The 144,179-nt window shown below is 41.0% G+C and overlaps 1 protein-coding gene across 1 annotated transcript; it reads left to right on the forward strand.

Moving 5' to 3' along the window:
* The first annotated feature begins 16,634 nt into the window (after nucleotides 1-16,634).
* Nucleotides 16,635-110,136, forward strand: GUCY2F (guanylate cyclase 2F, retinal). Its single transcript, XM_028089751.1, has 18 exons — nucleotides 16,635-17,364; nucleotides 27,065-27,366; nucleotides 46,302-46,656; nucleotides 48,038-48,122; nucleotides 51,951-52,047; nucleotides 57,202-57,333; nucleotides 63,176-63,265; nucleotides 79,945-80,121; nucleotides 82,363-82,519; nucleotides 87,730-87,879; nucleotides 91,002-91,150; nucleotides 93,433-93,596; nucleotides 94,372-94,564; nucleotides 98,042-98,216; nucleotides 100,118-100,216; nucleotides 103,882-103,976; nucleotides 109,875-109,963; nucleotides 110,049-110,136. The coding sequence occupies exons 1-18, from the start codon at nucleotides 16,635-16,637 to the stop codon at nucleotides 110,134-110,136; spliced, it is 3,327 nt and encodes a 1,108-aa protein (XP_027945552.1).
* Nucleotides 110,137-144,179: the final 34,043 nt, after the last annotated feature.

Genomic DNA, 144,179 nt, shown 5'->3' on the forward strand with positions numbered 1-144,179 from the left:
CACCCGGCCTGTGACCAAGCATTTCTATCTCTGGCACCCGACCCCGTGTGGAGTCTCCAAACCCAGCAGATCCCTGCGCTGCACTCCTGCGCCGCTCCTCCCCGGGAAGGAAGGGGAGTCTCCCCGGATCTGCTGCTTGTTGTGTCCCTGCTGGAGGAGCAGTGGCCCGACTGTGCTGCAGATCATGGTTTATGGCCACCCCGAGCTGAGATCCCATGCCTCGGCTCTGTCTCTGCAGCCGGCTTCCCTGCTCCGATCCCTGGGAGCTCTGCCGCACTCAGGCACCCCCGGTCTTTCTGTGACCCCAAGGGTCCTGAGACCACACTGTCCCAGTGAGGGTTCCACCCCCGCTTAGCCACTGGAGCGACGTCCCTCAGCGGAGCCGACGTCTAAAAGTTCTGATTTTGTGCTCCGCGGCTCTATCACTTGCCAGAAATGGCTGACAGAGGCCCCCCCCCCCCCCGCCGTCTATCCTCCCGAATATCGCCTCGGATTCACTTCTTCGCACGTCCTACCTTCCAGAAAGTGGTCGCTTTTCTGTTCAGAGAGTTGCTGCTATTCTTTTCTTTGATCTCCTGTTGAGTTTGTAGGTGTTCAGAATGGTCTGATCCCTATCCAGCTGAATTCCTGGGACCTGACGAAATTTAGATCTCCTACTCCTCCATCTTACTCCTCCCTGCATCATTAGTTTTTGGTGTAATGTTCAATGATTCATTAGTTGCATATAACACCCAGTGCTCATCACATCACAGTGCCGTCCGTAATGCCCATCACCCTGTTACCCCATCCCCCTGCCAACTTCCCTTTCTGCAAACCTCAGTTTGTTTCTCGGAGTCCATAGTCTCTCGTGGTTTGTCTCCCTCTCTGATTTCTTCCCCTTCAGTTTTCCCTCACTGCCCCTATAATAATCCTCTGCGCTATTCCTTACATTCCACATACAACAGACGAATGGATAAAGAAGATGTGATTCATATTTACAATGGAATATGACTCAGCCATCAGGAAGGATGAATGTCTACCATTTATATCAATGTGGATGGAACTGGAGGGGATTTTGTTAAGTGAAATAAGTCAGGGAAAGACAATTATATGATTTCACTCATATGTAGAATAAATAAAATCTTTTTAAAAAATTAAAAAAATATATTTCTAAAAAAAAAAACAAAAAAAGAATTGCCCCCACCTCTTAGAGTTGTTATGAGAAATAAATGAAAAACTATACTGAGAGTACTGATAGTGCCAGTTGAGAAGAGATAATTGGTAATTATTATATTGCCTCCTACCCCAAACTATCCTTCTTTTTTTAAGAAACAATATATATATGTAACGAAGAGAAAACTTCGTTATTACTGCTGAATTCACCAAAGAACTTTCAGCGGGGTAGGGTTTATGTGAAACATTTAAAGAGAGGTTGAGAATTGCAGTTCAGAGCCCGTGCTGGAATCAGGCAGATCTGGCTTTGAATCTGGCCTGGGCAGGTTACCCACTTTGTCTCAGCCTCATTTACCTAATATGGAGAAAGTAATATGACATGCATCACAGAGTCTTCATGACCATTGAAATGAGAGAGTGCCTTTCATGCTCCTGCACAGTGATTGGCACGTAGAGCTCACAGCTTCTGTTTCCCTCCTCGTCCTCAGTGGGGTTAAACGCGACACGGCAGCCCTTGTGGCAAAATGTGGACATTTGTCTAACATCCTTTCTTGTAGTTTTCCTCTCCTACTCTCATTCATCTTCCCCCACCTCCCTTGCTCCCCAGGTTCTCACGTGACTTCCTGACTGCAAGGAGCTACTTGTCCAAGCCTCATTCTGGATGATTAACCAGGAACACATCATTCTGGACCTATTTTTATAGTCCATGCTCCAGCCCTGCAGAGCTAGCTATTCATTTTGTGTCTCAGTCTCAAAAGGAATACGTAGATCCCAGGCTAATGCCACGGAAGGCCTCTGCCACTTTCCCATGAGGTATATAATTGGGGGTTCCCTGTAGTGTCTAGCAGTACCAAAAAAGTCATTAAATGTGAAGGGACTGTATTTTTGTCTCTGCAACGAAGGCTAAGAGGGAAGCCAGAAAGATGTGTCTGCCCTCGCAATCAATCTTGTGGGACGAGAGGGTCATTTTGGATGCTTTCACTCCACGGCTTCTTAGGAAGTAAAGATCATTCAGAGATAACTGTATTCCTTAAATTATTAGGCTTCGATATTGGGAATGTAGAACAGGAACTGATATGTTTCAGTAAAATCCAGTAGGATCCCGCTAACGTTCCGGTAGGACAATATTTAACCAGATAGTGTGGCTGAGCTTTCTGACCCAGTGGTTCTAAAAAGTCTGTAAGCATGATCCCTGATTATACTCATGGATGTGGAGTTTTTAATATTGTTGGACTCACAAGGAACCCAAATAGTTGTTCTAAAATGATCATTAAATATACTATCACTGAAGTCTGGAGATCCAATGGGTATTTTTGAGTCTATGGATAAATCCAGTGAGCCCACCCTGTGATTTCTTTTATGGGGCAGTGGTTAACAGCTTTGACTCTAAATCTAGACCACTTATTTTCTTCACAATCTGGCTCTACCACCTACTAGCTGTGTGTCCTTGGGCAAGTTACTTGAACTCTCTGTGCCTCGGTTTCCTCATCTATAAAATGTGGATGATAATAATAACAACCCTATAGGACTGTTGTAACGATTCAGTTATTTAGTATATGTAAGGCCCATACAGCATTGCCTAGCACATAGTGAACTCTCAATAACTGTTAGCTATTAATATTTACAGAGAGGGACACCTGGGTAGCTCAGTTGGTTAAGCATCCAACTCTTGGTTTCAGCTCAGGTCATGATCTCAAGGTCCAGGGACAAGCCCCATGTGGGGCTCCACGCTCAGTGGGGAGTCTGCCTGAGGATTCTCTCCCTCTCCCTCTGCCTCTAACCCCTCTCTAAAATAATAAATAAATAAATCTTTAAAAAATATTTACTGAGAGACACAAGGGCTTATGGATCTCTTTTTAAAAAAGTCACTTTAGAAATTTTATTTACGTGCATGGACTTTGTTGGGGCCCCATGGCCTTGGGCTTAAAGTCTGACTGCACCAAAATCAGACTGTCTGGGTTTAAATCCTGGCTCCACTGATCAGTGGCTATGTGACTTTCGGTAAGTTACTTTAACCTCGCTGCACATCTGGAATTCAAATAGCATCTATCTCATGGGATCGTTGTGCAGCTTGAAGGAGACAGGGCTTCTAAGAATGCCTGTCACATCATCAGCCCTCAGTAAATAACATTGCCTTCTTTATCTGTGCCTTGGTATCCTCATTTACCAAAAGGGGAGAATAATATCTATCTTCATATTTGTTGTGAATATAAAATGAGATGATGTACATGTGAAAATGCCTACCATACTAAAAAAAGACAGATAACGAGTGTCGGCAAGGACACGGAGAAACAAAGGCCCTCATATATTGCTAGCGGGAGGGTAAAATGGTACAGTGTCTTTGGAAAACAGTTTGGCATTTCCTCACAAAGTTCAACATAGAGTTATCCCATAACCCAGCAATTCCAGTTTTAGACATATACCTAAGAGAATCGAAAATATATGTCCACACAAAAACGTATACATAATGTTCACAGAGGCATTATTCATGATAGCTAAAAAGTGGAAACCACCCAAATGTCCGTCCATTCATAAATGAATGAACAGAAGTGGTAAAGCCAATAAAATGGAATATTATTCAGCCATAAAGAAGGAACAAAGTACTGACACCTGCTACAACACACATGACCCTTGAAAACATGCTAAGTGAAAGAAGCCAGTGACAAATGACCACATACTGTGTTTACATTTATATAAAATGCCCATAATGGGTGCAGGATTTCTTTGGTGGGGGGAGAACAAAAATGTTCCAGAATCAGATAGTGGTGACGGTTGTATGACCTTGTGATTATATTTAAAAACACTGAATGGTACACTTTAGACAAGTGGATTTTGTGGAATGTGAATTATGTCTCAATAAAGTTATTTTTTTCAAAATGTCTGCCACATAGTAGCCCTAATTTAATACAAGTAATTTTCAGCCACCAACACCTCAGCTCATACCTTAGGAATCTAGAACAGGGCCCTGAACAAACGGTGCCCATGACAGAAGGACCACTCAGGGAAAAAGGATAGAACTAGAGTATGGGAGGTTTGCTGAGGTGTGGGTTAAGTTGGAGGGAAAGGCAGTGAAGGCATTTAAGGGGTCTAGAAGGAGAGACAAACTACACCTACTTTGAATTTTGCAGGGAGCCAGCGTGGACCATCTTTCATATCCTGGACTGAAATCACAGCTGATGAATGTTCTGGCATTTCAAGCTGTCCTTGAAGGGGCGATGTGTGGCTATTCGACAGAAAGGAAAAAGGAAGAAAACAGAGGCAAATCCGAGGGCATGTAAGTCTGATTTTGAAAGGCAGAAGAAGGCAGTAGTCCGTGGAGGACGCGTTTATCCAGAGGACTCTAATTGTTCGTTAATCTCTGGGTCAATGCATTTAGGTCAGCACTAACTCTGCTACAGGTGGGATCAATTTAAAGGATTAGCAGTGTCTGTCTAAATCCTAATCCTGCTCTTGGTCTGGGGATGCTGAAGAGTGATTTACAAGAAGGTTTACTATCCCTCTCAATTATTTACCCCATTAATGGAATTTATCAGCAGACTGGAGTCCTTGGCAGGATGATGAACGTACAGAGGATGCACTGAAATGAACACACTGGGTAACCATGCCAGAGATTTGCATGCACAGAAGGCAAATTGAAGACATTTGAACAGTGAATTACATGGTGAGTAGTTGACAGGTCTTGCTTATTAGAAAGATTGTAATGGGGAAGAAAGACAGCCCACGTGGGAGCTGCGAGAATTTTGACTGAGGTATATCAGTCTTACTGCACTATGTAGTAAAAATAAATGAAGCCAAAGAAAGAATGAAAGAGAGAAAAAGAAGGAAAGAAAGGGAGGGGGGAAGAACTTTCAACACTTTAAATCAAGATTTGGGCTCAAAGGTTCTCACCCCAGCTTTCATTTAGATTCACTCATGACTCTTTTTTATTTCTTCCTGATGTTGTCTTACACAAGCTGTTAAGTTGATTCAGGCTGTAACGGCAAAGATCAATCATCCATAGAAGTCCTTGCCTTGACAAGCTAGGATGACGAACCATTTTCCTCAGAGCTATTTGTCATAGTCTGTCTTTGTACATGTTTAAAGAACAGTCGTTTTCCTTGTGAAATCAGCCTTCCCACCAGATTGTGAAAGCCACCTGAAATGAAATGATGCATCCCTCTGCTCTAGCTACTTTCCGCGGAAGCCTGATTCCATGCAGGTGTTTGAATCTGAGTTACCTAGGCAACGGCCCCAGAAGAGCTGTGGGTCAGTAGTATTCTATTACCAAAATTTTGTACCTCGAGCTTTTAGTTATGTCCAAATTTCCCATTAACCCTAGGGGAGGCTTCAGCCACCCTGTTTTGAAGACAGTGTCTTTTACAAAGGGCTTTATAATTTTGTCTTTAAGTCCAAATCAGCAAGTGAAGGCATAGGGCATCTCTCTCCCTCCTCCCTTCCTTCCACTCTTCCTTCTTTCCCTTGTCTTCCTTTCTTCTGTTTCCTACTTTTTTTTTTTTAAGAATGAGTTTCTTTCTGCAAAATCTTGGGATCAGGAATACGACTAAATCCTAGAGTAATATAGAACTTTCTGGTTCTACAGGGAGTCCTAGCAGAGTTAGAAATACCACAAAATGTGTGAAATAGAGCCCAGAAAAAAAAATAGAGGGACAAAATGTCAGCATGCGGGTTGTTTAACAAAGAGCAATAACAACTGAGAACAAATAGCAAGAGCTACTCTCTAAAAGGTGGGTTGAGGAAAAATCCATATTTTAAGTGTGTAAACTTGAAAAATGCTATTTTAAAACAGCAAAATTTTTAGTTAACTTTTTTTTGTTGTGATAAGAACATTCAGCCTGACGTCTACCCTCAACAAGTTTTTAAGTACACTATATAGTGCTGTTAACTATATGAACTATGTTGTGTGGCAGATCTCTAGAATCTATTCATCTTGCTTGACTGAAACCCTATACCCATTGAACAACTCCTCATTTTCCTTCTCTGCATAGCCCTCAGCAACCACTATTCTACTCTCTGCTTCTATGAGTTTGGCTATTTTAGGCATATCATTTAAGTGGAGTGTGCTGTATTTGTCTTCTGTGACTGGCTTATTTCACTTAGCATAATGTCTTCCAGGTTCATGCATATTGTTGCATATGGCAGCGTTTCCTTCTTTTTAAGGCTTAATAATATTTTATCTATCTATTTATTTATTTATTTATTTAAGAGAGAGAGTGGGGGAGGGGCAGAGGGAGAGAGACATTCTTTTTTTTTAATTTAATTTAATTTTATTATGTTATGTTAGTCACCATACAGTACATCATTAGTTTTTGATGTAGTGTTCCATGATTCATTGTTTGCGTATAACACCCAGTGCTCTATGCAATATGTGCCCTCCTTAATACCCATCACCAGGCTAACCCATCCCCCCACCCCCCTCCCCTCTAAAACCCTCAGTTTGTTTCTAGGAGTCCATAGTCTCTCATGGTTTGTCTCCCCCTCCGATTTCGCCCCCTTCATTTTTCCCTTCCTTCTCCTAATGTCCTCCATGCTATTCTTTATGTACCACAAATAAGTGAAACCATATGATAATTGACTTTCTCTGCTTGACTTATTTCACTTAGCATAATCTCCTCCAGTCCCATCCATGTTGATGTAAAAGTTGGGTATTCACCCTTTCTGATGGCTGAGTAATAGTCCATTGTATATATGACCACATCTTCTTTATCCATTCATCTGTTGAAGGGCATGAGAGACAATCTTACGCAGGCTGCATGCCCAGTGCGGAGCTCGACTCGGGGCTCCATCTCATGACCCTGAGATCATGACCTGAGCCGAAATCAGGAGTCAGACGCTTAACCGACTGAGCCACCAGGCGCCCCTTTTAGAATGAATAAATGAATGAATGGATGAATGAATTTTTTGAGAGAGGGAGAGAGAGGGCTTAAGATTCTCTTTGATGTATAATACCACATTTTCTTTATCCATTCATCCATCAATGGACATTTAGGTGGTTCCGTATCTTGGCTATTGTGAATAGTGCTGCAGTAAACACAAATATGCACACAATCAAGCAAAGGGAAAAAAATGAGCGAGAGAGATTGAGAGAGAGAGAGAGAAATCAAGAAACAGACTCTTAATTATAGAGAACAAACTGATAGTTACCAGAGGGGAGGGGGATGAAATAGGTTATGGGGATTAAGGAGGGCACTTGTCATGATGAGCACTGGATGTTGTACGGAAGTGCTGAATCACATATTGTACCCTTGAAACTAATGGTACGCTGTATGTTAACTAACTGGAATTAAAACCTTAAAAAACCTAAACATGCACATATCCCTTTGAGATCCTGATTCCAAATCTTTTGGATATATACCCAGAAGCTGGACTACTAGATAAGATGGTAATTATACTTTCATTACTTTGAGGAATATCCGCACTAATTTCCACAGCTACTGTACCCTTTCATATTCCCACCAGCAGCGTGCAAAAGTTTCTGGTTTCTCGATATCCTTGCCAACACTTGATTTCTTTTTGTTTTTTGGGAATAATCATCCTGAGAGGTGTGAGGTGATATCTCATTGTGGTTTTGAGTTGCATTTCCCTGATGATTACTGATGTTGAGCACCTTTTCTTTCTTTTTTTAAACATTTAATTTATTTATTTGACAGGCAGAGAGAGAGAGAGAGGAGAGCACAAGCAGGGGGCGTGGGAGAGGGAGAAGCAGGCATCTCCGCTGAGCAGGGAGCCCGATGCAAGAAATGATTCCAGGACCCTGGGATCATGACCTGAGTCGAAGGGGAAGGGAGACCCTTAACCAACTGAGACACCCAGGTGCCCCTTTGAACACCTTTTCTTATACCTACTGACCATTTTTTAAAAGATTTATTTATTTTAGGGGCACCTGGGTGGCTCAGTCAGTTAAGTGGCTGCCTTCGGCTCAGGTCATGATCCTGGGGTCCTGGGATTGAGCCCCATGTCCGGCTCCCTGCTCAGCGGAGAGCCTGCTTCTCCCTCTCCCTCTGCCTGCCACTGCCTACTTGTGCACTCTATCTCTGTGTCAAATAAATAAATAAAATCTTAAATAAAAGCTTTATTTATTTTAGAGATAGAGAGATAGAGAGAGCATGAGTAGGCAGAGGGGGAGAGGGAGAGGGATAGAGAGAATTCTCAAGCAGACTCTCTGCTAAGCATGGATCCTGACGTGGGGCTCAATCCCAGGACCCTGAGATCATGACCTGAGCCAAAATCAAAAGTCATATGCTCAACTGCCTGAGTCACCAAGGTGCCCCTTCCTACTGGCCATTTGTATGTCTTCTTCAGAGAAACATCTATTTGAGTCCTTTGCCCATTTTTTTATATTTAAAATTTTTTTATTATGTTATGTTAATCACCATACATTACATCATTAGTTTTTGATGTAGTGTTCCATGATTCATTGTTTTCGTATAACACCCAGTGCTCCATGCAGTACGTGCCCTCTTTAATACCCATCTCCAGGCTAACCCATCCGCCCACCCCCCTCCCCTCTAGAACCCTCAGTTTGTTTCTCAGAGTCCATAGTCTCTCATGGTTCGTCTCCCCCTCCGATTCCCCCCCCTTCATTTTTCCCCTCCTGCTATCTTCTTCTTCTTCTTCTTCTTCTTCTTCTTCTTCTTCTTCTTCTTCTTCTTCTTCTTCTTCTTCTTCTTCTTCTCCTTCTTCTTCTTCTTCTTCTTCTTCTTCTTCTTCTTTTTAACATATAATGTATTATTTGTTTCAGAGGTACCTGTGCTATGGTGAGCACTGTGAATTGTGTAAGACTGTTGAATCACAGACCTTTGCCCATTTTTTAATTGGGTTATTTGTTTTATTGCTGTTGAGTTATAGAAGTTTCATATATATTTTAGATATTGACCCCTTATGTCATATAGGGTTTGCAAATATTTTCTCCCATCCTGTAAGTTACCTTTTCACTCTTTTGATTGTCTCCTTTGCCTTACAGAGCATTTTAGTTTGATGTAGTCCCATTTGTCTATTTTGCCTTGTGGATTGCATTTCTGGTGTCATATCCAAGAAATCATTGCCAAGACTAACACCAAGATTTTCCCCTATTGCCTTCTAGGAGTTTTATAGTCTTAGCTCTTACACATTAAATCTTTGATCCATTTTGAATTAATTTTTGTATATAGTGTAAGATAAAGGTCCAATTTCATCCTTTTTCATGTTCATATCCAGTTTTCCCAACACTATTTATTGAAGAGACTGTCTTTTCCCCTTTGTGTATTCCTGGCTCCATTTTTGAAGATCACTTGACTATAGGTGTGTGTGTTTATTTCTATGTTCTTTATTCTGTTCCATTGATCCATATGTCTGTTCTAATGCCAGTACCATAGTGTTTTTTATTACTGTAGTTTTGTAATATATTTTGATACCAGGAAGTATGATACCTCCAGCTTGTTCTTTCTCAGCATTGCTTTGTCTATTCAGGGTCCTCTGTGGTTCCATATGAATTTTAGGAATTTTTTTCTATTTCTGTAAAAAAATGCCATCGGAATTTTTATGGGGATAATACCAAATCTATACATTGCTTTGGATAGTACAAACATTTTGACAATATTAAGACTTCAAATCCATGAGCTGGGAATGTCTTTCCATTTATTTGTGTCTTCTTATTTTCTTTCATCGGCATTTTGTGGCTTTCAGTGTACAAGTCTTTCACCTCCTTGGTTAAATTTATTCCTAAGTATTTTATTTTTGATGCTTTTGTAAATGGGATTTTCTTAATTTCATTTTGAATATTCATTGTTAGTGTCTATATAGAAATGCGACTGATTTTTGTATGTTGATTTTTTTTCCTGCAATTTTATCAAGTTCGTTAATCAGTTCTAATTGTGTGTGTGTGCGTGTGTGTAGTCTTTGAGGTTTTCCACATATAAGATCATGCAATCTAGGGGCTGACATAATTAACTTCTTCTTTTCCAATTTGGATGCCTTTTATTTCTTTTTCTTGCCTAACCACTCTGGCTAGGAGTTCCGGTACTATGTTGCATAGGAATGGTGAGGGTGGGCATCATTGTCTTATTCCCGATCTTAGAGGAAAAGCTTTCAGTTTTTCACCATTGAGTCTGTTGTTAGCTGTGGGCTTGTCATATATGGCCTTTATTGTATTGAGGTACATTCCTTCTATACCTAGTTTGTTGAGAGTTTTTATTCATAAAAGGGTGTTGAATTTTGTCAAATGCTTTTTCTGTATCTATTGAGATGATTATGTGATTTTTATCCTTCATTCTGTTAACGTTGTGCGTCACATTTATTGATTTATGCATTTTGAACCATCCTTGCATCCCAGGGATAAATCTTCCTTGATCATGTGTATGATCCTTTTAATGTGGTGTTGAAAGCAAAGTTTTTAGAACTTGAGATGTGTAGGCATTGTGCTTAGGAGGAATGTGCTTAGGAACATGGATTATAACATAAAAATGCCAGCCTTACATCTGGAATAGACAGCTAATCACTTTGATCTGAGGAACACCAAAAGTCCTTCATTTTTCTACTCCAAAAGTGGTTTCTCCCCTTTGCCTATCTGCAACTGATGCTCAAAATTGAAATTATAATGTTGGAGATTAATTCCTTTGGCATAAATTTTCTTGACCCTCTATTTAAAAAGAAACACCATTGGTTGGGGAGGAATATGGGAAATTTTCAAGTATTATTAATCTTTTACAAATCAGTGGAAATTATGTAAAGAGCTTCTTTTTTTCTAGAGTTGTTTTTCTTTCCATTAATAGAGAGTGTGGAGAGAGTCAAACTAGAAGTTTGATGACAAACTTTATGTACTAGATGATTTTGTCGAAGGTGGTTCCTGACTAAGGCCTAAAATAGAGCCTATTCAAGAACATAGTTAATATAAAACCTTTCATTTGTGCTCCATTTCTCTTCTTCGCTATTTATTCGGCAAGAATTTGTCGAGTACCTAGTATGTGTCAGATACTGTGCAGGGCACTGGATATACAATGAGAAAAGCAAGCAGGGAACGTAGAAACTTTACCTACATGTGAGCCATGTTGGTGGACATTATTGTCCTCTTACTTATGATGTACGTAGTTGCATTTCTTGGTGAAATTTCAGGCCATATATTTTCCCACTTTTAGAGTTTCAGGCCTAGCACATATAAGGATCTCAGTGCATACTTGTTAACAATGAAGATAAGAAAATGAATGGTTTTTAGGAACCCAGATTTTTCCATGTAGCATAACTCCAACATTTGGTCTATGTGTGGGGGTTCACACTTCACATTGTAGGTATTTGATAGAGGATTCTAGACCAAAATTATAAAACAATCAGGAACTGGACCTGCCAGATAGAGTAAGTACAAACCAGTTGTGGGAATACAACATCAGTGAAAAACTAATTAGAACAGCCAAGGCTAGAGAATGTTGAATGAATTCAGAAAGCAGTTTAACAGGTGCAGAGGTTTAATAAAGTCACTGCCTGGAAGAAGTACAGAATCCCAGGATCAATGTATATCAGAAAAGAAAGGGACTTGCAGATCCTCTAGTCCAGCCGAGGGAAAAAAAGAGAGATCTAGAGAGGAGGAATGATAACTTCAAAGTCACATGGCAAGTCAGTGGCAGAACTGGGCTCAGGGCTCAGGCCTTCTGATTCCCAACGCAGTCCTCTTTTTAAACAGCAAGGAAGAACTAGTATTTATTGAAAGAAAATTGTGAGCTCAGCATTCTGTCTTACTTAATCCCTCACTTCAAAAGCATTAAATTAAATTTACCTCCATTTTGCTGGTAAGGAAATTGAGAATCAGATCATTCGAAAGTTGTACTCCCAAAACTTCCATTCTCAAAGACTAGGATTAACTCTATATAGAATACAGGGTCACTGGTACCCCCCACCCCCAGTTGTGCAACATTGAACCCTGATTCAGAGAGCTGTCCCAAGACTGGGCTTGAACAGCAGAGGTAAATTCCTTTTGGTTGGATAATGAATGTGTTTGCTCCTCCCAGTTTACTCTGCCCCTCCCCCTCATTATGTAATTTATTTTTTCATGGGGGGACTAAGGGAATTTTTAAAACCACAAATGAATTATTCAAACTTGGTATGGGTAGCAAAGAAGGTATAATAATAGTGGTCTCAGTGACTTCACAGATTAGGGGCAGTCAACAGTCTATTTTAGTGCTTAATCAGTTGGGGTGCAAATCCCCATTCTACCACAGTGTGCCCTCAGGCAAGTTACTTCTTTCTGAGCCTCTGTTTCCTCATCTGTTAAGTGTAGGTGATAGTGGTACCTGCCTCAAAGGGTGATGGTGAATTTTTTCCTTTTGATTGAGTTTTGGGCAATAAGATAATACGTGAGTTTAGCCCAGTGTTTGATACATAGCAAGAACTCAGTAAATCTTAGCCTTTGTTATCCAGATGCTAATTTCTGGCTTAAATGTACCACTTCTGGGAGAGAACTCACAAAACTGGGTGCGTTTGGGGGAGAAGAGGCCATTGGTTGGCCTCTTTGCCCTCTTGCTTGTGAACAGGACTCTCTTCCCCATACAGAGTCACCCTCTCTGTTGTCCACTCCTAGTGGTTGAAAGAGCGAGGTCCTCTAAGGACAGAGATATCATCAAGTTCAATAACCTTGTCACAGTTCAGACCAGAAATAAGAACCTCTCACATGCTACCCTGAGAGCGCCCTGGCTCCCAAGTTTTGCCATGACAGATAAAAGATTTGGGTTGGGGGAGAGTGGGAAGAGAAGCATGTGAGCTCTTGAGTAGAGAGCTCAACTTGTAGTGTTGGGCTGGGAGCTCTTTGTAGGCTAAGTCTACATCTCATACCTCATCCATTGTGAATCTCACCCTCACGCCTTCAACACAGTCGGCACATAGAATAAATCTATTTGGGGGAATGGAGATTGGGGCTAGATTACTCTGACGGTCTAGGAATAGATTTGAGGACCTTATGGATATAATCAGCCCAGAACCACCTTTCCACTACCCCCAAAGCAAAGTTGGAAGTTTCCCTTCTCCACTATATACACACTTCAGCCTCTGGATCAGGCTGTTTTGTGAGACATTTCCTCCCTAAGTCTTTCTTGACCCTCAATTTAACCCACTTTCACCTGGTTACAAATGTTGGGGTATACTATTGTGGTAGGTCTTTAAGATCCTGCATGTGTGCCCCTGACTGGTCTCTTGAGGAATCAGACTTTCCCACAAAATTAGAAATGAGACTCAAGATAATAACCAACAGGGCTGACACAGGCAAAATTTTTGCCGGTAATAAACAACCAGTTGAGCTTGACTGGTACACACCAGCACTGATTATCAGCCCTGAAGAGAGATACATGCCATTATTTTGATCTTTGGTTAGAATTAAAAATTCACTAAGGATTTTCATCATTAACATCTCCCCCCCCCCCTTAAGCAATTCATTCATCTTCTTATGTCTGGTGAGGTTATTTCTGATCTTGGATCAACCTTAATGTTTTTTAAATTCATTTCACAAACATTTATCTGATAGCTACTGTATTGGGAACTTGGCTAGGCATTAGGACTATGAAGAAGACCTCTAGGAGCTCCCAATCCAGTGGGCTCTGTTCCCCATAGGGAGTTGGGCTTGTTATTGCTCATCCTTTGTGGTTGAAAGTATGAGGTCCCATATATGTGGAGATATCCAACAGTATCCATGTCACAATAGAGACCAGAAATAGGGGCAATTTATAAATCAGAGTGACACCTTCCCTAATGGGTATAAGTATGAGGCACAGATGGAAAAAAACAATGAACTCAATCTGAAAGTGTTAACCAAGGCTACAACAGGGGAGGGAAGACTTCAATTGGGTCTTGAAGGTAAAGTTCATCAGAACACAGGAGTGTAATGTGAGAGGAGGGAAGAGGGAATTCCAGGCAGAAGGAATGGCATTTTCCTATGCCTGACAGGCTATGTGATATATGTTTGTAGAACTGCAGGAAATTTACTGCAGCATCAGGTGAAAACAGTGGGCAATGGGGATATAAAGGCAAGGGCTAGATGGAGAAAGTCTTTGCATGCATCACTTTTAAAGAGTTCTCTACATTTACTGACTCCGTTAATTCCCATTCATTTTTGACTCACTGTGGTCCCTTAACTCGCAGCCTTACTCTGAATCCAGATCCAATGAACAGATCCTTTTCTATTTTTAGCTTACTTGACTTCTCAGTGGAGTGTGAGATGGGCTAAACACTTTTCATCCTCCAAGCTTCATCTCCCTTGGATTGTAAGATACCACCCCGTCTCTTGGATGTTGCTGTCTCCCTGGACTTGTCATGTAAGTTTTCATTATGACCTCCTTCCTCTCTTCCTGACCTTTAAGTGACATGGATTCTCAGGGTTTTGTCCTGTCTTCTTTCTTTACCTCACAACTCTCTTTTGCCAATCTTCTACATGTCTTCCATTATCCTCTATCAATTGATTACACTCACATTTCTATCTCTAGCTCAGCGTTCTATGATGAGATCCAGTGTGTCAAATTGTCCACTGGGTATTGCCTCTTGTATATTCTACAGACATTACCAGTTCACCATGACTAATTGAATGTGTTATATCTCCATCCCTTTCCTCTAGTGTTCCTATCTCAGAGACTTGTATCATTTTCCAACCAGTTGCCTAGGTCTGAAAAGGTCAAAATCACCCCAGAGTCATTTTTCTCCTTACCTTCTCCATCCTGTCAGTCACCGAGTTGTTGTTGGTCCTACTTTCTTAATCTCCTTGACATTTTCTAATCTTGGTGGAGTTTGTCTCCATTCTTTTACATCTTCACCACCCCTCTCTTGGTCTGTCATCAGTTCCCATATGCGATTACTACAACAGCTTCCAACCTGGAAGCCTCCAGTCTTACCCACTTCCAACCTGTTCATCACATTGCTCCTTGAGCAATCTTTTAAAAAATGAAATCTGATTATGCCATTTCTCTGCTTAAAACTATTGTCTACAGGATTAAATCTAAAAACCTATGAATGGCATATAAGACTCTTGGTGACCCGTCCCTTGCCTTAGCTGACATCATAGATTTGAGCAGAACAAATGTCTTGGAATTCCAAGTATCTAACAGATCCTTTTCTTTAAAAATAATTTTTAGGGGTGCCTAGGTGGCTCAGTTGGTTAAGTGTCTGACTTTGGTTCAAGTCATGATCTCAGGGTCCTGGGATCGAGTCCCGAGTAGGGCTCTGCGCTCAGCGGGGAATCTGCTTGTCCCTCTCCCTCTGCCCTTCTTCCCGCTAGTGCCCTCTCTGTTTCTCAATCAAATAAATAAAATCTTTAAAAAAATAAAAACATTAAAAAAAAAAAAACCTCTGGGTCTTACTGTACTCTGTTCCTTCTGCCTGGAAGGCCCTTAGCACCAACCCCCTCATAACCCCATTAACCTGGCTAACCTTTCTTCCAATACTCAAGTTGGAGAGACAGTCCCTTCTCCCTCCTCACCTTCCATGAAATTGGAGTTTGGGTGATCCTATCTTCCTCTGCTGAACTACTTAAATCATACTGTATATTTTTTAAAGATTTTATTTATTTGACAGAGAGAGAGACAGCGAGAGAGGGAACATAAGCAGGTGGAGTGGGAGAGGGAGAAGCAGGCTTTCCGCGGTGCAGGGAGCCTGACACGGGGCTCGATCCCATCATGGCCTGAGCTGAAGGCAGACACTTAATGACTGAGCCACCCAAGCGCCCCAAATCATACTATATTTTTACTCTGCATTGCCATTATTGGTTTTTATCTGTGTCTCTCTCCAAGAGGCATTATGGTGGAGGAAAATGAGCACATTTTAAACTATAATAATGATAATGATAGTAATATCGCTAATATAATGCTAAAAATATGCCAGACCCTGTCATAAGCACTTGCTGTATGTTTATTCGTGTAATCCTCAAAATGCTGTGAGGCGGGTAGCTATTGCTGAAGTTGAATCAACAGGACTTGGTGATAGATTGAATGTGGGGGCAGAGAAGAAGGCAGAATCTCAGCTGACTACCAGGTTTCTGACTGGAGCAAGGGGGCCAATGGTGGATGTGGAGGTGCCATCTATTGAGATGAGTACAGGCAGTATAAGAAGAGGCGTTTTGGGCGCCTGGGTGGCTCAGTTGGTTAAGCGACTGCCTTCGGCTCAGGTCATGATCCTGGAGTCCCGGGATTGAGTCCCGCATCGGGCTCCCTGCTCAGCGGGGAGTCTGCTTCTCCCTCTGACCCTCCCCTCTCTCATGTTCTCTCTCTCTCTCTCATTCTCTCTCTCAAATAAATAAATAAAATCTTTAAAAAAAAAAAAAAGAAGAGGCGTTTTGGTCAGGGTAGTGGGAAGAAACTTTCAGTTTGGGTACTGCCATTCCTTGCCATTCTTTTGTAATGAATCTTTCCAGAAGCTTCAGGAATAAGGCAAGTAATGAATTTTTCCTTCTAATTGACAGACATTTGGAAACACCACGGTCCATCTCAGGAAAGCAGACTAACCTTCCAATATTTCTTCACTAGCTTGCTGGAAGCAGGAGGGCTATGTGTTTGGGACCCTGGCCTCTTTGTCGCCTTATGCTCTGGTGTGCGGCTCCCAGAAGACAGCGAAGACACCATGGCCTTGCAGCCTTCAAGCTCCTGTGGTGCTTGCGCCTCCTGGCCCTCACGACCATCCCACAGCAGGTGTGGGCGCCCCCTTACAAGATAGGGGTAGTGGGCCCTTGGGCTTGTGATCCGTTGTTCTCAAAGGCTCTGCCTGAGGTTGCTGCTCGATTAGCCATTGAGCGGATCAACAGGGACCCATCGTTTGACCCGGGTTACTCTTTTGAATATGTGATTCTCAATGAAGACTGCCAGACTGCCCGAGCCCTTTCCAGTTTCATTTCTCACCACCAGATGGCCTCAGGATTTCTAGGCCCTGCCAATCCTGGCTACTGCGAGGCCGCCTCGCTCCTGGCAAACGGTTGGAACAAAGGGATTTTTTCTTGGGCTTGTGTGAATTACGAATTAGACAATCAAAACAGCCACCCGACCTTTTCTCGGACAATCCCTTCGCCCATCCGGGTGCTGGTAACGGTCATGAAGCACTTCCAGTGGGCTCACGCAGGAGTCATTTCCTCCGCTGAAGACCTTTGGGTGCACACCGCCAACCGAGTCGCAAGTGCTCTTCAGAGCCATGGCCTACCTGTAGGGGTCGTCCTGACCACAGGACAAGACAGCCACAGCATTGGGAAAGTTCTTCAGCAGATTCGCCAGGCTGACAGAATTCGCAGTGAGTGCTTTCTCCCCGCTGAGGTTTAAACGTGGCTTGCGGGGCGGGGGTAGTATTACAATCTCCAAAAGGTCTCCTACCCTCGCACCCTAGGAGAGCACATTACTCCCCGGGTTTTCAGGCGGCCTCCCTCTTTCACTCACACTCAGGCTCCAAGACCGTCCAGCTTCAAGGGAACCTCCTTTATGAACGAGATAAAGGTACAAAGAACTCGGTGGTTAAAATGCCCTTCGGTCCCAGTGCCTACTCTCAGCATCACGGGAGCCACCCCCCCATGCCTTTAGGACCCCAGTAGTTTCCGATCAGCCAAAGAGGGGTGCTCTTATGGCTCCATTTTGGTCCATTCTTGTCACCTGCTTCATCGCATTTCACTTGGAACCTGTCTTCTCTGGACTCCACAGTATACATCCCCCTTCTCTCCTCTGCCTCCCCCCCCTGGGCCCCCCAAAACAGGGCTTATCTGTTTGCAGCACACAACTAGCTGATTCGGAGGGACCTAGCTGATAAATAAAAACATATTAAAATGAGGAGACAGCCCAGATTTTAACCTTTCCCCTTCCAAGAGAAGGTTGATGTTCAAAGGTGATTCTTGCAGAGACAATGGACAAAGCATGAAGCAAAGGGCTGACCCAGCAAAGCTACCATCACCAGAGTGAGCTGAGTAGATCTGGGGGAAGAGGAACCCTTCCTGGTCCTCTTGAATCCGATGTCTCTTACTTATTCTTATTGCCAAGCCCTTGTGGCACTTGGTTTCGATATTTTTTATTCCAGTTTTTTAAGGCTCGACTTTTTTCCAGAAAGTGGCAGTGATTTGTGGGAACACTGCTCATTTCCCCATTGCAGGCCACTCCACCGCTTGAGAACGGACAGCTCAGAAACTACTTGTCAAATTGATTACTGCTAGGATTTGTCCTGGTCCCAGTCATTTTCTTAACATAACAATGGGTTTGTTAGAGAATGGTCCGGGTTAGCCTGGCCTATACACAGAAGCCCATTTTAAGGTTCAAGTGTCACCAGTCTTGGACCTTAATTATGATCATTGTGGGAAGATGAGGGCAAGAAGTTTTAGTTCCTGGAACTACAATAGTCCGCTTCCAGCTCCGGTCTGCAAGATCCTGTAATGTTAAGCAATCAGTGTGGCTCTGATTACTTCATAATAGAGCTTGATACTTTCAAAGCAGAGCACAGAATTATTTTGAAAGATATAAAACCCTTTCCAGGGAGGAGTCATGCCAGAAACAGGCTCACAGATTTAGTATCATAACTTTAGAATATGTTACAAATCTTCACGAAGCCCAGTGTCTCCTGCAAGCTTACATTCCATGAGTGTTTCACATCCCGCCCATTCTAAATAGTATACTCTTTGAAATGACATTTTGGCCTCTACCATGAAATGTTAAATAAATCCAGGCTCTGAAACTCTTTGGGCTGTCAGACTGAGAGAAGTTAGGATTGAGTGCTAACCCACAAATCCTTTGAGGCAGAGAGGTAGCAAATGTACATATCTTTGCCTTACTCTTCGAGATCCATCCCTTTAGGTCGATGGTTCTCACTCTGACTGCACGCTAGAATTACCTGGACATCTTTTCCAAAATGACTGGTGCCAGAATGCCACCTCCAGAGATTCTGGTGGTCTGCAGTGGGCCCCCAGCAGAGGTATTTTCAATAGCCTCCCTAGTGCATGTAAAATGTAGCCAGGGTTAAGAACCACTGCTTTAGGGGCGTCTGGGTGGCTCAGTCGGTTGGGCATCTGCCTTCTGCTCGGGTCATGATCTCAGAGTCCTGGAATCGACCCCACAGTAGGCTCTCCATTAGCCGTGAGTCTGCTTCTCCCTCTCCCTCTGTGATCTCTCTCGCTTTCGCTCTCTCTCAAATGAATAAATAAAATCTTTTTTTAAAAAAGGAACCACTGGTTTAAGTTAATGAAAATGCAAATAAATGTTCCTTACTTTAGGTTGCCAGTCATTTTTGTCTTAATATAACTTTGTTTAATCAGATTGCTTTCTTTATAACAGTCTGCATCAGCCCATTAAAGGAATGGAAGTTTTAAGATGGGGTGGGGGAGAAGCCTAGAGAGGAAGGTCTGTGGTTATGGAACAGAGGCCGACCCTGGGTAGGGAGGACAGCAAGGGGAAGTGAAGTAGGGACTCAGAAAGGGAGAGAAAAGGGAGCAAAGACAAAGCTCTGCACTGCAGGATTTTGCCTCTGGTTTCTGACAAAACATAGGCAGACTCAGATGGGGCATTCTGGGACCTCAGAGACAGGAGTCAGAATGTGGGTAGGGGTGGGGAGCAGGGTAACTGAGCCATCAGCTGGGCTGTGGCCTGAGTATGACCTCTGACAGTGTGGAGTATCCAAAGGTGTGCGGTGCTCACATTTGGTACAGCCAGTTGGTGGCATCTGAGGGCACGCCAAAGCGGTGGGTGGGGTGTGACGCTAGGAGTTGCGGAAGTGTAGTGAGTCAAAGTAAGATAGCTTTGTTGTTGGGTGAGAACAGTGTCCCAGCCAGTAGGAGCATGAGAAACAGGATCCAGAGTATGAACACAAATAGACTATCAGGACTTGAACCAAGCGGCCTGGGATATAGGGCCCATTTCCTGTCCCAATAGAAAGTGGGAGATCTGGTGAGAAACTGAGCCAGAGGCCAGTGAATATGGGCTGGGGCAGCAGGGCTGTGAGGAAGGTTACAACACATGAAGCACAGCATATACCGGATCAAATCTCTGGCTGATTTTTCTAGCCCCTCTTATCTGGTCGGGCTGAGACAGCTGAAGTATTCCTAGCTGTTATTTATCTTGATTGAAAAGGCACTAAGCTTTTTGTGTGAGCTCAGCTGAGCCTCTTCCCTATTCTGCTGGATATGAGGCTACTCCTTACACTGTGGGCCCCCACCCGAACCTTCAGAGGAGGACCTTTTGTGATGTACAAAATGCGGTGGAAATGGATCCTTTCCTTCAGAGAGGCCCAGCGATATCTGGCAGTAATAAAAATAGTTGAAAGATGGTTTTTGTCCGATCTGCTGCTCACAACAACAGTGATCCCAGCTCCGTGTGGTGGTGGTATGGAGGAATGGTGGTGGGGAGGAAGGGGAGAGAAAGCGAGTCTACTACGGGCTGGTGTGTGGCTTCTCGTTTCTGTAAATTTAGGTTTCCAATTAAGAAGTATCACTGGCACCTCACTGGAGTCAGAAGAACTGTGTTTCTCAGGTCTAAATTGTGCTTACACAATACCGAGGCAGTACTAACATTTAATAGTAAAGATGATAATAGCAATAATAATGGCTGTGGGCTCTTTGGATGGGAAACAGCAGGGGTGTTATTAGATGCTGCCATAGAGACAATGAAAGCAACCATAATACCACTTTACATGTGAACAGCTCTCTACAGTTTACAAGGTATTTGCATATATTTAATCTCATTTAATCCTCAGGATTACCCAGAAGATAGGTATTTCCTTTCAAGTTTTACAACACCTGTGAGCCTCACATCACAAGTAGGTAGGTGTAGGCCTTCTTAACAACAAACAATGGGGTAAGTGAAGTCCCAGAGAAGGGGAGATTCGGCCTGTCCCAGATGCTCGGCTCCTTTCCTTGAAGCTTCAGAAGCAATTACCAATAATCTTTGTTTCTGACAAAGTCAAATAGGAAAGATAGTAATCAAAGACAAAAGGCCTCAATTTACAGTCAGGGCTGCTGTACATGCTTATGGAGGTTGTGTCTGGCACCAGGGGATCTAGCTGAGTGGGCAGGAGGGCCAAAATCCAGTTTATTCTCTACTTAAAAAATGAGCCCTGGTGGAAGTTTTGATCCTATGGTATAAAAGAGCATCAACTCACCAGGTGGAGCACCTGTTGGATTGCAATTACCCAGAAGAAGTTTTTTGGTTTTGTTTTGTTTTGTTTTTGCTAATTCTCACAAAGGTTAGCAGTAGGCCCCACTGAAAAGCTCTTTGGAGAAATTTTCAAAAGGCTATTTCAAATTCTCCTCTCCTCTCATCACCTTTTTGCCTATGGATGCTTGGCTGACTGTGAAATCCTTTCCATTTGGGCTTACCGGATTGTTGAACCATTGGGGATGCCTTTAAATCCTTTCAAATTAGGAATGCTTCATTACAATATGATATTCAGTAAATAGGACACAGAATGGTCTTCTCTTGTTTGTCCGAAATTGAAAACCTTATTACTATGTTATTGCCAGGGATCTGGCTAGCCTCTTCCCACCTATTGAAGATTATTGTACATTAAAAAAAGTCAAAGAAATAATAGCAACATTGGTAATAGCTAATATTTCCTGAGAGTTTATTGCATGCTAGTCATTTTGCAAGGGCTTTGTACAGACCATCTCATTCAGTTCTTGCAACATCCCTATATAATAAGGTTATTATTTAACACACTTTATGGATGAGATTTCAGAGGCCGAAAGAGGTTAAATAACTTGCCAAATGTCACACAGCTAGTGAATGGGAAAGCGGGCTATGTACTCAGGTTGGTCCAAAGCAGTGCCTCTCAAACATTGGTGTTTACCAGAATCTGCTGGAGGGCTTGTTAAAACACAGATGAAGGGGAGTAAGTCAGAGGGGGAGACGAACCATGAGAGATGATGGACTCTGAAAAGCAAACTGAGGGTTCTAGAGGGGAGGGGGTGGGGGGATGGGTTAGCCTGGTGATGGGTATTAAAGAGGGCACATTCTGCGTGGAGCACTGGGTGTTATGCACAAACAACGAATCATGGAACACTACATCAAAAACTAATGATGTAATATATGGTGATTAACATAACAATAAAAAAGATGAAAAAAACACAGATTTCAGAGTTTTTGGTTCAGGAAGGAAGAAAACCTGGGGAAGGGCCCCAGAATTTGCATTTTTAAAAAAGATTTTATTTATTTGACAGAGAAAGAGAAAGAGATCACAAGTAGGCAGACAGGCAGGCAGGCAGAGGGAGAGGGAGAAGCAGGCTCCCCGCTGAGCATGGAGCCCAATGTGGGGCTTGATCCCCGGATGCTGGGATCATGATCTGAGCCAAAGGCAGAGGCTCAGCAGACTGAGCCACACAGGCATCCCCAGAATTTGCATTTTTAACCAGTTCACAGTGGTGCCCGTGCTGCTGGTCCAGGGATCACTCTTGGAGAACCACTGGTCTAATGAAAGACTTATACTCTACTGCCTCCTGTCTACCTGAGGTATGTCCCCAAAGCATACTCACTTGAGAGTGTGTGTGCCATATAAGGTGTATAATTCAGCTCTTCCATTTCTCTTTCTTAATTGTTGGGTCTACTGATGAAATTCTTTGAAAGCACCCCAAGGTAGCTGGTGTTGGCCTTATTTTCCTACAGTAATAACAACAGTGGTACTGATAATACTGTGGCTAAGAGCCTTCGTGTTGATAGGGCATTTGGTATAGGATTTGGTATGGATAAGTGTAAGTAAATGTAAATGGTGAAAGACCACCTGGTCTCATGAATGGGTCCGATATCAGTAATGATAAAATTATTGAAGACTCAGCACAAGAGGAAGTCTCTAAAGAGGCATCCTACATCTAAGCTTTCAACATTTAAGAGGCCTTATCTGTGTAGCAGTTGTAAAAAGTTGAAGACAACATATGTCGCAAGGTGTGGAGAAATATTAAAAACTTATCTCAAGCTGGGCAGCGATGTGAAAGCAATAAATGCACTTGCAGTACCAGTTTTATTGGGTATGAGAAAACACGATCTGATGTAGGTGGTGGTCTCTGGACTTAAAGCCAAAAATGTGTGTGTCGGGGTGGGGGTACCCTTAGCTGATAGAAACAATCACACATCGCCCAGTGCCACGTTCTTACATTGTGTTTTGAAGCCGCCTGCAGCCAATCACACTGGGGGGCGGAGCTTGGAAACAGATTCCAGAGCCTCCTCCTCTCTTCTTATGAATCCATTTTATAGACCGAGTAGAAGAAAGCTGGCAGGAAGAGGGTCCGGATGTACTTCTTTCACAGAAATGTATGGCCAGATGGCTGAACCCTGGGGGGAATGTGAGACTTGGGGTAAATCACAGAGCATGTCCCCTCCCTTCCTCTGGCTTGTGTACCTTCCCCCCTCTCTAAACATTTGTTAAAACGAAATAGGTTAAAATAAATGTCAGTGATAGGAGATGTCACAAAAGGGTTAAAATGAAGATAAAGAACAGTAGAATTCAGAGGGGGGTGTTTCTGTGGATTGGGAGCAATACTGTGGGCTCACAGTATGAATACGACTCCTAAGGACTAAGGACTTAGGTGTGAGACTGAGCCTGTTTTCCTCCACTAAGGACTCTATAGCCAGTAATCTGTGAGAAATAAAGAAGTGAACCTTGCCTTCTGAGAAACACAGTTCCTCTATCTCAAGGAACTATCAGACAGAATATTTCAATATAAGAAGAAAAGTAGGAGTTGAGCGACTTAGTAATACACTTCTCCTGGAGTTTCATGATGTTTCTTGCTGCTAGTGTTGAGGGTGAAAGAGAAAGTCCTGGACAGCCTGCCCTAGTGGGTACCACAGTATGAAGACATAGCCACTGGATGTCTTGGGTGGGGTTCAGGAAGCTTAGAGAAAGTGCTAGTATCATATTGTGGTGAGCTGGGATCTCAGCAGGATGTATCTCCTGATCCTTGTTTTGGCTATAGAGTGGCTGACTGTTAACAATCAGGATGGAAACTTACAAATTAGTATTATTCAATGATCACCCATTGACCCAGGCCTTGTCTAGGATTTAAGGTTTCTGTCCACTAATCCTTTCCTGACAACAACTTACAGGTAAAATCCCATTTTAATGAATGTAATTTTGAGATAATAAAGCTATTTAGTAAAATCATCATGTAGAACAGATGCATCCACAAATCCCTGTTCACAAAGCACTCAATCTATTAAATTAAGATGCTGTTGTTTGAATTCAGTATTTATGCTTTCTACTTTAGTCATGTTCAATGGCAAGGTCTTGCCATGCAAAAAATGGAGGAGACTGTGATCATACCTTCTCGAGGCTTCCATTTTCTCATCTGTAAAATAATGAGGGGAAGGAAAGGAACTAGTAGGTCTCAAAGAGTCTTTCCAGTCATAACAATTCTGACTCTTTGTCTAAGATATCCTTAGTATGGGCCAATGAAAGAAAAATTACAAGGAGAGATTAAGGTTGAGGGTAAGGTCTTGAGCATAATTAATGACACTAAGCATTAAGGACAAGTATGGTAGAATTTACCTGCTCAGTAAATATTACTTCAACTTGTTTCTCCATACTAACAATCCAAATATGACCATGCCTCTCCATCTCAAGGAACCTACAAAAGATACCTAAGTGTACAACCTCTCTGAATTTTTCAGGCATTCGTTTAAACAATGTTCATTGGGTGCATAAGATGTACCAGGATACAGAGATAAATAAGACACAGTCCTTGACCAGTCATTGGGGACAGGCTGATGCCGAGAAAGGGGTACAATGTGATAATGATTGTTTAATAACTGGTTCGTCGAAGGAAAATAGCCCTGATTTGTAATGTTTGCCAGTTTTCATGGAGTGATTTCCATAATTACCCCCACCATGCCCAATTTCAAGCTATCAGTCTGACACTGACTAGGGCACAAAATCCCTGAAAATTTAACCACAGACTCTTGTGAACCAGCACCAGCCAGCTCCAGCACACTTCTGAAGTGGTGTGACCTTGGGAGAGGTGGCTCTCCTCAGCTGAGGGCAGTTCCCAGAGAGGTGTTAGCTATCATCTCCTAACACCGCCCCAACCCCAGCAGCTAGGAGAATGAGTGCTTCAGTCGTGAAGGGTGCAGCTGGGTGGTACACCATGGCACCCACTGCACATAGTGTATGTTAAATTATTTGCTGTGTTTCAACCAACACAAAGCACTTAATTCCATTTAACCTTCCATCTAGTGAAGTACTTTTAATATTCCTTGACATGTAGTAAATAAAATTTTATCTCTGTTGGGGAATCTTGGTCCAGTCACCTAATCTCTATTTTTGTTGAAGATGCCAATATTGACTTGCTTGCTAAGGATCCTGGTGGACTAACTGGCCAACTAACTGAAACAACTGACTTAACACATTTCTCCCCCTCAGTGGACCTGTTACTGGACTAATTTGACCAAACTGATTCACGTTTAATGGTGTAACCAAATTTAGGGACTTAGATGTCTTTGGTTCTAGATTTTCCTTCTAAATCCAGCTCTTTGCTTGTCAAACCTCTCTGGCACCCCATTTATCCATTATGCAAGATGTAATTATGAACAAAGGAGGCTGAATTCCTTGTGTGGCTCATGAACTAGCTCCAAAGATATCCCAGAGTATTTGAAGGAACATTTAAGGATCAGAATACATGTAAAAACCTCTTAGGGCAATTATATTGAAGGAACTAATGGTTATTTGAAAACTCAAAGTTACACTGTATGTGTGTGTGCGTGCACGTGATTTAAATCATCTTCATAACTTGCTAGTTACACCTTAAAAAAACTGAAAGGTATCAGCTCTAAGTCAAAGGGGAAAGTTTCTGGGGGTATTTAACCAGTGTAAAAAAAGATCTTGGAAATAGAGGAAGAAATATGTAAATGCCAAAGACCAGTCATTGAACATAGTTAAGCGTATTCGGTCCCTGAGATTAAAGGTTCCATGTAAGCATGTATAATTAATATTTACCAATAGCAATAGGACCTTTGCCTTTCTTCAAGGAGCTCAGAATACTTGCCAGGCATTATCTAATTAAACTACTCAATGTACCTGTGAAATGCTTTGGAATCTACATTTTAAAGATGTGGGCACTGAAGCACAAGTGGGCTTAAACTAAACTCATTTAGCATGCCAAGGGCGAAATTGGATAGAAGACTTTCAGTCTCATGATCTTGCTGCCATTCTTCAACCGTGGCCTCCTCTAATCCACTCTGTTCTAGCATGGCCTTGCCAAACAACATAGTTTCATAAGTCTAGGAAGAATTAAATAGACTGCAAAGTAATTCCAATTATAGGGAAGTTAGATTTTTAAAAGTTGAACATATCATCCATAATATTATTAGCATTTAGAGGTCAGTGTGAGCTAGGGCCACTCATTGTCTATAATGGCCATGGTAAGGGTGGGAAGAGTTGTGCAAAATCTATTGGAATTATGTTTGCAGGAGCCAGGCAATAAGTAGCAGTGGTGGCTCTGAGAATGTCCCCCATCCTCTCCCTCTAGCCTTCTTATTCTTAGGTACTAATAATAACTACTATTTTTTGAGCGCTATGTGCTAAGCCCATTATACGAATTCCTCCTTCAGTCATCACTACCACCGCATGAAGTACATATTTATGATCTCCATTTTATAAACGAGGCAGAGAGAGGTAAAGCAATTTACCTAAGGGTATACAGCTAACAATAATTAGCGATGTTAAGATATAAACCTGAATCTTCCAATCCCAAAGCCTGTTCATTATGCTACCTCCCATTTGCTAAATTTGTTCTTGTTCCTGTCTAGTAGTAGGCTCTGCAGTCTATATACGTATCTGTGTCGTCCCTATGCCTAATCCAGAGTCCCTGAACATACCTCAGCCTTAGCTCAGGGTTTCAACATCTTGATCATCTTAGAGGCATAAGATATAAATCATTTACCAGTTGGTTATAACACATTTATTTATTTCTCCCTCTGTGGTTTTTGGAATTCTATTTTACTAACATATTACTGCCATAACCTCCCTGCTTTGTTGATTTCAGTAATCATCATGTGTATGCATTCAGCCTTGATTGGGGGAGAAACTCAGACGCATCTCTTGGAATGGGCTCATGATCTGAAAATGACTGATGGAACCTATGTCTTTGTTCCCTATGATGCCCTGCTCTACAGTTTACCTTATAAGCATACCCCCTACCAGGTCCTGAGGAACAACCCAAAACTCCGGGAAGCCTACGATGCTGTGTTGACCATTACAATGGAGTCCCAAGAAAAGACCTTCTATCAAGCCTATACTGAGGCAGCAGCTAGACATGAAATTCCTGAGAAGCTGGAGTCAGATCAAGTAAGTGAAGATTTACAAGTTATCATAAGCAGAGGCCCTCAAACATCAGGAAGGTCACTATTGTTCCTATGAAAACCTCTATTCTACAGGCAACCCAATCAAAAGCAGGCAACCACGCACAAATTAAAAACACCTTTTGTTTGCAGAAAACATTTATAAAACAAAGGCACATTGTTGAAGCATTTTTTTTTTATTGTCAAGCTGCCCACAATGACAGCATGCAGCCATGAAGAATAAATAAAATATATTTAAGAACAGGAGAACAAAGCTTTTATATATATTAGGGCTGTTCAAGGGAGCTAGAGAAGTCTTATTTCTGATCCAAGTTCAGCTGGTTTGAATAGTTCTAAATCCATTCAAAATAAAAGAGAGCTGGTGTATGAGACCATATTAACTTCATTATTGATAAGACTGGTATTAGAGAATGCGGCTTCTGTTTGTAGGCATTCGAGCTTCCCAGTACTGAATCTGAGGATTACCCAGACTTCACCTAGTCAGCAGCATTGCAGGACCACCATATTCTGGCACCACAAAGGCATGCCTTTTGTAAAATGTACAGCCCGGAGGAACATAGTGGGTGTGGGCTTCCTATAGGTAGCTGGCTCCCAAGAGAAAGAAGTTAGGAGGGGCTGGGCCACACATCTTTAATTTTCCTTCCAAATTAACCAGTAAGGTAAGTCACTCCTCCTTTGTGGATAGGAATGAATAAGGGGATGAAGAGAGGTCAGATGTGTTTTTGCTAGTAGAGCTATCTCGGTATGAAAGGAATCATTTGGAATGGGGAAGAATTCTTCCCTTAAAATATGCGAGACATGATATTTACATGTGTATAAATGAATATATGTATAAACATTTCAGATTCAAATCACAGACACTTAAGGGCTGGAGAAAGGTAAAGGAGTAGGGAGGGGAAGAAAGCAGAGAAAAGAAAGACAAAAATAAAGAGGAAACATCCAAAAAAGACAAGGAATATGGGAAGAAGGTGGTGAGGCCAAAAATACCAGTTAGATTTGAAAAAATACAGAGGGGGTTTGTATAGGTTGGAGGCTAGATGTAGAAGACGGCAGTCATTTTTAGAAGTATTTAGAATAACACATAAGTAGGATTAGCATTTGCTAGCATAGTGTAAGTTATAATGCTTCTGGCTATTAGTAATAGACTGTTCAACACAAAATGGCCCAAGTGATTTTTCTTTTCAAAATTTGAAGGTATGGGTGCTCAAGGGGCAGTTAATTCATCAGCTCAATGATGTTATCAATGAACCAAGTTCGACTCATCGTTCCACTTTACAAGCCATAGCATGCTGTCTTGCCACCGTGATTTGGTTGGTCTTATGGTCCCATGATGGCTGCCACAGTTCCAGACATCACATATTATAGGTGGAATGGTCTCCAGATAAAAATGGGGAATAACTCTCTCTTGTGCCTCTTTTTAAGAGTGAGGAAATCTTTCCCAGAAGCTCCTCAAGCAGACTTCTCTCCATACTTTCCTGATCACATTCATGTCTCATATGCATACCTAAATCAATACTTTAGAAAGAGGAACAAGACCATCATAATCGACCCTATGGCTGTTGGAAAAATGTGAACAGAATTGAAATTCTGTTAGCAGGGAAGAAGGCTGTCAGGTAGGCAGCTGATTGTGTCTAACACTCACGTTCTCCATGATATTCTCCTTTATATCCACCCTTTATTTCTTTATCCTATGGACTGCTTCTGCCTCTGAACAAATGATTCAGATAAGACTTAGGTTTAGTTTAAGTATGGATAACAAAGATTTTGCTGATTCTTGTTCTAATAAAAAAGTAACTAGCAGAGATATTAACAGGGCAGATTTTGAACTTGATTGCTACTGAGATGTTTATAAAAAATCTTTCTTTTAGGAGACACACACATGTTTAAAAGCAAATGGTCAGTTTGGTCAAGAATTGCAAGAATCCCTCAAATTGCTAAGAATTGTTGCTCAAACCAGTTGCTTGGTATATTTATAGGCAAACAAAGAGATGGTGAATTTTTGTACTTTTTTAGCCAATGATATGGCACCACATCGATACAGACTAAGTCTTTTTACTTTAATCACGAAATTGAGGGAAGGAGAAAGATGTGTGTGTGTGTGTGTATTGTAAATCATACATACATATGAACAGATATTTTGATACAAAAAATTCAGACCTTCTACTCTTAATATTTGATCCAATCTCTTTGTGCTTGTGGAAAACATAAGGTAATTAAGGCAAGGGGAAAAAAAGACACCATTATCTTGGTTGCTAGGCAGCCTGCACTCTGCTTTAGACAAGAAAATAGAGCTAAAACAAAGAATCTAGATCTTATAAAACAGCTTATTTGGATGCATTTCCACCCCCCACTTTGCAGGTGCCTAAGGTATACCCTCCTAACCAAAGATTGAGAGAAGGATGAGACAATTATCTTCAGATTTTGAAAAACAAAACCCCCTTTTACCTAAAATTAGTTTGCTAAATTTTTTGAAGGCAGCTGGTATAGCAGAAAGAGCATATGATAAAGAGTTAGCCACACTTGGGTTGAAATCCCAAGATCCCACTCTTACTAGCTGTGTGTCCTTGGGCAAATTACTTACACTTTTTTGAGTCTCAGTTTTTCCATCTGTAAAATGGGTTAGTGATCTACATCTTCTGGGATTATTGCAAAGATTTAAACAAATCACACGTGTAAGGTAACTCGCAGAATGTCTGGCTCACAGCTACCTTCCTTTTCCACTTTTTCTTCCATGGGGCCAGAATGACCTCATACTTACCATCTAAGTTACAATCTGATTTCAGCCCCCTAGTCTTGAAGTTTTCTGATTCCTGGCAAAAAATCTCTCAATAGTTTCAGCTTTCAAGATTATTTTGCTTTCAGAATTCCAAACGGTATTTTCTTAGATCAAATGATGTAGTGCATTGTTTTCTTGTCCCTGGGCTCCTGTTGTTTTTGCCCTGTTCAGTCAAGAGATCAACAATTATTTGCTGAGCACCTGCCATGTGCCATGCATTATGTTAAACTCCAGATGGAACAGTAAACAAGGCAAGATTTTTGTCAGTGGTATGTTGGAGCCAGTTTACAAAAGCTGATGGTGTGCACCTTTTCCCAGTTCTGTGTTTAGTGACATTGTGTTGGTAGCTAGAAACCAGGCATCGGGAGTATTTACACCACAGAAATTGGTAAATGATACAAGTAAGAGTTATTTTCCTTCTCATAGAGTTATTTACTAGCACATCTCTTGTTCCTGATCTTATAGGGTGTAAATTCCAGTGAGAGAGATAGTAAATGAACAAACAAATGTATGAAAAACATGGCTGTATTTCTCTCTTGCCCAATAACTTCCAGTGGAATTGAAATTTCTATGGATAGGCTATATTGCCTATAGTAGTGGTTTGCAATCTCTTTTAATTTATGCCCTTACTTCTTTAAAAAGTAAAACCAAACACTGTCAAAGTAATATGTGCACATAGTTTTAAAGGTTAAGAAATGCTAAAAAGTTTGTGTCAACAACAAAGCAGTTCCTAGGCCTCCCCCCGCCTTTCATCAGAAGCAACCACTTTCTTGTCTTTTAGCTCTGTATTCAGGGATTTACCTCTGGGTTTGTAAATACCATACTGCCACTGGTCTCTCTCTTTTGATATCTCTTGATTAATCAACTTATTTATTAATTATTGAGAGGGAGTGCATGGGGAGGGACAGAAGGAGAAGCAGAGAGAATATATTTTTTTATTATTATGTTATGTTAATCACCATACATTACATCATTAGTTTTTGATGTAGTGTTCCATGATTTATTGTTTGCATATAACACCCAGTGCTCCATGCAGAACGTGCCCTCTTTAATACCCATCACCGGGCTAAGCCATCCTCCCACCCCCGTCCCCTCTAAAACCCTCAGTTTGTTTCTCGGAGTCTATCGTCTCTCATGGTTCGTCTCCCGCTCCGATTTCCCCCCTTCATTTTTCCCCTCCTGCTATCTTCTTCTTTTTTTGTTTTTAACATATAATGTATTATTTGCTTCAGAGGTACAGATCTGTGATTCAACAGTCTTGCACACTTCACAGCGCTCACCATAGCACATACCCTCCCCAGTGTCTATCACCCAGCCACCCCATCCCTGCCACCCCCCACCACTCCAGCAACCCTCAGTTTGTTTCCTGAGATTAAGAATTCTTCATATCAGTGAGGTCATATGATACATGCCTTTCTCTGAATGACTTATTTCGCTCAGCATTATACCCTCCAGTTCCATCCATGTCATGGCAAATGGCAAGATTTCATTCTTTTTGATGGCTGCATAATATTCCATTGTATATATATATACCACTTCTTTATCCATTCATCTGTCGATAGACATCTTGGCTCTTTCCACAGTTTGGCTATTGTGGACATTGCTGCTATAAACATTGGGGTGCACGTACCCCTTCGGATCCCTACATTTGTATCTTTGGGGTAAATACCCAGTAGTGCAATTGCTGGGTCGTAGGGTAGCTCTATTTTCAACTTTTTGAAGAACCTCCATACTGTTTTTCCAGAGTGGCTACACCAGCTTGCATTCCCAACAACAGTGTAGGAGGGTTCCCCTTTCGCCGCATCCCCGCCAACATCTGTCGTTTCCTGAATTGTTAATTTTAGCCATTCTGACTGGTGTGAGGTGGTATCTCATTGAGGTTTTGATTTGGGTTTCCCTGATGCCGAGTGAAGTTGAGCACTTTTTCATGTGTCTGTTGGCCGTTTGGATGTGTTCTTTGGAAAAATGTCTGTTCATTTCTTCTGCCCATTTCTTGATTGGATCATTTGTTCTTTGGGTGTTGAGCTTAAGAAGTTCTTTATAGATTTTGGATACTAGCCCTTTATCTGGTATGTCATTTGCAAATATCTTCTCCCATTCTGTCGGTTGTCTTTTGGTTTTGTTGACTGTTTCTTTTGCTGTGCAAAAGCTTTTTCTCTTGATGAAGACCCAATAGTTCATTTTTTACCTTGCTTCCCTTGCCTTTGGCGATGTTTCTAGGAAGAATTTGCTGCGGCTGAGGTCAAAGAGGTCGCTGCCTGTGTTCTCCTTTAGGATGTTGATGGACTCCTGTCTCACATTGAGGTCTTTCAACCATTTTGAATCTATTTTTGTGTGTGGTGTAAGGAAATTGTCCAGTTTCATTCTTCTGCATGTGGCTGTCCAATTTTCCCAACACCATGTGTTGAAGAGACTATTTTCCATTGGACATTCTTTCCTGCTTTGTCAAAGATTAGTTGACCATAGACTTGAGGGTCCATTTCTGGGGTCTCTATTCTGTTCCATCGATCTATGTGTCTGTTTTTGTGCCAGTACCATACTGTCTGGATGATGACAGCTTTGTAATAGAGCTGGAAGTCCAGAATTGTGATGCCGCCAGCTTTGCTTTTCTTTTTCAACATTCCTCTGGCTATTTGAGGTCTTTTCTGGTTCCACACAAATTTTAGGATTATTTGTTCCATTTCTTTGAAAAAAGTGGATGGTATTTTGATGGGGATTGCATTGAATGTATAGATTGCTCTAGGTAGCATTGACATCTTCACAATATTTGTTCTTCCAATCCATGAGCATGGACCGTTTTTCCATTTCTTTGTGTCTTCCTCAATTTCTTTCATTCTTTCTTTCAAAACTATTTTATAGTTTTCTGATTACAGATTCTTTGCCTCTTTGGTTAGGTTTATTCCTAGGTATCTTATGGTTTTGGGTGCAATTGTAAATGAGATCGAATCGTTAATTTCTCTTTCTTCTGTCTTGTTGTTGGTGTATAGAAATGCCACTGATTTCTGTGCATTGATTTTATATCCTGCCACTTTACTGAATTCCTGTATGAATTCTAGCAGTTTTGGGGTGGAGTCTTTTGGGTTTTCCACATAAAGTATCATATCATCTGCAAACAGTGAGAGTTTGACTTCTACTTTGCCGATTTGGATGGCTTTTATTTCTTTTTGTGGTCTGATTGATAGGACTTCTAATACTATGTTGAATAGCAGTGGTGATAGTGGACATCCCTGCCGTGTTCCTGACCTTAGGGGGAAAGCTCTCAGTTTTTCCCCATTGAGAATGATATTCGCTGTGGGTTTTTCATAGATGGCTATTATGTTATTGAGGTATGTACCCTCTATCCCTATACTCTGAAGAGTTTTGATCAAGAAAGGATGCTGTACTTTGTCAAATGCTTTTTCTGCACATATTGAGAGGATCATATGGTTCTTGTTCTTTCTGTTATTAATGTATTGTATCACATTGATGTGTGGATGTTGAACCAAACTTGCAGCCCAGGAATAAATCCCACTTGGCTGTGGTAAATAATCCTCTTAATGTACTGTTGGACCCTATTGGCTAGTATTTTGGTGAGAATTTTTGCATCCATATTCATCAGGGATATTGGTCTGTAATTCTCCTTTTTGATGGGGTCTTTGTCTGGTTTTGGGATCAAGGTAATGGTGGCCTCATAAAACGAGTTTGAAGTTTTCCTTCCATTTCTATTTTTTGGAACAGTTTCAGAAGAATAGGTATTAATTCTTCTTTAAATGTTTAGTAGAATTCCCCTGGGAAGCCCTCTGGTCCTGGGCTTTTGTTTGTTGGGAGATTTCTGATGACTGCTTCAATTTCCTTAGTGGTTATAGGTCTGTTCAGGTTTTCTATCTCTTCCTGGTTCGGTTTTGGTAGTTGATACATCTCTAGGAATGCATCCATTTCTTCCAGATTATCTAATTTGCTGGCATAGAGTTGCTCATAATATGTTCTTATTATTGTTTGTATTTCTTTGGTGTTCCTTGTGATCTCTCCTCTTTCTTTCATGATTTTATTTATTTGGGTCATTTCTCTTTTCTTTTTGATAAGTCTGGCCAGGGGTTTATCAATCTTGTTAATTCTTTCAAAGAACCAGCTCCTCGTTTCGGTGATCTGTTCTACTGTTCTTTTGGTTTCTATTTCATTGATTTCTGATCTGATCTTTATTACTTCTCTTCTCCTGCCGGGTTTAGGCTTTATTTGCTGTTCTTTCTCCAGCTCCTTTAGGTGTAGGGTTAGGCTGTGTATTTGAGACCTTTCTTGTTTCTTGAGAGAGGCTTGTATTGCTATATACTTTCCTCTTAGGACTGCCTTTGATCTATCCCAAAGATTTTGAACAGTTGTGTTTTCATTTTCATTTGTTTCCATGATTTTCTTTAATTCTTCTTTAATTTCCTGGTTGACCCATTCATTCTTTAGTAGGAATGTCTTTAGCCTCCATGTATTTGAGTTCTTTCTGACTTTCGTCTTGTCAATGAGTTCTAATATCAGAACATTGTGGTCTGAAAATATGCAGGCAATGATCCCAATCTTTTGGTACCGGTTGAGACCTGATTTGTGACCTAGGATGTGATCTATTCTGGAGAATATTCCATGGGCACTAGAGAAGAATGTGTATTCCATTGCTTTGGGGTGGAATGTTCTGAATATATCTGTGAAGTCCATTTGGTCCAGTGTGTCATTTAAAGTCTTTATTTCCTTTTTGATCTTTTGCTTAGATGATCTGTCTATTTCAGTGAGGGGGGTGTTAAAGTCCCCACTCTTATTGTACTGTTGTCGATGTGTTTCTTTGCTTTTCTTATTAATTGGCTTATATAATTGGCTGCTCCCATGTTAGGGTCATAGATATTTACAATTGTTAGATCTTCTTCTTGGATAGACCTTTAAGTAGGATATAGTGTCCTTCCTCATCTCTTATTACAGTCTTTGGTTTAAAATCTAATTTGTCTGATATAATGATTGCCACCCCAGCTTTCTTTTGGTGTCCATTAGCATGGTAAATGGCTTTCCACCCCTTCACTTTCAATCTGGGGGTGTCTTTGGGTCTAAAATGAGTCCTTGCAGACAGCATATCGATGGGTCTTGTCTTTTTATCCAATCTGATAGCGTCTGTCTTTTGATTGGGGCATTTAGCCCATTTACATTCAGGGTAACTATTGAAAGATATGAATTTAGTGCCATTGTATTGCCTGTAAGGTGACTCTTACTGTATATTGTCTGTGTTCCTTTCTGGTCTATATTGCTTTTAGGCTCTCTCTTTGCTTAGAGGACCCCTTTCAATATTTCTTGTAGGGCTGGTTTCGTGTTTGCAAATTCCTTTAGTTTTTGTCCTGGAAACTTTTTATCTCTCCTTCTATTTTCAATGACAACCTAGCTGGATATAGTATTCTTGGCTGCATATTTTTCTCATTAATGCTCTGAATATATCATGCCAGTCCTTTCTGGCCTGCCAGGTCTCTGTGGATAGGTCTGTTGCCAGTCTAATGTTTCTACCATTGTAGGTTACATATCTCTTCTCCCAAGCTGCTTTCAGGATTTTCTCTTTGTCTCTGAGACTCGTAAGCTTTACTATTAGATGTCGGGGTGTTGACCTATTTTTATTGATTTTGAGAGGGGTTCTCTGTGCCTCTTGGATTTTGATGCCTGTTTCCTTCCCCAAATTAGGGAAGATCTCTGCTATAATTTGCTCCAATATACCTTCTGCCCCTCTCTCTCTTTCTTCTTCTTCTGGGATCCCAAGTTGTTTTGTCTTATGGTATCAGTTATCTCGAATTCTGCCCTCGTGATCCAGTAGTTGTGTAGCCCTTTTTCTCAGCTTCTTTATTTTCCATCCTTTGGTCTTCTATATCACTAATTCTCTCTTCTGCCTCATTTATCCTAGCAGTTCGAGTCCCCATTTTTGATTGTACCTCATTAATAGCCTTTTTGATTTCGACTTGGTTAGATTTTAGTTCTTTTATTTCTCCAGAAAGGGTTTCTCTAATAACTTCCATGTTTTTTTCAAGCCCATCTAGTATCTTTAAAATCATCCTTCTGAACTCTAGTTCCAACATCGTACTAATGTCCATATTGATTAGGTCCCTGGCAGTCAGTACTGCCTCTTGTTCTTTTTGTTGAGGTGATTTTTTCCATCTTGTCATCTTGTCCAGAGGAGAATAGATGAATGAGAGAACAAAATGCTAACAGGGTACCTACGTCCCCAGAAAATATACTCTAAACAAATCAGAAAAGACCTGAAACTGGGGGAAAAGAAAGGGAAAGAACGAAAGAAAAAGAAAAAGATAAAAACAAACAAAAACAGAAGAAAACAAAACAAAAAAACCCAGCATATGATCAAATATGTTCAGGCTGGTGCATAGGTCGGTGCCACACACTAGATTTTGGGTGTATTTTGGTCTGTTAGAAGAAAGTGCATCCCAAAATTGTAAAGAAAGAAAAACTTATATATGTACAAAAATAAGGGTTAATACAATGAAGGGATGGAATATGACTGTAAAGATGAAAATTATAAAAGATTTTATAAAAGGCATTGGTAAGATAAAAAGTTGTTTGAAAAAAGAAAGAAGAGGATTTAAGAAAAAAAAAATGGAGAGTTTGTGATCAGGCAGGAGACTAGAACAAAGCTATACCCTAGAGATATAGGGTATATTTTGATCTGTTAGAAGAAACTGTATCTCAAAATTTTAAAGAGAGAACAACACACACACACACACACACACACACACACACACACACACATATATATGCCAAAAATAAGGGTAACTACTATGAAGGGATAGAATATGACTCTAAAAATGAAAAATTAAAAAAAAATTTTTTTAAAAAGGGACTGATAAGATGTTGGTTGAAAAAGGGAAAAAGAAAAATTGAAAAAAAAAGACAGTTAAAAAAATTAACTTTGAAAGACTAAAGAATCGTGGGAAAAAAGCCATGAATTCTACATGCAGTATTCCCCTAGCGCTGGAGTCCTGCCATTCTCATTGATCGGTAAACGTGTTCTTGGCTGGCTGTTCTTACTGATCTTCTGGGGGAGGGGCCTGTTGCCGTGGTTCCCAAATGTCTTTGCCGGAGGCCGAATGGCCCTGCCCTTGCCAGTCCGGGCTAAGTCATCTGCCCGGGTTTTGCTCTTGGAGCTTTTGTTCCCTGCAAGCTTTCCGTACAGCTTTGGAGGACGAGAGTGAAAATGGCAGCCTCCCAATCTCCTCCCCAGAGGAGCCGAGAACTCAGGGCCCCGCTCCTCAGTGCGCCCCCAGAGAAAAACAGTCAGTCACTCCTGTCTCCCTGGTCTCCGGCCGCACTCCGTGCTCACCCGGCCTGTGACCGAGTGTTTCTATCTCTGGCACCCGACCCCGTGTGGAGTCTCCAAACCCAGCAGATCCCTGCGGTGCACTCCCGCGCCGCTCCTCCCTGGGGAGGAAGGGGAGTCTCCCCGGATCTGCCGCTTGTTGGGTCCCTGCTGGAGGAGCAGTGGCCCGACTGGGCCGCGGATCACAGTTTATGGCAACCCCGAGCTGAGAGCCCGCACCTCGACTCCGTCTCTGCAGCCGGCTTCCCCGCGCTGATACCTGGGAGCTCTGCCGCACTCAGGCACCCCCAGTCTTTCTGTGACCCCAAGGGTCCTGAGACCACGCTGTCTGGCGAGGGTTCCACCTCCCGTTTAGCCACTGGAGCGACGTCCCTCCGCGGAGCGGACTTCTTAAAAGTTCCGATTTTGTGCTCCGCGGCTCTATCACTTGCCAGAAGCGGCCGACAGAGACCCCCTCCCCCGCCGTCTATCCTCCTGAATATGGCCTCGGATTCACTTCTCTGCACGTCCTACCTTCCGGAAAGTGGTCGCTTCTCTGTTTAGAGAGTTGTTGCTATTCTACTCTCCGATCTCCTGTTGAGTTCGTAGGTGTTCAGAATGGTTTGATCCCTATCTAGCTGAATTCCTGGGACCAGAGGAAATTTAGGTCTCCTACTCCTCCACCATCTTGCTCCGCCCCCTCCTATTTTTTGTTCTTTTTTTTAAAGATTATTTATTTTGAGAGAGAGAGAAAGAGAGGGTAAGAGCATGGGAGAGGGGCAAAGGGAGAGGGAGAGAGAGAATCTTAAGCAGACTCTGTGCTGAGCACCGAGCGTGATGCAGGGCTTGATCTCATGAGTCTGAGATCAGGGCCTGAGCCGAAACCAAGAGTTGGATGCTTAATGGCCTGAGCCACCAGGCACCCCTTGATTAATCAAATTTAGACATTATTTGTTGACTTTCTCTTAGAGTTGAGTATTTTTAGCTCTTATATACTTCCTTATGCTCCTTCAGATCAATATAGGTACACCGCAATTTTTAGTTAAATTCATGTTTGGTATTTTTAATACTATACTTATCTAAATATCATTGATTGCTGACCCAGGTGGTATACTACGGTAATAATTCATTCTACATGTAACTTTTGACTTTTACTGGGGTTAATAATTGCTTTATTTTTAAATTTGTTTACCTTAATTTGAATTTCAAAGTCTTTCCACATTGTCTGATAAAGCTGTAGAGTTCTCACAGAACAATTTTATACATGGTAAAAAACCCTTATCAGTTTCATTTGTTTTTCCTGAGGCTCTCTGTCCTCCTGTTCCAATCTAAACTTATTGCTCTCTAAAACTTCTGCACAACTGTTATGCTAAGATCTCCCTTTTTATCACCCTGGAAGGTCCCTTTCTCTTTTTTTTTTTCTGTGCTGAATCCACTATTCATGAATCTTGTGACTCCCATTCCCCCCCCCCCCCCAGTTTACTCTTGTTTTGGTGGAGCACATTCTCTAGTGAGAAAGGTACATGGAAGGTAAATTTTTGAAATTTTGCATCTCTGAAGGTCATTAGTCTATCTTCACTATTGATTGATAGTTTGAGTATATAAATCTAGCTTAAAAAGTCATTTTCTCTAGGGCTCCTAGCTGGCTGTCGGAGGAGTATGTGACTCTTGATCTCGGGGTTGTGAGTTTGAGCCCCACATTGGGTGTAGAGATTAGTTAAAATCAATCAATCAATCAAATCATTTTCCCTTAGCACTTTGAAGACATGGCACACTGTCTTCTTATTTCCACTGTTGGCACTGACAACTCCAATGCCATTGTTATTCCTGAGTCTTTGATGCAAACTCTCTTTACTCCTCCCCATCTCCCCCAGAAGCTTTTAAGATTATTTCTTTATTCTTGATGTTAGGAAATTTCATGATGATGTCTGGGTCTTTGACATATATTATGCAGTATCTATTGTGGGGCCTTTCAATCTCAGTCCACCTGGGAAATGTTTGTATATTATTTATTTGATAATTTCCTCCACAACATTGTCTTTGTTCTCTCTGGAAATACTCTTAGTTGTTTATAAGATTGTCTGGGTTGATTTCTTTAATTGTCTAATTATTTCTCTTGTATCATCCATATTTTTGCTATGTTACTCTTCCTAAAAGAGCTTCTCAATTTTGCATTCTCTTTTACTAACTTTTAAAATTTTTTTCCTATCATATTGTTAATTTCCAAGAGTTGGTTCTTGTTGTTTGATTATTCTATTTTAATGGCATCCTGCTTTTGTTTTGTAAATATGGTATTTTCTATTATTTCTCAGAAAATATTCATTGTACTTTCTTTGAAGTTTTTTTCAGCTGTCTGTGTTTTTCTCCATTTCTAATTTTTCATGCTTCTTTGTTTTGGTGTTTCTATTTCATGTTGGAAGCTTTCTTTAACTCTCTGCTGATCCTGGTTGCCCATATTTAAGAATGAAGCTCTAAGATACAGATTTGAAGGTGTATTACATTGTGTGTTTGTTGACCAGTGGGCTTCAGCATAGGGAAATTGGCTAGCCAGCTGGAGTTTTTTGTCAGTATCTGTAGATCTTGCCTCTTGGGCTACACTTTCTCCAGGGAAGAATACTCCCATCTTCTTGGGAGTCATAATCCTGGTTGTCATTATTCTAGGAGTCATGTTGGGAGAAGGAACTTGGGACTCTCATTATTAAGTATAAAAACTTTAACATCATCACTCTTTTTTGTGGCCCACCTAACTTTTACCTTCCTTTGGATTGAGTGTCCCAGCTCCAGAGCTGCTCTGAATCGATTTAACCTGTTTCCAGCAGGGTCTGGCTCTCCTCAATAGAGGTGGGGATGGCAGATGTCTAATCATTCCTTATAGGGACATTCAAAGGGCTGTCCCTCCTTTAAAGTTCTGCCTCACTACCACTTCTATAGTACTTGGTGCCTCTAATTCCTAAGACTTTCTGGGATTCTCAGGGGGGAAATCTGCTTGTTGCTTACCAACATTCCCCTCTTCGGGTACTTAGGTTTAATTGCCCCCCACTCTGCTAGATCAGTTACCACTTTCTGTCTTCATATTCAGTGGGTCAGAGTTATAGATATCCCCTATTACTGACAGATATGGAGGGTTGGTGTTTCTGTTCCTTGTTCTCCTTGTTTGGGAGTGATATTTGAGAGGAGGAAGAGAGTGAGGAAGAAAATCTTGATCTCACTATCCTCAATCAGGAAGTCATGAAAGAAAAAAGAAGTTACAAAAAAGTCATTGGTGGATCTAGCACAGTCAGTTAATTGACTTAGCAAGTATTTATTAAGCTCAAGTATAACATGGTGGTTAAGAGCATGGGCTTTGAAGGCAGAGTGCTGTACATTTACTTAAGCTCTCTGCATCTTCTTTTAATTATTTTAAGTTGGGTGTAATAATAGTACCTACCTCATAGAGTTGTTGTGAGGATTAAATGAGTTAATACACATAAAGAGCTTGCCTGGCACCTAATAACCCCTCAATGTTTATTATTAGTGTTATTAATGTTGTTGTTTTTATTATTACTATGGGCTAGGCACTCTGCAGGTGATATCATGGAGAACGAAATAGAAATAAGGTCTTTCCCCCAATGAAGGGGAACAGTTTTACCATTTCAGGGTGCTAAGAACACTGGGTCTAAAATTAGGACTTTTAGGGGCACCTGGCTGCCTCAGTTGGTGGAGTGTGCAATTCTTGATCTCAGGGTCGTGAGTTCGGGCCCCATGTTGGGTGTAGAGATTACTTACAAATAAGAAATCTTAAAATAAAATAAAATTGAGATTTTTATTTTTTGGTCACAAATTCAAGACTGGGATAAGGTACTTGACCACTATGCTTTCCAGGTTGATATCACTAGAGTTCTGTGCTCCTCTTCTAAAGTGCAAATAACAGCAGCTCTCATGTATTTAGTGCTTACTCTGTGCCAGGTAATTAACATAAATGGTCTCATCAGATCCATAGATCAAGCCTACAAATTAGGTATTATTATCTCTACTTTATGGATGATGAAACTGAGGCTCATGGTAACTTTTCCAAGGTCATGCAGCTGCTGGCAAGTGGCAGAGCTGGGATTCCAACACTAATCTGCTACTAGAACCTGGCCATTTAACCATACATGAGCCTTAAAAAAAATTACACTGTGTCTATGTCCAGTGCTTTATCCAAAGTAATATTACTAAGTAACTAACACTTTGATTTGAATGGGTTTTTCAGATTGTTTTCCTCTAACCTAGCAGGTGCTAGGGCTTTATGAGGATCCATGAAATGAGAACAATAAATCAGGGGCACTTGGGTGGCTCAGTCGGTTGGGTGTCTGCCTTTGGCTCAGGTCATGATCTCGGGGTCCTGGGATCAAGCCCTGCATTGGGCTCCCTGCTCGGCGGGGAGTCTGCTTCTCCCTCTCCCTCTGCCTCTCTCCCCTGCTCATACTCTCTCTCTCTCTCTCTCTCACTCCCTCTTTCTCTGTTTGTCTCAAATAGGTAAATAAAATCTTTAAAAAAAGAGAGAACAATAAATCAGAATGGAGAGATTGGGGGGTGGGAAGCCAGTGAAAAAATTCCTAATTAGTCTCAGGATGATTGGGCAAGGATTATCACTTTGTACCTTTAAATTTTGACTTCTGAAATAAGGTTTTAGTGCCTACATCTTTTACTTTTGCTGTCTTCCCAATGTTTGTTTCAGGAAAATGCTATTGGCTACAAATGCATATTGCTGGAACACACATTTGGGATAATTTTTCCAAATGTGGCCTTATTTGCCTAAGCAAAGGAAATCCTCTGGATTTCTCAGCAAGCCCAGGGGGGGACCTAAAGCTCCCGGCACCCGTTGCTTTCTATTACCTTAAATATAGGTGCCTGGCAGGGGGATAGCAGGCTGCAGGGGATGTGGTTAGGGCTGAAGCATTCCAGGATGGGGCCCACCAGAAACTTGTTAGGAAAGGTTGCCTGCAGCTTACAGTGGCTACAGTTGTCTCTGTACATCTTCTATAAAAAAAAAAAAAATAGAGGGATCATTCTATAAAAAATAAAGGTATTATGTTCATGAGTATCATATCAAATAGATTGGGTTATTAGCCATCTCTTGGCTAAGTCCAAGTGTTGAGACCATGCATTATTGGAGGTACCACCTTGAATAACAGGAATTTGATTACTATCTGGTTTCTTGATCTCTGCATGTGCCTGGCTTTTTGTTCGAAAGTGATGTTGCCATTTTGTCCTTCAAATGATGCTTTCTGACCCAGGTATGTTTCAATGTATACTTCTAAGGACAAAATGCTTTGAAAGCCAGGTTTGTGTCTTGCAAGCACAGTAAATCTGAACTGATGATAGTCAACTTAACAACAGCATGAACCACTAAATTGAACAAATTCGAAAATCACTGCTCCTGACCCAGACCTTGTTTTCTTGGATACCAAGCTCCAAGAAGCCTAAGGTAGAGCTAGCTAAATTTGCTGAATAACAAACAATCAATTGTCATTCATTTATTCATAATTCATTCAATCAGGTTCAGGTCTATGGCACAGGCAAAACTAATAGATTGAGTCATGAGTCGGTTCACCATTCTGTGCTGTGATGTCAACAAGGTCATCTGCCTGACAAAACTCCTGCCAATCCCATCATGCTTCTCTGGAGCTGTAGTCAGAAGCCGGGGCAGAGGTTGTGGAGAGGGCCCTTTCTTCCCTCACCCTACCTTCTACCTCTTCTCGCTCTCATTTATTTGCAGCAGCTGCAACTGGAGACCTTTTGTGGCCAATACTCACAGAGTGTGCCTTTGACTTATGGGAAGGGGAAATTTCTACTGCTGAAGGGCACGGAAGGGCACAGTGTGGGTGAAACAGCAACACAAACTGGCCGGCACAGAAATCCAAGCCCTCACAGTGAGAGTGGGCCGTGGTGACTGTTCTTCTACAACTGAACGCTACTGCTATGCTCTTTCCTTCAGCTTCAGGTCCCTCTACCATATTTTTGTGGCTCTGTGTGTGTGTGTGTGTGTGTGTGTGTGTGTGTGTGTGTATGTGCATGCATTTGTGCACATGCGCACGTGTAGTGTGTGTGTGTGTGTGTGTGCATGCACGTGCGTGCGTGTGCTATGTGGTGGAGGCTAGAGAATCCTGAAAAACAGGCTTCAGGTTTCAGGGTTTCAGTTGTCTTGGAGAGTTGCTGTCAGTCAGCTCTAACAGGGGTCACCCCAGGAACATAAAGGGCAGCATAGCCTGGCCAGCTGAAAACCCTGTGAGATGGGTCAACTCAGAGGTGAGGGTGTTGTTTTTTTAATAGTTTCAATCTTTGCTCTTGGCTGTAGGTAGATACAGTCTCTTTCCCAGAAGGCTCTGTGCCTTTCAAAACAGAATACTAGCATTTTCTCTGCTTTCAGGGGCTTGCTGCCCTGTGGTTTTTTCTTTCTTTTTTTTTTTTTAACTCATTTGTTTTACTAGTATTGATTTTATACTCCACCTTCCAGCCTTAACTTATTGTCATAACCTACCAAAGCCCCAGAAAACAGGCAGGCTCTCACAGAAATCCTGAGGACAGTTAAATGGAGCATCTAAGAAAGTCAACAGGGAGAGTTAGTGAAAGCCCCTTAAGGGACCTCAGTGTGTGCTAGGGAACTAAGTGTGGATGTGCATGCCATCCGTTCGCCATGCCTCTTTCTACAGTGAGTGTTAAGGCAGGGCGGTGGAGAGAGATCATTGGACAAATACTCAGGGAACTGAAGTGTTGGTTTCTGCCCTGATCTCAGTTAGCTCTGTTATCTGGGGCAAGGTTTTTGGCCTGAACCGTTGGAAGAATGGAGTTGCTCTCAACAAAAATGGGGAAGACTCATTATAGATGAAGCGGGAAGATTTGAGGTGAAAATCAGGAGCTCGATTTTGGGTACATTGAAATCTAACATCCATGTAGAGATATCAGAGTAGGCAGTTGACTTATGAGTCTGGAATTTAGGAAACAGGTCTGAGCTGGAAGTATAAAACTGAGATTTCTGGCATAGATGTGGTATTTAAAGCCATGAGACCAGGAGAGATCCCCAACGGAGTTAAGTGTTCCTGGAGAAGAGGACCAAGGACTGAGCTGTTTAATGCTCTCATGTTAAAAGATCAGAGAGATGAAGGGGGAAAAAACCCATATACAGTCCAAACGGAAATGTCTGCAAGCTAAATTTGGTCCCTGTACTAGACCAAGTGTTGGGAAATTTCATAGGAGTTCATGCTTAAAAAAGACCACAGGTAATGCCTATTTCAAGCCAAAATGCTAAACTAGGAACAGAAAACCTGGGTTCTAGTCCTGATTTTATGCCCGGGTAAGTGACCTTGACAAATCACTGAACTATTTTGCGCCTCCCTTTCCTGTCTAAAGAGACAGACAGCCAGACCAGATGATCTCCAAGTTTAGACATTCATGGTTCTAGACATTTTAGAGAGGAAGAAACTGAAGCCCAAGGAGAGAGGATTAAGTGACTTGCCTAACATTCTGGCTTTAGGGAGAGACCACAGGCCAGTGTGTCTTCTTCTCTATTGTTTTAAACCCTGTATGTGTATTAGAATACCTGGGGTGCTTTTAGGAATACTGATTACTGGGTCCCAAACCTAAAGTATCTCATTTTGTTGGTCTGCGTTGGGTTTGGCCTTGGTATTTTTGACACTCCTTGAGTAATTCACAACCCACTGTTCTGTAGACAGGGCATGGCAGTGTCTTGCTAGCTGCTACTACACCTCTCTGCATCTTGACTTGTCTTTCCAGCACGAAAATGATTCACTCAATTTTAAACCCTTTTATTCAGATGAAGGAGGAGGATAGCTTTCTAGACCTGGTGAAAATGAAGTAGCAAGTATCAGCTTTCTCTGAAGTTCAGTAAAATGGCATGACCATAGCTTTCTTGAACTCCATCCTAGAGGTGAAATGTTATGGAAAACCATGAAGCCATGGCCCGTGGGCAGTGGGGGGGGGCTAGGGAGGGATTGTTCTCTCTTCCTCCCTACCTTTTTGGAACAGATACAAGTTTGTTCCGAAACCAGATTTACTAGGTTAATAAGCAGTGCATTAGGCATAGTACACCAAATGCTGTTGCTTTTACTATATTTATATAGCAGGCAGAGTCTTGCCATCCACCATAGAAGCCTTACTGCTTTACAGTGGTTTCTCACCAAAGCTTTGCCGCTTTGGACACCAATAGGATATAGGGTTTCTTGGTTAAAACCCACATTCTCCATACATTACAACATTTGGCTCTGTCTTTGGGGGGTGTTATGTGTCAGTATGTATGTTTGCATGTGTATGTGTGGGGTTGTGTGTTTCAAACTGTAGTCTAGCGTTCACTTTCTCCAGAGAGCATGTGTCTAGGAGAAGAGCCATTTTGGACTAAGGACACAGACATGGACTGTGGAGACACATTATTTACAGCCTTACCACATTCACCTGCCATTCTAGTAGTGCCAGCAAAATGATTTTATCATGCATAATGTACCGGTAATTAACCTGGTAAATTTCTTTTGGATGCCTCTTGTCTATTCCATACTTGTTTTTTAGTGCCCTTTATAACTCTAAATCACTTTCTTAGTTTAGGAGCATAAAAATATATTGTGTATGACTGGTTTGCTCATAAAATTGTCATATTTGATATATTTAAAGATGTGAAGGCCTGGGGGAGAAAAACAGAAAAATTCAGGGGAGAAACCAAGCAAGTCTTCAGAAACAATTGTTTTTTTCCTCTGGGTCTTCATAGCTCTCCTCCACTCAGACGTGCAGCCCATACTAATGAACACAGGCTTGGAATACACTCTGAGATTGCTCTAGGGCGACCAGGGCTCAAGATAATTGTAATTTTTAAAAATAGGTTTCACCGTTGTTTGGAACCATCTACAATTCAATTTACTTTATCGCACAAGCCATGAATAATGCTATGAAAGAAAATGGACGGGCTAGTGCTGCCAGCCTGGTTCAGCATTCCAGAAACATGCAGTTCTATGGATTCAACCAGTTGATAAGGACAGATTCAAATGGAAATGGAATTGCAGAATATGTAATCCTGGACACCAACTGGAAAGAATGGGAACTCTATAGTACTTACACTGTGGACATGGAAATGGAGCTGCTGCGATTCCGAGGGACCCCCATTCACTTCCCTGGTGGCAGGCCCCCTCGAGCAGATGCAAAATGCTGGTTTGCAGAAGGGAAGATCTGTCGAGGAGGTAAGGAATGGAAAATCACTGGTGGTCAATTTGGTTCAGTGTGGGTTATAAGGGAACCTCTTTAAGGGAAGGCGTATTTTAACATTGGAACACTCATAGAATCAGTTATTTGCATTCAGGGGAGATAAACATCTTGGCATTCCGGGTAGTTAGATTAAAATAGTGAGGACAATGAGAGGTACTTTGCAGCCTTGGATAATCATCTACAATTTAAAAGCCAACCCCACTCATTTTCAAAATGATCCCACTCCCAAGGAGGTTTACTCTAAGAAGAGGAAGCCATGAGTCTTCTCCTTGGTCTGTTGTCGGCTATGACCTGTGATCATTTCCCCTGCTAGAAAGATCACCTGTCCTTCCCTTGATGTATCCAAATTCTGTCAGTCAGGTCCACCCACAGAGATACCATTTCTATACCCTCTCTTCTCTGAACTCCCATTGAACTAAAAGTCTGTACCTCACAGCTTAGCACAAAATTGCTTCTCAATTGTTTCTTGTGTATTGATTGTGTCTCCCCCTCCCAAACATACTGCTCCTTGAGGGCAGGGACCATAGCTAATAGCTCTTATGCGCCGCCCCCCAACCAACACGGTTGGCATCCAAAATATACTTGCAGTTTGACTGACTGATGGAACTCCTCTAGCTTGAGGAAGAGTGGAAACTCCATCAAATCTCTGAGAGCCAGAAGGGAACTTTGGAAGGATCCATATTATTCCTATGTGAGTGTACACCACACCCTTCTAAAACCAAATGCATCTATTTGAAATGGACTTCAATTTCTAGTTTGCTTGAGTGTGACATACCCAACTACCTTGACGTTAGCATCATCATATATTTCCTTCTGAAATCTTAGTAATCCATCCAAATGTTTAGGTTTTCTAGAGGCTAATTTACATCTCACTGAAACCCTAATTATCAAAACCAGACTCACCCTTGAAGGACAAGTGCTATGTTTTTCATCTATAACTCACAAGGTCTATGGGCTCCAGTGAATTTAAAGGTCTTTTATTTTATGAAGGTGACATAATACTTACCCTTCACAGGTGAGATAACATATTTATTCTCAAGAACTCTATTGCCATCCAACTTAAATTAAGGTACTCAAAGTTTTCCATTCGTGGACTTTTTCCTCCAACACCTGGGTCAGCCTTAATTCATGTGATTTGTTATTGTCAGAGTGGTGAGTGGTTTTGCCTCAGAACGGCGAAATTGCTTTCTGTGTCCATAAAGTCAACAAGACATACTGTGCTGTAGAAAAATGGAATTAAGTTAGGTAGATGTGGCTTGATTTTAGACTCACCAGAAAGCATGAGGAGCCACTCCGTGGTGCCCTTTATTTACAGCCTCTCTCTGATAATGCCATTCTTCCTCTCGCTCTCTACAGGCATCGACCCTGCCTTTGCTGTGATGGTCTGCCTTGCTTTGCTTATAGCCCTGCTGTCTATTAATGGATTTGCTTACTTTATAAGGTACATTTTTGTTCTTTTGGATATAAAAATACAAGCCCATAATAGCCTTGTTAATATTTATTTCCAGGAAGTCATGTTTCAGTACAATTTCCTCATTACATGACCCACTGATTTTCTGTTTTCCATAGCGGTTTACTGTCCCTACTGGCCCCATTTAGAGTGAAGTGTTTTCATGATGCCAAGAATAACTTCCTCAGCTGTGTTATCAGTGTTGTTGCCTGTGAGTAGATTTGGCTTGCCACATTATTGTGAAATAAGAGAACTAGTACTTTAGGGCCTGTGTACTCCCTATCTATGCTCCCTTTTCCACTGGCAGAGTCTCCACTACCCATCTCTTTCCCCAAATGGTATGGACTAGTAGAAAATAGAATTGGGATATTTTAACCAGGTCCAAGAATTAGTCAGACTTTGGCGAGAATCTAGGAGTTGGGAATAATGGTACTAGTTCACAGGATTGTAGCAGGGATTATTAAATAAAGTAAGTAAAACACCTAGAATAATAATACCGACTCAGAGTAGGTGCTCAACAAGTAGTAAAGTCTCACCTCCTTCCCAGGCACATGGGATTCTCCTGCTGATTGTTGGGAGCCCAGAATCCTCACTTTGACACTCATACCTTTTGCCATGGGTATTATACTCCAGATCCACACTGTCCTTCTTCCTTGAACAAAAGCTATCCTAGCTAATCACCAATATCATCATTATCATCATGTCTTTGTCTTTCTCCCTGAGATCCCATGAGAGGTGACCAACTACTCTGATGAATGAATTCAGGATCGGGGATAAATGGCTGAAGATGGCTTAATATGATGCTCTTTTTTCATAATCTTTTCATTTTAATGGTTGAACCCTCCCCATATTAAGATGATTTGGGGAAAGAAAAAAATGAAATTAACCACAACCTCCCACTTTACTTTGTCCATCCTGCTAACCACACCTTTGTTATCTCTTTGTAAGAGTGGTCCTGACAAAAATATGACACAAACTTGGTGGGGAATAGAATGGAGCTCCTCTGGCAAGTTCTGAGAAAAAATGTCCAGAGTATATTAAGCAGCTGTGTAAATTTGGACAAGACACTAAACCTCTCTCTGCCAGAATTTTCTCATTTGTAAAATGAAGGGATTGGATTAAGTGATCTTTAAGAGCCCTTCCAGCTCTGATGTTCTAACAAGTCCGTGAAATCCTGGCTTGAAACTCTAACAGGTGGTACTCTTAGCGTTTAGTATGTTGGCATCACTGTGAGAAACCACTACTATTCAATCTCCTCATATTAGAAACTTGACAAGGCCATACAGAGTGGTGGGTAGCTTGTAAATTGCTAAAACACACTTGACAAAGACATTAGTTCAAAGGAGGTTTTTTTTTTTAACTTCTGAGACTGTGACATACTCCTGCACAGAACAGAAATTTAATGTATTAAGTTTAGCTGTTGTCAAAGGCCAAAGTATTGAGTTAACATCATTAGATGCTTAGTGAAAATAAATGTTATCCAACCAGAAAGCTCCCCTCTCTAGGGAGATTTGAAGAGTAATAGTCTTTGGCTGCCTGATGTCAAAACATCCCATGGCAAGGTTGAAAATGGAGTCACTCAGCTGCTTAGGTTGTCAACCTCCCACCTCACCCCCTATGACTGGCCTCACTGGTCTTTCCCATGGAATGGACTGGTTCTTTCAGCTTAGAGTGAGCTCAATCTGCAATTCGTGGGAAGGCAAGGAAAAAAAGTCTGTAAAATCGCGAGGGGGTTGTTTGGAGTTTGTGGGCTGAAGGGCCAAGAAGGCTGGAGAGGGACATGATTGGAGAGGAAAATGAGTTTGAGACAATTGGTACTTCAAGTGGTACTGAAAACTCAGAGATGGGAGAGAGGCACATCATTTCCCAGAGTCACTTGGTCCTTGGTTCTTCAGCTAACAAAGCACAAAAGATGTGCTCTCTTTGCTGCCTGCCTCCCTCTCTCTGCCCACCACGGCTGCAATCAGAAGAACTGAGCGTCTGATGAGTTTCTGTAATAGAGGGTGATTACTTGCAGGAGAGTGACTCTCTGTTCCTTTTCTCTGTGTTTTGATTGTTTAAGTTTTTTTTTTCCAGAAAGAAAGACGTGCAAAGAACCCAACCACCCCCAAACAAAGGATTCTTTGAACTCCTCCTTTCTCCGGACTCTGAACCAGATTGCCTCGCCTTCCTATAAAGCTCTCCAGTGCTTTGTAAAACTAATGATGATAATGATAATAATGAGCTCTTATACTTTCACGGTGCTTCATGCTTTTCAGAGCACTTTCACATATATTATCTCATTTGATTTTCAAAACAACTCTATAAAGCGGGTAATGCAGGAACCATTATCCTGCTAGACAGATGAGGACATGGGGGGCATGAAGAGGTTAAATTATTTATCTAAGGTCATCTGGCTAATTAATGACAGAATCTGCACTACACCCCAGGTCTCTGCATTGGGAGTCTGATTCTCTTTCTAGAGTGTGTAGCATGGTTATTTTCACAGGTGTGCCTGCTTTAAGACAATTCACTACACATATGAAACGGATAAGTTTGGGAGTAATGCTTTACTTTGCCAGAAGATTCATGTGCTCTACCCAAGAATTCACTACAGGGCTCTTTTAATTTTCTCTGCAGGGCAGCAACTCCCACAGTGATAAGGGACATATTTGTTGGCAGACAATTAGAAACACATTAATTGTTTGTTTACAAACCAGTGGAATCACTGAGACAAGCGGATTGTGTTGCTGGTGCTTAAAGCTACAGTGACATCGCAGACTTCCTTACAGCAACTTGACAAAGCATTTTGATTCAGTGGTTGTTTTCCCCACTCTGGCACTGGCTTTAATACATTCCACAGGGTGACCATTAAGGGGTTGTGGAAAAAGCGAAGCCAAACCGTAGCTGTCAGCGCCCCCAAGACAAAACAAAACAAAACAACCACACAGACTAAATCCAAGGTATCCTTCAGGTCCTCAAGTTGTCAGGACGGCTCAACTGAGATGACCTACCTGGCTGTGTGGGTAGACATCAAAAACTTCTATGTGTCTAGTAACTGATTTGTAGGAAATAATTATATTTGCTGCAAATTAGTGGGCATGTTTGAAGAGAATCAGGTTTAAACTGTGTCTGTGTAATGCTCAGACAAGAGACCAATTCAGTAAAAGAAAAAAAAAAAAACCTAGTCAGCCCACTTGTTTGGAATCATGTAGACAAAGCAACCAACTGATTGAATTTTTCCACTTTTCAACCTGTCGCTTTGGCAACGCATAGATGCTACTTCGCAAGACAAGTGGTCTTGTGGGCAGAAATCTGGGCCTGCAGCCAGGGACCAAGGATTGGAGACCCAGCTCTGCCTCGAGCCAGGGGATCTCACAATTTGCTTAATTTTGTTTTGTTTCTTTAATGTGTTTTTGTGTCTATAAAATGGAAATTAATGCTTCTTGGCCTGGATATTATTAGAATATATACTGTGGCATACGAGAAAGGGTGTTGAGTTCTTTACGAGTATTACAAGGTGCTGTTTTGAATGTGCTCTTGATGTGGGATCACCATTTTATTAGTCTGACTTAATGTCCCCATGCAGCATCCTCACGCTTCCCTTTTGATGCCTCTTCAATAGCATCTTCATTTTTCTCTTTTGGTCTTTGTAACTCTGCAAGTCTTGAGAACCAGGGTTGCTATTTCTCTTTGCTGTGGGTACTAAGGTAAAGACCTATGTGCGGTTAGTCTCCTCATTATCTTGTATATTTTAAAACTTCTATCATGGGGCAAATTTATCCTAGGTTTGCAAAATACCCAGCCACCTGTGACCTTCTGATTTTACACTTGTTTCAGGCATCGTATAAATAAAATCCAGTTGATTAAAGGACCCAACAGAATTCTACTAACTTTGGAGGATGTGACGTTCATCAATCCCCACTTTGGCAGTAAGGTAAGGAGCATTATCCTGTCTTGCTGCACTGTCTAATATGGTATCCACAAGCCACAACTGACTACTGAGCACTTGACATGTGGTGAGTCTGGGGGTGCCTGGGTGGCTCAGTCTGTTAAGCGTCCAACTCTTGATGTCAGCTCAGGTCATGATCAGGGTGGTGAGATCAAGCCCCGTGTTGGGCTCCGCACTCAGCATGGAGTCCGCTTGAGGTTCTCTCTCTCCCTCTTCCTCTGCCCCTCCCCCCACTCATGCTTTCTCAGTCTCTGTCTCTTTCTCACTCACATCAATCAATCAATCAATCAATCAATCTTTAAAAAAAGCATGTGATGAGTCTGAATTGAGATGTGCTATAAGAGTAAAATACACTCTGGATTTAGAAGATTTAGTACAAAAACATGTAAAATATCTCATTAAATTAAAAAAAATTAACTACATGTCAAAATGATAATACTTTGGATGTAGTGGGTTAAATAAAGCATATAATTAAAAATTTTAAATTTTATTATGTTCAGTTAGCCACTGATGATCTCACCTGCTTTTTACATTTTTTAATGTGACTACTAGAAAGCTTATAATACATATGTGGCTCAGGTTACAGTTCTAGTGGATAGTGCTGTCTTAGAACAGTTTTGTGAAAGCGATGCAGTGCACTTTAAGCAATAATGTAGCTTTGACTTCATATAGCCCTTCTCTAATCTATCTGAACTCCACATTTGATTGCTTGTTCAAGGGCAGGGGTACATTTTCTCTTAATGTTAGCCCATAGCACCTGACCTCCTGCTGATGGTATAATAGGTGCTCGTAAAAGTTTGGTGAATGAATCAACTAGTGAAAATCGGTTGAATGTCTCCAGGGGTTCTGTTCTGATGGTGATTTTATTAAAACTGGTGCTCTTCACTGAATGCCTGTACTGTCCGTGGGCTAGACTTTGTGAGCATGGCACGGAGTCCCTGCCTTCAAAGAGATTATAGTTAAGTCAGAGAGGCAAATTATACCACACAAGAGAGCTGATAGCTGCCATATTGCACAAAAGACACTAGAAATATGGTAAATGTCAGAGGAAACGTATCAGTGGAAGAAGGATTTTTTAGAGACCCAGCACTAAAGCTGGGTCTTAAGCAAGGATGGATAGGATTTGTCTAGGTCACAGGTCCCGAACTGGTAACCACTTTTGTTTGACCCTTATAGTTATAAAAAAATCGTACCCAGAATTTTGAAATTGGGAGATTACACATAAAAATCTGGATTTCTGCGTGTTTTTTATTTTTTAAAAAGATTTTATTTATTTGACAGAGAGAGAGCACAAGCAGGGGGAGTGGCAGGCAGAGGGAGAGGAAGAAGCAGGTTCCTCATTGAGCAGAAAGCCTGATATGGGGCTCGATCCCAGGACCTCAGGATCATGATCTGAGCCAAAGGCAGATGCTTAACCGACTGAGCCACCCAGGCGTCCCTCTGGGTGTTTTTTAAAGGTTGGAAGATCCGTCAGCCTTGGGTATCATCGTGGCAATTGGTTGGGACTCAGTAGTAGTTGCTCTTTTCAGGAGAAGCATGTTCTCTGCAGTTTGACCCAGTTCCCATCACTCTCTACTGTCTTATACTCAGCCTATGTCACCAATTTATATTTACCTTCCTGACCTGTGTAGGCAGAGAAAACAGCATAAACAAAGGCTTGGAAAAAAGAAAGTGTGGGGAAGAGTTTTGTCAACTGTAGTAGTAATAGGAGAGGATGCCTCTTTGTGCCCAGTCTATGTGGCCAAAATAAAGACATTCATTTTGGCAAATTCTGGTATAGTGGTAGCAGAATGTAAGGAGAGAATGCAAACACATCTTATTTGTCCCGCATGAGCTACTTACTTGTGCTAGTGTACCAGATCTGAGAATGATCTCTGTGACCAAACTGATCATTTGCCTAAATGTGGCACTGAACAGTATACTTGAACTAGTTGGCTGGGTGACGATGGGTTTACATGGCAATACTCTGTGCAGTTGGAATCAGATGAAATGTTCAGCTGTTTAGTTTAATTCTCAATTACAACCCTAACTCTTATTTGTTTAAATCATCACATATTTTTTGTAAGGTTGATATCATGTTCCTGGAAATGTACTGCTGAATGCCAAAATTATCACTGTGGCTGAAAGCTACATTCCACCCTCATGCCATAAAAACGTATTGATGTTAGTCTCTATTTCTGAAGCCACCAGAGGACCCTGGGACTCACTCGGGGTGGTAGATTTTGTCTGGATTTGCTATAATCCCATATGCCATGTGTGAAATTTCCCACCTTAATCAGAAAGGGTAGATACTGAAGTGCAAGCTCTGAAGCAATCTCAGTAGATAACCCGATACTGAGAAAACAAGTATTTAATTCTATGACAAGATATTTTATCCAGAAATGGGTAATCAGTAGTAAAAGCAGATGATTAGAAGTCGTTGTTCAAACGTAGCAATGTTTACTAAAGTTTTGGTTATGAGCAATAAACCTGTTTTTAAAAATCTTACTTCTGTGGTGGTATCCATGTCAAAATGACAGTTCATGGATTGCCCGGATGTTTTGGCTCTCAAGTGTCAAAACAACAAACAGATACTTTTTGGGCTGAATTAACCCTCTCTTTGTATAGGCCTTGCAATAGTCCAGTAAAGTGTGTAAAATCTCCACCTGTGCCTTCTCTCTTTCCTACTGAGACACAAAACGTGTTTGGGTTTCATTCGGGGTCTCAGAAAATCACCATAAATAATAGAATAGCGCTACCTTCAGATGAACAAAGTGTCTAAGTTTTTAAAATCTTGTTCATGATGATAGATCTTTTCTTTCACTTGTGCATACATTTTGACATAATGAGAGTAAAAAAAAAAACAACAACAACCCAATAATCACTTTTCATTGCATGAATGAGAAAAATGAAGAGCAACAGGGATTGATAGCCTTATAGGGAGTGTTTCTTTTATTTTTTACTATTTTTGCCCTGGTGCAAAAAGGATGGCATTATTCTAGAACATAGCTCTTGGCCTCCAGATCCCTTTTGGCATTTGGCTTTTATCAGAGTTTCTGATGGGAAAAGGTAGGGGAAGCATACATTTTCCTTAATTGCTGTGTAGTCACAGACTTGCAGCTGGTTGTGTCTAATCAGTCAAGAAGCCAAGCCAAGAATTCCATCCAAATGGAATGTCTGAAAGTGTAAACTCTTGGTGAATATAAAATTAATTCAGTCTAGAAAAATTGGCAGGTCAGTAGAAGTCAGGTCAGGAAAGGAAGTTTTTAGAAGAAAGTAAAGCTGAAGCCCAAACGTATGTGGATTTTGGCAGATTCTCTTGCTTTCTCCTGTGCCCCTTCACGGAGAGGTCTATGCCTCAATATACAGATCTAGGTGCTCCTGCTGAGATATGAAAATAAAGAATGAAAGAGAAGTAGATTCCTCCTTGACCTCACTCTGTTGAGGAGAGTTCAGGTTTATGCAAGGGTTATGTGAAGAGTCAAGTTTTACATCTTGTCTGAATTGTGAGCTGTTGGGATTTCAACACATTAGGAGTTGGGTATAGTTCACTAGTGCCTTGGAATTTCGTGATAGTCTTGTCTTGGTAGAATGAACTTAACTCGGGGGCTAAATCAACTAGTGATCTTCAGTTTATCAAAGACCATTAAGAGCAGAGTATGTCAAAGTACGTAAGATTCATTTTTATTGGCAAGCAAGAGTGAAACAGAGCATGGTGTGTTCGAAAAAACACAAGACCGGGATATAACATCCACATTCCTCTTCCAGTCCCTATATCCCTCACTAAGTCTCTATTTCCTAGTTGTAAAATGGGGGTGTCAGAGTTGGGAGGGGCGGGGTCCAGCCTAGACAATACCAAATGTAATTGCTGGCTCTGAATTACTGTAATTCCAAGAAAGGCACATTTGGAGACATGGAGAAGAATATGAGGAACCTGTTGATTTATGATTTCCTCACATGAAATAAGTCTGCTGGTTTAGTTGAAGATAAAGCTGGTCGATTTTAAAGGTTACCACAGATTGCAGATAGCTCTTCCTCTTGTCATTCAATGGTGCACTTCCTGGTCCTCTCTTACCAGACTTACGTGTACAAGTTAAGAAATCAAGGAATAAGGAACTTGGCCTATTTAAGCATCAGACTCATAAATCATGGGCAGACGATCTACTCACTCTCTACTGTCTTATTGCTTTGTGGGATACCTTCTGCCATTAATCTTGCCTGCACAAAGAAGGCTGCCATTCAAGATGGTATAACAAAAGGAACCAGGCCTGAGAGCCAGTCAGAAGGGTGGGATTATGTGCTAGTTCTGCTATTGATTTTTTCAAAATGTTAGATGCTTATGTTCTTATTTTTGTCTATAGAGTGAGGGTCCCAGATTAAATTATGACTGGTGTTCTTTCTTGCCCCCCCCCCCACCAAATCTCGGATTCTTTTTTATTAAGAATTTATTTATTTATTTATTTATTTGACAGATTGAGAGAGAGAGAGAGCACACAAGCAGGCAGCGCTGCAGGCAGAGGGAGAGGGAGAAGCAGGCTGCCCGCCAAGCAGAGAGCCCAATGCGGGAGTCGATCCCAGAACCCTGGGATCACCACCCGAGCTGAAGGCAGCCAACTACCCGACTGAGCCACCCAGGCACCCCAAATCTCTGATTCTTTTATTTTTTTAAAAGATTTTTTATTTATTCATTTGAGAGAGAGAGAGCATGCCTGCGAGCACAAGCGGGGGGGAGGGGCAGGGGGAGAGGGAGAAGCATAATCCCCGCTGAGCAGGGAGCCCAATGCAGGGCTTGATCCCAGGACCCTGAGATCATGACCTGAGCTGAAGGCAAATGCTTCACCAACTGAGCCACCCAGGTATCCCCCCAAACTCTGATTCTAATCCTTTCTAAGAGATGGAGGTACCTGTGAATATTTACCTTTTTTGTGTGTTATATGGAGGTGAAGCATGATATCAACCCTAGCCTAAAAATGTTGTGCTGGGGGATAGGTAAATTAATCTCCTGTTTACAAAGTTCAGGTCATATAGTTACTCTCTGAGGAAAAAAAGAAAAAAGAAAAAGAAAAGCCAGATAAGCACAGTATCTATACCATAGTTCAATGCTTTATCCTAAATCATGAGAGTTTTATTTGTAACCTTTTTTTCCTAATCTTTTCACAGAGAGGAAGTCGTGCCAGTGTAAGCTTCCAGATCACCTCAGAAGTCCAAAGTGGGAGGTCCCCAAGGCTCTCCTTTTCCTCAGGGAGTCTAACTCCAGCTACCTATGAAAACTCCAACATAGCAATTTATGAGGTAGGATATCCAACAGCTATCTAATCTGCTGCCTTCTTGAGTTTTAAAATGAGACAGTGATTTAAGACTTAGTCTTTGGGTGAAAACATTGAGGCTTTTGGAAAGTCTTTTCAGTTTTTTGTTCGTTATCCACTCATAGACTTGTTTGGATGACCTTTTGGACGATGATTTTCCTCAGCAACTAATCTACTTACTTATAATTTCATATCCATCTATTTATTGTGCATGTGAAAAAAAGTCGGCGGATCCATACACTTAACCATGTCACTCGTTCTAGAAAATATGGGTATAATAATAGAAGAAATGACTTCCTGAGTCACCTGTTTGTGATGAAATGTCTAGAAACATGTTTGTGTAGAGTTTTGGGCAAATCCCTCCCTTCAAATTTTAGTTGTTCTTCTATACCCGTTATCCTCTGATATTACTGAAATCTTTTAAAGATTCTTTCTTTTTTTCTCAGCCTGTGCTGCTGCCTTTTGGAGTAACAGGTGACCTTCTGCTGTGTAAAATAGAAATCTTTTTTTTTAATTTCATTTAAATTTCTGTCTTACAAGCTTTAAGAGGCCACCCCTGACCCCTTGTTCTAAGATACTGGAATTTGGCAACCAGAACAAATCTTGCAACAGTTGGAGAGATGAACTGTTTCTTCTCAGCAGGAAAGAGTTAAGCAGGGGGTAAGAGGGAAACTAGTCCCTCCTAAGTGATGCCTTCCCAGTGTGGTTTCCTTGTTTTGTTTGAAGATACTCCCAAAAGCAGCAAACACTCTCAACTTCAATAGTAACTACAAAGAAAGTCCAAAACAGGACAGAATGAGTTTTTAGATTGTCCAACGTATTGAATTTTCCAAGTGAGTGCTCTCCATTGCCCAAATAATTGACAGACGCCTAAAACACGAAGATTGGCATGGTATATATTTGCTCAGTGTACGTGAGTGCTCTGACTTAAATTTGTAGCAGGAAACCTCTGGATCTTGCCTTGAAGCTCATTTAATCAAAGAGGAGATTTGCTTCAAATGTAAACTTGCAGTATTGGGGAATTGACAGCTCTGTTCTCTCAAAGACCAAAACCAAGACAATCATATAGCTTTTGAATGTCAGATGCAGTGGGCTGATGGCTTTATGAATGTACTGACACCTCGAAGATTCTGAAATAAATCTCAGTAACCTAAGGCAGTCTCTTGGTTTTTCATCTGTAAAATGAGGTATGGAACTAAGTTCTTAATCTTGGCTACTCACTGGAATCTCCATGGGAAACTGAAAAACATACCTGTGCCTAGCCTCCCTGGCTAGTAACCCTGATTCGGTTGGTATGGGGTGATTTCAGGCATTGAAATTTTTTTCAGGTTTCCCTATGTGTGCATCCAGGACTGGGGAAGAATTTATGTGTCGAGTTGTGGTATGTTTTATTTGGTGGAGACAGAAGGTTATAGTGTAGAATTGAGAAGGGAAAAAATAAACATCTGTATGTAACTGGCCTTTAAGAATCTGTCAGATATTTCCTCATCTTGGGAGGAGGCAGAGAGTTGAGTTAGTTCCCATAATGACTGTTGGTCAGTCAGCTCATGAGTATTTCTGAACTGTATAGGCCAAAGGGGGCCTTTATCTGCACAAAAGGAGGGTGTTAGTGAGAATAATACCACACCATGAAGTCAAGATTAGGCTGATGGCAGGGTGCGAAGGAAGACAGCCGAAGCTGGAAAACTGCCTGGGAAGGAGCCTAAGTTAATTGAATCAACAGATCAAACAAAGAGATTCAGTGTGCCTTCTGAAACGGTCCTCTGTTGGGAGCGTTTTAAAGAAGATTCGTTATCTAGTTTCTGTTTAAAATAAATCAGATTTTCCTAAGAATTGTTACTGGAAGATCTGCAAGTTCCAGCTAATGCGCCTGGAGTAGCAGACAGCTAATAGCAAAGGACAGGCTTCCCTAGGATGTGCCATAACATGGTCCAACACTGATACAGATTCCCACTTCAGTTCCACGCAGCGATGCATCACCTTAGGACCTGGACCAGAAAATTGGCCCTTATTTCATAGATGCTCTTTGAGAGAAGAGAGAAAAGTCAGATGAGCAGATCACTGGGGAGAGAGAACTGGGAATAGCAGATGCCGTGGGAACATGTCACCATCTGCTCTAATAGCCACAGTCTAGGGGACAGGGGTGAGGTGGGCAATGACACAACACTGATACATTCAGCGAGAACCCACTGAACTTACCCTCCCTCTTCATCTCTGACTCCTTCTGCCTCTCAACCTCTCCCTATGTTTTCCTCCTTATCTCCATTCTCTCTTCCCCCTCACTGCATACCCTCCCCATTCATCTTCTTTTCCCAGAGCCCTTTTTCTTCTATGTTCCCACCTTCTTCTATATCTCATGTAACTCTGTCTCCACCCCCCTATCCTTTCCACCAACCACCTCGCTCATCACAGAATTGTCCAGCTCTGTCCATTAGAAAACTGGGGCTCGGGCCAACAAAGTGGTTGCTCTAAGGCCGCCCCTGAATTTGAGGCACAGCCAGGTCCAGGACCTACTTCTCTTGACTCTTAGTTAAGGCTCCATGGGCTTAGTGCAAAACTGATGGACTTTAAATTACTTCTAAAAACTTTAGTGGATAGAGTTTGATGTTTCTTCCTCTTAATTAAAAAGTGAATGATGAATGAAGTATTTTATCATTCACTTAAAAGAAAAAATCAAAACAAATAATGTGGGGCGCCTGGGTGGCTCAGTCGGTTGAGCGACTGCTTTCGGCTCAGGTCGTGATCCCGGGGTCCTGGGATCGAGCCCCACATCGGGCTCCTTGCTCTGCGGGGAGCCTGCTTCTCCCTCTCCTCCCCACTTGTGCTGTCTCTCACTATCTCTGTCTCTCTCTCTCTCAAATAAATAAATAAAATCTAAAAAAAAAAAAAACAAAAAAAAACCAAATAATGTATGTGTGGTGAAGATAAAACCTGCCCATTTCCTTCCTCTTCCTCATTATTAATGAAGTAGGACACACACAGACTCAATAAAAATTTGCTTATAAAGTTTGTGAGAATTATTTAAATCTTAAAATAAATACACACAAATCCCCCAAACCAAAGAAAGCCATGAGAGAAAGGAGCAATAAAGTGGAAAGTGGAAGACCTCGGTTCTGTTACTACCTAGCCTTCTGACCTTGTACAAGTCACTTCATCTCTTCAGACTTCAGTTTCTTTATCAAAATATGAAGGGATTAGAACAGGGATACCCAAGACCCTTTCCAGCTCTCAAATTTGGTGATTTGGCTGGGAAAAAAAAGCTTGGCTTAATTACCTCTAAAAGTTAATAAGCCAGAGAGAAGGCTAAACCCTGTCTGTAATAAGGCTGACTCCAGGAAGAAAGTATCAGGTACTGGCTAGAGGCAGTCAGGACTGCCAGTTCTGATGTTCAGGTTGTGCACTGCACAAGGGCACCATATTTAAGAGGGTGCTATTCACATTATAGACATGTACTAACTTATATGACAGAGGTGCAGGAGTGGGCGAAGAGGTTCTGACCTCCCAGCCTAGTTTGGGAATGAGATGGGGGGGAGGGGAAGGGGCTACTTCTCATATCTACATTTATACTAGCACACTTGACTATGCACATACATAGTCACTGGTAAACATGCGCACCTGATTATACGCTGCCTTGACTATTCCCCAGGAGTTTTTTTTGAAGTTACTCCTTTCTCCTGCCCAATATTCTTGGGGGTCCAAATTCAGCTTCTCTCCTCCACCTCTATAGCCTGACTCCAAACCTGATGAAGAGGCTCCACCTGGCAGGCAGGGCTTGGTGGTATGCAGACCAGCCATGCTGTGAGTGGAATGTGTTCCCTGGTATCTGGAGGATGTATGAGTAAATGAGAGTGTGGCACCAGGGCTGCCACAGGCTGTAAAAGAATATTCTCACATGTTTGTCTGTCTGTTTGTTTATTTATTTTTCCTTGAGGGAAAGCACCCTTTCTAATTAGCAAGAAGGTGCCCTTACAGCTCGTAGTGACCATGGCCGAGTAATATGGTTGCGAAGGTGCTTGGAGAGGCTTTATTGCCTACCGCTATCTCCCACACATTTGTTGCTTTTGTGAATTCCCAGGTAGAATTTTTTTTTTTCTTTCAGCTTAAACCTTGGCTTTGATCCCTCTAAAGGGCAAAGTCCTCCGAAGGCTAAAACTTTGAGCTCGTGTCTGGCCCTCATGACTTCTGTGATTAAGGAATTAAGTGTGGGTTGGAGTGTGAGACTCAGCCTTTCTAACCAGTTTCCAGGTGACAGTGATGCAGCTGGTCTGGGGCCACGCTCAGGGAATTATCGAGCAAGAGACCAGGAAGGCTGCCTTGACCGTTCTGCTACAGGCAGGCGCGGATCCTGGACTTAACCTTGCTGGGCTCTGTGGGCAGTGAACCTGGCTGGCACAGTTCTGTTCAGCGGCTGAAGGCCTCTGAGAGCCATTCCCTAGTTAAAGGGTTTCAAGCTCCTTGGCTCGAAGATGCCCTCTAACCCAAAGTGCGGGCGTGTAACTCAGATGTCCGCAGCTCCCGTTATTAGCCTTTGCCTCTGGCAGGTCTCCAGATGCAGTGCCACAGCTGGATATATTCCTTAATAAGAGAGTGGTTACACTCTCTTATTCTTGGAATTTGACTGCACAGAGCTCTCTGCTTTATTATCTCTACTTGATGACAAATTGGTGCAGCCTGAAATGGAATCTCCAGGCTATAGGTAATAGATATGAAAGCACTTTGAAGGGTAAAGAGCACTGTGCAAATGCAAGGCATTATTATTATCAGGGAGAAAAAGGAATCTATATTTGTATTGCTTTTTTAAAAAATTTGGGTCGCACAGAAACTAGGGCTTGATGACTGATGAATCCTTGAGGCTATGCAAGGAGAAGAAAATTATCTATCAGGTGCTGGTGTTAAAGTGAAGACAATAAAATAATTGTTGTTTTTGACTTGACAGCAGCCTTAGAAATAGCTGCTTTGTACTTAAAAAGTCAGAAATAGACTTCTGAAAGAGTCTAGATTACTTGTATTACTGCGGTAGTATATTTGTGCATCCAAATAAGAAATGTTTAATCTACATTGAAGCCAATTGGTTTATGATTGAAGCATAAGAGGCCCCCAAAATGGCCTGTCCCACAAGAGAAAACTGGAGCAAGGTAAATGCAGAAAACAACTGCTGCGTTACATCTCCGGCCTTACATCTCCCACCATGGATGCCTCAAGGCAGTAAGAATTGCAACCGCCAACCATCATCATCAATCGCAGAGAACCTGGTGCTATATCACTTAGCAATGAATAAATGAAATGACCTAGCACTTTCTGCAGTTAGTGAAGGGAGTCATTGCAGAGTGGTATCATTCCTTTTCTGGGGTCTGCATACCTGCAATGGTTTCCTGGTCTTTAGTTAATTGGAATTTTTACCTTTCACTTCTCTGCATGACCTCATATTTAAACATTTGATTTATCTATCTATCTGTCTATCTATCTCTCTATTGGGACAGAGAGAGAGAGTGAGCGGGGGAGGGTCAGAGGGAGAAAGAGAGAGAGAATCTCAAGCAGACTCTCCGCTGAGCATGGAGCCTGACGCTGGGCTTGATCCCACTACCCTAAGATCATGACCTGAGGCGAAATTAAAAGTCTGATGCTTAGCCGACTGAGCCACCCTGGCATCCCTGCATGACCTCATTTTTAGCTCAAATACAGAATGTCTATGTGGTGGAGGGTGATGGAGGAAGAACAAAGCCTGTTTGAGTTGATGGTCTGATTATAAACCCTTCATGTGGAAGGAACATTGCTCTAAAGCTGTTGGCAACTAAGTCTGATCATTCCTCTCTGCCTTTTCTTTCTAGGGTGATTGGGTGTGGCTGAAAAAGTTCCCCTCTGGAGGTTTTGGAGACATTAAGTCCATCAAATCGAGTGCAAGTGATATGCTTGAAATGGTATGAGAAACCCTGGTTTATGTACATTCCCACTAAAATTAATCCCTTTCTCCAAAGTAACTAACATCAGCTGTTAGGAAGACCCCTTAACAAGTCAGTGTGGGAAACTGCAGGGTTGCTACTGGCTTGATATAACCATGTGATGCTATGGCAGAAGTATGGGCTCTGAAATCAAAGAGACATGAAGGATTCAATTTCCAGCTCTTTACCCACTTAAGAGCTATTTTAACTTGGGTAAGTCACCTAGCCCCCCTGAGCCTTACTTTCCTTATTTGTAAAGGAAATACTTCCCAGGGTTGGCATGAGGATGAAAAGAGATAATACACATAAAGCATCTTGCACATTTCCTGACATATAGCTTCTTTATAAAATGGTAGCTATTATGATTATTATTAAGTATATATCCCATAATCATTCAAAATCTCCAGTTGCCAGGCCTAGAAAAGTCATCTTGTAATTACTACTTGCATAAGAAAAATGGTGATTTCCCCAGTCCCACCAATTATGTTTAAAGAGTCCTTGGATGGTTTGTTTAAGGAAGCAGTATGTAAATAAGGATGATTCCTCCCAAACCATTTAAAATCTTGGCTCCTCCTTGAGCTTTGAGTCTGTAAAAGTTTCACAGAGCCTGTCCTTCAGACTCATGAGAGTGGGAATTTTAGGAAAGTAATAATAGATTTCTTCACATCTATGAAACAGGCAAGTTCAAATCAATCCGACAGGTATGAATCAGACACCTGCTACATCCTGAGCCCTGTACAAGTCAGAAAATAAAGGAAAGGAAGAAATGGGAGGTATGTGGCTCACCGTGGACAGGATGTATCCCAGGGATCAGATGAGATGTTATGATCTGCTATTTCTCTTATGTGTGGTTTTGATGCTTGGAGCTGATGGTAAAATAATGAGAGATGAATCCAGAAGGGGGACCAATGCCAGAGCTAGAATAGACAATCCACACTGGTTTGATGATCCAGGATGCTAAACAGGGAGCTAACTTCAAAGTTGGGAGCCAAACAGGCTCAAACTTAGGGGAGCTAATTAACTAGAAGTATGGAAATAAGAAGATAGGTATGGATCCAAGGTACAATGTGTCCATGATTTTTGGGTAATTTTTGATTTTGATATGACCTCAAACTTTTCATTCTTTGTTTATAAGCTTTTGTATATTATTTTTTTCTGAACCATTTGAAAGTAAGGTGTAGACATCCCGCCCTTTTATCTCTAAATACATCAGTGTGTATTTCCTAAAAAAGGCATTCTTGTATATAACTATGGTATAATTATCAAAGTTGGAAAATTAAACATTGATACAATAATATGAAACTACTGTCCATATTTCAATTTTGTCAATGGTCAAAATACATGATAGCTAATTTTCCCCAGGCCAGTTTCCAATCCAGGATCACATATTATGGTTAGTTGTCATGTCTCCTTAGTGTCTTTCATCCGGAACAGTTTCTCAGACTTTCTTTGTTTTTTTCTTTACCTGAATATTTTTTAAGAATTCAGGTCAGTGATTTGGTAGATGGTCCCTCAATTTGGATTTATCCCATGTTCCTCATGGTTAGATTTAGGTTATGCATCTTTAAGCAGAATACTACAGAAGTGATGTGTTATTCTTTTCAGTGCTTTATATCAGGATGCACACAATATCAATTGTCCCAGTTGTGATGTTAATTTTGATTATTTGGTTTTGGTGGTTTCAAAATCTACTAAATTTCTCCAGTATAGAGTTACTGTCTTCTTCCCATTGTAATTAGCACATAATCTGTAAACAGATACTTTAAGTCTGTGTAAATATCTTGTTTTTCATCAAACTTTTGCTCACTAATTTTAGAACCCATTGATTTTCTTTTTTTTCTTTTTAAATTTTAAATTTTAAATTTTTTTCATTTTTTAAATTTTAATTCAATTAATTCACATATAATGTCTTATATTGGTTTCAAAGGTACCCATTGATTTTCTAACTCCAGTGTTCTTTCTGTGTTTATTGGTTGGTATTGTAGTGTTAAGAAAGAGCCTTACCTTTTCTACCATTTATTTATTTATTCATATATTTATATCAGCATGCATATATGGATTTTTAATTTTATTCAGATCTATCTATCATCTATCTAAAACCACGAATTCATATGAATACTTCCAATTATAATTGAATGCCACAGAGTTCATTTTGTCTTTTCCCCTTTCCATATTGTGACTCTGTTCTTTAATAGTGAGAAAACTGGCTCCCATTATTCTCATGACATCTTTTTACATGTCCCCTTACTGACTCGTGTGGCCATGTCAGGTGCAGATAGCAACTCAGCTCTAGGGAGAAGGACAGAGTTTTCCAGAATTTACCATGTGAAAGGCCCCAATTCCTTTCTAGTGCTTTTATGAAGCAGGAGACGGAATTGACTGTGCCATCACTGTGCACATGTCCAACACTGCCTTGGCATCTTATGTGCCTTCATGATCTTAAAATGTTGGGACTGGATATCAGGAGCCAGACTGGAAAGCAGATCTTGGTGAGCCAGCTATAGAAAAGAGCCCTGCACAATGAGATGGATGTTCTTGAAAGGCAAACAGCTGGCGTCAGAAGGCCAAAGGACTGATGACTTTCAATATCCCTTTAGGGCCTGAATTTCTGCAAAAATGTGTGTAGGAAAATCAGGCAGTATCTCCCAGGCTCATGTTCTTCACCATCATCTGCAGCCGATTGGCATATTCCCTGTGCCACCTAACACCTTGGCTACTTAGTTCTTTGCCATATAATCTGTAATCATCTTTTCTTCCATTCCACTTTGGCCATCCACTGCTATCAGTATACCTTGGCCTTTTCATCATCTATAATTGCTACTGAAAATGCTTTACCTCCAAAATCATAGATTCAGACATCATACTCTTTGATTGTATCCTCTTTTTCTTTCACCTGTGCCTGTATATTACAGCAGGTCTTCCTGTCTACTGACTTCTGCTTTCTTCCAACCCAGAAACCCTTGTTTTGTGTCCATTTAGATTCCATAATCCATCATTTGAACACATTCTTATTTCTGACTTTCTAGTCAAACACATCTACAAAATCCAAATTCTGGACGATCCTAACTCTTGACTTTCTCTGTGCCTGCACTTAAATAGCCAAGTATCAGAGCAGAAAGTCATGCAGCAAGGTATATTGTTTTCATTATAAATTCATGTTTCTCTTCTTAAAGTGCCCTTTACCACTGTCCTTTAGGTCCATTATACTTTGTTGGTTAGTTCACTTTCTACAACTCATACTTCAAAGATTCTCCATGCTCCTTCAATCTTCAATGTTCTTCTTTTTCTTTGTTTTTACTATTACCATTCTGCTCCAAACCACCATCAACTTCCAGTGGAACTATTGCAATTGTCTTTTTTTAAGGTAATTTTTTAAAAGCCATTTTAGGTTCACAACAAAATTGAATAGGAAGTACAGAGTTCCCATATGCCCACTGCCCAAACTACATGCATGGCCTCCCCCACTATCAACATCCTGAACCAGAGTGGTACATTTGTCATAGCTGATTAACATACATTGATACATCATTATCACCCTAAGTCTGTAGTTTACTTTAGGGTTCACTCTTGGTTTTGTATGTTCTGTGGGTTTTTAGAAATGTATAATGACATGTATCTATCATAATAGTAACATGCAGAATAGTTTCAACGCCCTAAACATCCTCTGTGCTCCACTTACTCATACCTCCCTCTCCCTAGTGCCTGACAACCACTGGCAATTGTCTTTCAACTACTCTTTCCACATCTACTTTTATCACTCTCAAATCTTTTCTCCACTTTGCAAAGTGGTCTTTTCCAAAATAGAATCTGATCTTGTCAGTTTTCTACCTAAATCTCTTTAAATAGATTCCTATTGCTCTTTTCTTTGTGTGGAGATTTTAAATTACAGGTTCAATTTCTGGAATAGATAGTGGACTATTTAAACCTTTTACTTCCTTTTGTACCACTTTTGGTAAGTTATGGCTTAAAAGAAGATTGTCCATTTCACATATGCTGTGAAACTCACTGGCACAAAGATGTACCTAATAAGCTCATGCAATCTTCTTTTTTTTTTTAAAGATTTTTTTATTTATTTGAGAGAGAGAGAATGAGAGATAGAAAGAACGAGAGGGAAGAGGGTCAGAGGGAGAAGCAGACTCCCCATGGAGCAGGGAGCCTGATGTGGGACTCGATCCCGGGACTCCAGGATCATGACCTGAGCTGAAGGCAGTCACTCAACCAACTGAGCCACCCAGGCGCCCTCTCATGCAATCTTCTAAGTAGCCTTAGGATCTCTAGTGATGCCCCCTTTTTTCATTCTTGATATTGATAGTTTGTGTTTTCTTTTTCTTGATCAGTTTTGCTAGAGGACTATGGATTTTTAAAATCTTTTCCAAAGATCAACTTTTGGTTTTGTTGATTTTTCTTTAGTGTATGTGTGCTTTCTAGTTCATTGATTTATATTCTTACTATTTCCTTCTTTTCTACTTTCTGTGGTTTTTTAAAAGGATTTTTTATTTATTCATTTGAGAGAGACAGAGAGCAAGCAAGAGCATGAGTGGGGGGAGGGGCAGAGGGAGAGGGAAAGGCAGACTCCCTGCTGAGCAAGGTGCCCAACACATGGGGCTCCATCCCAGGACCCCAGGATCATGACCTGAGCTGAAGGCAGACACTTAACTTATTGAGCCACCCAGGCGCCCTTACTTTCTATGTTTTTAATTTGTTGCTCTTTTTAATTTTTTAAACTGGAAATCTTCCTTATTTTCTAATATAGTCACTTAAAGCTAGAACATTCCTTCTAAATACTGCTTCAGCTACATCCTGGAAGTCTTTCTTTTCTTTTTAAAAATTTTATTATGGAAAATAGCAAACATATACAAAAGAAACAGAATAATATAACCAAACACCATATGCCCATCACCCAGCTTCAAAATTTATCAACATTCTACCATTATTATTTCATCTCTAACTTGGTTATTATTGCTATTGTTATTATTTTGCAGCTCTCTATTTTTGAGGTACAATTATACACACTGAAATGCCCATATTATAGATCTATAATTTTGATAAAGGGATATGCCCATATAGTCTAGACGTTATCATGATATAGAATAGGGATCAGCAAACTATGGCCCATGGGCCAAATCTGGCCATGGCCTGGTTTTCACAGCCCGGAAGCTAAAAATGTTTTTTCATTTTTAAATGACTGTAAAAACAACAACAAAAAAAGGAAAGCAAAGATTATGCAACAGAAACAGTATATGATCTGCAAAGCATAAAATATTTATTATATGTACCTTTACAGAAAAAGATTGCTGACCCCTGATATGAAACATTTCTTTCTTTCCAGAAAGTTCCTTTGTGTTCTTCAGTAAATTTGTGCCTCCCACAAAGAGGGAAACACTGTTCCAGGGTTTTTCCTATCTTACATTAATTTTGCTTCTTCTATAACCTCATAGAAGTGGTATCATACAGCATCCCAACTGATATTAATCTGTGTTATTGTGTGTGTATAAATAGCTTGTTCTTTTCATTGACAAGTAGTATTCAATTTTATGAATGCAGCACAATTTAATTATGTATTTTCCTGTTGATGGGCATTTGGGCTCATTCCAATTCTGTCTATTGTGAATAAAGCTGCTAGGAATATGCTTTTTACAAGTCTCTATTTATTTATTTTTATTTTATTATGTTATGTTAATCGCAAGTCTTTTTATGGACACATATTTTAATTTCTTTTGGTTAAACACTTAGGAGTGGAATTTCTATGTTAAAGTATAGTGTACATTTAAGTTTATAAGACACTATCAAACCTTTTCCCATTTTAATTTCCTGCATGCAAGTTATGAGAGTTCCCTTTGCTCTACATCATCAGCAATATTTGATACTGTCAGCCTTTATAGTTTTAGCCATTCTAGTGGGCTTATAGGGGTATCTCATTGGTTTTTAAAACAATTTTTTTTATTAAGTAATCTCTATGCTCAAGGTGGGGCTTGAATTCACAACTCTGAGATCAAGAGTGTGTGCTCTGCTGTGAATTGTTTAAGACTGATTAATCACAGACCTGTACCTCTGAAACAAATAATACATTATAGGTTAAAAAAAAAGATAGTAGGAAGAGAAAAATGAAGAGGGAGGAATCAGAGGGGCAGATGAACCATGAGAGACTATGGACTCTGAGAAACAAAGGGTTTTAGAGGGGAAGGGGGCTGGGGGATGGGTTAGCCCGGTGTTGGGTATTAAGGAGGGCACATACTGCATGGAACACTGGGTGTTATATGCAAACAATGAATCATGGAACACTACATCAAAAACTAATGATGTAATGTATGGTGACTAACATAACATAATAAAAAAAAAAGAAAAAAGAGTTGCATGCTCTACCAACTGAGCCATCCAGGTACCCCCTCACTGGTTTTTTTCTTAATTTTTAATTTTTATTTTTAATATATTTTTATTTTGAGAGAGAGAGAGAGCACACCAGCAGGGGTGGGAGTGGAGGGGCAGAAGAAGAGGGAGAGAATCCCAAGCAGGCTCCACGCTCAGTGCAGAGCCCAACACAGGGCTGGATCTCCCAACCCCGAGGTCATGACCTGAGCCAAAATCAAGAGTTGGACACTTACTTAACCAACTGAGCCACCCAGGCACCCCTTAAATTTTTATTTTTAATTATGATAAAAACATAACAAAATTTACCATTTCTAAGTATACAATTCAGTAGTGTTAAGTATATTTACATTATTTTTGCAACACATTGTCTCAACTCTTTCATATTGCAAAACTGAAATTCTGTATCGCTTAAACAACTCCCCTTACCCACCCCCCTCCAACTCCTTATAACCACCATTCTGTTTTCTGTTTCTGTGAATTTGACTACTTTAGCTATCTCATATGAGTGGAATCATACAGCCTTTGTCTTTTTTTGTGACTGGCTTATTTTACATAGTATCATTGTGTTTTTAAAATAGATTTTTATTGAGGTTTAATTAGATGTTCTATTCAATGAATTTTGACAATTGCATACATTTCTGTAACCACTCCCCAAAACAAAATATAGAATCTGTCCATCATCCTAGAAAGTTCCATTTCCCTTCTCAGTCATTGCCCCTAGCCCAGAGGCAACTACTGTTCTGATTTTTGTCATCATAAATTAGTATTTTTTTCCATTCTTAGATTTCATATAAATAAAATAATGCAATGTATACTCTTACATGTCTGGCTTTTCTCTCTCAACATAGTACTTTTTAAGGTTAATTCACGTTTTTGAATGTAACACTAGTTCATTTTTTAAAATCGCTGAGTAGTATTTCATTTTATAAATATATCACAATTTGTTTATCATTCTCCTGCTGATGAACATCTGGCTAGTTTCTAGTTTTTTGGTGTAATGAATAGGGCAACTGTAATCTTTTTTAGTTGTGAAAAAACACAAAATTAGCCTTTTAACTTTTTTTTTTTTTACAAAGAATCAACTTTAATTTCAGGTATAGAATTTAGTGATTCATCACTTACATACAATACCCAGGGCTCATCACAACAAGTGCCCTCCTTAACTATTTTTAAATATACAGTTCAGTTCTGTTAAGTATAATCATTTGTTGTAAACAGATCTCCAGAACTTTTTTATCTTGCAAATCTGAAACTCTGTCTCCATTAAGCAATAACTCTCTTTTTCCCCTCCCTCCAATTCCTACTAACACCATTCTACTTTCTGTTTCTGTGAATGTGACTACTCTAGACAACTTATATAAGTGGAATCATACAGCACTGGTGTTTTTGTGACTGACTTATTTCATGTAGCATAATGTCTCCAAGGCTCATCCTTGTGGTAACATGTGACTGGATTTCCTTCCTTCTTAGGGCTGATCAATATTCCATTGTATGCTATTCACTCATTTCTTGATGGACATTTTGGTTGCTTCCTCTGCTTGGCTACTGTGAATAGTGCTCCTGTGAATATGGGTTTGCAGATATCTCTCTGAGACTCTGTTTTTAATTCATTGGGTATATACCCAGAAGTGGGATTACTGTATCATATGGTAGCTCTATTTTTTATTTTTTGAGGAATCATCATACAATTTCCCACAGTGGTTACACCATTTAATTACACTCCTTTCAACAGTACATGAGGCTTTTAATTTCTCCGTATCTTTGCTAGTGCTTGTTATTTTCATTTTTTAAAAAATTTTTTGGTAGTAGCCACCCTAGGGGGTGTGCCATGATATCTCACTGTGGTTTTGATTTGCACTTCTCTGATAATTAGTGATGTTGAGTATCTTTTAATAGGCAACTATAAATGTTTTAATGTTTTTTTGTGAACATATATTTTCGTTTCTCTTGTGTAAATACTTAAAGAGTGGACTAACTGAAGGGTGCCTAGCTGGCTCAGTCGGTAGAGCATGCAATTCTTGGTCTCAGGATTGTGAACTCGAGCCGCATGTTGGGTGTAGAGATCAGTTAAGAAAATAAAATCTTAAAAAAAAAAAGAATAGACTAAATGAGTCATAGAACAGATACAAGTGTAACTTTATATAAAACATCCAAACAGTTCTTCTAATTGGTTATAACATTTTACACTACTATCAGAAATGTATGGATGTTCCATTTGTTCTAAATTCTCAGAAGCATCTTTTTGATATTTGCCTTTCTGGTGTGTGTGAAATGGTATCTTATTGTGGTTTTAATTTGCATTTTCTTGATGGCTAAAGTGGTTGACCACCTTTTCATATGTTTATAATTTATTTGTGTATCTTCTTTTGTGAATTGCCCATTCAAATTTTTGCCATTTAATAAAAAACTGGGGTATTTTTTGTCTTTTAATTTTTGAACTGTAGACATTCTTCATGTATCCTGGATATAAACCTTTGGTCAGATACATGTTTTATAATATTTTTCCTCCATCTGTGGCTTGTTTATTTTCTTAGTGGTATCTCTTGACAAGCAAAATTTTTAATTTTGAGGAAGGTCAATCTATTATTTTATTTTATTTTTATTTCATTTTATTGCCCATAAATCCTTACCTATTCCAAGATTCTAGATTTAGGACTATGACCCATCTTGAATTAGTTTTTGTGTATGGACTGAGATAGTGAACAAGGTTCACTGTTTTTCCATAAAGATATCCAGTGTTCCTACAGCAATTGCTTAAAAAAAGCTTTCCTTTCTCCACTGAGTTAGCTTTTCAATTTGGTAAAAATCAAATGACTATATATATGTAGGTATATTTTTGGACTCTACTATGTTTCACAAACTCATTAATGTACTCTACTGCCAATATCACACTGCTTATCATAGCTCTAGAGTAAGTCTTAACGTCAAGTGGTGTAAACTCCTCCAACTTGTTCTTTTTCAAGATTGTTTTGGATAGCGTCGTTCATTTTAATCTTAAATAAATTCTAGAATTAGCTTCTTTTACTTAAGCAAAGGCTTCAGGAACTTTTGATAATAATTGTATGAATTTATAAACCAACTTAGCGACAATGGACATCTTAACAATATTGAATCTTCCAGTCCATTAATGTGGTATAGATCTTCATTTATTTAAGTTTTCTTTAATTTTTCTCATCAGTGTTTTGATGATCTCACATTATATTGAGTAGAATTGGTGAAGAAAGACATCTTTGCCTTGCTCTTGACTCAAGAGGAAAATGATTTAATGTTTTACTGTTGGGTTTGATGTTACCTGAAGGGTTTTTCACACGTCCCTATTTCTGATTTTCTGTGAAAATTTTTTTAATCATGAGGAGTTTTTTTAATATATTCTCTGACTGCCTTCAAAAGTTTATCTTTAGATTTCAGGCATCTGACTATGATGTGTCTAGGTGTAGTTTTCTTTGTATTTAATCTGTTTGGGGTTCACGTTCTGAACTTCTTGGATCTTTAAATTGATTTTCAAATGGCAGGAGTGTGAGTGTTATGTTCCTAAGTTGTTTGTGTTTCTTCTGTTTGGGGTTCAGTGAAGTTTCTTCAATATTTCAATTGACGTCTTTCAACAAATTCAAGAAGTTTGGGGCCACCGTTTCTTATATTTTTTTCCTTTTCCATTCTCTCTTGTATCCTTTTGAAACTGAAGTTTTGTATTGCTAGACTGCCTGCTATTGTCCCACAGATCCCTGAGACTCTACTCATTTTATCCCCAATCTTTTTTCTCTCTGTTGTTCAGATTAGTGTATTTTTTATTGCTCTTTCCTCAAGTTCATTGACTTTTCTGTCATTTCCTAAGCCAATCTAGTGAATTTTATATTTTCTAGCTATAGAATTTCCATTTGATTCATATTTATAGTTTCTGTTTCTCTGCTGATATTCCCTATCTGTATATTCATTTTGCATATATTGTCTTTTAAGTCCTCAAATATATTTGGAATATCTGCTTTAAAGTTCTTTTCTGTTGGCTGCAACATCTATATCATCTCAGGGTTGATTTTTACTGACTGCTTTTATTTTTTTGAGTATAGGTCACATTTTCCTCTTTCTTCACATATCTAAGGCTTTTTGGTTGATTGCTGAACATTATGAATGATACAGTTTCTGCCTTCAAGTCATGTCCAGTTTGGGGAATACAGTCTCACAAAACAAAAACAAAAAACACAAATTCTACCAATTTTAGTGTGTTTTTCAGGTTCACCTTTACCTCCATTTGTGTGTTTGGTCGCTCTCTACTGCCTTCATGGTTTAAAAAATATTGGTCCATATGTTATGGGGGTTTTGGTCTATTTTGCTGATTTTCTCTTTTTCCCAGCAAAGCCCTTCTGCTAGGCTAAACCTGATCTTCAGCTTTTCCAAGGATTAGCAAATGTCCCCAGGGAAGAAAATGCCTGGCAACAATCTGCTTATCTCAGAAGGGCTCCTGCCCCTCTTAATTTCAGGTCCTTTTTTTTTTTTTTTTTTTTTTTGCTTATACATATCTTTGTCATCTTTTAAAATATGATATTTTTGCAATTTATCTGGCTTTCTAATGTTGTGGTATCGGGAATGGTAGTCTGCCATGACTTACTACATCCTACATGGTATAGAAGTGCCTCTAATTGCTGTTAATATCAAGAAAAAGCTACTTAAAATGGTCTATTAGATCCTCCATGGTGTGACTCTGCCCTGCCTGCCTCTTCAGCCTTATCTCATACCACAATATTTCCCTTACCCTCGCTGCATCAGCCACACTGGCTTTTTTTCAGTCCTTGGATTGTGATATGCTCCTAGCACAGAGCCTTTTCACATGCTATTCCAATCTCTGGAATACTTTTCTCTCCCTTCTTTGCCTGGTTAATTCCACTTATCTTTTAGCTCCCAGCTCAATTATCACTTACCAGGAACCCTCCCTCAACCTCTCTGATTGGTCAAAGCCCCAATTATACATACTTAGATTATGTATCTCTCCTTTATAGGACTTGTCAGAGTTGCAAGTTTACATTTCTTTTTTTTAAAGATTTTATTTATTTATTTGACAGGGAGGGAGAGTGCAAGCACAAGCAGGGGGAGCAGCAGGCTGAGGGAGAAGGAGAAGCAGGCTCCCTGCTGAACAAGGAGCCCGATGCGGGGCTCCATCCCAGAAACCCAGGATCATGACCTGAGCTGAAGGCAGGCACTTAACCTATTGAGCCACGCAGGTGCCCCACAATATTTGTAAAATATTATACAAAAGTATAATATTTTGTTCACCATTTGTGGCTAACCCTTACCTCAGGGCCTAACATATAGTAAGGAACTCAATACATGTTTGTTAAATTAATGAAGTGTTACTGGCAGGAAACATAGCATCAGGAATCTTCCACTATTACCTGGTTAATATCTACTATATGACCATTGACCTCTGGGTGGTAAAGAGTGAATAGACTGATACAAGGGTAGGAGGTCTTGAACAATAGCTCTCTACAATGAAACAAAACAAAATGAAATAGAGGAAGAAGACATAGCAGCCATTTAGTCCATGGAGGTAGAAAATCTTATGGCCAAAATAGGTAGCAACAGCTGATATAGAAATGGCAGGCATTGATGTGGAGAATTAAATTTTCATAAGGGTCCATACCTAACACTAGGACAGTATTGCAGCTGCAGGGCAAGTAGGAATTATTCTGATGTTACAATGTCCCAGAAACATTGTCAGGCACCAAAAGGCATCTTTAAGATAACTTAAGCTAATGCTTGACTCAGGAGCAGGTTTCTCTGGTGATTGTATGCTTAAAGGTTTCATGTCAGATGCAGTACTAACAAACATCTTGGGAGACAGGACAATTTAACTCTTGAACATTTGATGATAACCACTTAGGGGCATATTATTGAAGGGGTGAAGTACATGCCTATCCAGTAAATGTTCAGATGACCTTCTTGCTAAAAAAGGTGTTCCAAACATTCCCTGTTTCCTGGGGTTGTCCAAAATATCAGTAGGACATGACAGCATGTAGGTATCTACCTGTTCCTATATGGGCTCTTCTCTATTGGTTGTAACTGAGGACATATGACTGTAACGATCTAGGGAAAACCTGGGTCTGAACTTTTTCCATGCTAGGGCTACTAGTGTTAAGCTAGGTTCTATAACAAATAGACTCCCAAATATTTAATGTCTCAAACACAGCAGAAGTTTAGTTCTCATCTAAATAATAGTACAAGGTAGATGTTCTTTGTTGGCAGGTGACTTCCTTCTAATATTGGGATTCAGGGACCCAGGATATAACCATTTTATGGCTCTGCCATCTCCTAGGACCCTGGCATCATCTGCATTCATCTATACAAGTGAAAAATAACATGAAAGGCATATATTTACTTCTTAAAAGCCTTAACCTAGAAATGGCATGTATTACTTCCTCTTACATTTCACTGCTTAAAATTCAGTCATATGGCTACACTTAGCTCCAAGGGAGGCTGTAAAATGTGGACTAGTTGTTTTCCCAATAAGAGAGGAAACAGATTTGTGTTGAATAGCTAACAGACATAACACTTTGTATTCTGTCTTCCAAAAGAGGTTTAGAACCCCATAGTTTTGGCTGCTTGGTTCATAAGAGATGGCACAATAAAACCTTAATAGTAAGTGCCCACTTTGCTACGTGTGGGCTGAATTTCCATGTTCGCCTTACCTGATTTAAGCTGCATTGGACTAAGTGACTTGTGATGGGTGGCAGGCTTTTATGCTTAAAAGGCAGCTTTAATAGTCAATAGCTGCCATTCACACCAGGGATAATTTAACCTCAGCTTGGATCACCCTGTTGGAGTAGGTTCATATTCTAAGCCAGTATATTTCATCTCAATAAATGTCCCACCATACTCCCAATGCTCAAAATAGAATAATTTGTGATTTAATCCTTTCCCTTATTTTCCACATGAAATATGTATGTGTGTATATCTTTGTATACCTGTGTAAACATATTTATAGGTTAAGTTCCTATAATTAATAATTTATTACTGGTCAAATTCATCAGATATTTTTCTGTCTTCATCTTCATCTGACTTCTCTGGAATTTATAACATTTTCCTGAAATTCTTTCTGGCATTTGCCTCAATTTCCTGAAACTCTTCCTGTGGTGTTCTTAATATTGTTCTAAATAGTCTTTTCTCCACTTCCTTGGCCTTATTTCTAAGTCTATTTAAGATGTTCTTTCTTTTCCATTTTTTAATGTTGATGTTTCCCTCTTCTCTTTTTATTCCATATGTTTTCTTTGGGCTATCTCATCTACTCCCATTAATTTCATGTACCATGCTTTGCATGCTTACAGTTCCCAAGTTTATTTATCCAGATCAGACTTCTTTCCTGAGCCCCAAACCCTGAATATCCAACTGTCTTTGAAATAGTTCCACCTTAATGTCCCACAGGCACCTCATTCTTAAGATGTCCCAAACTGAATTAATCAGCCTTCCCCACCACCAAAATTTTGTTTTCCCATCTGTCTTGGGTCAGATTCTCTAAAAGCTGAGTCTGAGATGGAGTTTCTTATTCAAATTACTCGTTGAGAGAATGCTCCAAGAGAAAGGGAGTGAGGGAAGAAGGACAGGGCAGAAGTCATAGCTCAGCGAGTATGTGATCTCTGCTGGAGACTAGCTTCAGTATGATGTTATGGGAGAAATGCTGGAGTGCAAGTTATACCATGAGTCCCAGCTTGAGGCTAGGGAGTTAGACTTTTGTACCAACCCCAGGCTGTCAGTCATTGGCTAAGGTCTGTGGGAGGGACCTAACCTTTAAAGTAAGTTGGCTTCCATTTGGTTTGGGCTCTAGGACAATTTTCCCAAGAATGGGACAGCTGTGAGTAATCAGCCAACATTCACAGTGGCTGGGGAATGCACAGTAAAGGTGATATGGGTGGGACACCAACACATCCATTACTGCACCATCCCTGAATTCCTTATATTGGTGTGTGGCACTGCTATCTACCCAGGAATACCGGTAGAAATCTGGAAGTGATCATGGAGCTCTTTTCCCTCTCATCCCCTATTAAATAGTAAGAATAATAGGTAGCTGTTATTGAATGCCCATAATATAAATTTCAAATACCATAGCAAGGTTCTCAAAGATGCCTGGGATGTGGTTCCTGTCTATCTCTCCAGCCTTGTGTCTCATCTTCCTTCCCTGCACTCTGTTCTGGCCACCCTAAACCTGTTGCAATTTCCTCAACATAATATGCTCTCCCTCTCAGCCACTCCCACCCTGTCACCTTCACCTGGTCAACTCTTACTTGTTCTTCATGACTGTCAAGACATTACCTCTTCAGGGAAGCCTTCTTTGATCCTTCAGGCTGAATAAATATCTGAGCTCCCCCAACATGCCATTCTTCCTTCCGTAAGAATACATTTCACAGTAAAATACAGCTGTCAGCTTATTTGTAATATGAGCTCTTTTAGGACAGTGATTTCATTTTGTTTAACTCTGCATCTCTAGCATACGGTCCAGTTCCTTGGACATTGTGGGCACACACTAAATGATTCTTGCATTAGTGAAAAAATTAGTGATGCAAAGGGAAAATGTAGCCAAAATTCTAGATGTTTCTTCTGAAACAAATTTTGAAGATTTTGGCCTGATGTTTATGTAGGCTATTTATTTTAATAGATAAATATTCACAAATAGACAATCTATTCCACCTTTCATTGTATGAAACTTCCTTAGTCTTCCTGGCTCCCCAAGCTCCATTCTAGAGTCCCCAAAGAATCAGGAAGAAGGCCACACTTAATATGCCAAGAGAGATCACTTAATATGCCAAGAGAGATCTCTCTCTAAAAATCTCCCTCTTTGACCATTGCATTAATTTTCTATCACTGGCTATGATATTGTGATTTATAGTAAAAAATATATATTTGGTCTTCATCCATATCTCTAGCACAGAGCTCCTAAAACCCTTGGAATTTCCTAAGTGAGGAGAGTGGTAAAGGTGTCTTTTGTTATGTTAGTGAGATTTTTGGATCATACCTAAGGATGGGAGCTGGTTGCCTGGGAACCAATCACTTGATTAGAAGGTTGGAGCTTTTCAGTCCCACCCACCACTGACTACTGGGGAGGGGAGAGGGGCTGAAGGTTGAATCAGTCATGGATGACCAATGATTTAATCAATCATGTCTGTGTAATAAGCCTTCATAAAAACTTAAAAGGACAGAGTTTGGATAACTTCTAGGTTGGTGAACTATGTGGAGATTTGGGGAGAGTGGCATGCGTTCTGAGAGGGCATGTAAGCTCCACACCTTTCCCCCATACTTTGTCCTATGTGTCTCTTCCATCTGGCCGTTCCTGAGTTATATCCTTTGATAATAAACTGGTCATCTAGTAAGTACAATGTTTCTAAGAGTTTTGTGAGCCACTCTAACAAATTAATTGAACCCAAGGTGAGGGGTGTTAGAACCTCCAATCTATAGGTGGTTTGTAAATGCCCAGGTGACTTGGGCTTGTGACTAGTGTCTGAAGTGTGTATGGGGGGAGGCAATCTTGTAGGACTGAACCCTTAACCTGTGGACTCTGATGCGATCTCCAGGTAGATAGTGTCAGAATTGAGTTGCATTATAGGACACCCAGCTGGTGTTGGAAAATTGTTTGGTTATGTGGGGAACCCCTTCCCCCAACAGACACAGTGGAATTGGTGAGTAGAACCTTTATCGCCATACCAAAATAGCACAAACATAGTGGCTTAAAACAACACCCATTTATTATCTCATTTTTCTGTAGATCAGAAGTCCGTGCTCCACTTAGTGTCACATAAGGATGAAGTAAAGGTGTCAGTCACTCGGGGCTCTTATTTGGAGTCTCTGGGGGAAAATCACTTCTAGGCACAGTCAGATTGTCAGCAGAATTTAGTTCTGTACAGCTGTAGGACTGAAGTCCTCATTTCCTTGCTGGCTGTTAGCTGAGAGCTGTTTCCTGCTTCTGGAGGCTGCCCACAGTCCTTGGCTTATAGCCTCCTTCCTCTCTCTTCAAAGCCAACAACAGAGTGTTAAGTCCTCCCACTTTGAATCTCTCTGACTTCCTCTCTTCCCTCCTCTTCTGATTTAAAGGGCTCATGTAATCAGATTAGGCCTACCTGAATAATTTCCCTTTTGCCATATAACATAACAATCACAGGACTAACATTAGGGACTGGAGATCATGCTGGCCAAGATTCAGCTTTTCACAGCAAGCAGTCATAGGAAGGATGAAGAGAAGGGTATGTGCCCTCAACTCTGGTCCCCACTTGTGACAGGATAGTTGTGACTTTCCTCTCTCCCTCTGTTTCCAGATGAAGGACCTGCGTCATGAGAATATTAACCCTTTATTGGGTTTCTTCTATGATTCAGGAATGTTTGCCATTGTGACAGAATTCTGTTCCAGAAGGAGCCTAGAAGACGTATTGACAAATCAGGATGTGAAACTTGACTGGATGTTTAAATCGTCACTTCTGCTCGATCTCATCAAGGTTAATGGAAAGACTGAGGAAATCTTGGATTTTCCCCATAGATTAGAATTTAAATGTTTTGGGATATTTTATTTTCCTTGGATCATTGTGATGATCTCATTCTTCTACCTTCCTTCCCAAGGTCTGCCCCCACCCCTTCTCATAGTCCCTTTGTCGATATCTGTTATAAGGTACTGATATAAAAGGGACTTACTTGCCCCACCCCTTCCCCCGATTTGAGGGCCAGATTTGTCCTTACTTTCTGTTGCCATTGAGCACTCTTTGCCTTAAGCAACCCTTTCTTCCATCCCATTTCTCTGCTTTCTGGATGTGGGAAAGTATTCATTCCCAGATCTTTTGGTGCTGCTTAACCTCAGATCCTGGTTTTCACCTTCTAAAAGGTGGTTCAGTCTAGAACTACGTGATAGGTCTTTGCACAGCATAGATGTAGATATGTAACTCAGCATGACCAGAAAGCCAAAAGATCATAGGGTCTATCAGGCAGCACTTTCATTCTCTGAGGCAGTGACTTTTGAAAGTCAAGGGGCCTCACGGATGCGTCTATGGATGGGCTTTAGTGGAGTCCATGAACTCCTGGTAATAATATGCAAATTGTGTCTATGTGCATTTTTATGGGACTGAACTGGTTAAGCAATGACTTGTTGAGCTTCTTGCATATTGACCACAGTCTTGATCTTTATACTGTGGCCTAACCCTTTTCAAGGTAGCTTTATAGACATTATCTCATTCCAATTCTCCATAAAATAAGTATGATTAGCCTCCTTTTACAGAGGCTCAGAGAAGCTAAATGAAGTACACTTTGTTATATAGTGTCTGCCATACATAGTAAGTGCTCAATAAATATTTATCAGCCCACTATGAAGTGGCAGAGGTGATAATAGAATCCAAATCTCCTGATTTCAATTCTAGTACTCTTTCCACTCATCCTGTAAGCAAGGTCCCATGAGTTAAGGGAGAAGCTTCTAAATGACAGACCTCTCAGGCCCATGATGAATGAAACCCAAACATTAGACAACCCCTGGGGGAAATCTCACCCACTGCAGACTCTTCTTGGAAGTACCGGGGAGTGCAGACTTTCTGAGAGCACAAGATGTAAAGCATACAAATACAAAGGGGTGTCAGGGTGCAAAATAGAGCCAGATACTTAAAAAGGCTCAGCATAAAAAGTTCTGAGATGATTGCACTAGAACATGAATTTTATTTATATGTGAATGAGTAAACCCATCTGATAGAGTCCTCATAGATCACATTTGAATGTCATATAAAGTTGCCAAGCAAGCTGCAAAGATCAGCAGTATTCAGCTTTCTTCTTTTTAATTGCCTATTTTTAATTACAAAAATAATGTATTAAATTAAATTTAAAAATCAAAAGATATAAATATATATGGGAAAAATATTGACATTCACTCAACCCTCTTTCATATCCTCCCCCAGAGTTAATCACTGCTGACAATTTGGTGATTGACCTTGCAATTCATTTCATGTGTGTTTACATACATTCTAGATTTTGTTTGTTTTTTAAAATACTGTTATGTAGTTTTGCACCTTTCTATTTTTCACTTACTTTATGGCTTAAAGATGATTCCATGTTAGTATATACAGATCTATTTTATTATTTTTAACTGCTGCAGAATATTCCATAGTTTGGATGTACCAAAATTTGGACAGTCCCTTCTTGACAGATATTTATTGTATTTTTAATTATGTAATATTATAAAGCGGCGCTGCCTTGAGCATTCTTGTGTATGTCTCCTTGTGCAGATGTACAAGCATTTCTTTAGAGGAGAAGCAGAATCCCTAGGTCACAGGGTATGCATGCTTTCAATTTTGATATCTACTGCCAAATTGCCCACCAAAAAGGATGTACCAGTTTCCATTCCTGCCAACAGTGGATGAAAGTTGAGCTAGACCTTTTTGGGAGAAAATCAGAATCTTCCAATTCTTGGAAATTATACGTGTATGGATCCATCCTATGTTTGAAATGTTAATAAATCTCCCAATAGCATACAAGTCTCTAAACACACAAGATACAGTTCTTCATCAAAAGCATAAAATTTTAGAGCTGGAAGGGACCTGGAAGTAATTCTTGTTGTCAAAGTTTTGCTTTGCCTGCATATAAGAAAAAAGAGACTGAATTCTGGACTATAATAGCTCATGCCATTAACAAGCTCAGAAACTGGCTCTAAAAGCACAAAATAGTTAAATAAGTTACTAAATAAATCCTGTTTGTATCATCTGCAGGGCATGAAGTACTTACACCACAGAGAGTTTGCTCATGGGAGGTTGAAATCTCGGAACTGTGTGGTAGATGGGCGTTTTGTACTAAAAGTGACAGATTACGGCTTTAATGACATCTTGGAAACGCTAAGACTCTCCCAAGAGGAACCTTCTGCAGAAGGTAAGCAATGTATTTATACCCTTCTGATGCACGCAAGGTAACTCCAAAATTCAAATGAGAATATGCACTGAATTAAAGCCTCAGGCTGATTCAACTCCCCACTTTTGTTGAAAATTCAGCCTCATTTCCAAGCCAAAGGAGTTGAATGAAGTCTGCAGGCTGTAATCTCAGCACAGCCTAGGCTTCAGAACAAAGCCAGTGCAATAATGTTGAGTTCCTGCTGTGGCAGGATTAGGCTGCATTGTTTGGAGACCCCAGAAGTCTCTGGAGGAGCTTGCTGAGCGATAGGCACACAGTAGGTGCTCAATAAATACTTGTCAGATTGAATGGAAGGTAATTTGGTAGCTGGACCCCCACAAAGCACATTCTGGAATGGGATGTCCCTAGAGCCTACCCTCACTGTCTCTGTCAGAGAGAAAAAAGCGAGGGGGATCCCAGCAAGTAAATACTCTATGGGTTGCACGGGATGGCTTCAGACAGAACTGTGTCCTTCTAGTAAATAAGTAGGCAGGCCTGTAAAGCGCATTTGGTGTTTTTTGTCTTCTATTAAGTGCCCTAGTGGCAGCACCAAACAATGCCTGTAGGGGTCATAACAGATCAAAGAAATGGGAGAAATCTGAGGCGGGGAATTGAGAGTGGGTGAGTGAGAAGTAGGAGGAAATGAGTTGACAGAAGAGAGGAAAGAAGAAAGAGAAAGAGTAAGAAGGAGAGAGAATGAATAGAGTTAAATACATAGAGGAAATTTGGGCATTAAAGAATTTAACCAGCATTGCCAGGGTTGAAGAAAAAAGAGTGACACCAAAACACAGAGAAACAGACAACCCAAAAAAGACAGACAGAGGGACGGATCAGAATTACAACATATATTCCTAAAAGAATCTTTGGCAGTGTAAGTTTTAAAACTGCTGACGTGAGAGAAACCAAGACTGAAAGACACAGAGAAACACATGCGTAGATATAGACAAGACAGCCCAGCCACCAGGGGCAGCGTCTTCGTGCTTTATAAAACTTGCAGAATACTGAACGTTAGGGAGGCATCTAGTCCAACTCTCTCATTTTACAGATGAGGTAAGTGAGGCTCAAGATTTTCCCAAGTCCTACAGCTACTTAGCAGCAGTTCCAGAAATTCAATTCAGGTCTTTTGAAGACTGGCCCCTACATGCAGCTAAATTACAACTTATAATAACATTTTCGTTTCTCTGCCTATCCATGCTTTGGAGGACGTGAAGCTCCCGGTAATCACAATAAAAACCATTCTCTCTTTCTCTCTCTATTTTCTCCCTCTCTCTCTTTCTGTGGGCCTGTTCTTGTTGCCAACTTAGTCTTATGGTTATTGTTTGGCTAATTCCAATTTGAAAGCTTGGAGTAGTTGCCTGGTATTATGGCTAGGATGTTGGGGACAGCAGCTGCAGATTGGCAAGTACTTAGCTTCCTGTCAAGATGAGTCATCTACAAAAGATAAAACACAATGCCCAGCTTCCCAGAGTTCCACTTAATTCACAGGTTGGCAACTCACATACTTAAGAAACTCTGGTCTTAGAGTGGGGAAAGGATGGGGGGTGGGGGGAAGTGCGTGTGCATGCGTGCGTGCGTGTGTGTGTGTGTGTACCCTGTCTGTGTCTTGCTCTGTCTCTCCTTCTCACTGTTTCAGTGAAAACTCTCCAAATTGCAATGGCAGTCTGGATCTCAATCCATTCTTCACACACCGCAGCCAGAGGGAGTTTTCTCAACTGCAGATCTGATCATGTTAGAGCTGTGCCAAAATTCACTGAATGGCTTCCCATTGCTCTTAGGATAAAGTTCAAATTCCTTTACATGGCTTATGAGCCCTGTGTGGTTTGGGCCTTGTGGACCTCTCGTGCTTAATCACTCCCCCTCCATCTCTGGGCTCCAGCAGTGCTGAACTCCTTCCAGTTGTTTATTTACCCCAGGCTCTCTCTTACTCCCAGACCGTCACACACGCTGTGCCCGTTCCTTGGGACACTCTTCCTTTCCCACTCTGTTATAAACTCCTCTGAGTCCGGCTAGATTCTATTCCTTCTTCAGGGCTCAACTTAAATACCCCTGATTCAACAAGAGACTTTCCATGACCCCCTCTGCTCAGCTAAGTTTCCCTCTTTATGATCCTTAGGGCTTTGAACTTTGTTGTAAATACCATACTTTGTTGGTATTATGTGTTTAATTAGCTGTCTTCTCTCCCAACTCAACCTATAAGCTCTGCAAAGGCAAGAAACATGTTTGCCTCCCTCAGTGCCTTTCACCCTACCTGGCAGAATAAATGTTTGGTGAATTAATGAATGGATGAAATAAAAGGAAATAAGGAAACTTGCTGCTTCCTCCATAGATGACAGGGCTAATAGAATCTTGTAACTGCAAGCCTCTTGCAGATCATCTGGCTCAACTTCTGTTTTACAGATGGGGAAGCTGAGCTTCAGTAAGGTGAGCGACCTAGTGACCAAGCTAAGATTTTGAACCTCGGTCTCTTGACTTTCAGCTCTCTGTTCTTTTGCACTTCACCGCACTGGCTCTCCACAATTGATTTTTATCACCACAGCCAGGCTCAGAGTTAGTACTAGCATCAGTAGATGCTAAACAAGCCAAAGTAATTTTTTCTAGTTTTCCTAAGAGTTCAAGTCTAATGGTAGGTAGTGGCTCTTACTTGGCTCTAGAGTGGGGATGCGGAAATGGGGGTGGGTTGTAAGTGTATTCATTACCGTCCACTTTCAATTACGTAAGTATAGCACAGATAAAGCCTCATTTTAGCCATTAACAACATACATGTAAGTGCTCTTTGAAAATACTGTTTGGTAATGATTGTATTTAATCATCCAGCTTTTTACTGGAGAGTTCTGTCCTCTTTCCCCTTCTTGTGCTTTTAAATGTATAGGAGAGAGGATAGCAGAAGGAACGGCTGCATTTTTCTTCCTCCTGCCCTCCTCCTTCAAACCATATCAAACATGTCTTCCTCAAACCCCACAGTCAGAAGTGCATTCCTTTGACCAAAGTAACATTCAATCTCTTTGGGCGTTCTTTGCAAATATAAGTCCTCCCAGGCAAGAAGACATAAAGGCAAAACCACTATAGTGACTATATCGGAGACTTTCACGGGGGCAGGAGAGTGTGGGGCGTGTGTGTGTGTGTGTGTGTGTGTGTGTGTGTGTGTGTGTGTGACAAAGACTGGGGACACCTGGAGGACAAGGAGGGAAGATGACCACGTGATTGGGGGTAAGGCTAAAATTCCCTATTCCACCATTTTGATCAGGATTGGCTTAAAATAGGAATTTCCAGGGTGAGTTTCTCTTTCCGGCTTTCACTCACACACCAAAATAATCTCTGACCTTTCCATCCTCCTTCCTGCTTCACAGGAGCTTGTCCCCTGGACTCCCTTCCCAATACCCCAAAGTTAACAAGATGAAAAGGCAGCCAGCACTTTTCCCCCACTACCCCTACTCTCAGCAGACTTTTCTCCAGCCTTCCTTTCTGGACTTCAACCCCTTGTTTACTCCAAACCTTTTCCCTCCAAGGAGCACATTGAGTCCATCCCCAGCCCTGTTACTACCGTCTCCATTATAGCCATCCTGTGTATCTGGTTCCCTGTCCTGCTGCTGCCGCCCCCACCCCATTCACGGCCCTTTCACCTCGCCTTGGGCTCTTACTGTAATAACTTCCTAACTGGTCTCCCTGACTCCAGCCTCTCTCCTTCAATCCAGCTTGTGCAGGTTGCCAGATTAATCTTCCGAATACAGCTTTCATCAAATCCCTCTCCAGCTCCTGCACCCCTACTGCCTTTTGTATTCACTCCAAATGCCTTCATTTGGCTCTCAGGGCCTCTCACCTTCTGCCCTCATTCTTCTAGCCACCCTCCCTCCCCCACTTCATCAACCCCATTTCTCATTATTCCTTAACAGAGCCCTTCTCTTCAGCCAAGCTAATCTGCTTACCACCACCCCCATCTGCAATTTGCTCCTTTCTACTTCTTGTTCTTTTGCACGTACTGTTCTTTCTCCCTGCAAAGCCCTTACCCTCTCAGCTCTAGGAAACAGCATCCTTGACCTTTTTAACGAGATCCTTTAAGATCTAACTTTTCCAGGAAGCCTTCCTGGATTAATTTGATCAGCTCAGTTTTCTCTCTCTCCTTTTTTTTTTTTTTTGTTTGAGCCTCATGGAATTGTCAATATTCAACCATTTTTACCCATAGAAATGGCAATTTCATATAATTCCATGTAAAATGCTCCCTCCCACTTTTGACTACTCCATTTATATTACTAATGTGTAAATGTGCAATTTATATATTTATTTATGAGATGGAGAGACGCACATGAGTGGGGAGAGGGGCAGAGGGAGAGGGAGAGAATCTCAAGCAGACTCCACGCTGAGCACGGAGTCTGATGGGGGTGGGGGGTGGGGGGCTCGATCTCATGACCCCGAGATCACGATCTGAGCTGAAACCAAGAGTCAGATGCTCAACTGAACCACCCAGGCACCCCAATGTGTATTTCTCTATATATTACTTAAGTAGCCCTGCCATGTACTGCAGTTAGGGGGTTCACATGTCTGTGTTGCCCATTGCTCTGTGAACTCTACAAGGGCAGAGGCAGGGTCTAATTCATCTCTGGTGCCATCCCTGCACCCAGTGTAGTGCCCAGTACATAGTAGACCCTCAATAAATATTTGTAGAACTGACTTGAAGGAATTGTTGCATCTTCTTGCTCTGTGAGGAATAGTGGAGGCCTGGAGATCCTCTAATCCTCTTAGAGTAGACCTGGAGAAAGCAACTTGTGAATCCCTGAGCCCCAGCACAATCAAATTACCAGACACATATAGATCTCAGCAAATAGCAAATCCATGGCAACCAGAGTGGCTGTGCACTTGCCTTTCCCTGGAAGCCTGCCAATTGCTACTTGCAGGCTCAAGAGAGCAAGAAAGCAAGTGCCAGATAGTTTTTCTACTTTGAGCTTCTCTGTCCTGCCCCACACCTCCGCTGTGTCTGCCTTCATGGTCCTGGAGTGGGGAGAGTAGTATGCTTTCTCTGTGCACAATTTCTTAGATTCATAGAGTTGGACCCCGGATGGGGGGGGGCACTAGCATGCCAGTCTGTCTAATAAAAATATAAAGCAGTCAATGAAACAGCACCCTTGGAACCCTTGAGGGCATTGCAAACACTGTCAGTTAATCCTCCCTGCATTCATTACACAATGCTTTCTTTTCAGAGTTGCTATGGACGGCCCCTGAACTGTTGAGAGCCCCAAAGGGCAGCAGGTTAGGTTCTTTTGCAGGAGATGTCTATAGCTTTGCCATCATCATGCAAGAAGTGATGGTCCGGGGCACCCCATTCTGCATGATGGATCTGCCTGCCAAAGGTAAGCGGGAGGTGAGAAAAGGCCACCAGGGGCCCACCATGACCCAGATCATCAGCCTAACCCAGGCGGTTGTAATTTGCCAGAAGAGTGAACACAGTTATGTGTTTGTGCTAACTGCCTGCTAGTCTGCAAATAGCCCGTGTTGTGTGCAGGTGGGACTTAGAGCCAAACAGATTTAGGCATTTTGAAGAAGTTTCCCAACCCAAGAATTTGGCCCTTTCCAAACTGGAACATTAGCCAAGGACCTACAGGACCTATATTGGACTTTTTTTTTTTTTTTTTGGCAGCCTCCTCTACTTTGAGACACTCCCTGCCAGGTATTTCAGTACCCTTCATGATGCGCCTGGATGGCAAGCTCCTTCCATACTTTCCCTATGACATGCCGTAAGCTTTCATCCTCATTTTTCATCAAAATGATTGCCTGTCAGGCACAATCCATCAAGAAATGGTAAAGTCAGTGGGCAAAAGTTCAAGGGGAAACAGGATATTTGCATAATCTAAGAGTATGAACCCACTAGATACGTAGTAATTATAAGTGGAAAAATAATAAATTTACTAGGGAAGGATGATCCTGCAGACACCACCTTAACCAAGTGATCAAGGCACACTGACATCATGTACCCCCTGACATGATGCACTGAGAAGGGCAATGTCACCTTTGTGGAATTTTTGCCAAAAAATGCATAACAATCTACCCAGGAGAAAACATCAGACACACCCCAAATGAGAGACATTCTGCAAAATAATTGGCCAATATTTATCAAAAGTCATGAAAGACAGGGACAGAATGAAGAAACATCACAGACTGAAAGAGACAGAGACACGATAATTAAATGCAATATGGGATCTTGAATTGGATTGTGGGACAGAAAAGGAATATTAGGAATAAAATTGATGAAATTCAAATAAAGACTAGAACAGTAGTAATAGTAAGGTACCAATATTACAAGTAGTGATAGTAATGTGCCAATAGTAACGTACCAACCATTGTACTATGGTTATATAAGCTATTAACATTAGAAGAAGCTGAGTGAAGGGTATACAAGCAATTATTATACTAGTTTTATAACTTTTCTGGAAGTCTAAATTTATTTCAAAATAAAAGAATAAAAAATTCAAACAAAACAAAACAAAGAAACCCAAAATACTTAGCTATCTTTTGCCCCCACTCAAGAGTCCTCCAGAGTCCTCTACTCTGAACTCCCTAACTGTTCCCCATCACTTGTCAATGAAGCCCAGATTCCTCACATGACATACAAGGCTCTTTGAAATCTGCCCCTAGCCACCTCTCTAAGCTTACGTTCTGTCACTACCTACACTCCAGCTAAACCACATGACTGAAAGTACCATGGTCTCTCTTATCTCTGTGCCTTCAAGAGAGCTATTCATAGTCCTTGGAATGCCCTCACCTTCTCCTCACTTTGCCTCATCCAATTTTTGTCACCTCCTCTGGAAAGCCTTCTCGGACCTCTTCAGTGTGGACCAGGTGCCCCCTCTGTGCTCACCTGTGTGGAATGTCTGCTAGAACACTTATATTGTTGGTCCTCGTCTAGCTCCTCCACTGGACTCTAAGCTCCTCAAGGGCATGAATTATGCTGGGCCTAAATGGAGAGGTAACCCATTCAACCCAGTGGCGTTCTGGCAAAAGGATAAGGACTCCCTTTACGAGAGAGTGGATGAGGGCAGTCACTCTCCAAGGGGTTGGTTCACATGGAATCTATTACACTGAGAGCAGGGTGCTGCAATGGAGAAACCATTACTGGTATAGGTCAACCTGGGTTAAAGGAGCAGAGGTGCAATATCACAAGGAGCTGAGAGGTCAGAGGCAACAACCTCCCCTTCTTTCATGGAGACAAGGGGGCACTTACTATGGTATGAAGCAGCACTGTTGGAGTGTTACAGCCAGTGTAGGGGTGGGAAGGGCACACTGGTGGGGCAAGCAAGGTTTGGTGCCTGTTGGAGTTGGGGCTGTGGGGAGGGGGTTAGGGATAAGAAATGAGCTGAAGAGATAGGGCTTAGATTTTACCCTGTGTGTTATGAGAAGTTGTGAAAGAGTTTTAAGCAAGAAAAAGTGACATGGCCAAATTCGTGGGTTTTTTTTTTTTTTTTGGTTCGTGTTTTAAGAATAGATTTATCTATTTAAATTTAAATTTAAATATTTAAATTTAAGGAGACTAGAAGGCTAGGCTGGAAGCAGAGAGAACAGTTTGAGGTCCAGTGTGGGTTGCTGAGGACATTGAAGGCTAACTGTTTTCTCCTACTTCCAGGGAGTTTTCACTCTGTCAGTCTGCCTGATCTGGACTTCTCAGTCACTAATGGCTTTTGGGTCTGAATAGGGAGTTTTAGAACTCCCAGTTGAAGTCTGAGGCATTTGGAAGTGGGACAACGTAGTAGATTGAGACTGCCTGGGGTCAAATTCAAATTCTGTCACTTGCTAGCCATGTGACTTTGAACAATTTACTTTCTCTCTGTTCCTCATTTTTACCTTCTGTAAAATAAAAATAAGGGCTCCTACCTCATCTGTTTGTAGTGAGAATCTAATGAAAGAATACATTCAAAGTCCTTAGCCCATAGTCTGATACATGCTAAATGTTCCACTGAAAGTGGAGTTCAAGGACAAGCAGTTAGGAGGATCTAGATGAGGTCTTGAACTATTTATTGGAGTTCTTAATCCTCTTTCCTAGGGGCCAGGCAGGGCTCACAGCGTGCATCTGGGCTGGGCCTGGGCCTTCAGGGAGGGCTAAGTGGGTCTACTGTGGGGATTGGAAAGTTTAGATGATTTGCGGGTAGGTGAAGGGAGCCAGATCATTGGAGGTGTAGTGTTAGAATTGACATCAGATAGGACACATCTAAAACCTAAAACCTAAAAGCAGGAAAAAGCTGTGCCTAAATGATACTACCAGCCCAACTGATTTTCTCATCCCCTCCTCAATTGACTAATACTTCCTTTGTTCAGAAACAATTTATATTCAAGCCACTTGAGGAAAAAGCAAAGGAGATGGCCTTTCTGTGATTTTTTTTTTCCTGGTTAACCTCTTTTTTTGCTAAAACTCAATGATCTTTGTCAAAACTTGGTGCTCTTTCTACGATTTGTAAAACTTTCTCTTCTTACTTCTGGACAGAAATCATAGACAGACTTAAGAAGCCTCCTCCTGTGTACAGACCAGTGGTTCCTCCTGAGTATGCCCCTCCAGAATGTCTCCAGCTGATGAAGCAGTGCTGGGCTGAAGCTGCAGAACAGCGACCAACTTTTGATGAAATATTTAATCAGGTAAGGACTCTGTGAATCTTAGCTTTGCCCAGAAGTCATCCTAAAGCCAGCCTACCGAAAACTAACTCCTTCGGTTTTCATCATATTGTGAAAGGAAACTCTTGCAAGAGAAAAAAAAAATCACTCCCTCTTGGGGAGGAAGCATTGGGGTGGCTACTTGGAGGCCTTCGATACTGGAGCATCCCCAGCACATCCTCCAAGAGCGCAATGGTTGATTTTAATGTGCTTCTGTATATGAACCTCTGTTCCAGACCATCCCCAACCTGACCTAACCAACCTTTCAGAAATAGAATTGAACCACTGGCACTTGCAAGGCAATGGCATTGAGACTGTTAAAAATGGGTATCATAGAATAGATGCAGGTCCTCATAGAGCCATGTTTGCTTTGGAGATCCCAGAGAACTCTGCTGAGGATACCACTGAAGTGATGCCAGGTGGTTTTGAGGGGTTAGGAAAGACATAAGTTTTTTGAAAGATGCTCATGACAGAAGAAAGTGCAAATGGGGAGTACACAGGCAGGAGAATTTTTTAGGTTCCTAGGGAACTACTTGAGGCAAAAGAATGCACAAAAAATGGTAAACTCTCTCCTTAAGATACTAAATTTCTAAAGAGGCTATTTTTCCCCCTAGAGCTGGGGATAGAAAGGGGGAAATGAGGAAAAGGCAGAGAGAGCCCTGCTAAGGGGAGCTAGGGTGCAGTTCTTATGTTGGAACACGCAGCTTAAGGGCTTTGTTGAAACTACAGGATACCAAAATTGAGGGTGCTCTCTGTGAGTGCTGTGTCAGCTCTGGTGGAGAGGCTTTTGAGCCTGGCTGGAGTACAGCACTGAGATGCTTTGTGAGTGGCAGGTATCTGAGGCGGAAAAAAGAAGGAGTTGGATTGAAAGCCTGAGGGGCCCTGCATATGAAGTCATCCATGTCCCCAACTAACAATGCCTCCATTAGCCTGGCTGGATTTCTTGAGGACACTCAAACAGGTATCCAATAGTATGGAAAAGGCAAAGGACCATGAAGGTCACATTTCTGAAAACTTACCACGAGGCAAGAGAAAAAGCATTTGCCCTTGTGTTGATGCTAGAGATGTTATTTCAGAAGGCAGCAGAGAAGCTGGTGATAGAAGGAGTGCACATCATACAGCCTTCAAACAGACATTGGTGGGGCTGCCTTCACTGAAATGCTTTGGTGGAAGTTTAAATTGTCTGAAAGACCAGGATAGTCTGCCCACTCCCTGCAGCTAATAAAACTTAAACGGGAAGATGAGGAGAGGGGGGCTCCCTGGGTTAGGCAATAGGGGAGCCTTAAACATCTGAGCAGGCTACTGAGATTACCTGCAGGACCTTGGTAGACACGTAGATGTGGACCAGGCTCAGAAGAAAACTCCTGGTATCAGCCTTGGGGCATTGAGTGCTAAGGGGAGCATGTGTGGCCCAGCTGCATATGAAAGGTTCATTGGGACAAGATTCCTAGATGTCTGCTCAGCAAAACTACCACCAGTCTTTTTATTGTTGTAAACACAGCCTTGTGCATGCTGAACACATCAGCAAGGAGGGGCTACCCCCTCGTGATTCCAGTGCTATGCCAAGCTCCCTGTCTCTGTAGATGGACAGGGCCTCAGGAGGGCACATTAAAAATCTGTGGCATGCAGCCACCTCTAAAGGATCAGGGCATAGAATGGGACAAGACCAGTTGAATTTCTACATGACCCTGACTCACATGAAGGGTAGGTGCTAGATCACATAATTATTCCTGGACCTCCATGGTAGGATGGTAAGAAATGGGGTAGATCTAACCATGTAGATCTTGGGTCATATTTAAGAGGTCAAGGAAACATCCACTGTCCAAGAACTGGTAACACAGTGGCATTAGAAGTCAGGATGACTTCGTAGGTTGATTATCCAGAAGGGTAAAACGGTACTCTCCTGCCCTCTCTCCCCTTACTCCACTCACAAATGGCCCGGGCTCAAGACCAGATCCTATTGCCTTTGAAGTGGCTACTACTCATGTGAAAGCATCTGAGAGCTGGAGAATCCTTCCCAGAACACCTTTGCTCAGACTTCAAAGAGCCAGAAGGGTAGGGGGAAGAGCCACTCAGGGAAAAAGAGCCCTGTGAATGGGCCAGGGTAACAATGAGGTTGAGTGGTGACTTTTCCTATTTATATCTAGGTTTACTTCTTGTGCCCTGGCATTTTAGAGGAAGGGATTTGTGATAAGGGGACCTACTCTATCATCTCTGAGTTTGGAGAGTAAAAATTCCCCTGGCTCCTTTTTCTGTTTTACTTCCAGTTTAAAACTTTCAATAAAGGGAAGAAGACCAATATCATTGATTCCATGCTTCGGATGTTGGAGCAATATTCTAGCAACTTGGAAGATTTGATTCGGGAACGGACTGAAGAGCTGGAAATTGAAAAACAGAAAACGGAAAAGCTTCTAACACAGATGCTACCACCGTATGTGTGAACACCTGAGGAGTGTGAATCCTTGTAACAGTGTGTTCTATTAAAAATAGAAAAAAAAATTACCCATCAACTAACTGTTCCCTCCCCCTGTCCTGCACCCTCTCTTTTCCCAGTAGGCTTGAGTCACACCTTCAAATCAAAGATGAATTGGAAACCAAGGGAGTAGAGCACACCTTCCTAATTTCCCACTACCTGTGGAGCATGCTGGTCATTTAAGTTTTTGGTGCTTCAGTTTTTCTAGGTGTTACTTCATGACTTTGCCTGGAAGCTGACCAATTAAAAGGAGTCAGTTCTTTGAACTCCTAGAGAAGAGTAGCAGAGTTGTTTTTCTAGGTTTTTCCTTCCTTAGTTCAAAGCCTTACCTGTTGATACTGTTTCCAAAATTTCCAAGGCACCTGATCATGTTGTAACATGATCTTCTAGGAGATAATTGGGATAACTGGTCTCATGCAAAGCAACCACCTGGGATCATTCCCTGAGTGAAGGGACAGCTGAGGAAGAAGGAAAGCTGAAAAATCTCCACAAAAACACAGACCAGGGCTGTCTGTACAGTGCTGTATTCCAGCATCTGGCAGAGTGCCTGGCTCATCATAAGCACTCAAAATATATTTATAGACTAAATTAAAGAATTAATGTTTTCATCCAAATGACATCTTCCTCATTTACTTGGCAGTGATTTTTGGAGAAATTGGGTTCCAGCAGATGTGTGTGTGTGGCATGCAGGGAGGCCAGTGTCCTCTGAGGAATAGCTGTGTCTGCTTTTCAGATCAGTTGCCGAATCCCTCAAAAAGGGCTGCACGGTTGAACCTGAGGGCTTTGACTTGGTCACCTTGTACTTCAGTGACATTGTGGGCTTCACCACCATCTCAGCCATGAGTGAGCCCATTGAGGTGGTGGACCTTCTCAATGACCTGTACACACTCTTCGATGCCATCATTGGCAGTCATGATGTCTACAAGGTAAGTTATTGAGCAGAGAAATATATTCTAGAGAGAAATTTTTATATGATGCTCATAATTCCAAAATTAAAAGGTGGAATTTTACTGAATGTTGTTATGTAGAAAGTAAAATTTATTTATTTATTATTTGTTTGTTTGTTTATTTATTTTAGTTTTAGAGGTGGAGTTCAGTAATTCATCAGTTGCGTATAACACCCAGTGCTCATCACATCACGTACCCTCCTTAATGCCCATCACCCGGTTACCCCATTCCCCCATCCCCCTCCCCTCCAGCAACCCTCAGTTTGTTTCTTATAGTTAAGAGTCTCTCATGGTTTGTCTCCCTCTCTGATTAAGGAAGTAAAATTTAAACAGTATACCAGTTCCATTAGTATCTTATTCGAAATGAAGGCCAGACAGAAGGCATAAAATTTCACACTTTACAAAATAACAGTATGAACCAAGTAAAAGATTGCCAGTCAGATTTCCCTTGAAGTGTTTTCTAGAACTGAGATGAAGAAGAGGTTGGAGCCAAAAGGGTTATTGTACTTCAGTGGCTAAGTTACCAGTGTAGGCAGTATCATGCTCGGTACTGAAGGGGAGACAGAAGAAGGATTGGTGCTTTGCCTGTAGTTGGTGACTGCTACAGAGTTCATCTTGGTAAAGCTTGTGTAGCTCCAACACATACTGTTAAAATTTGGTATGCTCCCTTAAGTACCGTTTTTATACAGGAGGGAACTCTGGCATCACATAGGTCAAAGAACTATTAGACTTGAGGCTCTTTGGGATTGCTACAGGGTAACCAAGAGCCCACCTAGTGGTCTGAGGTCTAGGGAAGTCAGTACTGGTGAGGTTGCAACCCCCTGCTCCCACCTTCCCCCCACCCCTCCAGCTGTCAATTTCCATTCTTCCTATCCAAGATTGCAGAAGATGAGCAGAGAACAGATGACTACGTTCACTCATTTGGGTGCCATGCTTCCTTACTCTTGACTTTTATATATTGTCTTATCTCTAGGCAGAAAATGACTAAAAATCTTATAGCTGTGCAAGGCCATTTCCACGTTTCTGCAACATGGATACTTGTCTTATTGATGGAGAAATATGCCCCAGGCATCCCAAACTTTAGACAGCTCCTCTGTCCCAGGAACCAAGGTAGAGCTGGGGAATGAGTACCTCCATTCATTGGATCCTTCACAGTAGTCTGAAATGTTCCAACTCTCAAATCACACACAGGGCAGTATGTTTATCTCAGATTAGACAGGGCCCTTTCAGGTCAGGTAGAGAGCCTCAGGGTTAGGCCAAGCTACCTAAATAGGTCTCAGAAATAGACATTATACCTGTCAATCAGCCGGAGCTGCAAACTAATCAAGAAGCACACATGGAAACCACAGTGGAGGAAAAATCCATGAAATCAGACTACCTGTCTTAACTTGTTGAACTCAAGCAGCCTGAAGAGAAAAACAAATCACCGAAAGCTAATTCAGTTGAAACTAAAATCAAAGATGATTCAGCATGGGCAGTAACACAGCCACTGGTTTAATCAATGCAGCTGATACTGTTCAGACAATTGGTGGAAGTCTTAGGGATGAGGCCATAAGATATTTTGGTACTTTGTGGCTGTAGTAGGGAGTTAGTGGTCTGTTTCCAGGATAGAGCAGGGCTATACAAATCCAAAAATGAAATCTAATTTTTCAGTCCTGCTTATTAAAAACAACAGTGCAAAGGAAATAAAATTGAACCAGCAGTGAGTCACCAAACCCGTTTGTGTTTTCATTTTCTTTACCTGTAAAATCGGAATCACCTCCCCTGGCACTTGATAATCTGAAATGGAAGTGAGAAGGTTACTGCAGAATTACAAAGCTGGTGATTTGTTTTCAGTTTCCGTTCTCCTGCTACCACCCAATCTCAACCAGCCCCCTTTCTATACCTCCTCTGACCTTTCTGTGTCCTTCTGCTGGCTCATGCCACCCACAGTCCCTCACAGCAGTCTCTCACCAAGGCTAGGTAGTGCCCATGCTCCCTGCTCTTCTAATCTCCTCATCCATGTCTGTGGGGCTCCTGAGTGACTGACTCGTTTCAGGGAAGAGTCAACCACTATTCTTTGATAATGGTCAGCCAGTGAGTCTCTCCCTCCCATATAACATTCACATTGTACCTGTTGCCTTCCTCTGTGCAGGGATCCTTTTCCCCAATTGCACCAGGAAAGGGAGGCCCTGGATGGAAGCATGGAGAGGTACAAAGTCCCATGGGTTCAAAACATCATTGTTATTGGCTATACAGAAAGACATGATGAGAGGCCTATTGCTGATTACTAAACTCTCTCTGGAGCTGAGTTATAGCCACCATCCCATGGCATGTGTCAAGACATATCAGTTTGGTGATGATAATGATGATGATGATAGCTTGCACTTATCCACCAGGTAGGTTTTAAGTGCTTTGGCATATATTAAGTTATTTAGTCCTTAGAAAACTCTATAAGGTAGGTACTGTCATTATCCCTATTTTACAAATAAGGATACTAAAGCACAGAGAAGTTAAGTGACTTGGCAAGGCCACACAGTTTGTAAATGGTGCATCTGGGAGTCTAACAAAAGCAGTATGACATCAGAGTTCCGTGGTCTTAACTATTGTACTCCGTGAGTGCAGTTCTCCAGAAAAGCATGGATTTTTAACTGGATCCAAACTTATACTAGCAGAGTCTGACTGGCACATTTCATGGAAGTCCTTCCAGTTTACTTATCTTTTGGATTTACTTGAAAAGCTTCAACTTACTAGTCACCTAAAAGAGTAAGCACACTTCTTTTGGGAAAATGAGGAATACAGATTTGCCTTTCTTTACAGGTGTCCAGCTCAAAGCAGCTGAGGGCAGATACTGCTGTCCTTTTGAGAGGTGGCACTAGGAGAGGAGGGGGTGGCTGATGGAAAAAAGACTCAGTTCTCATACCCAAGGGACTATAAACTAACTTCATCATATTAGCAATGCAAAGCAGAAGGAACAGTCTCTTCCACCTCATTCCTTTCCCTTTCTCTATACTTGCCTTAAGGCTGCCCTAGCTCATTACCAAATCTTTGAGAGAGATGCTTGCTAGAGGAGTGCCTTATGCACCTTCTCCTAGGGTGTTCTTCCATGGACATCTATGGATACTCTCAGAAATCTCCCTTTTCCTTCCCCCAGGAATTACTTGGGGCCTGATAGTTCTCTAGGGCCAGCCAGGAAACTGCAAAGTAGCTTATGTCAGAATCAATGGGTGTGGGACCTAGACATCAATTTTTTTTTTCCCTGAAGCTCCTTAAGTGATTCTAATATGTAGCCAGACCTTGAACCTCTGACAGTCTCTCTCCATCTTCCTCACTTTACAAGAAATAAGCTTCCCTCATGCCCCTTAAACTGTGAAACACACACACACACACACACACACACACACACACACACACACACACACACACACACACACACACACTTATTTCCCTGCTAATTCTATTTCCCCTGATTCCCAGGTAGAGACCATTGGAGATGCTTACATGGTGGCCTCAGGCCTCCCAAAGAGGAATGGCAGTCGGCATGCAGCTGAGATTGCAAACATGTCCCTAGATATCCTGAGCTCTGTGGGTACCTTTAAGATGAGACACATGCCAGAGGTGCCAGTCCGGATTCGAATAGGCCTGCATTCAGGTAACCACAGCCAGCTAAAGTAAGAAAAGACATTCCCATGTGCCTCAAGAGAAGATTAGAAAAGGTCGGGGAGGGTAGTGCTTCCCTGATTACTGGCAGCTGAATTATCCAGGTGTCTAGTGCTGCCTAATTTCTTTATGCCTACCCAAGTTTCACTCTCTTCCCAGCACCTGCACTATCCCAGTGGGAAACAATTCTTGTTCTAGGTACCAAACCCTTTCAATCTACCTTTCTTCTTAGAGCCAACATTTCCTATGTGCCTCAAGGGGAGACTAGAAAAAGGGTAGTGTGCCCCTGATTACTTTATGCCTAAAACTTCCCTCAACTGGCTTTTATGACATGCTCCTCACTCTCTGAATGCTTTTTCTCCATTTCATTCACTGGCTGTCTTGGCAACTCCTGCTCTCTAACTGTGGCTGTTCCCCCATTTTCTGCAAAGCTCTGAGTTGTGGTCCCCTTGCTCTCTGCACGTCTTGATTTCTGTTTCTCAACCCACTCCAACCTGGCTTTCATTTTCTACCACTGTCTGATAATCTCTTCTGTCTTTATCTGTCCCTTAAATATTGATATTCCCCAAGGTTCTGGCTTTCATCCACTGTTTTTCTCCCCTTACATACTCTCCTCTCATTCATGTCTATGATTTAACTACCACTTGTATGCTGATGACTTCCAGTCCCACTTCTATACCATTTATCTTACCTCAACCATACTTTGTCTTGGGTTGTTGCCTAATTACTTCCTGTTTAGTAGTCTCTTCTCTTTAATTAGACTATAAACTCCTAAAGAACTGAGACCATGTGTTACACATCTTTTTTATTCCCCTCAGTGCCTAGCTCAGTGCTCAATGAATGCATATGAATGGGTGAGAAATGAATTAAAATGAAAAACATAAGTTTTGTAGTTCTTATTTTTATCCTTATAAAGAACTTTTTGAAACAAAAACACTTTCTTTTTTTAAAAGATTTTATTTATTTGAGAAAGAGAGAGAGAGAGAGAGAGAGAGTGCTCACGAGCAGGGGGGAGGGGCAGAAGGAGACAGAGAAGTAGATTCCCCACAGAGCAGGGAGCCTGACATGGGACTCAGCCTCAGGACCCTGGGATCGTGACCTGAGTCGAAGGCAGACGCTTAACTGACTGAGCCACCCAGGTGCCCTTAATTACTTTCTTTAACTCAGGAAATAGCAAAAACATAATGCTGAACAATTTTAAATAGAAAGAGAGCAGAGGCCAGAAAAGGGTGGAGAACTTTTTAGATACTCCTGAATTAGGTTTTCAGTATGGCTGCTGAAGTTTTATCAAGTAATGTTCACTGTCCGAACACCTAACATGGCCATATTAAAATGTAAGAACAAAACACATTCTAAGGGCAAATAGAATATATTCTTATCTATATATGCTACTTGTCCATGCCCCTAACACAAATGATTGAAAGAAGATTCTACTTCTTTTCAGATTTTCCAATTGTCTTAGCAATAATTCTCTTGGGAAATAAATAGCCCCATGAGATCCCTCCTTCCTACCCTAAGACATAAGAAAGGGACACATTTTTTTTTTTTTTATTACAACAAACATGCTTGGATCCTGAGTCCCTACCTGGGCCTTTCTGGTTTGGCTTTTAAGTTTATTTGTCCCTGTTGACAGATATAAGTATCTTGGGTGTAACTGTGACTTGGAACAAGAGTGTAAATCAGAAGTGTAGTCATGTCTGCATCATTATAAACTTGCTTTCTTGTAGGGCAAAGAGTTTATTACTCATTGTAGGACTTCCATCAGATTCCCAGAGCTATTTGGTAGCAACTTTATTCTTTTATGCAGCTACATTCCTTCCCTTGGCAGTGTTCCTCTATTAGCATTGGATGTATACCTGTTGACTATAACCCCAACTGACTGGTACTCTACAGGGCCAGTTGTTGCTGGAGTGGTGGGCCTCACCATGCCCAGATACTGCCTGTTTGGAGACACTGTGAACACAGCTTCTCGGATGGAATCAACAGGCTTACGTGAGTACCTAAGTGATGGGATGGGATGGTAACCTCCTACTGTTGGAAAAGTGATTTTCAAGAAGGGGTAGAAGAGCAGGATACCTGATGTTTTAATCTGTTTTTTTTTTTTTTAAATAAAAAATAATTTGAGAAGAATGAGATTTTATACACATATTTCCTGGTCTCTAATGGCAAGCCAGTAGGGGGTGATGTTGGATTAAACATGTACCTTTCTTATTCTAGAGATGAAGCTGTAGCTAAGTGACACTGAAAAAGTCAGTCAATTTGACTGAAACAACTAAAAATGTCCTTTGGGTACAGAAAAATATTGGCCAGCCTGGTGGGGAAGTCATGTTGAAAAAAGAAAAAGTAAGGGACTGGCATTTTTAGTTTTTCATTTAGTTTGTGGAGACACACCCAGAATCAGCTGCCTCCCACCCAACTGCTGTTTGCTGCTCTAGTCCTCTTTCTGAACTTGTTAGGATCCTAGGAGTTCTGGTTTTATCAAATAGCCCCCTTGAATTTAGCTAGCAATAATCCCTCAACCTAAGGAGCTTGGAAATCTGAAATAGTCAATTCCAATTTGCCTGTATATAAAATCTTTAGTTTTTATCAAAACAGGCATGGTGTCAAAGATACCATTTCTTCCCCCTCGCCTTCTTTGAGAATAAAACTGTACAAATCTTTACGCCATCTGTCTGTTGCCGGCACCTCTTTATTGGTTATTTACTGCCACTACTAAGGCAATGTCAGAATCACAGCATGTCTTTACCTTTATCATGGTTGAGCAAAGCAATTTGTTTATGCTAATATAGGACAGCATAGAAAACAATAATAAGTTCTATATACAGTTTTCCTGGGTTTTCTATTTAAAAAAACACTTAAGCTCTTAGCAGCCCTGGCTTTGGCAGCTACTAGGCAAGACAAGTTCTTCCCAAACTCCAGCAGTATACGCAAACTAGTCTCTGATGATATGGTGGCCTATATCACAGTGGGTGGTGCCCTATCTGACCCCACTCCTCATCACTCATGTGCAGAAACAGGCTTGCACAATGGGTCCAGTCTTAGTCAATCTAGCCTACGCAGCCATGATTAAGGAGGCAGCACGGAACTTAGAAGCTGTTGTCAGAATAAATTTTCTGACATCTGGGAAAGTCTTCGAACTCCACAGACACGGCAGAAGCCATGGAAGTAGTCATCCAGGAACCACTGCATGCGTATGACTTTGCTCTTGAAGTGCAACCCAAGATGAAGTGAAATTGATCATGGAACCGCAATGCAGATTTGGCACGGCACTCTGGACTGATGTAAGCTTGTAGAAGACTGAAGTCATATTCTGGTCTGCACCAGGGAAACTCCACTCATTTCACATTGGAAATATAGAGCTGAGAGCAGAAATTGAATTTTCAGATGTAGGCAGCACCTTGTCCAGTGATGAGTTAGGAAGAAGAAAATGGAGTGAAACATACACAGCAGGTGTTTATTAAGCACTGACTATGCAAGGAATGCATTGTGAGGGATACAAATAAGCAGACACATGTGGTCTCAGCACTAAAGGAGCTGGTTAGTGTGCTTTTCTGGAAACTAATGACTGTGACCAAAATAGAGCATTAAGCTCCACACCTGATAGAAGATTTGTAAAGAGGTAGCCTCATGTTGGATATGAGACTAGGACATGTCAGAGGTCTATTAAAAATTAATTTCATCAGTACCTCCGTTATGCCCAGTTGAATTCACTAATTCTGGATTCTGGAATGGAAGTAACTAGTGACCCAGTCCTGGAGTGATTCTCCTTGCCACATACCTGGGTGCTCGTTGGAACGAGCTATCTCTCTCTTTTGACCTGTGTTCCCCACTAGTAGGATTATGACTGACAAACAGATGCTAGTGGAATGGCATACATGGAGCTGGCAAGGGGCACCCAGACGAGCAGATGGCTTTTAGGAACCCTTTTTGAGCAGAGGTTTTGGGTGACCATGGCTTAGGGAGGAAGATACAAACAACAGTACTGAGCTGGAAGGAAAGTTATTATGTTATTATGTGAAAGTTATTATAAGAACACATAGCAGAAATTTCTTGCAGTTCTTTACAGCCTATGCCTTCCTACTTAGATTGTTCTCAGCTTCCAAAAGAATTATTTTCTCAAGTGTGGGAATAAGTCTTGGACTTTTATCTAAGACTCAACTTGAACAGGTCTTACTTCATAGGATAACCGTTTTCAAGAAGGTCAAGGATTCTACCTGAGTTAATAATAAGTGATTGTTCTTCACCAAAGAATTACACTTAGTTTCTGCATAAAATTTTTAGTCTTAGTTCTCCATGTAACACTCTTATCCCAGGTTGGGCTCACTAGTTGGAAAATAATACATTCGTGTGTGTATACATCTAGATGCATCCACCCAAAGGAAAGCTATAAATGTACAGTTGCCACAGAATGTTGACCGAGGTCTTGGGACATTTTTTATTGATGTTCTATTTTAAGTGCAGCAATATTGGAAGATAGTTGTATGGATGTGTATGTAAAAAGACACCCTGTTGGTACGTGCACCCCGATGTTTATAGCAGCAATGTCCACAATAGCCAAACTGTGGAAAGAGCCAAGATGTCCATCGACAGACGAATGGATAAAGAAGATGTGGTATATATACACAATGGAATATTATGCAGCCATCAAAAGGAATGAGATCTCGCCATTTGCAACGACATGGATGGAACTGGAGGGTGTTATGCTGAGTGAAATAAGTCAATCAGAGAAAGACATGTATCATATGACCTTGCTGATATGAGGAATTTTTAACCCCAGGAAACAAACTGAGGGTTGCTGGAGTGGTGGGGGGTGGGAGGGATGGGGTGGCTGGGTGATAGACATTGGGGAGGGTATGTGCTATGGTGAGCGCTGTGAATTGTGCAAGACTGTTGAATCACAGATCTGTACTTCTGAAACAAATAATGCAGTATATGTTAAGGAAAAAAAAAAGAAGAAGAAGATAGCAGGAGGGGAAGAATGAAGGGGAGTAAGTCGGAGGGGGAGAGGAACCATGAGAGACGATGGACTCCGAAAAACAAACTGAGGGTTCTAGAGAGGAGGGAGTTGGGAGGATGAGTTAGCCTGGTGATAGGTATTAAAGAGGGCACGTTCTGCGTGGAGCACTGGGTGTTATGCACAAACAATGAATCATGGAACACTACATCAAAAACTAATGATGTAATGTATGGTGATTAACATAACAATAAAAAAGTAAAAAAAAAAAAAAGACACCCTGTTGTCTCTTAAGTAGGATATGTAGACCTTGGGAGCTCTGCTTTAGCAGCAGCCTGTAGAAGAAGCTGCTGAAACCTAATTTCCCTCTGAGGAGGTCACATTTCAGCTGAGAGCACAGTAGTGGTAGCTGGTTTCTCAATCACAACCCTCGAGTTAAATTAACACCTTTCTATTGCATGACCTTTCATCTGAGATAGTGTCTAGGAGGCTGATAGGTGCTATAGCTAACACCTTATTTGGGCCTGGTGAGGAAGGCCACCACTCCCCATTCCTCCTCCTGTGAAACCCTAACTGAAGCTCTCTCTCAGGGACTTTTCTTAGGGTCTCATTCACTTAGGAGTGGGGGGCATTTATTACATTAATATTTTCTCATTGATTTTACCTGGAAGGATCCAAAGTCATGTCTGTCTTTCTTTTACAGCTTACCGCATTCATGTCAGTCACAGCACTGTGACAATTCTTCAAGCTCTGAGTGAAGGCTATGAAGTGGAGCTTCGAGGAAGGACAGAGCTCAGGGTATAATGTCCTTTTGTTTTTGTTTTTGTTTTTTTTAAATCAAACCACTTGGACACACCTGCTTCTGGAGAGGTCATGGTCTGCTGAAAGAGTTTACCTGGATGTCTGAGACTTAGAGCTATAATTTGGGCAGAATTTCCAGCCCTATTTGTGGTTCCCAAGAGATTGTTCCTTTTTGCTTTGATCTTCTTCTCTTTAAAATATGGCCACAGTGAGGAGGATTGTTAGAATTCCTTCTGAATTATTCGGACTATGAGCTGCATCTTTCTCTCTTAAAGGATTGCCCAGAATTTGGGTTTTCAATGAGCTGCACTATTATTTATTTAGATCTTCTAACTTCCATTTTGTTTACTCTTTGGCAGTTGCAAACATGATTCAATAAACTAAAGTATTAGTGAGTTTGGGTTTTCTATTTGCCTGCTCAGTGGCCACATTTCTAATTTTTCATCTACACCATTGACCCCCTTCCATTTACAGAGAGGTTTTATGTCTTCCCCGAAGGACCAGGAGGAATAAAGTCAGTTCCTGTGAAAGACAAACATTTTGTAGTACCTTTTCTTTCGGTTAGGACTATCCCTTGGTCTAGGATTCAGGATTAGGATAATTTTCCCTTTTCTTCCTTTCTTTTTTGCCATCTCCACTGGATTCTTTTAATTTTCCTCTGGATAACCCCAGAGCCCCTGACTTCCCCATTTGTAAGAGACTCTAGAGAGCTAATCATCTAACTTCTTCATTTTTAGACGAAAAACCAAAGCCCAGAGAGGTGAAGTAACTTGGTAAGGGTCACACAGTCAACTGATGGCAGAATCAGGCCAAAACCCAGGAAGTCTGACTTCCCACTCAGTACCCTTTCTATGGTACCATTGTGCATGAAAATTATTTTCTCAGCGATATGCTTGGGCAAAGCAAAAGCCAGGTACTGAGTGATGCACAATTTGTTCTGTCATTAACAAGCCTTCCTCAAATGGTGGCAATTTACGTGTAAAAGGATTTCAGAAGTTAAAGGTGGGAAGGCTTGATTCTGGTTGATCAGTTACTTTTCTGGCTAGTTCTGGATTGTCTCTTCCAATAGATCCTAATATCTTCTAGCAGATGGGATGAGTCATTTATGAGGGGACAGAGGTTCCTTTCCCACCTCTGCAGAGAACTCAGTGAGATGATAGGAGTGGCAACATTACTTGAACAGTGAATCACATCACTCAAGGCTTTTGTGATACCTCTATATATTGACATTTCTTAGCAGAGGAGGACAAAGGTGGCTTTATTTCCTGAGGCACTTTCCTGTCTATATTGCTGGGCACAGATTCCATCATTTAAAAGCTGGAGAGCTAAAGAGGTGACACTTTTGAAACTGAAAAGGAAAATATGCCCCACCCCATGGTTTTTATTGCCCCCCAAATTCCAGTCAGGAAGCATTATACCTTTGGGTGTTTTGAGTACAAAAGCAGGACTACTTCAAAAGGGCCCTTTGCAGCTTCCCAATTTCCCTTACCCCAGGGAATTTGGGAACCTGCTACAGCAAGTTGGAGGAAGAAGCAGGGAGAGGCTTCCCCTAAGGCCACATCAGGCCATGCTTATTGAGGTGGTAGAGGCTTCCTGATGGAGAGGGAGATACTGAGAGAGAAGAGAGGGGGCCCCAAGGGAAAGGAAGGGGCAATGTGAAGAAGAGAATAAGAAGTACCAAAGAAGGAAGGGAGAAAATGGGAGATCCTTTCTGCCTCTGTACCCCTGCCCCTGACCAGAGGCAGGTATTGGACATTACATAGTAGGGACTGGGAGACAGGAGATTCCTTGTTCCTTGAGGGCATGCAATATATCCCCAATGAGACCATATCACGAGTACACTTCAGAAATTCTGATTCAATATTTCCATCCCTCATTCACTCTGTGTTGTTGGAAAGCAAGAATTGCTTTAGTACATGGGTCAGAAGGACCACATTTGATAGCCTGCCAGGTGTGATGGCCAAGACGATGGTAGAAAACATCCTCTCCTTCAAGCGGGCTGGTATTTGAAATTCCTTCATCAGAGCCTCTTCTCTTGGGCTCAAGGATTAGATCCAGTAACAACACTCTTTTCCCACTCCATCTCCTTCATTGGGGTGATGACACTTTAAGTTGTTTCCCCTAGTGGGAATCAAAAGTGTGGATTGGGTTTGGTGAGAGAAGAGAACATAGTGCAGTTGAGTAATTAGGTGGGTGGGGTTTACAAAGAAAGACGTCAAACTGAGGAAGCTAAGGTAGATTGGGGGAGGACTCATTTAGAGATGACAAGCTCAGCCTCTCTGGGGAGTTGTCCTGCCCACTCCAACCCCCTTTGGACTCTACTGGCAACAAATCATCAGTGCTTAACTGACCAATTCTGCCCTTTTCAATATTTCTCTCCTAATGGCCTGGTGATAAGTCATCTTATTACCTCTTCTCTTACATGAATCCTATTTTAGTTACTGTTTTACTGACAAGTTCGAAGCTTCTTGCTGAGACTTTGTACGTTTTGAGGCTTATCAGTTGTATTTACTAGGGCCTCTTAGGTAGATTTACATTCTGAGAAGACTTTCTTAAATGGTTGTTCTCAGCCAGTTTATGTCCTTGCCAGACGTGGACACCTGTGAGCTTGTCTCTGAATTCTGGGGCTAAATAGTATTTGATTCTCAGGCCCCTAAGCAGTAGTCCTGTTTTATTTGTGATTTCTCTTTTTTCCCCAACCTCTTCCACCCCTATCATCAACTCCTAACACTCACATACACAAGTTTGCACATGAGTAAGCATGTGCACACACACGTGCACACACACACACCAGCAATTGAGCTAAGAAGTAATGGGGTTGGGGGCACCTGGGTGGCTCAGTTGGTTAAGCGTCTGACTCTTGATTTTGGCTCAGGTCATGATCTCAGGGTTGTGAGATGGAGCCCTGCATCAAGCTCTGTGCTGGGCATGGAGCCTGCTTAAGATTTTCTCTCTCTCTCTCTCTCTCTCTCTCTCTCTCCCTCTCCTTCTGCCCCTCCCCACCTCCCTCTCTAAGAAAAAAAGAAGTAATGAGGTTGTATTGGCAGAGTCATGAAGGTCAGAAGATCTGGTCTGTAATTCTTGTCCCATCAATGACTCAGTGTGTGACATTGGACAAATAACTTTATCCTCTCTGTGCTTCCATTTCTTCACATAGAGTCCTCTTCTGACCTGTGATTATCAGGAAGCTCATTAATCACAAACTATAAAATTCCCAACAGTTGCTTTTTGGCCTCTAGACCTGTCCCTTGACTCCAGTGTGTTGGAAAAATTATGTGGTATAGAAGGAAGAGCACTTAAAATTTGGAGTCTAAGATGTTAACTAGACTTATTATGATGAGCATTTTACAATATATATACATATCAAATCATTATATTGTACAGCTGAAACTAATATAATGCTGTGTGTCAGTTATACCTCAATAAAAATAGCTAAGTCATAGTAAAAAGAAAATAAATAAAACTTGGAGTTTAGTAAAATTGGTTCAAGTTCCAGCTATGCCTGCTTATTGACAAGTCATTTAATTTCCATGAAACACAGTGTCCCTATTTGCAGAATGAGGTTAATAATAAACGCACCTTCCAGAGTTTTTGTGAGAATTAAAAAAGACAGGAGATGCCAAAGTGTCTTAAAAGTGTCAGGCCAAAGTAAGATGCTATTTTTTTGGGGGGGGGGGTGTCCTGGGACTGCCTAGGGATTGATAACAAGTCAAGGGTGTGCTTTAGATTTTAGTTGTTGCCCCCCTTGTTCTCCCCCTTTCTCTCTCTTCTGCAGAATTTTGGAAATAGGGTGGGTAAACAGAGAGCTAGGATTCTAAGAATTCTCCTGGATGGGCTCCAAAACCTCAGAGAGCCCCTGGGGCTCCCCTGCATACTCTTTGATTTGGAAGCTTGCCTGAGTCCATAACACTCCCATTCTCTTTTGCAACCATTAGTTTTGGCATCCCAGTGTGTGTCCGAGGACTCACCCAAATATCTGGACAATCCTGGCATCCACAAATCTCCCTTGGGGATTGGCACACTATCCTGATAGCCTCTAGATCTCAAGACAAACAGCCAAATACGCCTGGGGGTTGGGATCCTCAAGTTTGAGCTTTAAGAGTATGTTTTAGCAAAGTGAGGTCCATTGACCCCTTGAGTATTTCAAGTGCTCAAGGGTTGAGTTTTCCAGTGAAAGGAACAGTCTTATCTACTGAGCAACTGTTCTGTATGAGACACTGCACCAGGCACTGTGAGGAAAAGAGCTTAGGAGGCAGAAGATTTGGGCTTGTATTTAGAGCCCAAAACATGACCTGACAGTGTTTTTATTTAACTGCACTGTGAGCTCCTGAAGGACAGAGCCATTTCTGCTTTTCCACACCTGGTACAGTGAGGGTAGAATAAATGTAAGAATGAGTGATACGAGTATATTTTAAAGTTGTTCACTTCTTCTGAAAACAAAGTGGCGTGGCTCCAAACAGTCCAATTATTTGAGGTTTAGAGTGAGTTGGTTGCCAGCTAGTGAAGATTGGGCTGTTGTGGTATTCTCTTCCTACTTGCCTATAGTGGGCTTTTTCAGAGCCTTGAACCAAGTATCAGCAAAATGCTTTGAGATTCTTCCATTAAATGTGCTTATTATTATTATTATTATGGTTGTCATTATTGTTAAGGGATGAATATATGTGATGTAAAATAGAGAACAATGGATTTGATATTTAAAGGGGGGACCACCTAATTGGAATTTCTAAGTTAAACAATTTAGAACTGTTTCAAATGAGATCAGCCAAGAGTGAGACCATATTTCAGATTAATGAGTTGGAAACACATCCCATTACTTTTCTTAGTCTTAGTAAACACATTTTTTTTCCTTATGGATTGGAGGAAATGAAAGAACAGATGAAAGACAATTGAAAGGAGGAGAGCGAAACACATTGAGAGGAGGGTTTATTAGAAAAAGGGAGGGCAAAGCAGAGACAGAAAACTTCGCTCCTCTGAGGTCATCACTTAGGCTCTGGGGTGACCAGCTGGAGTTTACACTCCCTTTCTCTTCTCAGACCCATGGTTCTTGACAACCAAGGAACTGGGCTGTAGAAGGAGGCCTCCCTGGGGTCTCTCTCTACCTGTGAGAATCCCTTGGCAGGAAGAAAAGAACACTGCAGAAATGTAAACCTCTCTAAGCAGCCAGGATGCCCTGGCCTGCACAGCTTGCTTTCCATTTCTATTCCAATTTTTGGGTTTTGTGAGAGCCTTTGGATGGTGAGTATTTGGGGGAGGTAGACTCTGAATATATGTACTCTAGACAGGAAAGACAATGGGATGCCTAAGGCCAAAAGATCAGGGCAAAAATGACAAACAAAATCTTGAATTCAGCATCCAGATGTTTTGTTACTATGAAGCCAAACAACAACATGTTCCCAACGATGGAGCTGTGTGGCAGTGGGTAGACAAAACATCTGGATGACAGCTTCAAATGGTGTTCACTTTTATTTTTCTTTTTTTCTTTTTTTTTTTTTTTAGAGAGTGGGGAGAGGCGGAGGGAGAAGGGGAAAGAGAGAATCTTAAGCAGGCTCCCATGCTCAGCGTGGAGCCCAAGGCAGGGCTTGATCTCATGACCCTGAGATCATGACCTAAGCCAAAATCAAGAGTTGGACACTTAACTGACTGAGCCACCCAGGTTCCCCCAAACGGTGTTCACTTTTCATCTGCCTGCTGTGTCGGCTTATGGAGCTTGCCTGAGGCACAGGTATATATAGCAAGGAAGCTGTGTAGGAAGGAAGACTCCAGGGAGTGGTGATAAGGGGAAAGCAGAGGCAATTTCTGAGCCAGACTGAATGCTTATACCCCATTGATCAGAAGCACATCTTTGGGAAAATTGGTTATAGCACATTTAATATTTTCTGTATTTTCTATAATAAGGGCAAAGGCACAGAAGAGACCTTCTGGCTGGTTGGAAAAAAAGGCTTCACGAAGCCCCTTCCTCAGCCCCCACCAGAAGGCAAAGATGGGTAAGTAGAGTTCACACTTAGAGTCTTCCTATGCCCTAGTCTGCTCCACTGTCTTCACTATTTTTGTGTCTCTCCTGCCCCACAGGCAAGTGGGCCATGGCTTACAACCAGTGGAGATTGCAGCCTTCCAGAGAAGAAAAGCAGAAAGGCAGCTGGTGAGAAACAAGCCATAAGGTAATGGCCAGCAGGAAAACAGAGCACAGGAGTTTGCCAAATTTTCAAAGCTGGGGCTCCCTTTGGCAATGGGTGCCAGTCTCAGCCTACACTCTTTTGGCAGAGTGTGATGAAGTTGGTGAATTTCCAAGCTCCACTGAGTTGAGCAAAAACCTTGTGGGGAGGCCTGTTGCAGAGCAAGCTGCATCTGAAGGAGGTCAGCTGCCCTGGCCTGAGAGACCCTTGCCTCCTGCACTGATAACACATTTGAATGTTAACAAGGCTGGCCTTGTCATCTAGTTATCAGACAGGAGCACCTGTCTGTTTCATTGTCAAGAACCTGGACCACATGATGAGCCACCTCATATCTTTGGAGATTCACATCTATCTAAGCAATACAGCAATATTATGATGACCCCCCTTTCCCAGGATCCATTGGCAAGACCATCTTTGAGGGGATATTATGTCATTTCCTCTGGAGGCACTGCTTGATCCCTTCTGAGGTTGGCATTGCCAACCAAAATAAGACTGTTTACTCCTTGACTGCCTGGCTTGAATTCAGGACAATTTCCCCCATTGGTCCTGCTCCTACTAGAATGGTATGATTCTGAAGCAGCAACGGCCTAATTATCAATAATTCTCCCCATATATTTATCTCTGAGGAATCCATTGCTTTCTGGGGCTCCTGTCAGTATCTCTTCTCTATCTTGCTTTCTTATTTTCTCTTTTATGGAAACTTTGACCCTAAGACTTATAGCTCCCTCTACATATACTTAGAAATCACAAGATTCTGAAGTAAACATTAAGTCATCTCCACACATTCCTCCTCCCTTGTTTCAGAATAATCACAATTCTAGCAGCAACTACCAAATGCATCCACATACTTCCTGTTTTCCCATTAACCTCTGTTTAACTTTGTCAGCTCTCTATGACTGGTTCTTTCCTAAGGAAAACCAGTGTATCTTCATTTCTGCAGCTATCACAGGTACCCTCTGTAAGTCATACTATTTATGCTTCAGAAAGGCTTCAGTACTGAACATGTGTCTCCCCTGAAGCTCCATTTACCACCCTCTGCCATCCTTCCACCTCGGGCCTACCTCTGTTTTTTTTCCTCTTGGTCAATACAAGCAGATTAAGCAGCTGGGACACACATTCATCTAATTTCCAGGAGCGTTTTTTCCCATGAGGAAGAAAACAGACACACATAGACACACGGTCAGTCTCTTTCTCTGTCTCTCTTTTTCTCACAGCAAGAAAGCTCTTGGAAGCTCTTGAAGGGTTTTCCCTTTGGTGGGGTGGCATAGACATTGTAGGCACTGTGCAAGAACCTATCCATTCCTAAGAATGTGTTGGAGCTTATAGAAGACACTGCAGCTGACTCACCATCACTGGTTGTGTACTTTGTAGTGCTTTCCCAGCACTACAGATGGATGTGGCTTAGGCCATTTATACTCACTCATCTGCACCCCCTTGACAGAGGGCATTCTTCTGTGGGCTGTGAGTATATGGGACGGATTGAAGCCAACTGGCCCCAAAGTGGATTTGACCTCTAATCTTGGCCTCATTAGCACTTATGCTTTAATCAGCATGTTAATTGACCACAGTGGCCTTGGCAGGCTGTGCAAATCACAAAAATCCTCAGGAAGAGCACCCTTGACAAATATCAGAAGGCTTGACCTAAATCTAAGAACTCTCAGACATCTCACTTCTCTCATTAAATGTCCTATGTTGATGTCATGCAGTAGCACCACTTATTCCACAATGTTTCCAACTTTCTATGAATTTTCAGGCTGACTTCTGGTGAGACAGACCAATGCACAGAAGACCCACAATACCAGTGAATGCCTCTCACCTGCTGTTGTTGTCATGGGAGCTGTTAGGGGGAAATCTGAAACCTTTAGAGAGCCCTCTGGGGTCAGACTGGGAGGAAAGAAAAATGCTGTGAAAGGGGCACAGCTTTGGTGAACTGACTGTTGTGGCTGCCTCTCAAGCAGGGCCCTGCTGTCTCCCTAGTAGCTCCTTCCTCATGTCCCCAAATATCTACCACTTTTCAAACCTTTCTAAAGGTTATCACTTCATCTAGTTACTTGCCCTAGAATTTCACTAACTGGGCTATTTGGGGTTGATGAGCCTTTCAATCATAGATATACCTTTTGGAGAGTAAGGGGTGATTAATTTCTCATATCAGAGTGAAGGCGAACTGAGCTAGATGTTCAGGAGCACCTGGAAATTTCATTTTGGTTGGGACCAGGAGAAATGAGGAAGTCTGGCAGTTATGGAGAACCGAAGGTCATAGTGGAGGTCTTCAGACAACACAAGAGCAACGGATCCCTGGGAGATGGGAGAAGGGTGAAAACAAGTATGGGAGTGGAAAAGTCAGTTTATAGATTCCCCCACTTTTAAACCTTTGCTCTGGGTTTTCTTTGGACACAAAGAATGGGAAGAAAGCATGCTTTTCCTTCTGCTCTCAGGACCTAGGACCTCTGCCAGAGCTCTGATATAACTGCTCCATGTGGGTTAAATCAGCCTTTGTGGACTGGCCTAGAAACCTGACCACTACATATATATAATACAGTTTCTATGGAGCAAGGCATTCCAAGTTCCAAATCATTGACTTATAAATGTTTAGGACACATCTCATTAGTAAGTTGAAGATTACTTATACATTAACATGCCCCCTTTTTTTCTTAAATTTGTAAAAACCCTTATAAATAGCAACATCTAGTTATGCAAACCTGACAAATATAATGTTTATTTGTTCAGTGATCCAGGAAAGTTTAGCAATTTGCAAGCTTTTCATGTAGAGTGGCGTTGTGTGGCTTGGAGTCATTCATATTGAAATCCTGTGAAAGGCCTAGGATGGAGAAGGTATACTTACTGTGTTCTTTTTCTCCCACCCAGGAGTGAATGGCTGTGAGATTGGAATCTTCTATTGGTGAGGCAATGGAAAAGCTCACTCCAGTTCAACAAATTGTTCTGCCTGGGCAAGAAATTAGTGAATGACTATACCTCTGAGGATGACCAGTCTACGGGGTTATTCAAGCCTAACTCCAGTGTAAGGGGGCCCCTGGGAAGTAACTTTCATAAGTTTTGTTCTTTACACAGCTATCACCAAAAAGGCCATTTGAATGTAAACTGCAATGGATGTGAACCCTAAGGAAGGGTAGAGAACCACCTCCAAGTTTAGTCATTCCAAAATAACAGGCCCAACTTGGACTAAGATAAGAAGGTCTCTATTTTCACAGAAAAAGTAGGAGGCACTTTGTTTTCTTTTTCATTTCGTTTGAATCTCTAGAAAGTATTTAATGAGCATAATTTATAACTCAGATACTATGAGATTAGTGCCAGGAAAAAAAAACTTCCAGCAAACATACATCTGAATCCCAGTCCACTGTGACCTCAGTTGACTGGAATGCATAGGGAATAGGGGGGGAGGAGAAGAGTCTGGTTAATTGTGTTGTTTGGATAATTGAAGACTAAGAAGTTCCTTTGTTTTCTTATTGCTTATTATTCAAAATCTTTCCACAACTGTCATGGTCTCTTTTCCTGTCTAAGTAAGGAGAATCTAAGCAACATAATTGAATTATCCTCACTAGATAGGTGAGTAGCTCACTGGGCCTCAGGGTTATAAATTCTGAACATGACGGAAGAGATGTAAGAGATATTGTCAGGGTAAAAGATACAGAAGTAGTGGATTGGATTGAGCAATTCCCTTTAGGTTTTATTCTTTTTCTCCCTTCTCCTGCCCACTCTGCCTTTCAAGCCCCTACCCTGGCCCCTAAAATAAATCCCTTTGAACATTTGTTTTTACTTTGTGCTTTTAGTTTTCCAGATTCTACTTTCAAGGGGTTATTGGCAGTGGCTTGCCACAGTCACATGGACCAAAGCAATAAGACTTAAGTCACAGGCATGTTTAAAATAGTTAAGCAAGGTTTTCCTCCCTTTTATTATAAAAAATAATCTCTTTATTAAAACAGCTGAACCCAAACATATCAGCCAGTAAAGCAGTTAATTCTTTTAGAACAAGCCTTTTTTAAAAAAGAAATACCTAGTGTATAATTTGATACCTTTCTCACTCATATTTAATTTTTCCATTATCAACTCACCCTGAATCTAAGCTTAAAGTCAAAAGCTCTTCCTGGCAGTTTCCCCTCCACTTTCAGTCAAAACAAACACCCTCGGACTCTTCATAGAAGCTTAACCTCTCTCAGCCTCAGGTAGTCTATTTACTACGCTAAAACTGTTCAAGAGGATGCAGAAGAGGCTGATGTTGCCTTTCAGCTTCCTTGATCAGAGTTTCTAATTCCTTTTTCTAGACATGGCAGAGGAGAAGGAGACATAAAATATCATCCTCTACTTGTGGCTAGGTCTCAGTCAAAAGCTGAGCTTTTAAGAATTCTATAGAGGCAAAAAAAAAAAAGAAAAAAGAAAAGAATTCTAGAGAGGCAAGGGCCAAGAAAGATACCAACTCGAAACAGAGGATTTCACTTCTCCTAGAGGAGGTGGCACTGCCCTCTATTATGAATTGGAAGGATCATTGAGGGCAAGGGAGGGGGATGGGGCTGCAACTATAGGCTCCATGGATCAGGATTCTCCCAAACCTAGTCCAGTCCTTTAGTGCAGGAAGTACAGCCCCAGGGCTAGGCCTGCAAAATATTGAGCAACAAGACCCACTGAGGGGAATCCATTAGTTCTGTGTCTGATCCTATCCCTTATTTCCTTCTTTGGTATTTCTCAAGTCCAGCATGTCAACCAAACCCACCTTTTATAGCCTACTAATCCTGTCTTGTGCATGATCACATCTTTCTTTGCTTGATTTTGTCATGAACCCCTATCTAAAACCAGTCTATTCTTTCTTGTATTCTTTTTCATAAAGGCCTTCTGCATTGACCAAAACTTTGGTTCAATTAACTTCTTTAATTTGCTTAGCATTTTAATTATCTGTGGAGAAGAAAAACACTCTCTACTCCTCTGAACCATAGTGGAGTAAAGCCTATTTCTTATATACAACTGATCATTTCTCTCTTCACCTGTTGCTAGTGCACAGTGGCTTGCGTTGGTGGTTAAGAGGGACCAAAATGATTTTTTATCACAGTTCTTTTCTAGCTTATATTCCTTGTACAAAACAAAATATTTAGAAACAATTTGAATGTTTTCAAACAGATTTGAATGTTTCATCACCTCTCTTATATCTGCGTGTTTTCCTGTGAATTGTCTCTTCTCAAAATAGATCATTAGAAAAAGAAAGCCAAATGCTAATGAATTGCATGTTAGGTTCTGCTTATCTGAGGTTTTACTGTACTTTACAATGTAACTTTTCAAAATGGTCATCCCATGGGACATCATTTAAGTCCCTTTAGATTTTTTTCTTACTGATCTCAATGGCAATGCAGGTTCATTATAGAAAATTTAGAAAACACAGAAAGGTTTATAGGAAATTTAAATTGCTTAGATTCCTTTTAGATCCTTTATTCTATTTTATCCTTGTTTGGGCTCATTTCATACATTATTGCATGTTATTAAAACACCCACTCAGCCAAATAATACCTTAAGTCAGCTGATTCTCAAATTAGCCCGTTTTACTTTTATTGCTTACCATGTTACTCATACTTTTGGTGGTTGAGGCTGAATCTGCTTAGAATGTGGACAGCTTTCAGTGATCCACTCGTTCCTTATTTCTCTTGGCATAGCTAAGCAGGAGGAGATAGCAGATGGCTATACCTCATCAGAGAGCTCTAACTCAGTTTGCTACATAAAGATACTCTACCAAAAAGTGTTGTTCCAAGGACTCCCATTCTGTCTACCTTGTCTTAGAGTTAGTATAAACAGCTTTATTACTAAGCTACTCATCTCATCACATTCTTATCCTTAATCCAAGTGGAATCAACTTGCAAGGAGTGGGAGGTGGCAAACAGCCAAATAGTAATACTTCATGCACGGGGTGGTCACATCTATGTGACATCAAACAATTGGATGTAACTTAAAAACTTAGTTGGATCAAGTAAGCATTAATGAGATGAAAGGCCACAGTAGATTGACCATTTTATTTTAACCTGTTCTCCAGTTAAAGCTGGTTGACCTAATCAAGCACATTTTCCATCTGGTTGGTTGCTTCTAGTCCATTAAAATAGTGGAAACTCTCTTTCTTACCCGTTTTCTGGTCCATGCCATCTTTTCAGGTCAAGATAATTGAGAAGTAGACCACAGACACAAACACAAGTTACCTTAAAAAATACATGATATATTTGTTGTTTTTGTGTTGCTTGGGTTTCTCTGGAGTTGTTTGTAAAAACCCTGCTATCTCACCCCTTTTCCCATTTGAATTTGCTGTAGGCAAGCAATAGTGGATCTTTTTCAAAGAGGCACTGAGAATAAAGGTGACCATTAATCTATATTCTCACTTTGGCTTACTGCAAATTAGAGTGGCTCCAGGAGCCATTAAGAATTTTTCAAAGGTGACCTAATTCCAAGCAAATAAATATGCACATAGAATCATAGAGTTGGAAGGACCTTGGAGATCGTCAACCCTGCTGAGATGTGAAAAAGGATATTGGGGTCCAGAGAAGAGAAGTCATATTTTTATGGTCACCATCTAATTGGTAGAAGAGGAACTGCTCTTACCAAGGTCAAAAAGAGATCTCAGTTATCAAGGACAACCCTTGACCTTGGGAACACTTCTTTTAGAGAACCTGGGGTAAGACCTCTAACCATGTATATGGGCACAAGCTTGGCAGGATTACTTTGGTTTAGTGTTTTGAGCTAGGTGACTGTACTGACATAACAGTCCAGAGAGAGAGAGAGAGAGAGAGAGAGAGAGAGAGAAAAGATTGCAGATTCCTAAATCACCTCTACCATGCAAACAGGATCTCATCCATAGTCATAAATATTCCTAAGTTGATTTGTCCCAAGTGAATGGAAAACAAACCTTCAATTCTTCCCAACTCTATGGATTCATTTGTAGTTTATAGTACAGGCCTTACTCCCATTTACAGAATTAGCCTCAAAAATATCTGAGAGGAGGCCTGACTTCAGAGGACATCTTAGGAATATTTTCACTGTGCCCATCATCCAAATAATAGCTCTAGTATATAGTGAGGGATGTCAGAGGAGAACTAAGCCCACAAACTACAAAGCAAGATAAGAACTAATTCAGATTACTATTTTTGACACAACCTTTATCCTCCAGAACCATGAAATCTGAGTTGTGGGCATAGTTGTGTACCCAGTGAGTATAGGCTAGCCAAAGAGGGACTTAGCTCCTGTGCTCACTGACTTCAGCTGCTTCAGGGGTGATTGAGCCCATCATGGGGAATAGTCCCAGGTGAACCTCTCATGACCATGCCTTCCTGGAATGAGAGATCAAAGGAAAAGCAATGCAATTGCTGGGAGCCCTCTATGGGGCTAGCTGATAGAGCTAGGTTCTTTACAAGTGGCAGTGTGGTTAAGAAGCAAGACAGGCTTGTTCTTTTGGGTATTCCTTCTTGGTCCAGGAGCAACCTAAAGTCAGAGTAAATTCGTTGGCATAGTTGTGAGTCTGTAGAACCTGCCCCATTGTCAGATTTGGGTTGACTTAGTTACTTACTGTCCCACAGGACAAACATTAACATGGAATATCCTCATTTATGCCTATAATTTAAAAATACAACATTACTTTCATGGTTTATAATGATAGTATTCCAAAAGAGTGTCATAAGGTGGTTATGTTACTCCAGAGAAGTAATTTTTTCCCTCTGTGTGTACCTCTGTCTGTATTTCAGTGTACTTTTCTGGGATTAAAGTTCAGGTCTTGTTCCAGAAATTTTAATGTTTTTACATTTTTATAAATTCCTTAGTGAAGTTCCAACCTAACTTTCTCTATCCTTCCTCTTACAGTTAATGCTCTAGCCCAAACCTATTACTTGCTCTTTCCCCTGACCTTTTCTGATTCCATGCCTTTATTCATGCTTTTCCCTCTATCTAAAATTTCTCCCCTGCTTCCCACCACCACAGGCCTAAATTCAACCCATCCTTGAAAGTCTAGTCAAATATTACTTCCTCCATAAAGCTTTCCTTTTCTCTGTAGTGATATGTCCTTATTTCTGAATTTCTATAATAATTTTACCTATACTTCCTTAATGTTTATATAATATTTACTTGTTTTATATAGCTGTTTGCATACTTGTCTCTCTTATATTCTGATCTAGAGAGAATAGTAAATGTTACAGCCTCTTGAGGACAGGAATCATGTCTGAGTCATCTTCGTACTCTGCACAGTGCCTGACACATAAAAAAGGCACTCAATAAATATTTGCTAAATAAATAAATGAATGTTTCTATGCCTCTCTGTGTACTTTTCTCTGCACATTTTTATCTCTTTTCCCTTTTTACTTTAATGTTTTTCTTCCTATACAGCTGTTTATCTCCTATTACCCTTTTCTATCCCTATTTCTAGATATGTAAAATGATATATTTATACAATTTAGTTAACTATTATTTTAAAAGTATATTTTGTATTTGTCATGTTTATTAAGTTGAGGTTAAATACATTCCTTCTAACCTGAAAAGCAGTAGTGTTTTCATATTCCCCTTCATAAAATTCCAGAGATAAATTAAGTCACATTTTTATTATACCATTGTTGGTTAGCTATTTTTTTCTTGATGGTTACTAACCTTTGATAGCAAAAATGTTCCCCATTCATGCACTGAATTCTAATTTTTAATTTTTTTGAGGAACCTCCATACTCTTTTCCGCAGTGACTGCATCAATTTGCATCCTCACCAGCAGTGCATGAGTTCCTTTTTCTTCACATCTTCACCAACACTTGTTATTTCTTGTGTTTTTGATGATTCATGCATTGAAAAGAATCCAGTTATTGTTTACTATGGTTTTCCCTTGAAACATTGAGGGGAACCAATTTTAGGAATTATAACATTTAGCCAAGAGAGGTAGAGACTAAAGGCCTAAGGGGGGCCATGATAGCTCTCTTGATATATGTGAAAAAAATAAGATGGGGAGCAGGGTTTTGCTTTGTTTTATGGGGCCTCAAGAGATAGAATCTAAATCAGGTGATGGAAGCTGGAGGCAGAAGGTCACCATAAGGAAGAACTTTCTAGTAATCAGAAATGTCCAAAAAGGAATGTATGGGTCTCAAAGATAGTGAGCTCTCTGTTATTGGGGGTATTCAGACAGAGGCTGGATGGTCATGTTATGGGGAAGAGTAGATGATATTTCTAGCATTGTATGAAGGATTGGGATAAATGGTCTTTTGATATTCCTTCCCACTTGAGTCTTTGGTTCATGATTTTCTAACATGCCTCCTTAAAATAGACTAAAGCAGTATTCAAATGTTAAGAACACATGAAAACAGATCAGTTCAAATTAAAAGCAGACAAGTAGTAATGAGAGGCAGAATTAGAAGCTTTAGATAGCCTCATGATAAATCATTGTTTTTGACCACTAAATTTTACTCTTGAGTTTCTTGGCAGTTAAGGTAGAAAGGGAGGAAAACAACAAAATTGAGTCACATGGTTCTCTGTCAAGTAAAAAAGTAAAATGACTATGAGTTCATCTGCCTAGACATTTTCCCCTGCCACTGAATTCTAGGAGGAATTTATCATGTAATTCCTTATATAATAAGTAGTGTTTATTATAATGGACAATGTGGTTTTACAAAAGATACAGATATAATCTTCAAGTGGAAACGTCTTTGCTTCCCTCTAAAAAAAAAAAAAAAAAGGCTGTAAAATGTCACATCTTAAGCCAGTAGGAGTCTTTTTCCCTTAAAAAGCTAAGATATTATGGTTAAGGTAAATTGCTTTCTGTTGATCTGGCTTAATATAGAGACCTGGCACAGAGAACCTAGAAGAATGGACAGTTAACATGATCCTTATCTGCTCTCAAGTATCTCCTGTATCAAGTTAATCCTTTGGATCACAGACAATTTTTTGTTGAATTATCGGAGGAACATATAAAAAATAGAGATTAGGAGTCTAAGGATTTGTGGTCTTGCCAGTTACTTGCTGGCAAAAGACAGTAGAGATATGCATTCTGGTCCTACCTACCTCATAGGGATGCCATGAAGATGGAAGAAGAGAAAATTGATGTCAAAGCACTGGAGAAAGTTAAAATTTCTAACCAAATGTCAGGGATGAGGGATAGTGTTATTGCCATCAGACTGCATCTCACCAGGGCCTAAGCCTCAGGGAGGGCTTTGATGGTTAGCTACTGGGAAAAGCCAATTTGTCAGATCTGCTATGAAGTGTCATTGCATATCTACAGGGGTAAGGCATTCAACCTCAGAGAAAGATGATTTTATGAAATTGATGGAACTTTTATGGAGTAAGGACCCTTGTTGACCAGTGTCAGAGTAGTGTCTTGGTCAAAGACATAGTCTAGCTACCAAAAGTAATTTCAAAATAATTTATATCCTTGCACTAATCAAAAACCATGGAGGGGATTCAGAAAAACTCATTGAAATCCTACTTTCTCTCCTGTTTTTTTTTTCCATCATATTCCACAGGTCTCTAGTGTCTCTCTCTTCAACTCATCACCCCCTCCAACTTTTCCAGGACCTCCAGGCAGAACAATTCTCTTTTCTCAATATCAGCCTTGCTCCAAGCACTTTATTATGTATATTGACTTAGAATTCAGCCTAAATACTTCCCACTTGCCTCTCATGTATTCTTGCTCTTTCTCTTCTTGATTCTTCATTATATAAGGCCAAAAATCAATTTGCCAAACACAGAAAGAAGAGGTTGAGTGGTAAAAATCCGAGAAAACAAAAGCCAACCTCTCTTTGATAGAGGAGAAAGTTGGGTTTAACATATACACATTAATAATTTTCACCCCATCACACCATGATGTGGGTTTAGTCAATTCTTCACTATGGACAGATGAATTACCAGAATCACTCAATTTCACTCCTTTTTGTTATTAACCCAATTTCTCTTCTTTTCTACTCCAACTTATAAAATAGGCTTTCCCACAAAAGTTGGAAACAAAAATATTTGGCAACAGTAGTTAGATATAGCAAAAACCTCCTGGTGGATGTGGTCAGAAAAGGCAGCAAGCCTGGTGGAAGGGCTGAAGCCCCTTTTGAACTAGGTCTATACATCATTCTGAAAGACGCTATCTTCAACATACAGAGAGAGCAAAGAGGGGCTGGCTAAACTTCCCAGTGCTTTCTATACCTGCCCTTTGCAATGCAGCTTCAGTATTTGGCTTGTGGTGTAAAGTCCCTAAGCATTAGGAATACCTCTTGAAACAAAAATCCAACCCCAAATTCTAAAGGCAAATGTAAATATTTCAGTAACCAATCATACCGTCCTTTTTATTAACAAAAATTTTGGCTAAGGATAGAAAATTCAATTGAAAGCACTTTAAAGGCATGAAGAAAACATTTTTGTCTTCTCATTTATGGCCCTAATACTAGCTGTAGAAGTGAAGAAATGACAGCTTCTATGTATTATAGAAAAGGTAAAGTCAAAATTTAGTATGCCTAAATTTCTAGATCTCTTCAAGATTACTCCCAGATTAACAAAGTCAATCACTTCAGTATTCATTCTACCTTACTATCTCATGTAAGTCATGGGATTTCGACACCAGATGGGATTTTCACTCTGATTATAGATATTGAGAGTAGTAGATGGCATAAACACAGCAATGAGAATAACTCAATGATTCATAGCAGTGTTGGCATAATGTTTTAAGAACTTAGCAAAGGCTCTTTCATGTATTGATAAAAATGCAGGTCAAGCTTAACGGTTGACGACTATGATATACATTCTTTATCATCTACCCAAATATCCCACCTACAGGACCCCAAATATACAGTTTTTGCACCTTCTTATTCCTTTTTCTGTTCCCAATAAATAGATTTATAGAATTTTAAAGCTGGAAGGGACCTCAAATATCATTTAGTTCAACTTTCTTATTTTACAGACTGGGAAACTAATCTCAGAGAAGAAATTATCCTCTCCAAGTTTGCACAGCTGGTAGGTGGCAGAGCTGGGGCTAGAACTTCTTTTCTGTTTCAGGTGCATAGTTACTATTAAATTTAAACATTGGCTATCGGCAGAGTAACTGCTACTGAAAAGGTACCAAGTGTCCATAATAACTTTTGTGCTTCAGTTCAATATATTCTGACCCCTTTCCATTATGAAGCCAATGAATCATTAGTAATTAATTAGGTCTTCATGTGGCAGTATAATTTCTAGTCTCCTCCATGATCTTGCATTTTCTCCCTTCCTCTTTGGCACTGACTGAAAAAGCTACACAAACTATTTTTTGGACGAGCTCAGTTGGTTAGTTATATCACATCAGTAGAAAGGAAAGGCCTCAACTTTTGATTATTTAGTCTACACTCTTAAGAATTTCCTGACTTATACTTTCTAAATGGACTTAGTCTTCAGACTTTACAAGGAAGTAAACCATGCTTATGTGAGTAATATATTTATTCAGCTTTCTTGTCCCCCATGGGAGAAAGATTTGAAATTATCAATCTATGGATCAGTTTAGGATCACATATCGACTGGTTAGTTTCCAAATCCTCTGACCTAAATCTTCTGACTGTGAAAAGTTACAACCAGATCAAGAATCTACTAAGAGCTGCCATATCTTCTAGGTAACAGTTTTTCGGACTAACTTCTTAACATAATGCTTTCATGATGTTAAGTTAACTGATTTCAAAATTCTATCCTGTACTTATGTCAGTGAGTGCTAATTCACTTATTTATGACACTCACGAGAGTGGTATTCTCTATTTTGGGAAAAAGAGAATTGAATTTATTCAAAGTCAGTTATAGGCAGTAGTGACGCTAAGTTCAGTGGAACTGCAATTCTGACCTGTCCTCCCTGTTCCTCTCTCTGGTCAGTGGCGTAGAGGTAACTCAACTTCCAAAGGACACTTTAATATATTGAATGCTAACCAGTGAAACAGACTATTACCCAGAAGACTGATATACCATCCACCTACCTGACTACAATAGAACAATTTGGCATAAGCTGTCTTCTAGAGCCTGTCCAGAGTCTTCCCCATTAAACTAACTCATTGGTTAATCTATATCCTGTGACATCAGCTGGGTATTCATATAGCCTGGCAATCCTGGGCATGTGCTTGGAAGTTTCTCCAGTCATTTTTTATTACAGTGTCAAAGAGGTAGCACCAGATGGGTAATAGTTGGAGTTTCTTTTCTGCTTCTCTTCCAATCCATTTCTGAACCAAGGAATCAAGGTAAGGTTGACAAATATGGCAAAGAAATCTGGCAAAAACCCTTTTAATCAGATCCGCAGAAGCAGCCAAACCAGATAAGTGGTCTCCAAGGTGGATTTTTGTTTGTGATAGTGGTGCTGAAATGATCTTGGGTGTCTGCTTATGAGAAATCAAGTTGCTGCAGAATTTTTAAGACTTACTGCCTTTTTAGCTGATCATCCTTGGAGTAAACATCAACTATTTTGGCTATTAATTCCAGGCACCATTAGTTTTCTGAAGAGCCAGTTAACAACATTTTCAAACTCAGGAATTTCTAATCTATTCCTCTTGGCAGAAAATCTCATTATTGTCATTAGCACTATCACTGTGTACCTACTGTGTGCTAGAAACTGTACACACGCGATCTCTTTTGGTCCTCACGACAGTCCTGGGAGACAGGTACTATTATTAACCCCAGTTCACAAATGAACAAAGTGAAGCTCAGAGGGGTTAAGCATATTACCCAAGGCCACAAACATGGTAAGTGCCAAGCAGAATCAAAACCAGTTCATCCTGATTCCAAAGCCCATTCACATTCTACTATACTCACATGATGTGAAATTATCCAAGGAGACCAAAATAACATTTTCACTATAGACTTTGCAAGGCACTGGACTATTTGGAATTCTGAATTCTGGGAATTCTTTTCCCACTTGAGGGAACAGTTTCCTAGCTTTGAGGCTTGGTTCAACAGACACGTGATGGACGAAGCAGATACTGGAGAACCCAGAAGGGTGGGGGGCAAGCATAGTCAGCAACCAGAGTCAGAGTGTGTGCTCCCTGGGTTTTGTTTGGCCAGATAAGTGGAAATAAGTTTCCTCAAGATGTGAAATGAAATATGCAAACACAAACCATTAAATCACATTGCTGTTAACCAAAGTTCCAGCCTCTTAGAGGTTTTATTTCAAAACATTTGACATAGGAAAAACTATTTATTGAACCATTTTTTTTCTTTCAGATGGTCTTTTATTTTTTATTTTTTTGTATTTTTTTATTAACATATAATGTATTATTTGTTTCAGGGGTACAGGTCTGTGATTCATCAGTCTTATACAATTCACAGCGCTCACCATAGCACATACCCTCCCCTATGTCCATCACCCAGCCACCCCATCCCTCCCACCCCCCTCCACTCCAGCTACTGAACCATTTTTAAAAAAAAAAAAAAACTTTCATATAGGGGCTCCTGGCTTGCTCAGTCATTGGAGCTCGCTACTCTTGATTTTGGGGTTGTGAGTTCGAGCCCCATGTTGGGTATAAAGATTACTTAAAAATAAAATTTTGAAAGACAAACAAACAGTAAAAAACACTTCCATATCACCGACACCATCAATGCTTCAAGAAGCTCTACCTCTGCTTACAGAAGGGACCTCTGATGGATATTGAATACTCGAATTTGGATGGAACCAAATAAAAAACCAAATGCTAGGACTAGCCACACCTGTTTGCTAAGTCACACTTTACCAACTGAAGCCAAATATTCTCAGTGAACTGTAATCTGAACCAAAGTGTGTTGTTCATGCAAAAGAATGAAATTGGGCCACTTTCTTACACCAAGCACACAAATAAATTCAAAATGGATGAATGACCTAAATGTGAGACCTGAAACCATCAAAATCTTAGAGGAGAACACAGGCAGGAACCTCTTTGACATCAGCCATAGCAACTTCTTACTAGATATGTCTCCTGAGGCAAAGGAAACAAAAGCAAAAATAAACTACTGGGACTTCATCAAAATAAAAAGTTTCTGCACAGCAAGGGAAACAATCAACAAAACTAAAAGGCAACCTACAGAATAGGAGAAGATATTTGCAAATGCCATATCTGATAAAGGGTTAATATCCAAAACATATAAAGAATTTATACAATTCAACACCCCAAAAATGAATAATCCAATTAAAAAATGGGCAGAAGACATCAACAGACATTTTTCCAAAGATGTACAGATGGCCAATAGACATATGAAAAGATGCTCAACATCACTGATTACCAGGGAAATACAAATCAAAACTATAATGACATATCACCTCACAACTGTCAGAATGGCTAAAATCAACAACACAAGAAACAAGTGTTGTCGAGGATATGGAGAAAGGGGAACCCTCTTACACTGTTGGTGGGAATGCAAGCTGGTGCAGGCACTCCAGAAAAAAGTATGGAGGTTCCTCAAAACGTTAAAATTAGACCTACCTTATGATTCAACATTAATAGGTATTTACCCAAAGAATATAAAAACACTAGTTTAAAGGGATACATGCATCCCAGTGTTTATAAAAGCATTATCTACAATAGCCAAACTATGGAAACAGCCCAAGTGTCCATCGACTGATGAATGGATAAAGAAGACGTGATATATATATATGGAATATTAGCCATCAAGAGGACTGAAATCTTGCCATTTGCAACAATGTGGATGAAGCTAGAGAGTATTATGCTAAGTGAGATTAGGTCAGTCAGAGAAAGACAAATACCGTATGATTTTATTCATATGTGGAATTTAAGAAACAAAACAAATGAGCAAAGGGAAAAAAAGAGAGAGAGGCAAACCAAAAAACAGATTCTTAACTATAGAGAATGAAATGATGGTTACCAGAAGGTAGGTGGGTGGGGGGAGTGGGTTAAATAGGTGATGGGTATTAAAGAGTGCACTTGTGATGAGCATAAGGTGATGAGTGAAAGTGTAAATTACTATACTGTTCACCTGAAATTAATATAACACTGTATGTTAAGTAATTGGAATTTAAATAAAAACTAAAAAAGTGTGTTGTTGTTTTCTTAACATATATTGATGTGCATTTTCTAAAGTGATTTAGCCAAAACTAACACAGAACTTCAAAATCATAATATTAAATATGAATTGAATTGATACAGATGTAGTGTAGTTTCAGTTCTTGATTGACGATGCCACTGAGCTGAGCTCTACTCTGGAGGGCTCAGCTCTGCCTTGACTGAGTTGCTCCCTGAGTCATATTACCCATAAACCCACTCAAATTCTGAGAGCATGAGTAACAGACTAGGGTGGAAGAGTGTTGTCTGCTTTCATATACAGTAGGATGTTTGTGGATGTCATTATAAAATATGCACTGACCTCCTTACTGTTCCTCAAACACACTATGTATATTTCTTGCCTTAGTCTTTGCCATGGCACATGCCATTCCCTCTGCCCGGAATACTTCGCCTTCACATAATCTGCCCTTTCCCTTTTTTCAGGTGTCTGCTCAAATATCAACTTAATGGAGAATGTTTTCTATGATTATCTTATCAAAAATAGCACCCATCACACTTTTCATCTTCTTTTAAAAATTTTTCTATAGCATCCAACACCACTTGACAAATTATACCTTTATGTTTAGTTGTTTACAGATTGTTTCCCCCCACAGGAATGGAAGTTCCATGAGAGCAAAGACTGTTTTGTTCGCTGCCTTATCCCCAGTTCTTAAAATAGTGCCTGCCATGTGGTAGGTATTCAATAAATATTTGGGAAAAAAGGAAACATGACATAAGATAATATGGCACAGTACAAAGAACATAACTCTCGGAGTTAGAAAACTCAGACTTAGTCTAAACTCTGTTATTAGCTTGTTGCGGTCTGGGACAAATCATGTCACCTCTCTGGACTTTGGTTTCCTCACTAGTCAAATAGGACTATTTGTTTCTTCTTTATCTCATTCATGGAGATGTTGCTAGATTCAAAAGAAATAATATATATGGAAGTCCCTGGGAAAATAGAAGTTACTAGATATGTGTATGTTTCTTTCCAGACTATTGAAGTCAGGTGTTCTGCAAGAAGCCATTTTCACTGGTTTAACCTCGTGCAAACGTCATGTTGTCTTCTCATATTCCTAAACTAAGATAAGCCCCTGGGGACAAAAAACAAATAAGCTACTAGTTAATGAGGCTGGTCAGGCTTAATCCTTGGAAAAGCATGCCCTAAGTCCAAAAGGCCAGTCTAACTTGAAGCCAGAATCCCAATTGATTCTCTTTGCCAAAACTTCCACTGGACCTGAGAATGAGCTGCACATTTGAAACAGAGACTCAAAGCAATGACCTATTTGGTTCAGCTACCTCAAGAACCAGGCTAGAGTCCCCTTAATCCTTCAGGATTTGGTCAATCACCAGTCTCTTAGATGGCCTAAAATCACTACGCCTGAGGAAATAAGCAGTTCACCTCCTTCCTGGCCATCTTGTTCTGCCCTCCTGTGGCTTGCCATGGACATACACTGAACAAGTCATCAAAAGTCACTAGATATCTCAGTGTCCTGGTGGGTGTCCACCTACCCCAAATCCAAATCCAATACAGCGAAACAACAAGCTGTTGATGAAGTCTCTGAATTAAATTTATGTGAAAGGTGCTATAGTCTGTACATACAAAGATTCTTATTCATCTTCCATCCATCACCTGGGCATGTCTTTAGGGATCATAGGCTGGCATGGTTACTTTGATGAAATATGAAAACAAATCTGCTTTTCCCCAAAGTTTTAAATGAATTGACTGCACAGCCATTGGCTAATGCTTCAAATGAGACTGACTACTCTATGCTGCCAGAATAATCCTGAGCTTTTAAAGGTAGTAAAGGGTGGGGTGGAAGAGGGGGTGGATGGTGGGTAGAAGCTGTGGCTGCCTGTGAATAAAGAAGAGAGAAAAAGGAACATTTAAGGAGTCCTCTGCCCCCTAAGTCCTCTGAGTATCAAATAACTTTAAGGGTAGGTTTTGAGCTAGAGGAAAAGGGACAGGAAATAGACTTCCTTATTCTCTCTGCTCACAATTCACCCCATTGCAGCTCTACCTCAACCACTCACCACTTTGATTTTTTGTTTCTGGGGGTGGTGGGAGTAGGTTGGTCATGGTGAAACAAGTCCAGCAGTGCCCCTAGGAGCCCGCTGCAACTCCTAGCTCCAGCCCAACCTGGGAGGAGCCCTCATTGCTTTGCTTCAGGCTGACCACACCAATCCCTGGCTCAGAAATTTAAGTGCTCTTGGCACCTCTCCCTCTCAGGTGTCTTATGGCCTAAGCCTGTCTTCCTTCCTCAGCCGTTTAAACTGGCACCAAATCTACATTCACAGATTAAGTTATTTGAAATTACAAAAGACATGCATACTTGTTGTCAGATTTTCAACAATACAAACATGTATAAACTAAAATGGAAAATATCCCTTTTAATCCCCCAATCTCTACCCCATGAGTTAATGCTGTATGCAGTTTGGTATGTATAGCTCTGGAAAATTTTCTATGTACTGTAAATTCAGGCAATTGAACCAGAGAAATTAAATTTTGAATTCTGGTAATGCCAGGTGCGACAGACCACAGGACAATTAGGAAAGCTAAAAAACCTTGGCTGGCATGGCATGGCTCTTTGAGACCCCTGCTGTTTGGTGGCAATGCATGTGCTAGATAACTGGTTGGCTGCCCATTAATAAGATGCTTGGTGAGACACATGTGGGACCCCTATACTTCAGCATGTTGTCACCAAAGCAGCCTAGAACATAGGCTGAACATTTTTCACTTACATGGGTTGTGGCTGAAGCCAAATATCCATGCCAGCCTGAGAGATAAGATGTCTTGGTGAAGATAAAAGGCCAACATTTTTGGTGACATGACTTTTTGTAGGTGACTTTTCATGCTCCTGCTTGCTCTGCTCTGGTCCCTCTTCCCAAAACAAAAAGCCTTGGTCAAGTGAGTTAACTTAGCTAAAAGTTCTTAGTTAGAGAGGACCCAAATAAATACAATCAGAAATGAAAGAGGAGAGTTAAAACTGACACCACAGAAATACAAAGAATTATGAAACTACAATGAAAAATTACATGCCAACAAATTGGACAACCTAGAAGAAATGGATAAATTTCTAGAAACATAGAACCTTCTAAAACTTAATCAGGAAGAAGTAGAAAATCTGAATAGACTGATTACTAGTAACAAAATTGAATTGGTAATAAAAACTCCCAACAAACAAAAGTCCAGGACCAGAAGGATTTATGGGTGAATTCTATGAAACATTTAAGGAAGAGTTAATACTTATTCTCCTCAAACCATTCCAAAAAAATAGAAGAGGAAGGAAAACTTCCAATATATTCAATAAGGCCAGCATAACCCTGATATCAAAACCAGACAAAGACACAACAAAAATATAAAACTATAGGCCAATATCCCTGATGAACATAGATGCAAAAATCCTCAACAAAATATTAGCAAATTGCATTGAACAATGCATTAAAAGTATCATTCACCATGATCAATGGAATTTACTCTGGGAATGTAAGGATGGTTCAGTATCTACAGAAGAATCACTGTGATACACCACAAAAACAAAATGAAGAATAAAAATCAAATGATCATCTCCATAGGTGCAGAAAAAGCATTTGACAAGATTCAGCAACGATTTGTAACAAAAACTCTCAACAAAGTGGGTTTAGTGGGAACATACCTCAATGTTATAAAGGGCTTATATGAAAAACCCACAGCTAACATAATACTCAATGGTGAAAAACTCAGAGCTTTTCCTCTAAGATCAGAAACAAGACAAGGCTGTCCGTGCAATTCATAATACTGAAGTCTTAGTTGCAACAATCAGACAAGGAAAAGAAAAAAAGGCATTCAAATTGGTAAGGAAGATGTAAAACTGTCAGTATTTGCAGATGACATGATACTGTACATAGAAAACCCTAAAGACTCCAAAAAAAAAAAACTATTGGAAGTAATAAATTCAGTAAAGTTGCAGGATACAAAATTAATATACAGAAATCTCTTGCATTTCTATACATGAATAATGACGTAGCAGAAAGAGAAAAGAAGAAAACAATTCCATTTACAATTGCACCAAAAAGAATAAAGTACCTAAGAATAAACTTAACCAAGAAAGTGAAAGACCTATACTCAGAACTATGAAACACTGATGAAAGAAATTAAAGATAATAAAAACAAATGAAGATATTCCATGCTCATGGATTAGAAGAATTGATATTGTTAAAATGTCCATACTATCCAAAGCAATCTGCAGATTCAATACAATCCTTATCAAATACCAATAGCATTTTTCATAGAACTAGAACAAATAATACTAAAATTTGTATGGTACCACCAAAGATCCTGAATAGCCAAAGCAACCTTGTGAAAGAAGAACAAAGCAAGGGGTATCACAATCCCAGTTTTCAAGATATACTACAAAGCCACAATAATCAAAACAGGCACAAAAATAGACAGATCAATGGAACAGCATAGAGAACTAAGAAATAAATCCATGCTTAGATCTTCAATTAATCTATGACAAAGGAGTCAAGAATATACAATGGGGAAAAGACAGTCTCTTCAATAAATGGTGCTGAGAAAACTGGACAGCTACATGCCAAAGAATGAAAGTAGACTACTCTCTTACATCATACACAAAAATAAACTCAAAATGAATAAAGGACCTAAATATGAGACTTGAAACCATAAAACTCCTAGAAAAAACATAGGCAGTAATCTCTTTGACATTGACCTTAGCAACATTTTTTTAGGTATGTCTCTTTAGGCAAAGGAAATAAAAGCAAAATTAAAGTATTGGGACGATAGCAAAATAATAAGCTTTTGTGCAGTGAAGGAAATTATCAACAAAACATTCTCCCATGAATGGGAGAAGATATTTACAAATGATATATCCAATAAGGGGGTAATATCCAAAATATATAAAAAGTTTATGCAGCTCAACCAAAAAAATCTGATTAAAAATGGGCAGAGAACTTGAATAGACATTTTTCCAAAGAAGACATGCAGATGGAAAACAGACACATGAAAAGATGCTCAACATCACTAATCATCAGGAAAATGAAAATCCAAACCAGAATGAGATATTACTTTACACATGTCAGAATGGCTAAAATCAAAAATACAAAAAATAACAAGTGTTGGTTAGGATGTGGAGAAAAAGGAACCTCTGTGCACTGTTGGCGAAAATGTAAATTGGCACAGCCAGTGTGGAAAACAGCATGGAGGTTCCTCAAAAAATTACAAATAGAAATACCATATGATCCAATAATTCCACTACTGGGTATTTGCCCAAACAAAATGAAAATACTAATTCAAAAAGTTATATGCAACCCCATGTTTGTTGCAACATTATATACAATAGCCAAGGTATGGAAGCAACCTAAATGTCCACTGATAGATAAATAGATAAAGAAGATGTGGCATAGATAGATATGTAGATAGAAGAATATTAATCAGCCATAAAAAAGAATGAGATCTCGCCATTCACAACAATATGGATAGACCTAGAGGGTATTATGCTAAGTGAAATAAGTCAGAGAAAAACATACCATACGATTTCACTCATATATGGAATCTAAAAAACAAAACAAATGAACAACCAAGCAAAACAGAAAGAGTCCTATAAATACAGAAGAAATAAAATAAAATAAAAATAAAGTAAAAAAAATACAGAGGACAAACTGATGGTTACCAGGGGTGGGGGGTCTGGGGAGATGGGCAAAATGGGTAAATAGGAGTAGGAGATATAGGCCTCCAATTCTGGAATGTATATATCATGGAGACTAAAGGTACAGCACAGGAAGTATAGTCAATAGTATTGTAATGGCGTTGTACGGTGACAGATGGTAGTTACATTTGTGATGAGCATAGCATAACATATAGAGTTGTTCAATCACTATGAAACTAATAAATCTAATGTAACATTATGTGTCAAGTATACTTCAATTAAAAAAAAAAAAGCTCTTAGTGGAAGAGTCCCAGATGCAACAGAGGAAAGTGACATACATACATGGTGGGTTCATGGTTAGGGATTAACCAAGCCAACTTACTCTGGAAGGGAGGAAGATCTGGGAGTTGGATTTTTGGAACATAGAACACATTTACATTTAGTCCTTCATCCAGAGCACCCTCCAGTCTTACACATTTAAGTGCCTTTCCCTGCCACCCACTCACAGATTTTATAAACAGTTGTCCCCCTTGGGTCACCAGTGAAGAAGCCCTGCAAGGGTGGAAGTCAGGTATTTGGCCTGGAGTAAGGATTGTGGAAACCCCAGCAATGGGAGAAAGAACTGAAAAACTAGTGGAAGCCAAGTGTATTGCACCCTGATGTCTGCTTCTCAGAACCAGGTTCAATAGAGTCAGATTTTTAGCATGCTTGCAAGCATTCACTTATTCACTCCTCACCTCATTTTACGAAGGACTCGAGGAAGTTAAGAATCTCAGCTGTTCTATCATACTTTAAAAGTGCCACACAATGGGAAGTGACACCTCTTTCTCTAAAGTGGATAACTACCAAGCAGCAGTAGGGTTGTGCCTAAGATTTGTAGAACTCAGATTATAAAACCACTGGTTTAAGAAATATGTTGCCTTGTTCAGGGAGTTACTAGTCTAATCATGTCTAAAGATCACTGCAGTTAGCAGGCTATAATGTAGAGACCCACAGAATGGCAGAGCTGGAATGGGTCAAAAATCATAGAGTTGATCTCCCTAATTTTACCCTAGCCCTGGGAACACCGAGGAACACCAATGCACATAGTCTCATCAGACCATGGCCATGCCATTCATCCTTTCTTGTGGTTACCACTGGCCTATTAGAGAGATCAGATGACTTTGTGTTATGAGAAAGGGTCCTTTTACCTTGCAGCTTTTGTGTTTCCACTCCTCTATGGGCTTTGTATTTGTCTTGCCTTGCTTCCCAGCTTTAACCATGAGAAGGAATTACCTATGTGCAGGCTACCCCAACTCTTTGCCATTGTCAAATTTTCTTTTGGGATGTCCCCAACTTAACAAATTATTTCTTTTAATCTTGCCAATAGCTAGGAGGATGAGCCTGAGAAGTGTGTGAGGTTCACATCATAAAGCAGCTAATTTATTAATAATTCTGTGGCTACCCTCAGTTCCATTAACAAATAGGCATGGCATGTGTGCCTTTTCCTAGGCATCTCATTAAGCATTTGATAAAGCAGTGATTAGCATTAGCATCACTAATACCTGACACTGGCCGTGTTCCTTGTATCTGAAGATTCACTTTTCAGAGCAGGAAGCAAAATTGAGTAAAAAGCAGCAAGCAGAGAAAAGGCCTAGAGAGGGGGAAGATGTGTTGTTGGAAACAGACTGGGTAGCTTACATTAGTGCCCCCCAGAATTTAGAATTTTGCAGAAGAGTACAAATCATTTATTTAGGGATGCATAGGTTGCTTGGCTTTTATTTTGTGAAACAAAAAACCTCTACAAGCAAAAATCTCCATAATTTCATTTAAAAATTTAAAAAAATAAAAATTATACTTTAGCTCCAAAAAGGTAGCAAGGACAGAATAAATTTAAATTTAATTCATAAAAAAACCCATTATTTTGTCCTGATTCATCTAATTTCTTTTTTTAAAAAAAGATTTTATTTATTTATTTGTCAGAGAGAGAGAGCACAAGCAGGGAGAGCAGCAGGCAGAGGGAGAAGTAGGCTCCCCGCTGAGCCAGGAGCCCAATGAGGGACTCTATCCCAGGACCCTGGGGTTGTCACCTGAGCTGAAGGCAGACGCTTAACCAACTGAGCCACCCAGGCATCCCCTGATTCATCTAATTTCAACAGAGACCAGTGGAAACATGGTCACAGACCAGAACTGGTCCACATATTGGCTTCTGGAAAGTTCTGCTCTATATGAGAGCTAACAAACTCAGCCTTTTGGAGGCAACCTCCTGGCTGGTCTGGGATGACACTGGCTAGTCTTCCAGAACAGTCAGATGTGAGGACATAGGGTAAGAAAGTTCTGGACCAAAAGGGTAGAAAGATGGAAGGATGGTTCTTCCCATTATCCTTCTGAGGCATGAGGGTATGCTAAAAGCAGGGATGTCCTATCAGCAGAAAAATAGGTTTTCTCGAAACAATCTGGTACAGTCCCTGGGTAAAGCAAGGTAGCACAAGTAGTCTTCCCAAAGTATAATCTCTTCCCTACCTTTCCAAATGTGCACACTTAGGAGGACCCATCTTTTCTAAATACTGGTTGCTTACATCATGTATTGAAAGGATGAAAAGGGCCTTCTAGTTAGAGTTCAAACACCCAAGTTCTAGTCCTGGTTCTGACACTAGTCAGCTGTGTGATTTCTGGCAAGTCTCCTGTCCCTTCCCTTTGAGCCATGGTTTCCTCACTGGGATAATGAGGGAGTTAGACTAGACATATCTGCAGGCCCCTGTAACTTTAACATCCTCCCTACACTACTCCATCCCTTATCCAAACTAACCTCAGTTCATTACCTGGCCACTGCTTCACTTGGGGCTGATGGAGGCTTCCCTGGTAGCTCAATCCTTGTTTACCAGCAAGTTTCCTTCCAGCTGCTGCTGGATTGGTGGCAGAAGCTTCCTCATCCTGTTTTTACTCCTCTGCCCCATTACAGGTTCATCAAGGTCAGCTCAGGATGGCATTTCCCCTACAGCTCTGCATTATATCACCAAAAGAGTGCTTCGTGCTGGGGTCTGCTAGCTGAGAACTAAAGGTCACTTCACTAATTGCTCATGGCTCTCTAGCTATATGCTATTTCTCTAATAAACTGATTTGTTCATTTATGATAGATAAGATTGCCTTTGGTCCAAAAACCCTTTCTGAGTGGATATCTCTATGGTCTGGAGGTTTCTTCTAAACCAAGTTGCTCTCCTACACTAGTTATTGCTGGAGCTGTGCTATCAAGACAAGGAAAAGTGGAGAAATTGGGAGTTCAAACTAGAGTTGGATCAGAGGAAGAAAAAATGCAGTTGAAGCAGAAGGGCTCACTCTTCCAAACACTCCTTTCCCTTACTCTGTATCTCCCACCAAAGGACTGCTATAGGCCAGAGAGACCTGAATTCATACTCCAGCTTGGTCACTTATTAGTGGATCTTGGACAATTTTCTTAACCTCTCTTCAGTTTTCCACATTTGTAAATTTAGGAGGATTTTTATGCAGATTAAATGTAAATATACATATAAAGTCATTGGCATATAGCAAGCATTCAATAAATGGTAGCTATTGGGCGCTTGGGTGGCTCAGTTGGTTAACGGCTGCCTTTAGCTCAGGTCATCATCCTGGAGTCCCAGGATGGAGTCTGGTGTCCGGCTCCCTGATCAGCGGGGAGTCTGCTTCTCCCTCTGACCCTCCCCCTCTCTTGCTCTCTCTTTCTCTCTCTCCCAAATAAATAAATAAAATCTTAAAAAAATAAATGGTAGCTGTTGCCATTCCTTAAAACAGCTCTGTGGAACTTTCTATTGCTGTATAATGAAATCTTCACTACCCTCTGGGCAGACCCAGATAATCTCCCCACCTAGGCATGCCTATCAGAAGGCAAGCCAGTCTCATCAGAAGGGTGAAATATATATACTCAGGCAGACAGTGACAGCCAGGCAGCCGTCTTCAGTCCACATATCAGGGAACAGCTCACTATAAGATGCTACAGGCTTCACTATACCCCAGAGAAGCCAGCCTGCACGCTTCTGGATCCATCCTAGTGGTCATGAATCTTCATGGGTCAAAGTGAAGACTGTAAAGGTGTCCCTTTTCTACCTGTGTCTGGCTTATGGTATTTCTAATCCTGACAGCCCTGCAAGATAAATATTACATCCCATTTTCCCACTAGAGAAAGAGGCAGATTAGTTTCACATGTTACTATGGCTGTGGGGGTGCCACGCTCTACTTACTAGGTTGGCTCTGAGATAATGTTAATGCTCACTATTATCTAGTGATACCTATCCTTTTGTGTGGGGGCCCAGGAAGTAAGGTGCTCCCCTAGAGGACAGACACCAAGATGAAAATGGAGGCACAAAACCACAGACATAAACTCTGTCAAAGACAATGTTATATATTTGTCACGTCTTGTTTTATTTTCCTTTTCTTGGGCTCACAGGAAAGTTTTATTTCTCATCCTTCCTTGCAATTGGGTGGGGACAATGTGATTACATCCTTGCCAATGGGATGTGGAAGAAATGATGTATACTTCTCTCTAGTCGGGCCTTTAAAATATTTTTAGCCCTCTTTCACCCTGCTGCAGAGAACTTGGACCTCATGTTGAAATGGTGCCATCACAGAATGGAAAGAGCTTGGATTCCCAAGTTGTCCAAGTTGGAGGAGAAACCCTGATGACTCTCATCAGATTTTATTTTATTTTTTAAGATTTTATTTATTTATTTGTCCGAGAGAGAGAGCAAGCACAAGCAGGGGGAGCAGCAGACAGAGGGAGAAGCAGGCTCCCTGTGTAGCAAGAAGCCCAATGCGGGACCCGATCCCAGGACCCTGGTATCATGACCTGAGCTAAAGGCAGCCGCTTAACCGACTGAGCCACTCAGGCATCCCTCTCATCAGATTTTATATGTATATGAAAGAAACTTTAGTTGTGCCAAGTCACTGAGATATAAGAAGAGTCTGTTTTTATACTATAGCCTATCATATCCCGACTAATGCACATATCAGTCATATATAGTTAGAAATATGTATATAATCTAAGGAATAAGTGAAGAAAGAGATGGCAGAGAAAATGGTTTGGCATGCCAGGGATAAAGGAATAATGAATGACAAAGTGGATGGGAGTAACACAAGATGGGCAGACAGTGTAGGAGTTTTTGAAGTAAAGATCTAAAGAACCCAAGAATGCCTGGCCCTCTATGCTTCCGGTTTCAGATAAGAAGACAATTAATCCTTAGCTCTCACTGAAGGTGCTCCCCCATCCACAAGGACAGAGCAATGCTGGGTGAGAAATTTCCAGTTTCTTAGATCTGGCCCATGTATTACATGCATCCTGGTTGAGCGGATGCCTATTGTCAGCAACCCCTTGAGCTAGAAGCAATTTTACAGACTGCTTAGTGTATTTTCCTTAAATCTTCCTAAACAGAAATGAATTTTCCTGTTTTCTGTCCTGAGAATAGACAAAAAGAAGTCTCTTCTGGTTGGGCACAATGGCCCAACCCATCCAGGTTGCCCTCTCAATCAGAGGTACCAACTATTACATGGGAGAGTGGTCTCTGCACTCCAAGCAAGGTATGCACATCTGGTTCCCAAACTGCCAAAGATCCACTCTGGAGTTGCTGTCTGTGTCTTCCTCCAAGCCTGGTCCATTGTCTGCCAGCAATCCAGACTGTCCCTTAAAGTTCCCCTAAAGCCCATATGCTTTAGTTTAAGAGCACTTCCTCTTGTGCTGTTGTCAATAGAAATGGGGAATGCCTATTACCCATTCTGGCTAATTGCCTCCATCCAGCTTAGCTTCTTCCCTAGGCTGCTAAGTTAACTGCCTTTCATTAACCTAGGAAAACTACTTCTTGGAAAGCCTCCCTTGGTGAGTATTCCGAGCCTGACAGCAGCTGTATTCCTTCCAATGTCTAAGGAAGTCATTGAGCATTTTACAACTTCTTGATGAAGTCTTAAGAGGAAGTGAATTCTCAGCTAGGTTGGGCCATCCACAGTCTCCCAGGGGACTGTACAGTGGCTTGAGGAAAACCTCATCCTGGCCTATTACAACAGTGCTGCCTTGCCAAAGTACACAAGGCCAGCCACTGCACTCTGTCGTGAGCTGAGCCAAAGCGATGGAGGGCAGAGTGCAAGAACAGCAGGGCTTCCCTGACCTGACAAGTCAGGTGGCCAGTCAGTTCTGTGCCATGCAGGAGTCATTGCAGCCAAGTTAGCACACTTGTTTCCACCCATCCATGCTGAAGGCAGCACAGATTTCCAAGAAATGCCTTTTTAGTTTCTGCTCTTAAAAGAGGTGTTGAAAAGAACTAGAGAGAAAGAAAGGATGAAAGAATGAGAGAGAGAGTGAGAGAGGGAGAAAGAGTGAGAGAGAGAGACTGAGAGAGAGAGAGAGGAGAGGGGAGGGGAAGGGAAGGGAGAGAAAATGAAATGAAATAAAATAGAGCAAACCTTGCCTCTGCGTGTCCCTGAGTCATGACAATGAGGTGTGTTGAGATCATATTTACACATAGCTGGATAACCAGAATGTGTGTATCTGGTAAATTCACAGCACTGGAATTATGGCAGGAACTTAAGAAAAAGGAAGTCCTCCCTGCCCTGGTATGCCTTATCCTGCTATCTAAACATACCCACATGAATTTAGGACAATTCCAAGAAAGTACAGCGGATGTAAAGTAATACAGTCCAAGTGGATTTATAGAAGTGCTTAGGTAATTTCCCTCATGCAGCTTAGCACCCCATCCTGGGGATGGACAACTGAATTTCTTTTTTTTTTTTTAAGTTCACTTATTTATTTAAGTGATCTCTACACCAAATGTGGGGCTCTAACTCATGACCCTGAGATCAAGTGCCTCATGCTCTTCCTACTGAGCCAGCCAGGTACCCCTGGACAACTGGATTTCTTAAGTCCTACTGTCTTACCTATTGGCCCAAATTGCTATCTGGTTCTACCTGAAAGTTACCCATAGTCTCCCTCTGGTGGCAGCTTTTTTTAAAATTTTATTTTGTTATGTTAGTCACCATACAGTACAGCATTTGTTTTTGATGTAGTGATCCATGATTCATTGTTTTCGTATAACACCCAGTGCTCCATGTAGTACGTGCCCTCCTTAATACCCATCACCGGGCTAACCCATCCCTCCACGCCCCTCCCCTCTAAAACCCTCAGTTTTTTCCTTGGAGTCCATAGTCTCTCATAGTTCGTCTCCCCCTCCAATTTCCCCCGCCTTCATTTTTCCCTTCCTTCTCCTAATGGCCTCCATGCTATTGCTTATGTTCCACAAATAAGTGAAACCATATGATAATTGACTTTCTCTGCTTGACTTATTTCACTTAGCATAATCTCCTTCAAGAGTCATATCGATAATAATACATTAATTATAGGAGACCTCAATACTCCACTCTCAGCAATAGACAGATCCTCTAAGCAGAAAATCAACAAAGAAACAAGAGCTTTGAATGACACACTGGACCAGATGGACCTCATAGATATATACAGAACATTCCACCTTAAAACAACAGAATACTCATTTTTCTCGAGAGCACATGGAACTTTCTCCAGAAGAGACAACATACTGGGTCACAAATCAGGTCTCAACCGACACCAAAAGATTGAGATTATTCCCTGCATATTCTCAGACCATAATGCTTTCAAACTGGAACTCAATCACAAGAACAAATTTGGAAGAAATTCAAACACTTGGAAGCTAAAGACCACCCTGCTCAAGAATGTTTGGGTCAACCAGGAAATCAAAGAAGAACTTAAACAATTCATGGAAACCAATGAGAATGAAAACACATCGGTCCAAAAGCTATGGGATACTGCAAAGGTGGTCCTAAGGGGGAAATACATAGCCATCCAAGCTTCACTCAAAAAAAAAAAAAAAAAAATCCCGAATTCACCAACTAACTTTACACCTTAAAGAACTAGAGAAAAAGTAACAAATGATGCATAAGCCACACATTAGAGAGAAATAATTAAGATTAGAGCAGAGATCAATGAATTCAAAACCAGAAACACAGCAGATCAGATCAACAAAAATCTGGCGGCAGCTTTTGTGGAGTTCTGATACCTCATTAAAGTTTCAGGTGAAACACCAGACACCAGCAACCCAGTAACTACATTGCATTCAGTGCAGCAGGGGAGACTTAAAGGCCAACCTTATGAGGAACTCTGTTGGTTCTGGTGACATGGAAAGGAAGTAGCAGGTACATCTTCAATGGACAGAGAGGAAACAAGCACGTTCTCTAAATAACTAAGGGCAGGGGTGCTGGAACAGATTTGGGTTTTTTCTAGATCCCTTTCACCTCCCAAATTCTGTCATTAGTACTGCTATTTAAAAAACTATTTTATTTAGAAAACTGTAAACTTGGCTTCCTTGACCCTTTGCCTTTCATTATAAGGGTGCAGTTCTATCGTTCAGCTTCCTTATAGTAGTTAGCCTGTTTGGGAAGGCTGTGTGTGTCTTTGCATGTGTCTGTGTAACTATGTGTCTATTTCCTTCCAAAGAAAAAAGATACCTGAAGAGATATACACATATACCTAAAGGTGCCCCCCAACCCACCTCAACCCATCCACCAAGACAGGCTCAATTTCTAGGAATTCCTGAAACCAGGGTACCCACCCTTGAAATTGCTCCCAAAGTTGCCTTCCACCTTCAACAAGTACCTGTACATTTCCACAAAGCCATCGGGGCTAACAGGTGTCTGAATAAGCAGGGGAACAAAACAGCATAAGTGGCAGAGAAGAGGGCAATGAGGGCTAAGGCATTACCCCTTTTAGATTAAAGTTGTTTTTCCTCTGGATCTCTAAGAAGGAGGACATTTAGATGACAAGATCCTAGGGCAAGAAGGGACTTTGAGAAACAGTCACATTTAAATCACTCCAGGCTGATGCCACAGCACACTTATTTTAAAGAATTTTTTAGAAATTCCCTTAATTAATGTTTGTAAATGTTCCCTTTTCCTAACTTATATTTCTTGTGTTGCCACAAGCTTATTACTTCTTGGTTTGCAGGTGGTGATGTAAGCAGTGATGAGTGGGCTTTCCCGTGTGAGGCGCTATGGGGTATACAAAGGAGGTAAACCTTCAAGATCAGGTCACCTTCTCTGCTTGACAGAGAATCCGGTTGCAGTTTGGACAGCTCAGAGCCCCAGCCTGAGGGAATGACATAGGTTGCTGGCCTCAACAGGCCAGGCTAATAAGAGCCAGCAAAGAAATCCCACTTAAGTGTGTGACACTTGCCCAGAAAACATTCAGAACCATTTTTGCTCTTATTATTTCTGGGAAGTCCTGCAGGAATCGTCAAGAGTCAGAGCATTTCTTAATTTCCTGGTACTTTAGAGATTCCTGGCACAACTAAAGAAAAACCAAAGCAGAAACCAACTTATTTCTCCAGCTTGTCTGTAGAGGTGTTATTTTCAGTTCTCTGAATCTAGCTTGGGGCTCCTTTTCTACTAATGCTCTGCATCCTAGAGGAAAAACTGATTCTTGTTTGATTGATAGGTCATGTGTTTCCACTTAGCATGTGGCAGTCAACATATTATTCTCATGCCATCTTATTGGTGCTGGGAGCTGTGTGGATTGGGACCTGTTGGCGACATTTCAGAAAAGATGTGACAAAGGCATGAGTTTTTCGAGTAGCTGGGACACAGTGTGAAAAACACAAGAGAGTGCAAATATATAGACACATGCACACATGCAGCACACACAGACACACACACATACACATTCATAAGGTTCTTGGCTTTTCTAACCTCCTCTCCCTAGCACACCTCTTTCATACACACACATAAACAGGTACAGCAGCAAAGCTTGGCCTCGCATATGTACCCAAATAAGAGCTATAGTGCTCACATCTGGATTGAAGAAATTAGATTCTTTGTAACTCTCCTCCTCTCTCACAGATCTTCCTCCAGGCAAGGTAATCTCTAGATAAAAATGGGGGGGGTTCTTTCTCTTAATGTCCTTCTCACTGCCCTGTGCCCAAATCGCCTGCCCTCACTGCCACATCCTGCTAAAGCACTCGCCTATCCTCAACTTAACTTCTTTCCAGTGGCCTCTTCAGGGGCTGACCTTACCTCATGTCCTTCCTGCCCAGAATAGTGCATGTCAGAGTGGCAACCTGGATGGAAAAGTCCAGCAAAAGCTGAAGGGGCCATTTGTACTTCTGCGTCCTTTCCAGACTCCTCTGTGGTCAATCACCTATGAGGCCTTAACTGAATGAGGCACTATGGGTTATGCAAAGGAGGAGAAATCGGGAGGAAAAGGTTAACATACCCACTGGATACTGAAAAACTGGATATAATAGTGGAGAGATGTGAGCTCAATTGTGAGCAACTGCATTCTTACCGTAAGAGCTGAGAGGCCATGGAGGCTTCCTGGTGAGATAGAATAGTCGGGAAAGATTTTGTACAGGAGGTAGGAATAGACCTAGTATCCAGTGAGTCTCACCATGCAGCCGCATACTGTGTTGGGTTGGCAATCAGTTCTGCCTGGGTGTGTTGGGGTTTGGAGTTGGGACAGAGGGGATAGGGAAAGCCATAATATAACACGTCTAACTACAGTCTTCCTGTGGTTCTCTTCCTCCCTAGGTTGACCTTCTGCACCTCCACCTACCCCACCAGGTATCATCTCCTTGAGCTTGGAAATTTTACCAAGCAGCAGCTGGAAGCCAGGCATTGGCTGCTAGAACAATATTGGCTGAATTTCAAGTTGCTTTCAGGCCTTCACAGGGGGAAATCTGCTTTGCTCTTGCTCATTCTAATCAAGACCATGTGCTCTGGGCCCCACGAAAACATAATTAGTGGAATACTTTCTCCAATAGTTCATCTTAGGGATTCAACAGCAAATACAAACTTGAGTTGCTGTGGAAGGGATGCTGGCTGCCTGGGCTCAAAAGCAATGTTCCTGAGTTCCCAGTGGGATTGCTTGTCCTCAAAAGAGAGAAGGTGTTGGGTCTCTGGAAAGGGCACAGGACTTTGACATTTCTCTCACTCCCTTTTTTTTTTTGTGGGGGAAACACAAGAGTTTCTTCTATCAATAGCCAGAGGTTACTAGCATGAGAACCGTGGCCCACTTCAAAAAGCTTTGGGGGTACACTAAATGAGGAGCTGGGCTTTCTGCAAAAAACTGCTGGCCAGAAGACACCCAAGAAAGGTCAGGTGTTCACTGCAGCATGCTGTGGTGTAGTGGGAAGCCAGAGACCTGAACTCTAGCCCCGCATGGGGCCATGCAATTCCTTGTGTGATCTGGGAGCAGGCCACTCTTCACCCTGCTCCTCCCTAGGCCCCAGTTTTCAAAATGAGGGAATGGCCTCCTCTCTGGGGGCTTTGGCAGCTCTGAAATTCTGTAATTCAAAGTCCAGCTCTTCAAACAGTGCCCAGAACTTGAGGGAAAGCAGCCTGCAATAGAGCTCCCTCCAGGCATGAGTTCATGCACAAGAGTGGTAGATATTGCCTCTCCGGGGTGATCTGGCATACCCCTGCCTTGCCTAAAAGTATCTCCCTCAATGATGCATCAGAAGTCTCTGCTGGTCTGATCTCTTTCCCTCTGGGATAATCACAGCACTGATGCTCTCTTCTAAAATGCAGATGATCTGTGCAACCCTTTAGCATGAATGCACAAATCAGACACAATTCTCCCTCACTGGAGAACAGGGAAATAGGGAGAAAGTGGTGATGGGGGGAGGGGTATAGATTTGGAAAACTGGTTGCCAAGGATGCATATTTTTCTGCCTTCACAATGTTTCTCAGGGACAGCCCTGGCTTTCCTACAGTCTTGCTGTTGTTGTTTTGTTTCCAGAATGGATAAGAAGTAGAGAGTTCTTACCTCCTTTTACTTATACCCTATTTGGAAAGTCAGTTTTCAGAGATGCTGGCAGATCCCCAGTTGGACTTGTCTGGAGAGAAGTACCAAATCACAGGGAATTCTTACTGCCATCAAGCAGCACTATACTTATGTCATCTGTGAAAGATTTGGAAAGACCTTTAGGGATGAAGAACCGATGGTCCTTTGCGTATCCATTTCCATTAATTAGGTCCCTTTGTCATCAAGTTTCTCTGTTAGCTGGTTTCTCATGCTGTGATTTGCAGGAGACGTAGGGTCTAATGCTAGCTTGCCTCTTACCTAATCTTATAATCTTGGCAGTAGTCATTTAACCTCTGTTTACACTAGGTTATGAACCACGCTAGAAAAGCGGTCTTAATGGTTCACAGTTACACTTTGAATGGAGGGCAGGGCTATAGAGATGGAGAGAGGGACAGGTTTGAATGAAGGTGGGCAGGGAAAGAAATGGAGAAGAGAGGGAGTGGGTTGTTTTTAATTAAAAACTCTATTTCTGAGCTTGATCACCCACCTTCTTCTCTAGACTTGGCTCTGAGTGATTTTTTGCTGTTTGCTAAAATCAAATCTACCCTCAAAGGACAGAGATTTATCACCACTGAGGATAT

This window comes from Eumetopias jubatus, unplaced genomic scaffold, assembly GCF_037043125.1.
Source record: "Eumetopias jubatus isolate StellerSeaLion01/CBP00866 unplaced genomic scaffold, mEumJub1_p1.0 scaffold_11, whole genome shotgun sequence".
In the NCBI taxonomy this organism is placed as follows: Eukaryota; Metazoa; Chordata; class Mammalia; order Carnivora; family Otariidae; genus Eumetopias; species Eumetopias jubatus.

Coding starts and splice junctions, on each gene's coding strand:
- GUCY2F (XM_028089751.1), top strand. CDS start 16,635: ATGTGTTTGGGACCCTGGCCTCTTTGTCGCCTTATGCTCTGGTGTGCG. Junction 17,365..27,064: donor CCAGGCTGACAGAATTCGCA/GTGAGTGCTTTC, acceptor TGTTGATTTCAG/TAATCATCATGTGTATGCAT. Junction 109,964..110,048: donor CCACCAGAAGGCAAAGATGG/GTAAGTAGAGTT, acceptor CCTGCCCCACAG/GCAAGTGGGCCATGGCTTAC.